Source organism: Gorilla gorilla, chromosome 4 (assembly GCF_029281585.2).
Source record: "Gorilla gorilla gorilla isolate KB3781 chromosome 4, NHGRI_mGorGor1-v2.1_pri, whole genome shotgun sequence".
NCBI classification, from domain to species: Eukaryota; Metazoa; Chordata; class Mammalia; order Primates; family Hominidae; genus Gorilla; species Gorilla gorilla.
In genome coordinates, this window is record NC_073228.2 from 52,171,598 (window position 1) to 52,278,738 (window position 107,141).

The 107,141-nt window shown below is 45.9% G+C and overlaps 2 protein-coding genes across 7 annotated transcripts; both read right to left on the reverse strand.

Annotated features, from left to right (window-relative positions):
• Positions 1–2,100: 2,100 nt before the first annotated feature.
• Positions 2,101–17,135, reverse strand: CDC6 (cell division cycle 6). 3 transcript variants are annotated; one of them, XM_019027982.3, is made up of 12 exons: positions 17,022–17,135; positions 15,368–15,558; positions 13,636–13,917; positions 13,307–13,506; positions 11,392–11,567; positions 10,967–11,073; positions 10,520–10,659; positions 9,569–9,669; positions 8,258–8,322; positions 3,991–4,193; positions 3,413–3,553; positions 2,101–3,109 (listed from the first exon to the last, which is right to left on the reverse strand). In XM_019027982.3, exons 2-12 carry the CDS (start codon positions 15,543–15,545, stop codon positions 3,020–3,022), a joined length of 1,683 nt encoding a protein of 560 aa, XP_018883527.2. In that variant the 5' UTR covers positions 15,546–15,558; positions 17,022–17,135; the 3' UTR covers positions 2,101–3,019. The 3 variants fall into 3 exon arrangements, with proteins under 3 accessions (XP_018883527.2, XP_004041811.2, XP_018883526.2); XM_004041763.4 differs by having other exon boundaries at positions 16,881–17,125; XM_019027981.3 differs by having other exon boundaries at positions 16,844–17,121.
• Positions 17,136–22,252: 5,117 nt separating this feature from the next.
• Positions 22,253–84,513, reverse strand: WIPF2 (WAS/WASL interacting protein family member 2). Of its 4 annotated transcripts, none has more exons than XM_004041764.5 (8): positions 84,350–84,513; positions 48,234–48,365; positions 44,097–44,229; positions 42,153–42,269; positions 39,669–40,325; positions 30,840–31,049; positions 27,676–27,777; positions 22,253–26,679 (listed from the first exon to the last, which is right to left on the reverse strand). In XM_004041764.5, the coding sequence occupies exons 2-8, from the start codon at positions 48,294–48,296 to the stop codon at positions 26,639–26,641; spliced, it is 1,323 nt and encodes a 440-aa protein (XP_004041812.3). In that variant the 5' UTR covers positions 48,297–48,365; positions 84,350–84,513; the 3' UTR covers positions 22,253–26,638. The 4 variants fall into 4 exon arrangements, with proteins under 4 accessions (XP_004041812.3, XP_004041813.3, XP_018883589.3 ...); XM_004041765.5 differs by having other exon boundaries at positions 84,325–84,513; XM_019028044.4 differs by lacking the exon at positions 84,350–84,513 and adding an exon at positions 84,104–84,163.
• Between the last annotated feature and the right edge of the window lie 22,628 nt (positions 84,514–107,141).

Here is a 107,141-nt window from a genome sequence, read left to right on the forward strand (position 1 = left end):
AGTCTCATTCTACTGCCCAAGCTGGAGTGCAATGGCGCAATCTCGGCTCACTGCAACCTCTGCCTCCCAGGTTGAAGCGATTCTCCTGCCTCAGCCTCCCAGTAGCTGGAATTACAGGAACACACCACAATGCCTGGCTAATTTATTTTAGTAGAGACAGGGTTTCGCCATGTTGGCCAGACTGGTCTCAAACTCCTGACCTCAGGTGATCCGCCCGCCTCGGCCTCCCAAAGTGCTGGATTACAGGCGTGAGCCACCACGCCCAGCCTGGACCTCACACATTCTTGCAGAGTTAGCTAGCCACAGGCAAGTCTCCATTGAGCCAGAAACGTCTGTGGCAGCTCTGGGGTTGAAACACACACCAATTTATTTTGTCTATGCTCTTTCCATGGCAATACCCAACACTCTATGGAAGCTTAATCAGCTTCCTTGGGGTGGGGGAGAGAGATAAACCAGGATATAGACACACACTCCATCACCTTCAAAAGGAAGAATGTAGGTCAGCATCTTTGCCACTACTCTAAGTGAAGCAGCCTATGATCCTGGCAAAAACTGCTAACCACAAGCCCATCCCATCCCATCCCATCCCATCCCATCCCACTAAAACTCCTACCACCTTCCTGAAGCTCTCAGCTTCAGGGAGAAAAGCCAGCAAGGAAAGGGCTTTCTTCCTCAGCAGTCTGAATTACACTTAAGACTTTACTGACAAACATATATCAGCTTTTGCTCCCACAAGGGCAGCAGAAGCCAAGCAGGGACACTAAGTCTGCTTCACGCATCACTGACAGAACCAACCCTGTTCCAACTGCTAAAGTCTTAAGAGCAGCAATGACCTAGAAATTGACAGTGAGGGGAGAAGAAAAGGAAACTAACAAATCAGTAGACAGAAAACTCTATTTCCAAAACCAGGGGAAAGGGAAAGATAGAGTGGAAAGAAATTTGGCCCCTTTGCATCTACCAATGTGATTTTGGCTGGAAGCCAGGGAGGATACATAGCAGCCCCACTGCGAGTCAAGCCATGTTCCTGACTCAAGCCCTACAGTTAAGAGGAAGGCGCCAAGCCTCAAACACAACGAGGTGGGGAGGCTGCTCCTTATTGGGCAGGATCCTACTGTGGACACAGAACAGACAGCAGCTGCCCACAGTGTGGAAACAAACTGTAAAGCAGTCACGTCTCTTAAGGCTGCAGCATCCAATAAAATGTAATTTAAATCAAGCTTCGCATCTGTTCTCAATCCCATTCAGTCTCTGCTTTCCATCAGCCTTCGGACAATCTTTGCAATTATGCCTGTTAACCCTTATAGTCCCAGACACTTTCCAACCTTCTAGGTATAGAACTGTGTTTCCATGTTCAAACTACCTTCAGAGGGAACAAATACTCTAGTAAAGGAGTGTGAGAACAACATTCAGACTCATGCCTACAGACTATCTTGTGCTACACACACCAGTGGGTAGTGTTCATTTCAGAGGGCTCTCTCTGCTTTCCTTGCCTCTATCCCATACCACCTGTTGTAGCTCAGATCACATTACACGGATACAGTGGTCAGGATGAATGAAACAGTGGCCAACAGATCACTTGTACACATATCAAGTTCCAAATGGAAGGCCATGTCAGAAAGGTAGAGGCGGCAGCAGGAGAGCTCAGGGAAAAGCAGACTTGGTCACTGGCTCTCAGATCATTCATATCACACATGGTTTACATTTCAAGCATTTGCTTCAGTTACGAAAGGACAGCAATCTCCCAAACAAATCAAACTAGAACTTCCCCCTTTCCCTCAAAACTACCTCAGCCTCAAGCATCCCCTTTCAAAGTAGTCAATGTTATAAGGGTGCCCTCTGGTGTCTCAGTCACAAATTGCCATTTAATGCCACCAAACCAAACCCAGAAGACTCTTGATTAACCAACCATATGGACTAATTTATCTAATAAGACTGGAAAAATGTGTTTAGATGAAAACCCAACCCCAAAGTAGTCATCTTGAAACAAGTGGCTTCATCTAAGGGCAGCAAAGACTGTGGGACAGCCTAGGAAGGAATTTTCACATTGACTTCTGAAAGCTTGAGCTCTCTTGAAATCTGATTGCTTAAAAAGACAAAGAATGCAACTTGAAAATAGATATATTCATAATCTGTAGAGTTATAGTCTCCTTATGACCCCAACACCCTTGGGAGTGCCCAAGAAACTCAACGAGTCTAAAATGCCACAATGTCGTAGTATCTGCACCATGAACATAGTATACTATAAAAAGAAATAAATTCTTTAACCAGTGTCCTCCAAATCTCCATGTGGACTTGCTTGCATTTTTCTGGATCATTTTCATTCTTCTTACCCTAACCTTAAAGTTCTTAACAAAATACCTTAATGGCTGGGCATGGTGGCTCACGCCTGTAATCCCAGCACTTAGGGAGGCCGAGGTGGGCAGATCACTTGAGGGTCAGGAGTTCAAGACCAGCCTGGCCAACACGGTAAAACCCTGTCTCTACTAAAAATTTAAAAATTAGCTGGGCGCAGTGGTGGGCACCTGTAATCCCAGCTACTCGGGAGGCTGAGGCAAGAGAATCACTTCAACCTGGGAAGCGGGTGCTGTAGTGAGCAGAGAACGCGCCATTGCACTCCAGCCTGGGCAACAGGGTGAGACGCGCCTCAAAAACAACAACAACAAAAAAAAACAAACAAAAAAATACCCACTCATGTTTGAGCAAACAAAGAGGTAAATATACACACATTCCTCTACACAGATCTGTACACTTGCAAGCACATTGGCTAGAGACACACAAGTGGTAGAAGTAGTGAATGTAATTAAAAAGGGTCTACCTGGTCACTTTTATGGGTAAAAATAGTAAGACCCAAAGATACTATTCTGTGCTAATATTAAAGAATCTATAGATTAAAATTCATTGGCTTCAAGTAAAAAAGGTCATATTTGTTTTCAGGCCCGAATGTGTAAAGCACTAAAATGAAGACTGTAGCTCTCTAAATGCCAGCTGAATACTTTCGGGTGGGGTGTAAGAGAAGAATTTAAGGCAATCCAGTAGCTAAGATATTTCCAATTAAAGCTTTATCTTTCAGAGCATGTTCTATTTCTTTCTCTTCAATCTTGAAAAACACCTGGAAAGAAGAGAAAAGGATTTTTCACACTGGGGAACTCACAAAAGCAAAGTTGTCAGTACACAAATTTCTACCATATTAAACTTTTTCTCACAAAAGGCAAGCAAGTTAAACACTTTTTTTTCCAATGGCTTGAAAAAATATTCATATCACACTCCCATCTTTACACACCTTAAACCTTACCTAACAAAAAACGACTTGTTTAACTAACTGTGGTCATCTCGTTTAACAATAAACCTTTACTTTAGCATCACTCTACAAAATAGGACAATTAAAAACACTGTCACAAAAAAGCAGTTGTACCTTTGTCAAACGGGTTTCCTTGTTTCTCTTTAATCCTAAAATGCCCCTGGCTTCCAAGAGCCCTGAAAGTGACAAACACTCTGACTGGTCCACAGCCGCCACCTGCTGTTTGCGACAGACTTTACTATAGGCTTCATATAACTGGTAGGAAACAAGGGAGAACAAATGCTGCTTAAAAGTCACATTGCTTATAGCCTTTAATCATTTAAGAAACCTGAGTCTGGGTTTGCAAAAACTTATCTGAATACCCTATTTCTTCCTCTTTTCAATAAAATCCTTGAACAGGCTTCTGTAGATATTCCCGAAAACCTATACAGTAATGTAGGAAAGGGGCTTTATATATTTCCTAGAGAGATGCAGAAATGAAGGGGAGGATAGGGAAAAGATTAATGGTAAACTCTCAACCACAATCCAAGGGAAATAGGTGCCTTTTATATAGTACCAGTATTAATTCTTACTGTTAAAATCCATTTTAAATTTATTATCAGCTGAAGTATCATAGGCCTTTTGGAAAATACCTGCTCTGCAAAGCAGATTCTGATCTCTACCTCCGTTCCATCTGCTCCATCCCAACTTACCTTCCCCAGAGTGACCTCTTTGATTTTCAACTGCCTGATCAAGAGCATCAAAGAGCAAACCAAGATCTTCTGCTGAAGAGGGAAGGAATCTTGTGCTCCTTCTTGGCTCAAGGTCACCCTGTTACCATCAACTTCTGAGATGACTTGGGATATGTGAATAAGACCAACCCTCTTGGGAATCAGAGGCTCAGAAGGTGATTTACCTATAAAGTAAATAAGCCAAGCTTAATTCGATTTCTAAAATACTGTGTGTGTGTATGTATGATGAGACAGATGATACTAAGTTTGAGCTAAAGGAAATTCAAGTACAGTCACATGGTGGCAAAGCAGAGGTTTTAAATCTCTAACCAGAGGCCAAAGGATGAGAGATAATGCTATTCTCTTAAGGATGTCAAAATAATGTGGGATGACTTGAAAAGTAGGGTTACCCTTTCTCTGGGCCAAATAGTGAGCTGTTTTGTCCTATGGAATGTAATTTAATGTCAGAGGAACAAAACCCACCTCATGAAAGGACCAGAGAACCAGTATTTTTTTTTGGGACAGGATCTCTGTCACTCAGGCTGGAGTGCAGTGGCACTAGCATGGCTCATTGCAGCCTTGGCTTCCTGGGTTCAAGTGATCCTCCTGCCTCAGCCTCCTGTGTAGCTAGGATTACAGGTACGTGCCACCATGCCAGGCTAGTTCCTAGTATCTCAGAGGTATAGAATAACAGAATCTTGAAGCAAAGATGGTGACTGTGCTTGGTAATTAAGAAAGGAAAAAAAAGGCCGGGCGCAGTGGCTCACGCCTGTAATCCCAGCACTTTGGGAGATCAAGGCAGGCAGATCACCTGAGGTCAGGAGTTTGAGACCAGCCTGCCCAACACGGCGAAACTCCGTCTCTACTAAAAATACAAAAAATTAGCTGGATGTGGTGGCAGGCACCTGTAATCCCAGCTACTTGGGAGGTTGAGGCAGAAGAATCACTTGAACCCGGGAGGCAGAGGTGCAGTGAGCCAAGATCGTGCCACTGCACTCCAGCCTGGACGACAAGAGTGAAACTCCATATAAAAAAAAAAAAAAAAAAAAGAAAGGGAAAAAAAAGTTGGAAAATTACCTAATATTTTGGATCAAATGAGTGGCTAAATGTGGAGAGTGAAGTTGCTGCCATGTCAGCCCTTCAGATGGCTTCCCCAAATGACCTTTGAGGTTTGGTTCACTTGCCCAAGCTGATTAGCAGTAGAGCAACACTTGAAAAAATGTCACTGGATATGCTAACAGATAGCACCATCTTTTTTTTTTTTTTTTTTTTTTTTTGGTATTTTTTGTAGAGATGGGGTTTCATCATGTTGCCCAGGCTGGTCTTGAACTCCTTAGCTCAAAGCAATCTGCCCTCCTCGGCCTCCCAAAGCACTGGGATTATGGGCGTAAGCCACCATGCCTGGCCAGATATCATCATCTTAATAAAAGCCAGGGGTTGGGAAACTGCCAATAAGCTGCATAAGACTATATCCTTAGCAAACTACTGTAGGAACAGAAAACCAAATACCACATGTTCTCACTTCTAAGTGGGAGCTAAATGATGAGAACACATAGACACATAGTGGGGACAACACACACTGGGGCCTATAGGAGGGTGGAGGGAGAGGATCAGGAAAAATAACTAACGGCTTGAGCTCAGGAATTCATGACCAGCCTATGCAACAAGGCGATGGGTTTCCCCCATCGCTACTAAAAATACAAAAAAACAGCCGGGTGTGGTGGTGTGTGCCTGTGGTCCCAGCTACTCAGGAGGCTGGGGTGGGAGGATAGCTTGAGCCTGGGAGGAGGAGGTTGCATTGAGCCAAGATCACGCCACTGCACTCCAGCCTGGGTGAGAGAGCGATACCCTGTCTCAAAAAAAAAAAAAAAAAAAGACTATGGCCTTATCGTTTGGAGATGCATGAATTCCAAGACAAAGAAATGTGTTCTGTAACAACCTTTACCTGAAGTTACTTCCTGAAATCACTTGCAGTTGCCCCACAACAATTTACTTCTATAATATTACATTACCACAAAGGGATGCTGCAGAGGACTAATGGAGAAACCGGAGATCACAGATCAAGTAAAAGAATCTTAAAATTGAAAGGAATTTAGAAGTCTATTTTTACTCCCTATCCATTTGCCGAGTCCTCTCTAGAACAATCTCAACAAGTGGCATCTATCCAGCTTTTGTCTGAATATCTTCAATGCTGGAAAACCCACTATGTTTCAAGGAAGCCCAGTTAGTTCTAGTTATTATAAATTTTCTTCTTATATTTAGTTGAAGTCATTCTCCCTATAGCTTTCTGGAGCCATTGAAAGCCAATCTCAACCTGGTATGGTGGCTCATGCCTGTAATTCCAAAGCTGTGGGAGGCTGAGGCAGGAGAATCACTTTATCCCAGGAGTTTGAGACCAGCCTGGGCAACATAAGGAGACTCCTCCACCCACTGACTCTACAAAAATTTTAAAATTAGCAGTAGCTGGAGCTGGGGAGGCTGAGGTGAGAGGACTGCTTGGGCCTGGGAGGTTGCAGCTGCAGTGAGCCATGATCGCACCAGCCATAATTGCACCACTGGACTCCAGCCTGGGAGACAGAGCAAGACCTTGTTTTACACAAAAAGAAAAAAAAAAAAAAAGAAAGAAAAAAGCCAATCCCACACAAACCAGAAGTCAAAAGATAGAACTTACAACCTCTTTACCTTTTTGAATTATGTTTGTGTTAGTGGTGCTCACAGGGGCCAGTGACAAGCCTAAATGTTACTGATGGGGAAAAAGGAGGAGGAAAAGGGGATAATCTGAAAAGTTGAAAAGGAGGAAGAAACCAGTATCTAAGTCTATACATTGCTATATATTGCCTACTATTAGCCTAAGCACTATTTTTGGCTACTTCTGAAACATTTTTAATTATTTTATTTTAGCAAATTGATGAAAAAAAGAAAGAATTTCATGCAGAACCATAATGCCAGAAACAATTTTACTTAAACTCCCAGCCAGTGTAGGAGTGAAAAAGAAACAATCAAATCTTACTATTCTGTTTATAAAGACTAACACTGGATATCAAACACTGTAAGATATGTAGTTCATGGCCATTTTACATTTGCCACAACCAAAACAAGGCTGAGGGAATGGAAAATTAATTTTGTCATTTGTGATAGCATGCAGCTTACTGTAGCAGTATGATCTTTTTACCTCTACCCTCTAGACTTGTTTAAAAGCTTGAGATATCCCAAGTTGAACTTATAATTCTTCTTCTTATTATTCTTTTGGGACAGGGTCTCGCTCTGTTGCCCAGGCTGGCAGTGCAGTGGCACCATCTCGGCTCACTGCAACCTCTGCCTCTCTGGCTCAAGTGATTCTCCTGCCTCAGCCTGCCAAGTAGCTAGGACTACAGGCACACACCATGCTTGTCTAATTTTTTTTAAGTTCTGGGATACATGTGCAGAACATGCAGGTTTGTTACATAGGTATACATGTGCCATGGTGGCTTGCTGCACTCATCAACCTGTCATCTAGGTTTTAAGTCCTGCATGCTCTTCCTCCCTTTGGCCCCCACCCCCAGTAGCCTCCGGTGTGTGATGTTCCCCTCCCTGTGTCCATGTGTTCTCATTGTTCAACTCCCACTTATGAGTGAGAACATGTGGTGTTTGGTTTTCTGTTCCTGTGTTACTTTGCTGAGAATGATGGTTTCCAGCTTCATCCATGTCCCTAAAAAGGATATGAACTCATATTTTTAATGGCTGCAAAATTTTTAAAATTTTTTGTAGAAACAAGTTCTCACTATATTGCCCAGGCTGGTCTCACAATCCTGGGCTCAAGCGATCCTCCCGCCTTGGCCTCCCAAAGTGCTGGGATTACAGGTGTGAACCACCGCACCTGGCTTCACAATTCTTTTACCCAATTCTCCCTTATTTATCAGGCTTTGCTTTCACCTATATTGAGACCTAAAGCGCACGCAACATAAGCACCCGGAGAGCTGATCCAACCTCATTGTCTACAAGTTTCATTTCTAGAGCTTGGAAAGAAAACTTACTCTGTCCCAGCCATTTACGCAATCAATACCCTGGGAACTCATTTCCAGTAATGCACGAACTATAGTACTGGCAGGCAAGATTGAAATAAAGTAGACGAAACGGACTAAAAACACAGACACACATAAAAATGGGTGAGTTTGGATTTAACTATGTTCATTTCATCTTTCTACCTCTTTCCTCAGAAAAGCTAAGCTTCTAGTTACAAAGGAAGACAGGAAGGAGATAAACTACTTACATTCAGACAGTGGTTTGAGAATAGTCTGGCTTTTGACATCTGACTCTACAATTTCAATAGCTCTCCTATAAAAAAAATTTCTAAAATTAATTTAGTCTGAGCCAAACCAAACACACCAAACCACCAGCCTCAAAAGCGACACATTAATGACCATTGCTCAAAGACTGCAACTATGAACAATGGTCATGTAGGCTAACATGGTTTAGCCTACACATATCCTACATGTAACTTTAAAATTATGATGTTTTATAATTTTAAAGCCCCCAAACAAAACTGGGTTATTTCTCAGATAAGGGGACTTAATTGCTTTGAAATAATTCATGGACATCAGATTTGAGAAACTTCAATGGTTTCCTCCTAATGGATGCCAAGTAGGTCATCATACATTAAGCCAATGATAACATTTTGGATGAGGAGAAAATGTCATGGGTAGGAGAGAGGATATGTAGTGTGGGTGACTGACTAAAGGGAGTCAGCATCACCCATACACACCAAACCTAAAAGGGATATCTTCAGTTATATATACATAGGATATGTGTAGGCTAAACCACGCTAGCCTACATGACTATTGCTCATAGTTGCAGTCTTTACCCAAGTAGTTTGCTGATTAGGGGAAACTTTCAAATTCAGGATCATGCAATCTAGCAATAGGAAGAGCTTACTCTCCCACTGCTCTCTCCAAAGTACTTTGCCCACAGGAAGCCATAAGCCAGACCTGGGTCTTCTGCATGGCAATAGGGGGAGGTTGGACCAGCAGGCCAGCACAGCAAGTATCATTTTAATGGACCCAGTGTCCCTACTGGGAAGGAAGAAATTTCATCAGTCGGCACAGAGGCTTTCCCCAGCAGGAGGGGAAGGAGGATGGGAAGGGAGAAAGAGGTCTGGAGTACAACTGTGGGGGGACCACCAACTGAAGGGAAGAAGGGGTGCTCACAAAAGGAAAGGAAGGGGGGAACAAGTCTAAAGGCAAAGATGGTTCAGGTCCATAAATAAACCTGCTTGAGACCAGCTAATGGAAAAGTAAACTGGAGTCTTTTTTAATACAAATGTAATTAACCAATCTATAATCACCACAGGGAGTGCCAGCAACATCTCATTTGTTTCTCCCTCTGTAGGTAATGGACTGATAATGTTTCAGACATTAACACGGTGGAAATCCAGAGCTCCCCACTGAGAAACAAGTCCTCCTTTCTGAGCGTAAAAAAGTAGCAGAACAGAGCCTCTTAAGCCACATTCACTTGAGTTACATGAGACAATTAACAGCATTTCTTTCTTTTTTTAATAAAAGAATGCAACAGAGCCGTAACTCACCTGCAAACATCCAGTGCTTTGCGAACATCTCCTGAAACAGCAGAGACTTTGCGGGCACAGAATTGAATTGCAGCATTGTCCAGAACCTGATCTCTAGATACCTTCAGACAAGACATAGAAGATGACAGTTTGAACCATAAGATTCTCCCTCTGTAATTTAGGTCCCAAGCATAAATATTTTCACATTTAACCCTAAACTTGATTGGCAACTCTTTAGGGTTAAAAAGATGCCTTTTCTTCTCATAAATAATGGAGACGTTTGAGAGTTTTCACACATTTAAGCTTTTTTGTATGGATGCAGTAGAAGTTCATAAATGGAAAAAAGCAATCAGAACTGAAATTAGCAAAAATAAAAAATCTATTTAGTCACTTTCAACAGAAAAAGTTTTTTCATAGGCCCTATTTTTTAAAGGTCATTAAAGAAAGCACTTGAGGCCAGGTGCGATGGCTCACGCCTGTAATCCCAGCACTTTGAGAGGCCGAGACAGCATATCACCTGAGGTTAGGAGTTCGAGACCAGCCTGGCCAAGACGGTGAAACCCCAGCTCTACTAAAAATACAACAATTAGCTGGGCGTGGTGGCAGGTGCCTGTAGTCCTAGCTACTGGGGAGGCTGAGGCAGGAGAATCGCTTGAACCCGTGAGGCAGAGGCTGTAGAGAGCCGAGATCACGCCATTGCACTCCAGCCTGGGCGATAAGAGCAAAACTCATCTAAAAAAAAAAAGAAGCACTTGGGTGATTCCTCTAACTCCTGCTTTTATTTCAACACTGAGACACCCAGTAAATGAATGAAGCAGAAATTCACATAAAAATGTTCTCACTATGGTCCATAGGAACTCCTTGCTCCATTAATAAAGCAATCAAGGCAAAAATATTTTAGAACTATTGTTCAATTTTCCTAGTACAGGTGATCCAAGGAACACATAATTTGGCAAAATAGTTGGCACTGACCTGATTAAGTCGATCTTGCAAAATAGTGACTATCTGATTTCTGGTATAAGGTGGGAAGTTCAACAGCTGTGGCTTACATTTTTCTCTAGCTTGAAGCCTAGGCAGAATTCTATCTGTGAGATCCAGGGTATTAGCAATACCTAAGGAGGAGATCAACAACATTGATCATTGGTCAAATTATCCTAAAGGGAAAACTAAATCTTCTGAAAGCTAAATAAATTTCCAGTTATAGAATCTAGCATTCTAATTGTTGCTTCCCACTTGTCTCCTACCCCATCCCAATAGATAAGATGTATCTATTAGGTAAGATGTACATAGTCATTTAACTTTCTTATTTTGACACGGCAGAAAGCTGGTTTAAGATAAAATAGCTGATAAATAAGCTGAATATATATTTTTAAAAAATACTTTAGAACCACCATGTAACATTAACAATTGAGCACTAACCAATCAGCACCAAGTGAGAATTGCTTAGCCATGGCCATTCAAATAGCGTGTACAATACATCCTGGCCTTTGCTGTCCAGTTGATCCATCTCGTCCAATACCAACACACTATAAAAAGAGAAACAGTTAGTATCCATATTCACCTTCTTAACCCTCTAATGTTTGATATAGGCTGACTTCAGGTCACTTTCCTAAAGCTGAGACCAGTTTAAAGATCATAATCTAACCTATCTCTAGTTACTGCTACAAGGATACCCCACATCATCTATAAGTAATCCAATTTAAAATTAGGTGTATCTTCCTTCTCTTCTTTCCCTTTAAGTTTATGTAACTATCCTTCAGAGAGAAAATATACAAAATGTACTTTTTATGGGCAACAGACCTTGCAGATTTTCACAGAGCAACATGAAGCAGAACAATACTTACATCATGGGGCCCTTCTCTGCAGTCATATGTTTTTCCAATTTCCTCATCATGTCCTTCCCAGCTGGCCTGGATACCTCTTCCTGACAAATCTCCTGAGCAATAGCTGGGAATACAGCCTGGGCAGTCCTCAAGGACATGCAATTCAGCATGATAGTTTTAAAGCCTTTCAGTTCCTTCTGGAAAAAAAATGCAAATATGGGAGTTATTTTGGCCTCAGAAAATAAAGATCTGATAGAGCCTAAAATGTCTTTGAAGAGCTAACAGCACGTAAGGAAGCTCTACTTTCATTTGGAAAGATTTAAACAATGAAATTACAAATGTCTTATTTTGAAGAAACCCTCAATCTTCTAAACTTCTACTCTTTCTTTTCTTTCTTTTTTTTTTCTTTGAGACGGAGTCTCACTCTGTTGCCCAGGCTGAAATGCAATGCCACAATCTCAACTCATTGCAACCTCTGCCTCCCGGGTTGAAGTGATTCTCTTGCCTCAGCCTCCCAAGTAGCTGGGATTACAAGGATGCACTGCCACACCCAGCTAATTTTTATATTTTTAGTAGAGATGGGGTTTCGCCACATTGGCCAGGCTGGTCTTGAACTCCTGACCTCAGCCTCCCAAAGTGTTGGAATTACAGGTGTGAGCCACCGCACCAGGCCTACTCTTTCTTAACTCTTTTTTTTTTGAGACGGAGTCTTGCTCTGTTGCCCAGGCTGGAGTGCAGTGGCGCGATCTCGGCTCACTGCAAGCTCCACCTGTGGGTTCACGCCATTCTCCTGCCTCAGCCTCCCGAGTAGCTGGAACTACAGGCACTCGTCACCACGCCTGGCTAATTTTTTTTGTATTTTTAGTAGAGACGGGGTTTCACTGTGTTAGTCAGGATGGTTTCAATCTCCTAACCTCATGATCCGCCCGCCTCGGCCTCCCAAAGTGCTGGGATTATAGGCGTGAGCCACCATGCCCAGCCTTCTTTTTCTTTTGAGACAGTCTCACTCTGTCACCCAGGCTGGAGTACAGTAGCGCGATCTCAGCTCACTGCAACCTCTGCTTCCCGAGTTCAAGTGATCCTCCTGCCTCAGCCTCCCGAGTAGCTGGGATTATAGGCACCTGCCACCATGCCCGGCTAATTTTTTTTTGTATTATTAGTAGAGACAGGGTTTCACCATGTTGACCAGGGTGGTCTCAAACTCCTGACCTTAGGTGATCCACCCACCTCGGCCTCCCAAAGTGCTGGGATTACAGGTGTGAGCCACCGTGCCTAGCCCTCTTTCTTAACTAAGTGCCAGCCAGGCACAGTGGCTTACACCTGTAATCCCAGCACTTTGGGAGGCTGAAGCAGGCAGATTGCTTGAGCTCAGGAGTTCAGGACAAGTCTGGGCAACATGGTGAAACCCTGTCTCTACAAAAAATTAGCTGGGTGTAGTGGTGAGTGCCAGTATTCCCAGCTATCCAGGAGGCCGAGGTGGGAGGATCACCTGAGCCCAAGAGGTCAAGGCTGCAGTGAGCTGAGATCACAACACTGCACTCCAGCCTGGACAACAGAGACCCTGTTTCAAAAACAAAACAGGCCGGGTGCGGTGGCTCACGCCTGTAATCCCAACACTTTGGGAGGCCAACAAGGGCGGACCACGAGGTGAGGAGATCGAGACCATCCTGGCTAACACAGTGACACCCCGTCTCTACTAAAAATACAAAAAACATTAGCTGGGCATGGTGGCGGGCGCCTGTAGTCCCAGCTACTCGGGAGGCTGAGGCAGAATGGCGTGAACCTGGGAGGCAGAGCTTGCAGTGAGCCGAGATCGCGCCACTGCACTCCAGCCTGGGCGACAGAGCGAGACTCCGTCTCAAAAAACAAAACAAACAAAAAAAAACACCCAAGTATCATTTTACCAAGAGTATCATAATTCAGACTCTCAATGTACCTTGAGGTCTTGCAGAATCCGGCTTAAGCAGGCAGTTTTTCCAGTTCCAGGAGCACCAGAAAGGTAAAGGCTTCCAGCTTTTTTCCCACAGATGTGTTCCCTCAAGAAATTCCTGATGACATCCATCTCCCTTTCCCTGGCAGGCAGCCGATCTGGGACAGCTGTGTTCAGGACGAGCTTTGCTTGCTGGTAACAAGTGCCTGTGCCAGACATAAAAGGTCAATTAGACACAACAGAAGGTGAATGAGAAGACCCAGTGGGTGGTTTCGTTTGGAGTCATCAGCCTTGGTTACAATGGCTGCACTAACAGTTGCCATGTAAGAACAAACCTTCTTGCTTGAATAGTCTCACACATGCAGATTCTTTCTCCAGTGGACATCTCTGCTCAGAATTTGTTGTGATCTCTTGACTTTTTCTAACTGAAGAAAGTATTTTGTTTTGGTGAACTTTGGCTAGTTCTCTTTTGCTAGGAGACTTAACTGTCAGCTGATTGTCAAATACCAATCTTCGTCCCTTAAGTGTATGTGAGTGAGGGGGACCATTCTCTTTCTTGCCTTGCTTTGGTGGAGAACAAGGAGGTAAATGGGGAGTGTTGCATAGGTTGTCATCGCCTGAAACACAATAAAATAAAAATGTAGTCACTCATAGCATTGGATAGTAAAAGGATGTGCAAGACCTCTGCCTCTCCCAGAAAGAGGTGAATTTCTACCTTAGTCAGAACCACCAAAATAAAATGCCTTCTCACTTAGCAGCAAATATTGGCCACCAGATGGCACCACTGATCTTACTACAGTAGTCCCTTTATCCACCGTTCTAGTTACCCTCAGTCTGAAAATACTAAATGGAAAATTCCAGAAATAAACAATTGACAAGTTTTAAATTGCATGCTGTGGAGTGCCATGATGAAATCCCGCACCATCCTACCCAAGACATGAATCATCCCTTCAGCCAGCATATCCACACTGTATATGCTATCCACCCACTAGTCACTTAGTAGCTGACTTGGTTATCAAATCAAAAACACAGTATATGTAGGGTTTGGTACTATCCTCTATTGCAGGCATCCACTGGGGGTCTTGGAATGTATCCCCCATGGATAAGTGGGGACTACTGCATTTAGTAGAAACCAAATGGGTTTTAGTAGGATGAAACTGTAAGGCTATTTTGAAACAGGTTTTCTCAACCTTGGCACCACTGACATCTTGGACCAAATAATTCTTCATTGTCAAGGAGCTGTCCTGTGCATTGTAATGTCTAGCAGCATCCCTGGCCTCTACCCACTATGCCAGTAGCAACCCCCAGCTGTAACAACCAAAAATGTCTCCAGAAACAACCAAATCACCCCCATTTAAAAACAAATGTTCCAAAACAAGAAAGAATTACCAATCACTGTCCTAAAGGATGGAAAATATTCATCATGTCACGTTTTTGTTTCTTTTAACTTCACAAATATTGAGGTAAGTTTCATAATACCATGTAACTACAAGGTAACTTAAAACATTGACAGAACTAAGTTCAGTATTAAGGAATTGAAGATCAGACCTATTAAGTAGTTCAGAAAGTGACCTCAGTAAGTGGCTTAACTCTGGAGTTCGGTAAGCACTTAGCAACCATTCTGAAAATAACTAAAATGAAGAGTAGTCTTAGGCCAGGAGCGGTAGCTCATGCCTATAATCCCAGCACTTTGGGAGGCCGAGGCAGTTGGATCACCTGAGGTCAGGATTTCAGAGACCAGATTGGCCAATATGGCAAAACCCTGTCTCAACTAAAAATACAAAAAAAAAAAAAAAAAAAAAATTAGCCAGGCTTGGTGGTGGGCGCATGTAATCCCAGCTACTTGGGAGGCTGAGGCAGGAGAATCGCTTGAACCCAGGAGGCGGAGGTTGCAGTGAGCCGAGATCGCACTATTGCACTCCAGCCTGGGAGATGGAGCGAGACTCTGTCTCAAAAAAAAAAAAAAGAAGTCTTAACTGAACTTAGAAAGCTCAAAGGACACACATCTTACCAAGAAAAGAAAGGTCACGAGCTGCTAGTGAAAAAGTGATATAATGGATGGTTTACCCAGACGTTTCCTGGGGCTGAGAGGCAGGGCTTTTACACGAGGAGAACAGGTTACGGTTTGGACATTTGTTGGTTCTAGTTTGGCATCACTGGAGTTTTTAGCTTTGTTCAATGCCCGAGACAGCTTCCTTTTTGGAAAACTGATTGTAGCCTGTGCCTGGGATCGGGTTTGAGGCATGACGACAGCACAGCTAGATTAAAAAAAATAAGAGGACAACTAGTCAATGTGTGAAAGTGAAGAGAAAATAACTAACATGGAATTTATTTATACTGATGATTAACACTTATTTCCTAAGTAAATTATGTTATCACACTTATTTTAGCATTCACTTTTGCTTCACATCCAAATCTATGCAAGAACAGCTGACATTTGTTGTCTACCTACTACGTGGAAGGCGCTGTTATAAACACTTCAGGTACCAACTCGTTTAACAACGATCTTAGAGGTAGCTACTATTATTAGCCTTTATTTTACACATGAGAAAACTGAGATAAACAGTGGCCCAAAGTCACAGAAAAACAGGAATGTAACCCCGGGCATCTGGTGCCAGAGCCCAAGTTCTTAACCAATTGAGCGATGCAATAACAAGTTACCTGAAATGGGCCGGGCGCGGTGGCCCACGCCTGTAATCCCAGCACTTTGGGAGGCTGAGGCGGGCGGATCACCTGAGGTCAGGAGTTCGAGACCAGCCTGACCAACATGGAGAAACCCCGTCTCTACTAAAAATACAAAAATTACGGCCAAACGCGGTGGCTCACGCCTGTAATCCCAACACTTTGGGAGGCCGAGACGGGCCGAGACCATCCTGGCTAACACGGTGAAACCCCGTCTCTACTAAAAATGCAAAAAATTAGCCGGGCGTGGTGGTGGGCGCCTGTAGTCCCAGCTACTCGGGAGGCTGAGGCAGGAGAATGGCGTGAACCCGGGAGGCGGAGCTTGCAGTGAGCCGAGATCGCGCCACTGCACTCCAGCCTGGGAGACCGAGCGAGACTCTGTCTCAAAAAAAAAAAAAAAAAAAAAATTAGCCGGACGTGGTGGCGGGCGCCTGTAGTCCCAGCTACATGAAGAGGCTGAGGCAGGAGAATGGCTTGAACCCGGCAGGCAGAGGTTGCAGTGAGCCGAGATCGCGCCACTGCATTACAGCCTGGGCGACAAGAGCGAGACTCCATCTCAAAAAAAAAAAAAAGGTACATGAATTGATTTATATAGAACTTCTAGTTTCCTCCCTCCAGGCACGCGGGGTGTCTTTATCACCAGTTCAGCCCAGCACCCGCCACATTTAGTCACTTCTATCCCAAGCCCTCACACTGAAGCTCAGTCTTCCCTCAGTTCTTTCCGCCCCTGCACTCAGTCCTCATTCTAGGCAGCTCTCAACGCACCCCAGAATATTTCCTTCCTACAACTTTCACCTCCTTCACACCACGCACAACTGCTAGAACTACCCCGAGGGCACCTGCCCTTTCCCTGATCCCGACCTCAGACCTCCAGCGAGCTCAGCAGTTTTCCCTTCACCTCAGGCCTCGCCGGAACCCGCAGCCTTCACCCAGCTCTGCTGCCTCACAGACCCCAGGCCTCCTCGAGCAATCCTCTTCTTTCCACCTCCTCAGTGCAGGATCCTTCTCACGTCTCTCACACACAGCCTCACGGACTCACCACCACAAGCCCCTGAACAAACTGCACAGCGGCAGCAGCAAACTCCAGCCGCGCTCGCGCCAAATCCGAATGGCCACAGCGTTCCCACCTCCCGCCAAAGCCCGGCCTCGATTCTGATTGGCTGTAGTCACAGAGCCTTTCGCCTTGGGCACCGCCTCTTTTTTTGCTACCAATCCAGTGGAAGAGTTACAGCCAATGAGAGAGCCCCAAGTCTTAGAGTCGCTGTGAGGCCACGACCACTGAACGGGGGAGGGAATCTACATCCGGGGCCTCGGTGGAAAGACGCGCGATTGCGGCAGGGCGACTCTGGGCAAAGCAGGCCGGCCCGCCGCAAAGCACACTGGGAGGCGTAGTCTTTGCTGCAGCGCAGTCGCACTCTACCTTCGACTGGAAGTATCAAGATGTGGTTCCCCTTCTCACTGCCTAAAGTACCCATTTGCATCACCCTGATGGGCTAGATTTTCAGAACTGCTACATGATACCTACCGTTTTGGGTTCTGTGCGCCAGGTATGATGCTAGGCACTTTCCTTACCTCTCTAATGCTCAACCTCGCAAAGTACAAAGCAAACCTGTATACAAGGTTAGAGGTCACAGCATCTTGGTGACAGTGAAGAGCCTAGGATCCAGATCTCCTGATGGCTGAACTAGTGATTTTTATGGTAAAGTTCTACACACCTATATAAAGAAAAACTATGCTTCATCATAGTATCTCTTGATTTGTGCTTCAAAGGTGAGAAACAGAGCCAACTCTTTGTTTTTATTTCGTTCGACGTAAGAATATTATGTTCTGTGCATCTTCTTACCATTAATCCACACATCATGGGGAGGGAATTATGATCCCTTAATTTTAAAATCTTTTATGGCGAAACACTAGGGTTTCAGGGCCAAGGAAGACAGCTATATAGAAGAGGCAAGCTGAGTTTTTAATGAAAAATATAAATTAGCGCAGTAATTTGAAGGCCAGCTTCCAAAGCCAATAACTCATCTAAGCCTCAGGTTCCTTTAGAGGCCAGAACCCAATTCTAGGTGATGGTAAACATTTATCTTTTACCCCTCAGTAAAAAAAAAATAGAGCCATAAAGCCTAGAAAGAGGGAAGCAACAATATTACGATCATCAGTGAATTGGTACCTAGTTCATGAAGAGAGCCAATATTGAGTGCTTAAGTGTATGCCAGGGGCTGTGCTCAGTATTTTACCTACATCACCTTATTAATCTTCACAAACACTCCCACGAACCTGGTGTTATTTCACTTTGCAAATGAGGGAACTACAGTAGAGGGGAGTTGAGTAAACTTGCCCAAGGTCACACAACTAGTAAGTGGAAGAGCTAGAATTTGAACTCTGAACTCTGACAGAAAATCAAACTCTTGACCACTTTATCATAGGGGGATGATTAGACAGATTCAGGTTCTAAACAGGAAGAGATGGTGGAGTACATTTTAGCAGCTGAAAACTACAAAAGTGAAGAGAATGGGCTGCCATGAATGGAGAAAGTTACCACACAATGGAAGCTTTTTTATTTTTTTTATTTTTGAGACAAGTCTCATTTTATCACCCAGGCTTGAGTGCAGTGCCATGATCTCGGCTCACTGCAATCTCCACCACCTGGGTTCAAGCCATTCTCCTGCCTCAGCCTCCTGAGTAGCCGGGACTACAGGCACGCGCCACCACGCCTGGCTAATATTTGAATTTTTAGTAGAGGGGGTTTCACCATGTTGGCCAGGTTGGTCTCAAACTCCTGACTTCATGATCCACCCACCTCAGCCTCCCACGGTGCTGGGATTACAGGCATGAACCACCGCTCCTGGCCACAATGGAAGCTTTTAAAAGGACTAGATAGTATTTCTGATGTCTTAGTAGGACAGTAGAACTCAAGAAGCACCCTTCACTGTTCGTATTTTTATAACATGGGCACCTAAGAATTGCCCTTAATAACCTGAAATGGTAATGTGTGCCCAGCCAGCTGTAAGGGGTGGTTATGGTAAACAACCAAGGAAGCTATGAGTACTTAGCATGCATATTGGAACCTATGAAAACACCAGGAAATGGCTGGGTGCGGTGGCTCACGCCTGTAATCCCAGCACTTTGGGAGGCTGAGGCGGGTGGATCATGAGGTCAGGAAATCGAGACCATCCTGGCTAACACGGTGAAACCCCGTCTCTACTAAAATACAAAAAAATTAGCCAGGCGTGGTGGCGGGTGCTACAGTCCCAGCCACTCAGAAGGCTGCGGCGGGAGAATGGTGTGAACCCGGGAGGTGGAGCTTGCAGTGAGCGGAGATCACGCCACGCCACTGCACTCCGGCCTGGGCGACAAAGCGAGACTCCGTCTCAAAAAAAAAAAGAAAAGAAAGAAAACACTAGGAAACATAGCAGTGGCCCAAGAAAAGCCTACAGGTGTAAATGACCACTGTGGAAGCAGGCAAATAATCACAGAATGTCAGGACTGAAAGATTATCTACTTGAAGCTTTTCGTTTGCACTAATAATGATCCTCCAGTAACGTGATGCGTACACATCATATTGTTTCTTGCTTCTGTGCCTTTGTTTTTGCTGTTTCCTCTGTCTGGAATGCCACTAACCATCCATCTTCCCTGGCTAACTCCCATAAAGCCTTTTAATACCCTGCATAGGTTTCTCCTGGTAGCTATACTGAAGTCTACTAAACTATGAGTTCCTTGGAGTCAAAGACCATGTCTTAGCCTTGCACAGTGGCATGCATCTGTAATTCCAGCTACTCGGGAGGCTGAGGTGGGAGGATCCCTTAAGCCCAGTTTGAGGACAGCCTGGACAACATAGGGAGACCCCATTTCCAAGTTGGAAAAAAAAAAAAAAGACTTTTTTTTGATATGGAGTCTCGCTCTGTCGCCCAGGCTGGAGTGCAGTGGCACAATCTCAGCTCACTGCAACCTCCACCCCACCGGGTTCAAGCAACTCTCCTGCCTCAGCCTCCTGAGTAGCTGGGATTACAGGCGCCCATCATTTTAGTAGACGGGGTTTCACCATATTGGACAGACTGGTCTCAAACTCCTGACCTCAGGTGATCCACCTGCCTCAGCCTCCCAAAGTGCTGGGATTACAGGCGTGAGCCACCGCGCCCGGCAAAAACAGACTTTTCATCTTCATATTGTAGATGCCTGGTACAGAGTAAAGTGTACAATAAGAGCTTGCTGAATGAAGGAATGGAAAGGACATTCTTGCCAAGTGGACATCCACCCTTTGCATAAACACTTGTGGCTGGAGAGCATACAGTCCTTTAAGTCTCACACCCCTAAGCCTAGGAATGGAGAATGAATTCAATTATGTGTGAAAATGATCCAGACTGGGCTCCAGTGATGTCAGAGGCAAACCATTTCCCCAGTTATCCTCTGGGGCAGTCAGAATCCTGAGGCTGACATATTTCTAGTTCTAATTCATTTTCCATAGTTCCTTTACCTCTCTTTGCAGAGTACTAGGAAGTTGGAGACAGGCAGCTTTCTTCCAGTGGGTCGTTTAGTTCATGGTTAGATTGGGTTGGGAAATACTTAAGAGGTACATTCATGGCAAGCAGCTCTGCCTCAGTAATGGAAGGAAAACTAGTGTCCTTATCACCTGCTAACTCATACACAGTATCATGGAGAAGGAATCGAATCACACTGGAAGAACCTGTCTGGCATCCTTTTATGTGACTGTGTGTGTAGACACACACACACACACACACACACACACTAGCAATACCATCACAAGAAGACAGAATGAATTATAGGGTTAGGAATTCGAAGGTCATTTAGGCAAGCTCCATTTGCAGGCTATTTCAAGTCAGGAGGAACAATTCAATCAATAAATAGGTAGTTTATTAACCATATTAATAACAATGATGGGTCAAATAATCGGAGATTGAGCCCATCTGGGAAGTACGGATGAAAAAGGAGTCCTTTTTTTTCTTCCCCTCCCTCCCTCATCCTCATAGGTTTTTATATCTAAATTATGTGAGAGTGATTCATACACACACCCATTATGAATCAGTAAGAGAAATAACTTCAAGACCTTTGCTAGTGATGAAAGTGCAAGTTAAGCTCGTTAAGCCTTAGTGGTTATGATGTCAGCTGACCACAGTAAGGAGAGAATGTCTGGTTGAATTTTTACACCTAAAGTCAAAGTTCAAGAAAACCAGCTAAGATTCAGCTTAAAAAGCAGTGACGAAAAACAGCCAACACCCACATAAAAACAGATACACACATTCTGTATGCTTTGTCCCCACCCTTCTTTTCTTTAGCCTCAATCTGAGAATCTGCCATGCAACACAGGTAGAAAGAATTATAAGAGATTCAAGGAAAAGGTCACAAGGCCAGGAAGCCTCCTAGGTTCCCTGAAATCGTGGGCAAAGGGGAGTTAGGTAGAAATATAAAATAAGGACTGGCTGGGTGCGGTGGCTCATGCCTGTAATCCCAGCACTTTTGAGAAGCTGAGGTGGGACAATCACTTAAGCCCAGGAATTTGAGACCAGTCTGGGCAACATAGGGAGACCCTGTCTTTACAAAAAAATTTTCAAAATTAGCCAGGCATAGTGGTACACACCTGTGGTCCCAGCTACATGGGAGGCTGAGGTGGGAGGATCACTTGAGCTTGAAAGTTGGAGGCTGCGGTGAGCTATGATCACACCACTGCACTCCAGCCTGGATGACAGCAAGATCCTGTCTCAAAAAAAAAAATAAATAAATAATAAAATAAGGACCATCAGAATCTCCCAGGAAGGGTAACTAGAACTCGAGAACTATAATTTTTTTTTTTTTTTTTTAGTGCAGTGGCATGATCTCAGCTCAGTGCAACCTCCGCCTCCTGGGTTCAAGTGATTTTCCTGCCTCGGCCTCCCGAGTAGCTGAGACTACAGGCATGCACCATGACACCGGTTAATTTTTGTATTTTCAGTAGAGACGGGGTTTCACCATGTTGGCCAAGCTGGTCTTGAACTCCTGACCTCAAATGATCCACCCGCCTTGGCCTCCCAAAGTGCTGGGATTACAGGCATGAGCCATCGCGCCCAGCCAACTAGAACTGTAATTTTCAAAATACAGCTGGAGAGGAGGAGAGAAGACCCTCAGAAAGCTATAGATGAGTCTGCCCAATTCAGTAGATCTACTTTTTCAAGGGACCTGGAATCAAACCACTACACTTACCCAAATTATGAGGCAAAGGTTTTCTCCCCTCTCTGTGCCACCACTTGAGGCAGTATTCCAGACAAGAGTACACAATTTTCACTTTTTGTTTTTAAGCAAGGTTTTAATTAAGCTGCACGGCATCCAGAAGAAAGAAATGTACCAAAGAATCCAACCTGAGACCAGATTATACATTTTAGAGGGGAGAAAAAATCAATGCTATTTGGGAGAGGGAGCACTGTAATCAGAATATAACTCCAAAATAAATCATACAATAAATTATTTTCTAACAGAAATTGATCCACATGCAGACAGATGAACACACACACACGCGGGCGTGCGCACGCACACGTGTCATTCTAGTCATTTATTCAGTGTTGACTGTGACTTCCATGGAGGGCACCAAGAGAAAGGAAAAGATTAGACATGAGAAAAGAAGGCTAGGCCCCATCTTGCCACCAGTGGAATGAGATTTAAGACAACTACAGAAGGAACCCACTAAACTGCCAGAAACAAGAGTAGAAAGAAACAGCAGTTATCAAGGAAGATTTTAATTGCTTCAAAGAGGGAGAGGAAGAAAGCACAGAAATCTAATGCAAGTAAAGGCACAATGAATGTGGAGTTGAATGGAACCAAACCCTTCCTTCGGTTAAAGTTATCCTTTTTTTTTTTTTTTTTTTTTGCGTGTGGTTTTGATGGTGGTTGTAGTTTTGTTTCGTTTTGTTTTTAAGAGATGAGTCTTGAAGGCAGAGTTGTAATGGCCCTCCTCTCTCCCCTCCCATTCCCGAAATTAGGGTAGCTTAACAGAAAGCCACCTTGACCACATGGCCAGGGACTGAGATTCAATGGGGAAAGAAAGACTGTAGCTGGAATGTGAAGAATTTGATTTGCAGTTGATTGCAGGTTGGGTTTCCGGAAGGGCAGACAGCTCAATGTAGTGCCATCATAGGGCCTCAGATGCCCACACTCCACCCCCAGAGCTTCACAAAAGGGAAGGACCCTGGAGTCACCCTTCTCCCCCACCCCCATAAGCACTCAGCCTACAGATTATTTCAAGTGATCAGGAGAATTAAAACACACCCCAACCCTGAGTTGCTCTTTAGCAAGTCTATTTACAATTTTTTTCTCACCTCTCCCTGGAGGTAAATCTGGGTTTCAAGTTGGGAAGCCATGGGGTGACAGAGTTCCCCAGTGCAATGGCCGATGACGAGTATCCTTGCCACTGCCAGTGAGCAGGGCTGGGATGAGCTCCTGTAGACAGCAGCCTCACATCCATCAGCTAGGGTAGCCCTAGGTTCTCACTCTGTTGGCCTACGCTGTGAAAATGATGGGGCTCTGCAGTGGAGCAAATCCCCGTGACAGAGAAAATCACACCTGGAATATCAAAGTGCTTTGGTCCAGGTTCAGTGACCAGAGAAGGGGAAGAGAGGCATCTAGCTCATTTAAAAACCTGGAGGTTTGCCCTGCTTCCCAGACAGGGCAGTAAGAAACAACTATAAAGTTTTTCCCATTAGGGAAAAACATCACAAAACCAAACCCATACAAGGGCTTTTAACACAGCTTCCTGATGCTTAGCTGGGCAATGTCTCTTCCTTCCGTTGGGGGACAAGGGAGTTAATGGGACTGGGCAACAGCCTCAACATGAGACCACCCAATCTTCCACGAAAGAGACGACATTCCCACAAGCAGATAAAAAGAGCAGTTTAAAAGGTGAGTTTTAGTGCTCTTGTAGCCAGCCCACCTTAAACCTAAATTAGAAGCTTTTTACAACATACAAAATAGACTGATAACTATGCAGATCACATTCCCATCTTCAATAGTAAATATACATAGTAATAAATCTATTATTAACAGCGGGACCAAATAACATATAAGGCAAAGACATTTAAACAGGTGTTGTATCATCAACATGCTCTAAAAAAAACTCATCTGACTAGATCTAGACCCAGGCCTTTTTGCATGAGGCCAAGACAACAAGTATACAATCAACACCCATGTGACACAGTCCAAGTGCTGGGGAATATGAGGGGGCAGTGGGCCATGGGGAGGAAGATATCAGCCCCAGTGAAAAGCTGGGGTTTGGCTTTACTCGTGATATTCTGATGCTCTATGTCTGAGTAAAGGAGGAAAAAAAAAACCAACACTTTGATAACGTACAAAAGGCATCGACTCCCATTTCAAAAATAAATGGGAAGACTTCACAAAGTTCAGTCACTTGTCAGCATCTGCCCTGGAACTCTGCTGCAGTATCAACTCTTGTACTCTCTCCTTTTCCCTCCACTAGCATCCCCTCTCTCAGTTGTTTGGTTTGTTTGTTTTCTGAGATGGAGTTTCAATCTGTCACCCAGGCTGGAGCGCAGTGGCGCCATCTCCACTCACTGCAACCTCCACCTCCTGGATTCAAGCGATTCTCCTGCCTCAGCCTCCCCAGTAGCTGAGACTACAGGCACATGTCACCACGCCCAGATAATTTTTGTGTTTTTAATGGAGACGGGGTTTCGCCATGTTGGACAGGCTGGTCTCGAACTTCTGACCTCAGGTGATCCGCCCGCCTCGGCCTCCCAAATTGCTGAGATTACAGGCGTAAGCCACAGCGCCCGGCAGTTCTGTTTGCTTCAGGATGCTAGGGATACTTCTGGGAGATAACTGCTAACAGATTAGAAAGAAGAATGATACATAAAAAATGATTAGGAAAAGTTTGGTGACAGACCTAATCATGGTCTGTCCCAGAGTTAATATGGTCCAGGGGATGGCAAAGGACGGCAGACCCCATACACATTACCCCTGTTGAGCCCTCCCTCACCTAGCACTGGGGAGACTTGGGTTTCACCTGGCACCATGCACAGATCCCTAGCCTGTGATCCAATCAACTGGAAAAGTCCCTAAGACAGTTTAAGCCTGTGATGTGTGTGATTAAATTTTTAAGCTAATTTTCCCCATCCATTTCAAAGAGTAGCCATGGTCTCCTTGCTCTCATGCCATGCTCTGAGCACCCTCTACACATAGCAACAGTTGTAGAAAACCAAAGCATCTGGTGTGTGGAGCCCAAGAGCCCCATCCTGCCGTCGGAAAAAAAGAAGTCCTCGTCCAATCAGCTTCCTACCTAGACTGGGGACCTCCATTTTCTCTGTGCTTTTTAGGACCTGGAAGACAAAGAAACAACCTATGGCTGGCTGCCAAGGAAGATCTACTGAACTGAGGCAAATCTCAACAAAGTCTTTGTGCTTCCTGGCATAGAAGAGTATCTGAATATCTTCATAAGCCTCTGCTCACTTCTTCACCCTTCTGTACTCTGCTGTGTTAAACCGTGCAGTCCTGGGAAGGCAAGGGTGGTAGAGAAAGGAACAGGAAGAGTCTGCTCAGTCAGGTGGGCTGTGAACTTCAGTACAGGCAGGACTTAAAAGTCCTTTGCAGCCCCACAAAGCCAGCTCCTTCCATGAGGGGCTTCAACCTGCCCTTCTTTGTTATCCTGGAGCACCTTCCAGGGGCTGAAGGACAGAAAGAGCCACTGACAACTTCAGGGCCAGTCAGAAAAGACTGAGGCGGACACAAGATTGAGGTTAAGGCCCAGGCCCACGCCCCATCTTCCTATCTCCCACCAGAGGTTTTTGGGGTTTGTGAATCAGGAATGAATGATGCCCTCCACAAAAAGTGACTTTTCTTTCAAGGGCATGGGCGGTAAGGGGGAGGAAAAACATCCCTCAGCCTAGCACCCTGAAGCAGTGGGGTGAGGGGTCCCAGAGGGTTCAAATGGCTCCTGTTCCCTTTGCTGCAGAGAACTGACTAGTTCTAAAATGGTCTTCAGTTTATTTCACCCTTTCTTTTTATTAAATGTTAAGTTCAACTGATTAGTATTTAGTGTTTATATCCAATTTATCCCTGGGGTGGTAGGGGGGAGGGGCAGCAGGTGAGAACAAAAACAAAATACCCCTAAAAATAAAGCAGACCCAATTCCTTGCCCTTTCTCCAAATATGACCTTTAAAACAGATCACTTCTTGGCAAACTCCTTTCTTGCTTCACTAAAAATGCTCCCCTCCCACCCATAAGTCCTGGTCATGCCAGCCTCCTAAATGATGAAATATAATATACCTGCCAAGCTTCCCCCACAGTGGACAGGAGAAGGAAGGAGTACCATTCTCCACCCTGCCCTAACAGTGAGTTAATTCATCACAACAAGGCACCTTTCCCCAAGAGGAAGGCAGAAGACACGGAAACTTGTTCCTCATGTGGCTAGCAGGGCTTGCTGGAGGAAGGATGGATGCAGGGTTTGAGATCCTACTGTCAATATAGAGTCTGATCACCAAATCCAGAGATAAGATGCATAGATGGAGGTGAGCTGAGAGGACATTTGGAGTCTAGGGCTTGATTGCATTGGAGAAACATGTTAGGAGCTCTCATGCAGGTTTCAGGGGAATGGAAGGGACCATCTGAGAAGAAGAGAAGGTCCATCCTTTTCCTGAGGAACAGGACCAAGCCAGGCTTCACCTGAGAATGGGTGGCAGAGGTGGGGCTCCACGGGCAGCTGAAAAAAAACAAAATAAAGACCACACACATACAGGTCACCCACCAGAATCTGAACAACCCACACATTCCTAAAATGAGAGACAGGCTCTTTAAGCTAACCTTTAAAATCTGGGGACTACGTGTTACTGTTGTTTTGCCTAAGAAAATGAAGATGAGTGGCCAGGCAAGGTGGCTCACGCCTGTAATCCCAGCACTTTGGGAGGCCGAGGCGGGCGGATCACCTGAGGTCAGGAGTTTCAGACCAGCCTGGCCAACCAGGCAAAACCCAGTCTCTACTAAAATTACAAAAATAATCCGGGCACGGTGGCACACGCCTATAATCCTAGATACTTGGGAGGCTTAGGCAGGAGAATCACTTGAACCTGGGAGGCGGAGGTTTGGGGTGAGCCGAGATGGCGCCACTGCACTCCAGCCTGGGTGACGATAGGGAGACCCTATCTCAAAAAAAAAAAAAAAAAAAGGACAATGAAGATGATGAGAAGCAATTTTTTTTTCTTTTTGAGACGGAGTCTCCCTCTGTCACCCAGGCTGGAGTACAGTAGCGTGATCTTGGCTCACTGCAACCTCCGCCTCCTGGGTTTAAACGGTTCTCCTGCCTCAGCCTCCCAAGTAGCTGGGACTACAGGTGTGTGCCACCACGCCCGGCTAATCTTTTGTATTTTTAGTAGAGACGGGGCTTCACCATGTTAGCTAGGATGGTCTTGATCTCCTGACCTCATGATCCGCCCACCTCAGCCTCCCAAAATGCTGGGATTATAGGCGTAAGCCACCGCGCCCAGCCTAATTTTGTATTTTTTAGTAGAGACAGGGTTTCACTATGTTGGTCAGGCTGGTCTCGAATTCCTGACCTCGTGATCCACCCACCTTGGCCTCCCAAAGTGCTGGGATTATAGGTATGAGCCACTGTGCCCAGCGAGAAGCAAATTTTAACCTAAGAAAATGCACAGATTCTACATTCTATGCAATTATGGAAAAACCTTCTTATTATTCTCACCTCGGTTTGTTTTGCTGGGATATATCCTCTGAAAGTGTTTATATTCTTCTGGAGCAGGAAAGTCTTCTACTGGATGGAAGGAATACTTTGACTCAAAATCATCTGCGAAAAGAATAGAATATTAATTCCTATCATCCTTGCTTGTGCTCCCACAGGCCTCTGATCGCTTCGACCCTCCCCACTTACTAATCTCTCAGGCATTCTGAGGTACTGTGAGGACCTACTGCCCCACCAAACCAACCACCCTGAGAACAGCAGCAGCATCACCCCACGTGCCTTGCATGCACAGAGCATGTATTCGAAACCTCTCTGTACTAAGTAGTGCGTCTTTGAGCCCATTCTTTCTTTATTTTTTGACAGTCTCGCTCTGTCACCCAGGCTGGAGTGCAGTGGTGCCCACCACCTCGCCCAGCTAGTTTTCTGTATTTTTAGTAGAGACGGGGTTTCGCCATCTTGGCCAGGCTAGTCTCAAACTCCTGTACTCAGGCAATCTCCCCACCTGGCCTCCCAAAGTGCTGGGATTACAGGTGTGAACCACGCCTTGCCTGAGCTGATTCTTTAAACCTTTCCACCAAGTCAGGCACAGAACAGGAAAGGAGCCCAGTTGTTTGCATGGTAGCAGAAAGAAATATAATTCTTTTTTTTTTTTTTTTTTTTAGACGGAGTCTCACTCTGTTGCCCAGGCTGGGGTGCGGTGGCATGATCTTGGCTCACTGCAACCTCCACCTCCCAAGTTCAAGCGATTCTCCTGCCCCAGCGTCCCTGAGATTACAGGCATGCACCACCACACCTGGCTAATTTCTGTATTTTTAGTAGAGATAGGGTTTCACCATGTTGGCCAAGCTGGTCTTGAACTCCTGACCTCAGGTGATCCACCTGCCTTGGCCTCCCAAAGCGCTGGGATTACTGGCGTGAGCCACCAGGCCCAGCCAATTCTGGGTTTTAATAACATCTTACAGACTGTCACCACGGGAAAACAACTGATCTAAATCCAGAAATTGGTAGGAATTAATTTAAAATGGGAATATTTGTCTATGACTAGTGAGAGATTTGACCAGATAATTCCCTTTCAGTCCATGTTACCTTCACTTACATAGTTGGGACAGCCATCTCATGGCTTCTACTCCTACTTTCTACAGCCCCTCCATCAGAAGGCTCAAATTTTCTGTAAGTGCGGCTTGATCACATCCCAAAGGTTTCTACAATAAGGATATATCTTTAAAGTAAAAACCCTGGCATACCTAATAGGAATAGACTACAACATGGAGGACAGTGGGTAGGTAAGGACAGCAACCATTAAAGAATCTAGAAGCTGGGCATGGTGGCTCATGCCTATAATCCCAGCACTTTGGGAGGCCAAGGTGGGTGGGTAGCTTGAGCCCAGGAGTTCGAGACCAGTCTGGGCAACATGGCAAAACCTCATCTCTACAAAAAAAATACAAAATTAGCCAGGCATGGTGGTGCACACCTGTGGTCCCAGCTACTTGGAAGGCTGAAAGATGGGAGGATTGCTTGAGCTTGGGAGGTCGAGACTGCGGTGAGCCGTGATTGCACTACTGCACTCCAGCTTGGATGACAAAGCAAGACGCTATCTCAAAAAAAAAAATCTAGGGTGTTAGGGCTGCAAGGGACCTTTCAGAGATTTCTTCCAAGGGTCCTCAACAGACGGGTCTAACAACAGCCTATGGACAACCTTTACTTAGGGTTACATCCCAGAATCAAGGAATCAGAATCTCTTAGGTAGAGCCCCCCCAACATTTATAATCTTGGAAAAGTTAATCTGATACACTTCTGATCTAGTCAACCTAATTTTACAAATAAGGGAAGTGAGGCCCAGAGAAGTAACGTGACTTCCTCAAAATAACACTGCTAGTTAGTGGCTTTGGATTAATGTGTGTAATGTTTTGGGTTTTGTTTTTTTTTTTTTTTTTTTTTTTGAGACGGAGTCTTGCTCTGTCACCCAGGCTGGAGTGCAGTGGCACAATCTTGGCTCACTGCAACCTCCACCTCCTGGGTTCAAGAGATTCTCCTGCCTCAGCCTTCTGAACAGCTGGGATTATGGCTGCGTGCCATCATGCCCAGTTAATTTTTTATATTTTTAGTAGAGATGGGGTTTCACTATGTTAGTCAGGCTGGTCTCAAACTCCTGACCTTAGGTGATCCACCTGCCTCGGCCTCCCAAAGTACTGCGATTACAGGCGTGCACCCAGCCGACTTTTTTTTTTTTTTTTTTTTTTTTTTTTTGAGACAGACTCTCTCTGTCACCCAGGCTGGGGTGCAGTGATGTGATCAATGGTTTGCTGCAGCCTCAACCTCCCTGGACTTAGGCAATCCTCCTGAGTAGCTGGAAACACAGGCGTGTGCCACCACACCCAGCTAATTTTTGTATTTTTTAGAGAGATGAAGTTCCGCCATGTTGCCCAGGCTGGTCTTGAGTTCCTGGGCTAAAAGCAATCCTCCCACCTTGGCCTCCCAAAGTGCTGGGATTACAGGCATGAGCCACCGCGCCCAATCCTTTTTTCTTTAATATTTTTTGTCATTCTTTCTTCTTTTTTCTTTCCAGGCAATGTGCCATGGGACTTTTCTTTTTCTTTTTTTTTTTTTTTCAAGAATTCCAAGGAAAGGCTGGATGTGATGGCTCACATGTGTAATCCCAGCACTTTGGGAGGCCGAGGTTGGAGGACTGCTTGAGACCAGGAGTTTGACAGCGGCCTGGGCAACAGAGACCCAGTCTCTATAAAAAATAATTAAAAAATAATAATTCCAAGAACAATCAAGTGTTTTGTTTTTGAAGAGCTAGAAAGGAACACTCCTTCCTAGGAGAATACATAAGTCCTGTCTGAATAATCCTAAAGAAGATACAGAGTCTCTGACCTAAAAGCTAGCTACAAAAAGTGATCTTTGGAGTGGATTTAGAGTTAGCACAACACTTGCTGATTTTACTTCAATCTATTCCAAAGCATCCATGCTTAGAATTCATATCAAGATAAGGAAGTCAATGAACACAGCCCATACCTCTGAGGATGAAGTCAGGAGGAGAACTATTGTGAACAAAGGATCCCATGTGGCCATTCCCACTCTATGGTGGCCATCTGGCAGCCACGGCACTGGAGTGGGTGAAGTCACCGCAGGAACCATGAGACTAAAGATAGCTAGCTACTCACCCAAGAAAGACCGGACAGTGGTGATAGAATCTCTGTGGCCATTCCTCAGGGGCGGTGGAGGAGGAGGGGGTGGCCCAGCTGGCGTCCTTGAGGGTGGAGGTGGGGGCTTTCCTCGGCTCGGGGGTTCTGACCCATGCATTCGGTACGGTGGTGGGGGAGGGGGAGCATCCCTGGCACCATTTCGGATCACAGGTGGTGGGGGTGGAGGAGCTGCAATTAAAATCCAAAGTATTTAGGTTTGGATGTGGAGACGGCAAGGGGTAGAATGACTTGAAACACATGAGCTAAAAGAGTAACGCACCCCACAGAGGCTTACAGTGCCTGGTTCCCCTTTGTCCTTATTACTTGAACAGCATCACCATTCTTCCAGATACCAACATTCAGAATAAATGTATGGCCTTTTTACATTTCCCACTAGTCAGTCAAGAACCCTATCTGTTCTTGATTTTTTTTCTGCTTTTCCATGCCTTCCTCCACAATTCTAATTCAGGTCTTCCTTATATTTAGCCTGTTCTACTGCAAAAGCCTTTCGAATGTTCTCCTTGCTTTGTCTCTTACCCCTCCAAATTCATTTTGCATAACACCAACTCACCAACCTCCCTAAAAACTTGATCCAGTTTTTTCAAAGGCTTTGCACTGCCTAAATCATAAAGTCTCAAACCGTGGCTGGGTGTGATGGCTCACGTCTATAATCCTAGCACTTTGGGAGGCCGAGGCGGGAGGATTGCCTGAGCTCAGCAGTTGGAGACCAGCCTGGGCAACATGATGAAACCCCATCTCTACTAAAAATACAAAAAATTAGCCCGGTGTGGTGGCGTGTGCCTGTAGTCCCAGCTCCTCAGGAGGCTGAGGCACAAGAATCACTTGAACCTGGGAGGTGGAGGTTGCAGTGAGCCCAGATTGTGCCACTGCACTCCAGCCTGGGCAACAGAGAGAGACTCCATCTCAAATACATAAATAAGTAAAAAAATAAAGTCTCAAAGCCTTTGCTTACATAGTAACCTACCACACCAATCAGCTTGAGCTTGGCTTCTCCTCTTCCCTTCTTATTGCTAGGCTAGGTTAGGAGCCCTCCTCTGCACTTCCACTGCAGCTTGTGCGTACCTACCACTTGAATAGACTATTATAATTATTTATTCTGTGTGCTCTTTCCCCAGTATACTGTGTACCCCTTGATGTCAGAGCAGTTCCTCCTTCTGGGTTCCCAAGTTCAGCCAAATGTACAGACACAGCAGGTGCTCAATCAATGTTTGCTGAATAAACCGAATTATATGCTTTGCTCTTGTGACTCCCCTCACAATATTCTGATATCCCCCCTTCCCTTACTACCAAATCCTCCCTATCCTTCAAGGTTCAATCCAAGTCCCATCTTCTCAAGGCTTTCCCAAAGCAATCCATTTTCTTCTGAGTCCCTCCACCTCTGCTCTCCCACAGCATATACAGGCTATGTCACTTACTCTAATATCAATGAGCGATTTTCAAAATATATACAGCAGATTCATTGTGGGAAGTTACATATGTCCAGTAACAGTCTCATTGCTCAAACACTGCAAACACCTCTTTTGGAACTGCCTCCAAAGCAAGTTTATCAGTCAGAGCTGTAAACACTATTATATGATGGTCACATTTCATTTCTGAGGTCGCCCCACCACCACCACCAATGAAAATATTCATACCTATGCCAGGTACGGTGGCTCACGCCTGTAATCCCAGCACTTTGGGAGGCCGAGGCGGGAGGATCACCTGAGGTTGGGAGTTCGAGACCAGCCTGATCAACATGGAGAAACCCAGTCTCTATTAAAATGCAAAAATTAGCCAGATGTGGTGGTGCATGCCTGTAATCCCAGCTACTCGGAAGGCTGAGGCAGGAGAATTGCTTGAACCCAAGAGGCGGAGGTTGCGGTGATCCAAGATCGTGCCATTGCACTCCAGCCTGGGCAACAAGAACAAAACTCTGCCTCAAAAAAAAAAAAGAAAATATTCATACCTATGTCTGAATCTGCTTTTTGGTGATTCCAAAAATCAAATTCACTCTTAAAAGATGAAAATTTGCCACCAAGTAGAAGGTAACGTCAAAAGCATGTGTGAAGAAATGGCAATATGACTGGAATATAATAGATTCTAATGTGTTTGTCTTACTCCTATGCTCTGTATTAACTAACAATAATAGCAGCTACCATTTATTGGGTATCTATTATGTTCCAGGCATTTTCGGTGTATTAAATCTTTAAAAAGTCTTATAGCCACACATGCGAAGTATGTAATATTATCCCCATTTCACAAATGAGAAAACTGGGAATCAGGTTATTTGTTTAAGGTCGCAGATCAAATAAAAATAGGCAAGGCACATGTCTGCTCTTTCTACTCTCCCACACTGCTTTTCGTAACTCCCAGTATTCTGCATAGTATCTTCCCAACCAGATTTACAATCCAGTGGCTTGGAAGTGCATCTTTTGGTATCTAGGCCATGTTCAATTTTTTTTTTTTTTTTTTTTTAAGAGACAGGGTCTCACTCTGTCACCCAGGTTAAAGTGCAGTGGTGGGATCATAGCTCAGTGCAGCTTCAAACTCCTGGGCTCAAGCAATGCTCCCGCCTCAGCAAAGGGCTGGGATTATAGGCATGTGCCATAGCATGTGGCCCAATAAATAGCTGTGACCTAAATAGTATGTGAAGAGACTACTCAGCTTAACAGACAAAACTGTTTTTAGTAGTAAAACGGTATCTTGGCCAGGCATAGTGGCTCACATCTGTAATCCCAACACTCTGGGAGGCTGAGGCAGGCAGATCGCTTGATGCCAGGAGTTCGAGATCAGCCTGGGCAACATGATGAAACCTCACCTCGAATTTAAAAAAAGTACAAAAATTAGCCAAGCGTGGTGGCACACGCCTGCAATCCCAGATATTCTGCAGCCTGAGGTGGGAGGAGCTTGAACCTGGGAGGTGGAGGCTGCAATAAGCCAACATCGCGCCACTGCACTCCAGCCTGGTGACACAGCAAGACTGTCTCAAAGAAAAGAGTATCTTATATTATTCCTCCTGATTACTATCAGAAGTGCTGTAGTGACTATAGTTAAGCATGTAACACAGTAATAGAATAACGTACACACACACACAATCTGGCACAATAAGCCCAATAAATGTTTTTGCTTCCCGTAAGACACACTCAGAATGTCAACTCTTCCTCACTGTTTCCAAGCTTTGTTCAGTAGAAACAGGGGACACTAGATGCAATAATTAAAGAGAAATCTTGTAACTCCCAGCAGATCTCTGAGCCTTGTTTTGATTCCAAATCTACTCAAACTAAAGCGCTTTAAGAATAGAAGCTTCTTTAAGCCCTCAAAAATATTCCCCAAAACCCAGATTCCTCAAGGCCCTGAGAATTTGTATCTACTCCTAGGCCAGGGCAGCAAGGTAAACAGGGTTAGCCAGGTTCACAAGGACACCAACACCAGCTAGACCAGGCAGATGACAGCGAAGAGATGACCTGGAATGGCAAAATAGAGCAGGGTAAGAGTGATCTGTTTGGCTTCTTCAGCTCCCTCCCTCATCCAGCCAGGTTCTGCTGTCTCCAATAAGCTTCTGGGCTCTCTTTGTCAGATCCAGTTATTTTTCGTTTTTTTTTTTTTTTTTTTTGAGACGGAGTCTCGCTCTGTCCCCCAGGCTGGAGTACAGTGGCACGATCTCGGCTTACCGCAAGCTCCGCCTCCCGGGTTCATGCCACTCTCCTGCCTCAGCCTCCCCAGTAGCTGGGACTACAGGCACCCGCCACCACGCCCGGCTCATTTTTGTATTTTTAGTAGAGAGACAGGGTTTCACCGTGTTAGCTAGGATGGTCTCGATCTCCTGACCTCATGATCTGCCTGCCTCAGCCTCCCAAAGTGCTGGGATTACAGGCATGAGCCACCGCACCCGGCCCCAGATCCAGTTTTAAGACTGTTTCAAGTGACAGAGCCAGAACTCCAGTCCCTAAAAAACAATTTCCAAAAGAAGTCCTGGGATGGGAGACAGGCTTTTGTAATCCAAGATTAACCCTAATTTTGAGAAAAGTATGATGGTTTCAATTTTTCTCAAATTCCCTTAAAAATGGACAGTGTTGGCGGGTGCAGTGGCTCACGCCTGTAATCCCAGCACTTTGGGAGGCCAAGGCGGGCGGATCACAAGGTCAGGAGATCAAGACCATCCTGGCTAACATGGTGAAACCCCGTCTCTACTAAAGATACAAAAAAATTAGTCAGGTACGGTAGCGGGTGCCTGCAGTCCCAGCTACTCGGGAGGCTGAGGCAGGAGAACGGCGTGAACCTGGGAGGTGGAGCTTGCAGTGAGCCGAGATCGCGCCACTGCACTCCAGCCTGGGCGACAGAGCGAGACTCCGTCTCAAAAAAAAAAAAAAAAAAAAAAGACAGTGTTTTACTCTGCAAAGAAAAAATTCTTGAAACAACCTCTATGAACCAATAATGCTAGTTTCTGGGTTTTGGGGGGGAGGTTTTGAGGCAGGGTCTTGCTCTGCTGCCTAGGCTGGAGTGCAGTGGCGTGATCTCAGCTCTCTGCAGCCTCTGCCTCCTGGGCTCAAGTGATCCTCCCATCCTAGCCTCCCAAGTAGCTGGGACCACAGGCACACGCTACCATGCCTGGCTAGGTTTTTTAAATTTATTTTTATTTATTTATTTTTTTTTTGGAGACAGAGTCTCGCTCAGTCACCCATGCTGGAGTGCAGTGGTGCAATCTCAGCTCACTGCAACCACGATCTCCCGGGTTCAAGCGATTCTCCCGTCTCAGCCTCCTGAGTAGCTGGGATTACAGGCACCCGCCATCACACCTGGCTAATTTTTGTATTTTAGTAGAGAGATGGGGTTTCACCATGTTGGCCAGGCTGGTCTTGAACTCCTGACCTCAGGTGATCTGCCTGTCTCAGCCTCCCAAATTGCTAGGATTACAGGCGTGAGCCACTGCACCCGGCCTAGTTTTTTTATTTTTTGTAGTAATGGGGTTTCACCATGTTGCCCAGGCTGGTCTTGAACTCCGTCTCAAGCGATCCTCCTGCCTCAGCCTCCCAAAGCACTAGGATTACAGGTGTGAGCCTGTGTCCCTGACCCCCACTGTACTTTTCAAATGTACATTTTACAGGTGAGAAAAGAGAATCAGTGATCTATCCAATGTCACACAACAAATCGAGGCAATACTCAAATGATCTCTGACTAAAATATCTCAATTTTTTTCTGGTTTATCACTCTTAAGAATTGCTGCTCTAGCCAGGTACAATTGCTCACATCTGTAATCCCAGGGCTTCGGGAGGCCAAGGTGGGAGGATGGCTTGAGCCCAAGAGTTTGAGTCCAGCCTGGGCAACACAGACCTCATCTTAAAAAATAAAAATAAAAAAAAAATTTTAATGAGCCAGACATGGTGGCAACATCCCTGTAGTCCTAGCTACCACAGAGAAAGAATGGAAAAGTGGGAAGCAAGAAAGCCTGCAGACATTTAAAAGTGCTCAGCTCAACCCACGGAAATTGCATTTTTCTCTTCTTCTATTCCTGCATGAGGTCAGAAAGATATGAGCTTTGCTCAGACAAAGAGTCTTTTGTAAAATCCCTAAGTTAAAAAAAAAAGTCAAGGCTGAACTTTATAGAATCAAGGGCCTCCTTAGCACTACCTCATTATGGCTAAAGCTAGGGAGATATGGGATCAGGAATGCAGTAGGCCACTGTTTGGCTGCCCTATGTTAGATGGCCAGCTGCTAGAGTACAAATCTGTATGTCCCGAACAAAGAAGCTGCACACAGGTTAATGGACTTTTAATGCCTTGCTACTTAATGATATAACCTTTACCCTTTTTTTTGGGACAACATCTTGCTGTGTTGCCCAGGCTGAAGTGCAGTGGCACTAATACAGCTCACTGCAGCCTCCACCTCCCAGGCTCAAGTGGTCTTCCCACCTCAGCCACTCAAGTAGCTGGGACTACAGGCATGCACCGCCATGCCAGGCTAATTTTTTAAAATTTTTTGTAGAGACAGGGTTTTGCCATGTTGCCCAGGCTGGTCTCGAACTCCTGGGCTTAAATGATCTGCTGGCCTCAACCTTCCAAAGTGCTGGGATTAAGGCGTGAGCCATCATGCCCAGACTCCATGACATAACTCCTTAATCAATGTTCTATACCTGTAGAAACTGACTTTAACATAAAAGCTAAGGGCTGGGCGCAGTGGCTCACTTGAGGTCAGGAGTTTGAGACCAGCCTGGCCAACACGGCGAAAACCCGTTTCTACTAAAAATACAAAAATTAGCCAGATATGGTGGCACGTGCCTGTAATTCCAGCTAGTCAGGAGGCTGAGACACAACAATCACTTGAACCTGGGAGGAAGAGGTTGCAATGAGCAGAGATTGCACCACTGCACTCCAGCCTGGGCGACAGAGCAAGGCTCTGTCTCAAAACACAAACAAACAAATAAATAAATAAAGGCCAAGAAGGTGTTTGTGGAGGGTATGTCTCAAAGTCTAATGATACAACGATATGGGAGCCAAAATTCCCATGTCCAATAAGGCCCCAGAGAGCTGTCACGGTCTCCCTCACTCTAAAATTTCAGTTATGCTAATTATAACGAGATTACACAACCTCTTCTTTTTCCAGGGTTCCTAAATTCCCTCCTCACCCAGCTTAGGCTCCATTATTGCAATCACTCCCTCACATACACCCTTCCCTTCCTGCCCCACTCTCCCTTAGAGTCGCACATGCCTAAAACATGCTAACGCTGGTTAAATACAGCTCTACTTTTTCTGTACCTGCAAATCACAACTGAACACATGAGACTAATTAATCTCACATGAAATGTATGGCCCATAATCTCAAGTGGGCCCTTCGCGTGGCTGCCCATCTGAGCACATTTCCCTAGTCCACCCACACTCCCACGCTCCAGATGACCATTTCATGCCTCTTCTCTCTCCTCAACTCTCCTTTTCCTTCCCTCGCCTCAATCACAGCTGATGCTCTTGCTTTCCATTTCACTGAGAAAACAGAAGCAAATTAGAATAAACTTTCCACATGCTTCTACCACTACACCCACCTACCCACTTGCTTCTAAGCCTATATGCTCTGCCTCCCCTCTTGTTACTATGGAAGAACTACGTTCCTATCTAAGGCCAACCCTTTATCTATCGATCACATTCTCTCTCCTCTGGCCTCCTCCAGGTCATTATTCAGGCAATCTGTTCCCTCTCTTCTGACTGAATATTTTCCCTCTCTCCTAAGTTTCATGCTACTCATTCCATCAGCATACAAATAGGTCTCCCATCTTGGGATGGGAAAAAAACAACTCTCAACCCCACATCTTCCTCCAACAATCACTTCACTTATCTTCACCCCTCTCTCCTGGACTTTACAGTGAACTCTTTAAGAGATTTCTATATTGCTATCTCCAATTTCTCTCCTCCTATTCCTGCATTCTTGAACCCACTCCAATTAAGCTTTCACTTTCACCCTCCACCACTCCACTGAAACTACTCAAAAGGGTCCCATGATACTAAGACCAATGCCAGTTCTTGGTCTTTAACTTACCTGACCCATCTGCAGCACTGGGCACAGCTGACCACTTACTCTACCTTGGAGTTTTTCCATCACATTCTTGGTTTTTCTCCTTCCATCCTCACTAGAAGCTTTTCTGTTTCCTCTGCTGGGTATTCTTCATCTCTTTTGCCTCTAATGTAGGAGGGCGAGGGCTCAGCCCTCATTTTTTTTTTTTTTTTTTTTTTTTTTTTTGAGATGGACTGTCACTCTGTCGCCCAGGCTGGAGTGCAGTGGCGTGATCTCGGCTCACTGCAACCTGTGCCTCCTGAGTTCAAGCGATTCTCCTGCCTCAGCCTCCTAGGCCTCTTCTTATCTATATTCACTCCTTAGGTGACTTCATCCAGCATGTGGTTTTCAACACCATTCAAATGCATCTCTCTAGCCAAAACCTCTCCCCTCAACTTTGGAGTCTGATAGCCAATTACCAATTCATTGTCTCTTCTTGAGTACCTAACAGGCATCTCAAACTTGTCTCAAACTGAACACCTATCTTCCCACAAATTCACAGTAGTCCTAACCATCTGGCCGTTTACTGCAACAGCCCAGTAACTGGTCTCCTTTTGTCACCTTTGTCCTCCTGCGGTCTGTTCTCAACATAGGAGTTAATGATCTTTTTAAAAGGTGAATCAAATCATACTACTTCTCTGTTTAAAACCCTCCAGTGGCTTCCCATCTCACACAGTTAAATCCAAGGTCTTTGCAAAATCCTGCAGTGCACTCTCCCCTGCAGCTCCAGCTTTCCAACCTCCAAGTCCTACCACTCTTCCCTCCCCTCACTCTTTGTAGTCTTGCCACAATGGCCCCCTTGCTGTCCCCAAAATGTTTCAAGAATACTTCCACCTTATGGCCTCTACATTTGTTGTTCCCACTGCCTGCAACAGCTGTTCTCCTAGATAACTACTAAGCTTACTCGTCACTTTCTTAAGGTCTTTGTCAAATTTTCACCGTATCAGTAAGGACTGTCCTGACTCTCTCCCCACTCCTCCAATTAAAGATATCATCATCCGACCCCCGCCCCAGTATATCTTATTCCTCTCCTCTTTGTAATTCTCTAAAGCATACTGCATACTATTTATATATTTTACTAGTTTGACTGTCGAATTTTTTTGCCTTTTCTATTTATTGCTATTTCCCTACCAACAGACCTGACACATAAAAAGGTACTCAATAAACCCACTGAATGAATAAACGAATTACTGTCTTCAAGGAGTGCTCTGGGGAAAGATAAAATCAATTCACAGCATGATAGGGAAAAAGGTGCTTCCAAGCACTTACCTGCTCCCCGACTGGGAGGGTCTCGGGCTGGGGGAGGTGGCCTATTACTCAGTAAAGAGGGGGAGGCTGAGGTGGGTGGAGGAGGTGCTAGGCCTCTGACAGGCCCTGGTGTCTTCCTATGCAAAGAATTGTGTCTCTGTGGCAGCTCAGGGGCTGACTCATTAGTGGGGCTAGAGGGTCCATTGGGGACCCCAGGAGGCTGGCGGTAAGGTGGAGGAGGAGGAGCCAGAGACTGGCCACTTGGTCCTGTTCTGATATTCACAGGGGAAGGAGGTGGTTTGACTGGGGGTGGAGCAGGAGGTCCCTCTCGACCAGGGTGAAGCCTTTGTCCAGGCGTCGGTGGCAAGGGTTTCTCTCTGTTGTAGGCGGGGGCTTTGTTGCTGTGCATAGGCAGAGGTGTGGGGGGTGCGTTGGCACGCCGCCCTGGGGGTGGTGGGGGAGGGGCAGAGGAGCTGTGCTTCATGCCCGTACTGCTGGTGGTATTAGGCCGAGAGAGGTCCGGTAAAGAGGGTCTCTGCATCCGGGGCAGTTCTGGGAGTGAGGCCCGGCTGCTGTCTGTATCATCCTGAGGACGCCCGCTGGCAGCAGATACTGGAGGCCTTGGGGCAGCAGCTCGAGAACTGGGGATTTGCAGGGCTGGCTTACCAGCTAGGTTCTCTACAAATACATAGACAACACAGGGTCAACAGAGCTGGACAGATATTGGTCAGCATCCCTACTTCACTCAGCTCCTTAGTGCAACCTGCATGGCAGCAGGGAAAGGAATTGAATAGTTCTGGGTTTTTTGTTTTTCTTTTTGTTTTGTTTTTTTTTTTTTTTTTGAGACGAAGTTTTGCTGTTGTTGCCTAGGCTGGAGTGCAATGGTGCAATCTCAGCTCACTGCACCTCTGGGTTCAAGTGATTCTCCTGCCTCAGCCTCCTGAGTAGCTGGGATTACAGGTGTGAGCCACCACACCTGGCTGATTTTTGTATTTTTAGTAGAGATGGGGTTTCACCATGTTGGACAGGCTGGTCTCGAAATCCCAACCTCAGGTGATCTGCCCACCTTGGCTTCCCAAAGTGATGGGATTACAGGCGTGAGCCACCACGTCCCGCCTAGTTCTGGGTTTTAATATGGTTTCAGGCTCAGGATACATTGTTATTTATTTTAAATGTTACTTTATTTTTGACAAGTAATAATTTTATGTATTTATGGGGTACAATGTCTCGTTATATGTATACATTGTGGAATGATTAAATCAAACTAACATATCCATCACCTCACATATTTTTTTTTTTAATGGTGAAAACACTTAAAATCTACAACAGGCGCAGTGGCTCATGCCTGTAATCCCAGCACTTTGGGAGGCCAAGGTGGATGGATCACTTGAGGTCAGAAATTTGAGACCAGCCTGGCCAACATGGTGAAATCCCATCTCTACTAAAACTACAAAAATTAGCCAGGTGTGGTGGCCTGTGCCTGTAATCCCAGCTACTTGGGAGGCTGAGGCAGAAGAATGGCTTGAACCCAGGAGGCAGAAGTTGCAGTGAGCCAAGATGGCACCACTGCACTCCAGCCTGGGCGACAGAGCAAGACTCCATCCGCCGGGGGGACGAATAAATAAAATATATTCTTTTAGCAATTTTGAAATATACATTAAGTATAATAAGGGGTTGCCAACCCCTGGGGCCATGCACCTGTACAGGGCAGTGGCCTGTTAGGAACAGGGCACACAGAAGGTGAGCGAGCAAGCATTACTGCCTGAGCAACGCCTACTGTCAGACCAGCAGCAGCATTAGATTCTCATAGGAGGGCGAACCCCATTGTGAACCGTGCCTGTGAGGGATCTAGGTTGCATGCCTCTTATGAGAATCTAACTAATGCCTGATGATCTAAGGTGGAACAGTTTCATCCTGAAACCATCCCCCGCCCACCATCTATGGAAAAATTGTCTTCCATGAAACCAGTCCCTGGTGCCAAAAAGACTGGGGACTGCTGCAATAGATCACTAAAACTTACCCCTCCTGTCTAACTGAAACTTTGTACCCTTTGACCAACATCTCCCCTTTCCCAATCCCAATGCCTACTGCCCCCAGCCTCTAGTAACCAACATTTCACTCTCTACTTCTATGAGTGAGTTCAACTGTTTCAGATCCCACATATAAATGAGATCATGCAGTATTTGTGTTTTTGTGCCTGGCTTATTTCACTTAGTATAATAGGTCCTCCAAGTTCATCCATATTATCAGAAATGACAGAAGTTTCCTTCTTGCCTAAGGCTGAATAGTATTCTAGTGTATATATGCCACATTTTCTTTATCCAAGTTGCATCCACTTTCATTTAATCCCTCAGCTTTTGCTGTATTCTATTCTATAACTCCTCCCCTACTCCCAAGTCTTTCTTCCCCCAACCTCTACCATACTCCTCAACCCGAGATGGCCCACTTGGGACATCAGAAATTAACACACCAGGGAAATACCCTGGGAAAGTACTCATCAGATACCTGAACCATCCTTGGCTCCCACAGGTCGAAGCTTCGGCACTCCTCCTTGGAAGAGACCTCCCTTGGGCTGCAGGGCAGCTCCTCCAGAGCCATAGCCACCACTGCTTCCTTTGGGCTCTGGAAAGCATACCAGTAGGGTTTTCATTTCACATGCTCTCAGCTGGTGACCAAGTCAATCATGAGGGGAAACCACTCCTCTATCTGGGCTATCGCTTGCAAACAAACCAGTCTTGTTTTTGCCCTTCTATTTAAAAAAGCAGGCCTGGTACAGTGGCTCATGCTGCTAATCCCAGCATTTTGGGAGGCCAAGATGGGAGGATCACTTAAGCTCAGGAGTTCGAGAGCAGCCTAGGCAATATAGTAGGACCTGACTCTACAAAAAATTTCAAAAATTACCCAGGCATGGTGATGCATGCCTATATAGTCCCAGCTACTCAGGAGGCTGAGATGGGAGGCTCGATTGAGCCTGGGAGGTGGAGGCTGCAGTGAACTGTGATCGTACCACTGCACTCCAGCCTGAGCAACAGACAGAGCAAGACCCTGTTTCAAAAAAAAAAAAAGAGAAAAAAAAGAAAAGAAAGGAAAGCTAGGCCTCTCTGCTCCACAGCTTTGTGTAGGGATGAAACTCTGTTGTGATGAAAGAGAAACAACGAGTGAAGCCGGGCGTGGTGGCTCACGCCTGTAATCCCAGCACTTTGGGAGGCGGAGGCGGAGGCGGGCGGATCATGAGGTCAGGAGATGGAGACCACAGTGAAACCGTCTCTACTAAAAATACAAAAAATTAGCCGGGTGCGGTGGCGGGTGCCTGTAGTCCCAGCTACTCGGGAGGCTGAGGCAGGAGAATGGCATGAACCCAGAAGGTGGAGCTTGCAGTGAGCCGAGATCGTACCATTGCACTCCAGCCTGGGTGACAGAGTGAGATTCTGTCTCAAAAAAAAAAAAAAAAAAAAAAAAGAACAAGTGGCCGATCTTCCTTTATTCAGGGCAAAGGGATAAGGGGGTTAAATAAATGTTTGGGGGGCCAGGCACAGTGGCTCATGCCTGTAATCCCAGCACTTTGGGAGGCTGAGCAGGTGGATCACCTGAGGTCAGGGGTTCAAGACCAGCCTGGCCAACATGGTGAAATCCCATCTCTACTAAAAATACAAAAAATTAGCCAGGCATGGTGGCACGTGCCTATAATCCCAGCTACTTGGCAGGCTGAGGCATGAGAACCACCTGAACCTGGGAGGCGGAGGTTGCAGTAAGTGAGCTGAAACCGTGCCACTGCACTCCAGCCTGGGCAACAAGAGCAAAACTCAGTCTTTGAAAAAAAAAAAAAGAAACGTTCAACATAGTTATCTGGGCTCTTCTCTCCACATCTCAGATGATAGATAGAAGGCTAAAGAATCAGGGACCAATACGTGAGCACTCTCCAGAGGCCTACAGGAATGGACACTTGTAGCAATCATAAAATCAACCTTGGTTCAGTCAAGAAGTTTCCAGGAATGTGACAGTGTCCTCAAAGGACAGTCAAGGATGTGCCCTGATGAGCATTAGTTACAGTAAGAGATGGCAGCCTTTTTTTTTTTTTTTTACCTTTTTGAGAGACAGGGTCTTGCTCTGTTGCCCAGGCTGGAGTGCAGTGGCGCAGTGACATGATCACAGCTCACTGCAGCCTTGAACTTCTAGGCTCATGCAATCTTTCCACCTTGACCTCCCAAAGTGCTGGGCTTACAGGCATGAGCCACCATGCCCGGTGAGATGGTAACCTTAATCCTGAGATGCTCTCCAAGAGTCAAGAAGAAACTTCTAAGGTTCAGAAGAATGAATGAGAAGAGAGCCAAAGCACATCCCAGGACAAAACTCTCCCACTCAAGCCCCAATAAAAATAAGAACCCAGCCAAGTCTCCAAGTCACTCCTGGGATCCTGCCAGTTCACTAGGAAATGAAGCTCAGACTCACTCTCGAGGATGGGAGCACTCCGATCATTAATGTTGGTCACCTTCTTCAGCTTGGTCCCTTTGCAAATGTCCTGTAAGAGGGCGCCTCGACCCCGCTGCTCATCTCTACTCAGCTTGGGCTGCTCTGTGTTTGCCTGGAGGATAAGAGAAATATAAGTTCACCCTAAAGAGTTCCCTTTATCGGCCGGGTGCGGTGGCTCACGCCTGTAATCCCAACACTTTGGGAGGCCAAGGCAGGTGGATCACTTGAAGTCAGGAGTTCCAGACCATCCTGGCCAACATGGTGAAACCCCATCTCTACTAAAAATACAAAAACTTAGCCAGGCATGGTGGCACATGCTGTAATCCCAGCTACTCAGGAGGCTGAGATAGGAGAATCGCTTGAACCCAGGAGGTGGAGGTTGCAGTGAGCCGAGATCACACCACTGCACTGCAGCCTGGGCAACAGGGCGAGAATGTGCCTGCAAAAAAAAAAAAAAAAAAAAAAAGTTCCCTTTATCACAAGCTTGGGATAAATGACTTAAAGCAAACTGGATTCCATGAGATGTCTATCTAACCTCATTAGATATACATGCCAAAGAGCAATATCAATGTGCATTATCCTTCTCAGTTTTTCCCCTCCTGTTCTATCTTCTGTGAAGGAACTCCATTTCCTTCTTATTCAGAAGCTTCTGATGGGAGGCCTGCAGTAATACTTAGTTATCTTTGTGCTAGTCTGCATGTTAGACACTGTGTATGTTAGACATTTAATGCGTATCATCACCATCAAGGCAAACATTTAGTGAGTCCCTACTATGACTTAGGCACTGTGGTAAGCACAATATTTGCCTTAGCTCATTTAAATCTCGAAACCTTCCCATGAGAAAGGTATTATTATCATTGTCGCCATTTGGAAAGGGTGGGCCAGAAGCTGAATAGCTATCTAAGGTCATGCAACTAGTAAACAATAAAACAAGAGTCCAAACTCCAACAGTGACACTAAAAACTCATATCCTATCTCAACTAACATACCCTACTGTCTCCCTATTACTTCAATTTAACCTCTAAATAAAGTTATACAGTAAACTATATTATTCCCATTCCAAAGATGAGGAAACAAAGGTTTAGGACAGTTAACGTCACATCATTAATAAACAAACAGCCAAGATTTGAATGCTCTGATTGTCTCAAAACCCCAGGCCTTTTCCACCCTCTGATTGCTTTTTCTGCTTTTTGCTTTTTTTTTTTTTTAAGACAGAGTCTTAGATTCTACCATCCAGGCTGGAGCACAGTGGTGCGATCTCGGCTCACTGCAAGCTCCACCTCCTGGGTTCCCACCATTCTCCTGCCTCAGCGCCCCCAGTAGCTGGGAAATATTTCAAGAACTCCTCACGATCGCCAGAAGAAAAATCTAAACCCTCAGCCTACATCTCCAGCTGCATCTGCTACCACATCCCCTCAAGCAATAATCTAAACCTCTATATGCTTTCTTACAAATCAGCACGAGGCCGGCCGGCACAGTGGCTCACACCTGTAATCCCAGCACTTTGGGAGGCCCAGGCAAAAGGATCACTTGAAGCCAGGAGTTCAAGACTAGTATAGGCAACAAAGTGAGACTCTACCTTTACAAAAAAAAAAAAAAAAAAAAAAATTATCTTTTTTTTTTTTTTTTTGAGACAGAGTTTCAAGTGCTGGGATTACAGGTGTGAGCCACTGCTCCCGGCCTAAAAAATTTTTTTTTATATTAGCTATATGCAGTGTCATGCACATGTAGTCCCCTCTACTTAGGAGGCTGAGGCAAGCGGATCACTTGAGCCCAGGAATTAGAGGCTGCAGTGAGTTATGATCACAACCATTGCACTCCAGCCTGGGTAACAGAGTGAGACTCTGTCTCATTAATTAATTAATTAATACCAAATCAGTATCTTTCCACATTCTACTTCCTCAACTTCAAGTGCCCTCCCTCCCTCCTCTCTTTCTGGCTAAACTCTACTCATGGCTTAAGACTCAGCTCAAGTATCACCACCTACCTAAAAGCCTTCATTGACTGCCTCCTCTTTCTACCCCCAACATCACCATACAAGCTCTGCTTTATTTTTTTGAGACGGAGTTTCGCTCTGTCATCCAGGCTGGAGTGCAGTGGCGTGATCTTGGCTCACTGCAACCCTGACTCCCTGGTTCAAGCGATTCTCCTGCCTCAGCCTCTCGAGTAGCTGGGATTACAGGCAAGCGCCACCATGCACAGCTAATTTTTGTATTTTTAATAGAGACGGGGTTTCACCATGTTAGCCAGGATGGTCTCAATCTCCTGACCTCGTGATCTGCCCGCCTCGGCCTCCCAAAGTGCTGGGTGCAATCTCTGCCTCTGGGGTTCAAGCGATTCACCTGCCTTGGCCTCCCAAGCAGCTGGGAATACTGGCGCTCAACTACCACACCCAGCTAATTTTTGTATTTTTAGTAGAGATGGGGTTTCACCATGTTGGCCAGGCTGGTCTCAAACGCCCGACCTCAGGTGATCCACCCGCCTCGGCCTCCCAAAGTGCTGGGATTCCAGACGTGAGCCACTCGTGCCCGGCCAAGCTCTGCTTTTATCTACTTCATTTATTGGGCTTCCACACAAAACTTCATCTAAAAGGCAGTTCATACATACTCTTAAAACAAAATGTCTAAAAACTACAGGTTATGAAAACAAACAGAAGTGGGTAGACCTGAACTCTAGTCCTAGTTCTGAAACAAATTAGATATGCAAGTCACTTTTCCTCTTCGGGGTACAATTTCTCAACTGTTAAACACTTAACATATACATATAAGCACACATACACACCTATGCGTGCACACATACACACACCCATGGCCTGTTCTTCTCTGAAGTCACTTTTACTTCCAAATTTTACAAAAATAGAATGCATACAGATTCCTTTCCTTTTTTTTTTTTTTTCTGAGATGGAGTCTCGCTCTGTCGCCCAGGCTGGAGTGCGGCAGGATCTCAGCTCACTGCAACCTCCGCTTCCTGGGTTCAAGCAATTCTCCCGCTTCAGCCTCCTGAGTGGCTGGGATTACAGGCGCCTGTCACCACACCTGGCCTCAAGCAATCCACCCACCTCAGCCTCCCAAAGTGTTGGGATTACAGGCGTGAGCCACCGCGCCTGGCCTCAGGTTCCTTCTTTCTCATGTGACACCAGGTATCACAATCCAGGTATGGCTAAAGTAGCTTCCTGCTTGGTTCAAAAATCACATTGCTTTTTTTCCTATTATTGAATCTTTCAGTCTTCGAACCAATACATTCCAAAAACTCCTTTCCTTCTTGATAAGGTGTTCAACTTGATGGACTTGGCTTTAAAATGAACTGATTTTGAATAGAAGAGATGATGAAGTGGTAGCAAGAAACAACCACTAAGAATCCTCAAGCCGGGCGCGGTGGCTCACACCTGTAATCCCAGCACTTTGGGAGGCCAAGGCAGGAGGATCACAAGGTCAGGAGTTCAAGACCAGCCTGGCCAACATGGTGAAACCCCATCTCTACTAAAAATATAAAAATTAGCCAGGCGTGGTGGCGCGTGCCTGTAATCCCAGCTATTTGGGAGGCTGAGACAGAAGAATCGCTTGAACCCAGGAGGCAGAGGTTGCAGTGAGCCGAGACTGTGCCACTGCACTCCAGCCTGGGCGACAGAGTGAGATTCCGCTTCAAAAAAAAAAGGAATCCTCACCACTTTTCTCAAAAATGCCAAAGAAACAACATACTAACTTTTATACAGCAAATAGTTTTAGGGGAAAACAATAGCTCTAACTCCAACGCCACCTGTCCAAATCTCCATTTAGAGTGAACCAGGACAAGGAAACCAGACACGCCATTATGGTCCTAAGAGGACCTCTCAGGAATCAGAACCAGCTGAAAAAGATGGACTTGTTTATTCTCCACCTTCCTATACCACATGTCATTGATTATACACTATGTCTTGTACAAGGAAGCCCTAAGTATCCTTTAATACTAGGAATAACAATCTGGAATGTTAAAAACAGAATTAAAGAATAGGAATGCTACTAGTAGGAAAATCTAGAAATTTTAACCAAAAGGAGTTAAAAGAAAAAAAAAGTATGTGAGGACCATCAACCTATTTACTCAAAGGTTTTGAGATAGCCTAATGGAAGGACTACCTACCTGATGAAATGTGGGAGGTGGAGGAGGACCAGGTGGGGGTGGCGGGGGAGGAGGAATTGGCATTCTTGCCCTGCTCCCAGTTGGCACTGTTCTCTCTCCGTCTTTATTTGTACCTTTAGGTCATTCATATACCTGCAAATGAAACAGAAACTCATTAAGAACAGCTTTACCATTAGATACAAGTGCCCAGGAGAATGAGAGAACTGGGCATGGTAATCAAAAGAGACTGAACACCTTATCTTTTAGTTCCACTGTGATACAGTCCAGGGCTTGGTAAATCTGTTTAAATCAATTGTTTTAATTTGCAATGTCCTAATGACTTATGATGCTGAACATCTTTTCATATGCTTACTTGTCATCTGTTTATCTTCTCTGGTAAGGTGTCTATTTAGGCCTTGTGTCCTTTTTTTTTTTTTTTTTTTTTTTGTTAAAGACCCTGGGTCTCTCTCCATTGCCCAGGTTGGAGCACAGTGGTGCAATCATGGCTCACTGCAGCCTAGAACTCCTGAGCCCCAGTGATCCTCCCACCTCAGCCTCTCGAGTAGCTGGGACTACAGGCACGCATGTCATTACGCCCAGCTAATTTAAAAACAATTTTTGGGCCGGGCGCAGTGGCTCATGCCTGTAATCCCAGCACTTTGGGAGGCCGAGGCGGGTGGATCATGAAGTCAGGAGATCGAGACCATCCTGGCTAACATGGTGAAACCCCGTCTCTACTAAAAATACAAAAAAGTAGCCCGTTGTGGTGGTGGGCGCCTGCAGTCCCAGCTACTCGGGAGGCTGAGGCAGGAGAATGGCGTGAAACCGGGAGGCGGAGCTTGCAGTGAGCCGAGATGGCGCCACTGCACTCCAGCCTGGACAACAGAGCGAGACTCCATCTCAAAAAAAAAAAAAAAAATTTAGGCCGGGCACGGTGGCTCACACCTGTTATCCCAGCACTTTGGGAGGCCAAAGTGAGTGGATCACCTGAGATTGGGAGTTCAAGGCCAGCCTGACCAACATGGAGAAACCCTGTCTCTACTAAAAACACAAAATTAATTGGGCATGGTGGCACATGCCTGTAATCCCAGCTACTCGGGAGGCTGAGGCAGGAGAATCGCTTGAACCTGGGAGGCGGAGGTTGTTGGGGTGAGCAGATGTCGCACCATTGCACTCCAGCCTGGGCAACAAGAGAGAAACTCTGTCTCAAAAAAAAAAAAATTTAAAGATGGGTGCTCACTGTATTGCGCAGGCTTGTCTCCAACTCCTGGCCTCAAGCAATCATCTCACTTCAGCCTCACAGCTGGGATTACAGGTGTGAGCCACCATGCCTGGCTGGCCCATATTTTTAATTGGGTTGTTTTTGCCTTTTTATTGTTGAATTTTAAGAGCTCTTTGTATATTCTGGATAACAGTCCTTTAACAGATATGTCTTCTGCAAGTATTTTTTCCCAGTCTGAGGCTATCTTCTCATTTTCTTGATTTTTATAACCTCTTAAAAACGTAAAAATCAGGCCGGGCACAGTGGCTCACGCCCATAATCCTAGCACTTTGGGAGGCCGAGGAGGGCAGGTGAATCACCTGAGGTCAGGAGTTCGAGACCAGCCTGACCAATATGGTGAAACCCCATGTCTACTGAAAATGCAAAAATTAGCTGGGCGTGATGACATGTGCCTGTAGTCCCAGCCACTCGGGAGGCTCAGACAGGAGAACTGCTTGAACCCAGGAGGTGGAGGTGCAGTGAGCCGAGAGAGTGCTACTGCCCTCTAGCCTGGGCAACAGAGCGAAACTCTGTCTCAAAAAAAAAAAAAAAAGGAAAAATCATTCTTAGTTTATGGGCCATACAAAAACAGGCTGTAGACCAGATCTGACTTATGGGCCACAGTTTACCAACATCTGGTATAGTCACATCCCTGGAATCTGACAGCCATTTATCAGGTCACCAAACACTTAAAACTCAAAAACTATATAGCTGCCCCTCTATTATAGTCTGCAAGTAATCCTCATTTTACAGATCAGACTAAAACCAGAACTCAAGAACAATAACTACCCCCACAAAGCCATTTTAAGGAAATCCCATTTTTTGACCCCCTCACCCCAAAAAATGGAAGCCAAAATAACATGGCCACCATGAGTACAATTTACAGATGACTTAGAAAGGTTCAAGAGGGTAACCAACCTCACCAATCAATCCATGGAAGAACTGCTTCTAAGCAAGGTTATTAATAAGATTAGGAGGCCAGGCATGGTGGCTCATGCCTGTAATCCCAACACTTTGGGAGACGGAGAAAGGAAGACAGCTTGAGCCCAGGAGTTCAAGACCAGTCTGGGCAACATGGTGAAATCCCATCTCTACCAAAAATACAAAAATTAGCCCGGCATGGTTGTGCACACCTGTAATCCCAGTTACTTGGAAGGCTCAGGCAGCCAAGTTGCTTGAACCCGGGAGGCGGAGGTTGCAGTAAGCCCAGAACGCACCACTGCACTCCAACCTGGATGACAGAGTGAGACTCTGTCTCAAAAAAAAAAAAAAATCAAACCAGCATGGCAGCCCACTGGGAAGGCCTGGTTCTGAACTCCTTACATGGGTGACCAAAACCTCTCTGTCAATAATGCAGTAATTTAATACTTCTCTCAATGCTCTGGGAATGATGAAAGGAAAGGGAAATTTTCCCAAAAGTTCTATAAAACCAAAAACCACTGCAGGAGAGTAGAATTTGATCAGAAATGAGACAGTAAAAGTCTTCAAAATCCCAGCTCCTGCCAGTGTGATGCCACTATAGGCTGGCTGCCCAACAGAGCTATTTCCTCTAACCACAAAAAAATGGACAGTACTCGGGCTAAGTGGTTCCTGTGGGGAATGGTGTCTGTACTCACTTCAAGAAATAAGCCGATAAATTCCCTCCAAGGGAAATACCTTTTTATTTCTGCTTTCAAAACTAAGGGCAGTCTTTCTTTGCCAGGCGTTTAACATACGAGGCTTTAAAAATTGATCGAAACAGTAAATCATAAGCAGAACATCTATCACCAGGTGGGGGAAAGGAATTTAAAATAAAGAAAACACAAGAAGTAGAAAAACAAACAAACAAAACCTTTCTTTTATTTGAATCCCCTGGGTTTACTGTGACCATTCCACTCCAAGGTGCCCACAGCATTAGCAAAGAAAGCTAGTAGGAAACAAAGGGGAAAATAGGCCAGGCGCGGTGGCTCACGCCTGTAATCCCAGCACTTTGGGAGGCCAAGGCGGGCAGATCATGAGGTCAGGAGATGGAGACCACCCTGGCTAACACAGTGAAACCCTGTCTCTACTAAAAATACAAAAAATTAGCTGGGTGTGGTGGCAGACACCTGTAGTCCCAGCTACTTGGGAGCCTGAGGCAGGAGAATGGCGTGAACCTGGGAGGCGGAGCTTGCAGTAAGCCGAGATCACACCACTGCACTCCAGCCTGGGTGATAGAGTGAGACTCCGTCTCAAAAAAAAAACAAAAAGTCCAGGCGCGGTGGCTAATACCTGTAATCCTAGCACTCTGGGAGGCCGAGGCGGGCAGATCACCTGAGGTCAGGAGTTCGAGACCAGCCTGACCAACATGGAAGAAACCCCATCTCTACTAAAAATACAAAATTAGCCAGGCATGGTGGCACATGGGATTACAATCCCAGCTACTAGGGAGGCTGAGGCAGGAGAATCGCTTGAACCTGGAAGGCGGAGGTTGTGGTGAGCCGAGATCGCGCCATTGCACTCCAGCCTGGGCAACAAGAGCGAAACTCCATCTCAAAAAAAAAAAAAAAAAAACAAAAAACAAAAAACCAGGGAAAATAACAGTTGATTCAGAAACAAACATTTTCAACTAATTCCAGTCACCAGAGGTCCTGCCTTTTTGAGGAGGTTTCTAGTTTTTTTTTTGAGACAGAGTCTCACTCTGTTGCCTAGGCTGGAGTACAGTAACATCATCTCGGCTCGCTGCAACCTCTTCCTCCCAGGTTCAAGCGATTCTCCTGCCTCAACCTCCCAAATAGCTGGGACTACAGGCACATGCCACCACACCCAGCTAATTTCTGTATTTTTAGTAGAGACGGGGTTTCACCAAGTTAGCCAGGCTGGTCTCAAACTCCTGACCTCAAGTGATCCTCACGCCTCGGCCACCCAAAGTGCTGGGATTACAGGGGTGAGCCACCATGCCCGGCCTGGGTTTCTAGTTCTATCAGCCATTGGCCATTGCCATAATTGAAAGGATCTCCTAGAATGACCCAAAAAAGACTCAGACAAGTCCTTTACTCTTTCCATGTCCACAGGTGATCCAATCTCCGTGCTACAAGGTGAATAATGACCTAAAAGGAACAGCCTTATGCCTATCAGTGTGCTCCACTTATTTAAGCAAAGCAGGAATTCTCTAGCATAGCAATTTTTTTTAAGCAATATATTACACAGTTAAAGATGCCTTCCTAAAATAGACTCAATTCAAACTCTAATTGAAAAACAGATTCATCAGTGGTGCTTGCCTATAATTGCAGCTACTCAGGGGGCCAAGAAGGGAGGATCACTTGAGCCTTTGTTTTTGGATCCAGCCTGGGCAACACAGCAAGACCCCTTAAAAAATTAAGTACACAAAAAAAGTTAAATCAAAGAAACACCATCTATATCAAGTGACTGACTTTAGTGTTGACTACCAACAGTGGCTCTCAAGCTTTCTTCTGGCTCCACAGGGATTGTATGCATGACACACTCCTATCAATGACATTTATTACATAATGATGTATTATCCTTCCCATTTTATGGTGAGGACACTGAAGTCCCAGGAGTGGGAGTGCCTACATGTACATGAGAAAAACTGACTCATCAAAGAGCAACTGCCCAAGATCACTCAGGAATAAAGTGCAGAGTTAGGCCTCATATCCAGGTCTCCTGACTTCTTCCTTTTCACTAATCACTATGGAGAAAACAAACAAAAAACTCCCCTGGAAATTAGTGTGGTTTAGCAATTTTCTATTTTTCCCCAAATGAAATTTAACTCATTCCAAATTTCTTAGTTATAGAATACAAACAGTTCTCTATATGTTTCCAAGAACAGCCCCATTTAGGTGAATTCAAATTAAAACAACTTTCCTTTCCCTGAAAAACTCCCAAAAGAAGCTTTTTGTTTACATCAAATTAGGACTGATACTTATAATCGCTAATCCAGTGCAGAGGGTCTGCTTTGAGAACTACTTTGAGTTAAAAAAAAAAAAAAAAAAAGAACCAAAAAAATCCATAACATTTGACAACAGAAAGACAAATTTCACTAACCAACTGTGATTAATCAAAGGACAAATTTGAGCCTTCTGGAAGCATTGTCTATTGCAATACTAAGAATCTAATAGGCTGGACGCAGTGGCTCACGCCTGTAATCCCAGCACTTTGGGAGGCCGAGGAGGGCGGATCACAAGGTCAGGAGATTGAGACCATCCTGGCTAACACAGTGAAACCCCATCTCTACTAAAAAACATAAAAAATTAGCCGGGCATGGTGGCAGGCGCCTGTAGTCCCAGCTACTCGGGAGGCTGAGGCAGGAGAATGGCATGAACCCAGGAGGCAGAGCTGGCAGTGAGCCGAGATTGCGCCACTGCACTCCAGCCTAGGTGACAAAGCGAGACTCAAAAAAAAAAAAAGAATCTAATAGCTAACGTGTACTGGCACCATCATAGCTCACTGTAACCTCAAACTCCTGGGCTCCAGTGATCCTTCTGCCTCAGCCTCCCGAGAAGATAGGACTACAAGTGAGCACCACCACGTGCAGCTAAGAATCTAATGGTCTTGAGGTTAAACCTGAGATTAAATTTAGAAAAGAACAAGAAGGTTCTCTACAGAATTTTAAGTATTTCCTTTCTGATCTATTAAATTAGAACTACAAACCTCACCATCTGTGCTCTTCAGAGACCTTGACTTTCAGAAACATCTTGAGGCTGCCTCAAATTCGGAAACACAGTAATTCTCATTCCTTTCTTAAGCCCTTCCATCTTAAAAACCAAGATAAAGGCCGGGTGCGGTGGCTCACGCCTGGAATCCCAGCACTTTGGGAGGCCGAGGCGGGCGGATCACAAGGTCAGGAGATCGAGACCATCCTGGCCAACACGGTGAAACCCTGTCTCTACTAAAAAAAAAAAAAAAAAAAAAACAAAAATACAAAAAATTAGCCGGGCGCGGCGGCGGGCACCTGTAGTCCCAGCTACTCAGAAGGCTGAGGCAGAAGAATGGGGTGAACCCGGGAGGCAGAGCTTGTAGTGAGCCGAGATTGCGCCACTGCACGCCAGCCTGGGTTGACAGAACGAGACTCTGTCTCAAAAAAAAAAAAAAACCATGATAAAATTAGCTTTGTACATCCTCAGGAGTCAATATCTTAAAAATAAACACCAGAGAGTATTATTTAAAATCTTCCTGATGTCCGGTCCAGCAGGGTGGCTCAGGCCTGTAATCCCAGCACTCTGGGGGGCTGAGGCGGGCAGATCACAAGGTCAGGAGATGGAGACCAGCCTGGGCAACATGGTGAAACCCTGTCTCTAGTAAAAATACAAAAAATTAGCCAGGTGTGGTGGCAGGTGCCTGTAGTCCCAGCTACTCTGGAGGCTGAGGCAGGAGAATCGCTTGAACCCGGGAGGCGGAGGTTGCAGTTAGCCAAGGTCACGTCACCGCACTCCAGCCCAGGTGACAGTGCGAGACTCCACCTCAAAAAAAAAAAAAAAATCTTCCTGATGTCAAATTCATCACAGAATTCAGAAATAAGTCTTGATAAAACTCAAGTAATGCACTTTTAAAAACTGCTTCCTGGCAGGGTGCGGTGGCTCACACCTGTAATCCCAGCACTTTGGGAGGCCAAGGCAGGCAGATCACCTGAGGTCAGGAGTTCAAGACCAGCCTGACCAACATGGAGAAACCCTGTCTCTACCAAACATACAAAATTAGCCGGGCATGGCGGTGCATGCCTGTAATCCCAGCTACTCAGGAGGCTGAGGCAGGAGAACCGCTTGAACCCAGGAGGCAGACAGAGGTTGCAGTGAGTCAAGATTGCGCCATTGCACTCTAGCCTGGGCAACAAGAGCGAAGAGCCATCTCAAAAAAAAAAAAAAAAAAAACTGCTTCCTTCTATCCATCTTTAAAAAGACAAAGCCTATTTTTCTATTCAATTTCCTAATGTTTCACTCCAAATATTCCTACATTTTAAAAACAGGAGACTTCCTTAGTACAAAGACACCAACTACTACCTTTTACATGCGATAAATGAAGAATCCAGTTTAGTTCTTGCTTTTCTCGTACACTTAAAATTATCTAAGAGGTATCCTAGTTACCACTACAATCTGGGGCCTTTATTCAAGTGGCATTCTGCTGCTCTAAAACTCAGGTTTCAATTGCAAGTTATTTTTAAAAGACACAAAAATCAAGAAAAATTCTAAATCTTAATGCTATCTTCTATTTTCATGCCTCAGGTAACAGTACTTTCCTTTGATCTCAGTTTTGACTACAAAGTAAATTACAGTTTTTGTATCAAAGCACTGAACAAAATCCCACAAGGGAAAAAAACTGACCTTAAAAAAACAGGCCACCTCCCTCACTCAGCAAAATCTTAAGGTCCCAGTCCTTCCTTACAAGAATCAGTCATATGAATAGGAATCTGAGATATCAAAAAGAAAATCATCTTTATTTCTTAAATATATGTTTAATTACTTAATATCCTAATAAACCATTTCTCAATACAAAGAAACAGAGATAGGTAAAACAAATTTCAGGATCCTCTCTGAAAAAACCACAATAGCTTTGTCTACTCTATCTCCCACATAATCTAAGGAGAAGACAGTTGTGTCTTCAAAAGAAAAGGATTCCAGACACTCCTCCCTAATGGAATTCTTCTGATCCCATAGTTCAAATCAAATGAAATCTCTCTAACAGTATCAGAGATGAAACATAAATGTTTGGTAGAAAGAGAGTCAGGCAGGGCATTATGGCTCAAGCCTGCAATCCCAGCACTTTGAGAGACTGAGGCAGAAGGATCAGCTGTGCTTAGAGACCAGCCTGGGTAACAAAGTGAGACCTTGTCTCTATTTAATAAGAAATATTTTTTAGGCCAGGCACAGTGGCTTACGCCTATAATCCCAGCACTTTGGGAGGCCGAGGCGGACGGATCTCTTGAAGTCAGGAGTCTGAGACCAGCCTGGCCAACATGGTGGAACCCCCATCTCTACTAAAATTATAAAAAAAATTAGCCAGGCACGGTGGCGGGTGCTTATAATCCCAGCTATTTGGGAGGCTGAAGTGCGAGAATCACTTGAACCTGGGAGGCGGACGTTGCAGTGAGCCAAGATTGTGCAACAGCACTCCAGCCTGGACAACAGAGTCTCAAAAAAAAAAAAAAAGAAATAATTTTTAAATTTTTATTAAAAAAAAAAAACTGATGTATCAGCTTTTCACAACCTTTCAATACAACAACCAACCCCAAGAACATTCACATCAAACAAGTTCAAAATGACCAAGTCCACTTTGTATATTTTTCAACCAGGTTTTAGACAAAAACAGAATTAACAGCAAGAAACCAAAGACAATTGCAACAAATGAAAATAAGTAAAAATTGAATGGGTAGGTTTTGTTAAAACTGGATTCTAAATTCGACAGCAATTTCACCCATTCTGATAAGTATTTAACAATTACTAACTCAACCCTATGGTGGCCCATTAGTATCAATTTAAACATTATCCTGAGGCTGGGTGCACTGGCTCATGCCTATAATCCCAGCATTTGAGAAGCCAAGGGGGGTGGACTGCTTGAAGTCAGGAGTTTGAGACCAGCCTGGTCAAGTTGGTGAAACCCCATCTCTACTAAAAATAGAAAAATTAGCCAGGCATGGTGGCAAACGCCTGTAACTCCAGCTACTCGGGAGGCTGAGGCACGAGAATCACTTGAACCCAGGAGGTGGAGGCTGCAGTGACCTGAGATTGCACCACTGCACTCCAGCCTGGGTGAAGGAGTGAGACTCTGCCTCAAAAAAAGTGAAAAAAAGGCCAGGCGCGTTGGCTCACGCCTGTAATCCCAGCGCTTTGGGAGGCCGAGGCAGGTGGATCACTTGAGGTCAGGAGTTCGAGACTAGCCTGGCCAACATGGTGAAACCCCATCTCTACTAAAAATACAAAAATTAGCCAGGCTTGGTGGCACGCACCTGTAATCCTAGCTACCTTGGGAGGCTGAAGCAGGAGAATCGCTTGAACCCGGGAGCTGGAGGTTGCAGTGAGCTGAGATTGTGCCACTGCACTCTAGCCTGGGCAACAGAGCAAGATCCTGTCTCAAAAAAAAAAACACTCTGAAATAAGAATTAAATTTTCGAGGAACATTTCATACACCTATGTCCATTTTAACAAGCGAGTTGTTTTTGTGTTTTTGTTTGTTTGTTTTGAGACGGAGTATCGCACTGTCACCCAGGTTGGAGTGCAATGGCATGATCTCGGCTCACTGCAACCTCCACCTCCCAGGTTCATGCAATTCTCCTGCCTCAGCCTTCCAAGTAGCTGGGATTATAGGTGCACACCACCACACCCGGCTAATTTCTTGTATTTTTAGTAGAGACGGGGTTTCACTATGTTGGCCAGACTGGACTCGAACTACTGATGTCGTGATCCGCCCACCTCGGCCTCCCAAAGTCTGGGATTACAGGCATGAGTCACCATGCCCGGCCAACAAATGAGTTCTTAAGCACAGACAGTACCACATCTTTCTAGGGTTCTCTCTCATTATTCTACAGCATACCGTAGCTGCTCAGCAGTCACTTGCTGAATTGAACAAAAGTAAATATAAGAGTAGCACAGGCCTAGCCAGGCGCAGTGGCTCACACCTGTAATCCCAGCACTTTGGGAGGCTGAGGCAGGCGGATCATTTGAGGTCAGGAGTTCAAGACCAACCTGGCCAACATAGTGAAACCCTGTCTCTACTAAAAATACAAAAATTGGTTGGGCGTGGTGTCAGGTGCCTGTTATCCCGGCTACTTGGGAGGCTTGAGGCAGGAGAATCGTTGAACCCAGGAGGTGGAGGTTGCAGTGAGCCGAGACTGTGCCATTGCACTCCAGCCTAGGCAACAAGAATGAAAATCAGTCTCAAAAAAAAAAAAAAAATGAGCAGCACAGGCAGGGCACAGTGGCTCACGCCTGTAATCCCAGCACTTTGGGAGACCGAGGCAGACAGATCACTTAAGGTCTGGAGTTCGAGACCAGCCTGGCCAACGTGGTGAAACCCCATCTCTACTAAAACACAAAAATTAGCTGGGTGTGGTGGTGCGCGCCTGTAATCCCAGCTACTCTGGAGGCTGAGGCAGGAGAATCGCTTGAACCCGGGAGGAAGGTGTTGCAGTGAGCCGAGATCACGCCACTGCACTCCAGCCTGGGCGACAGTGAGACTCAGGAAAAAAAAAAAAAAGAGTAGCATTGTCTAAAAGAGCAAGCAAGTCTGGGTGGAGGAAAATGCAGCAAGGAATGGATCACATGCCAGAAACAGAAAACAGACAGAAGAATGGAGATATCTATGAAAAGAGGAAAGAAAGAAACACAAGGCTATACGTGTTGTTCAATGCTCCAAAAATTTTTAATACGCTGAATGCACTCATGCATCCATCATCCAATTAAGTATCCACAACTTAACCACTTAATAAATATTGAAGCACCCACTGAGTGCCAAAGTATTTTTCTAGAACAATGGCTCTCAACTAGGAGGGATTTTGTTCCCCAGAGTCATTGACAATGTCATTGACATATTTGTCACAACTAGGGTAGGGAGTGCTGCTGGCATCTAGTGGATAGAAAACAAGAATGCTGCTCAACATCCTCCAACGCATAAGACAGCCGCCCACAACAAAGAATTATCTGGTCAGGACAGGTGCAGTGGCTCACACCTGTAATCCCAACACTTTGGGAGGCCGAGGCGGGTAGATCACTTGAGGTCAGGAGTTCAAGACCAACCTGGCCAACATGGTGAAACCCTGTCTCTACTAAAAATACAAAAGTCAGCCAAGCATGGTGGCGGGCGCCTGTAATCCCAGCTACTCAGGAGGCTGAGGCAGGAGAATCACTTGAACCCGGGAGGTGGAGGTTGCAGTAAGCTGAGATCGTGCCACTGCGCTCCAGCCTGGGCGACAGAACGGGACTCCATCTCAAAAAAAAAAAAAAAAGAATTATCTGGTCTACAATGTCAACAGTGCTGAGGTTGCTAAGCCCTGTTCTAGAAGATGAGCAAGACAAGCGTCTACTGTCTTGGAGCTTACATTCTAGTGTAAGAGGGAAGAAATAAAATCTCAGTATAACAGTTACTGATAAAAGGAGTAAAAAAAACAGAGAATCATAAAGGTAGAGTATAGGAATAGACTGGAATGTTCTTTTGTTTTACTTATTTATTTTTTAGAGATAGATTGTCCAGACTATGTTGCCTAAGCTGGTCTTGAACATCTGGGCTTAAGCAATCCTCCAGCCTCAGCCTCCCCAGTAGCTGGGACTACAGCTGCCCAGGTTAGAGTCTTCCTTTGGATAGGGCTGCAGGCTTCAGGATCTAGGAGAATTTAACCACGACAACAACAAAATAGTAATAATAATGATAAAATAATACAGTCACAGGGAAAGGGCCATTGGGGGAGAGTATCTGGCTCTCCCAAGAAGTCTCTCCATGAGCAGAGCATGCCATGTAAACATCTGGGGAAAGAGCATTCCGAAAAGAAATAACAGCAAGTGAAAAAATTCTGACATGGGAATGTAGTTGGTGTGTTAGAGAACTAGTAAAAAGACCAGGATAGCTAGAACAGAGTGAGAAGAAATGAAATCTGAGGCTTTATATATAGGCCATCCTCCAAATCCAAAAGTAGTCCCCTTCTCTGTCCAATACACCAACACTGTAAAACCAAAGAAACCTAAGTGAACCGATAGCTTCACACTCAAACCAGAAGTTCGATCGGTTATCTCATTAATCCCACAGACTATACTTGATCTCCTGGCTTAATCTCATCCAGAGACTAAGTACTAACTGAAGGCCTTCCAGGGTTACAAGTCACCTGTTGGTAATCTGCCCACCTGTTCAGCTGTCCTTCAGCTTTGCTCCTGAAAAGCAATCCAGCATGGGAGGTAGGAGCTCATTACTACAATGGCATAATGGCATCCACTCCCTAGGCCAAAGAACCCCAAAATGAGAAAAGAGCCAGGAGCTGCCTAAGAGTATTCACATGCCACTCCAGGAGCCAACAACGGCAGGAACCAAACAGGTTCCTATAATCACACGGGGAATAATGTCAAGAGGAATGAAGAACTTGCCTCCATGTGTTCTAGGACAGACTATAGCAGAGGGTTTCCACTAAAGCGTCTCTGGTTTCTCTAAAGTACAAGGAAACAGACTAGAATAACATTCATGTTACACACATTTTACCACTACCACTCCAAAAAAAGGCTTTTTCTATAGCTCACAGCCCTCTCCTCTCAATGGAGAAAGTGCCACCACTTCTTGAAATTCAATTCAGTCAAGCCTCTGGTGAAACAGATTTCTATCACATGTAGAGATGGAATTAATTAAAATTCCAAGGTTACTTAACGGAAAAAATTTTTCAACTGCAGAAATTTTCATCACAGAAATTCAACTATGCAGCAAATCTGACTGATCCAACAAGTAATTAAAAAAAATCACATAACCATCATGAATATTAAAACTGAAAAATCAGGCCGGGCGTGGTGGCTCACTCCTGTAACCCCAGCACTTTGGGAGGTGGAGGTGGGTGGATCACCCGAGGTCAGGAGTTTTAGACCAGCCTGGCCAATACAGAGAAACCCCATCTCTACTAAAAAAAAAAAAATACAAAATTAGCTGGGTGTGGTGGCGTATGCCTGTAATCCCAGCTACTCAGGAGGCTGAGGCAGGAGAATTGCTTGAACCCGGTAGGCGGAGGTTGCAGTGAGCCAAGATGGCGCCATTGCACTCCAGCCTGGGCGACAGAGCAAGACTCTGTCTTAAAAAAAAAAACCTGAAAAATCCTAGGACTTCTACAACAAATGAAACCTGGACGTTTTACTCCTCCCTGAAAGAGAAAATGAAGGAGGAAGAAGATATAACTACTGAATGATGAAATTCTTTCAAACATATTTTTTTTAACAAAAACATAATGCATCCCCAAAACGCAGCTTTCCCCATTAATGTGACTCTTTCCTCTTCCCCCAGATTTTTTTTAAAGCCAGTCAAATTTAGCAGTGGGGGGTTTGTATACCAACTGCAGTGACACTAATGTTAATAAGCTCTGATAACCCACTACCATCAGACCAGCCCCAGATTATTTTTTTAAAGCCCTAAAAATGTAAATTCGGAAGACTACCTTCATATACTACCTTATGTGGTAAATATTAGATACTATGGGTTATTCCCAGATACAAGGCAGCCCAGGAGCTGAGTCCTCTCATCTAAAATGATGACAAATCAATGAGAAGTCTACTCCTGTGTTCAATTAAATAACCAGAGCTGCAAAGAAAGCTTCATTTAAAAAGACAGACTAGCAATAACTAATGCAAAAGTAATGTAAATTAAATATCTGAAAATCATCCAAAACAGAAATCAGGGAATGACCTCACGCCCAACCCCTCAAGGCAAAGAAAAAATCTCATTATCCTGAAAGCACTGAAGTACAGCACTGGGAGATAGGCGGACGTGTACAGAAAATAGTCAATTGCAGTAAATCAGTAATAGTTCAAAGTCATGCCTTATAACACAGCCAGTGACCAATAATCAATGAGACAATAACACTTTTGATGTAGCTTTGTTTTTGTGACTTTGTTCATCAAAACTGTTTCTTGGCCAGGCACAGTGGCTCATGCCTGTAATCCCAGCACTTTGGAAGGCCGAGGCAGGTAGATTACCTAAGGTCAGGAGTTTGAGACCGGCCTGGCCAACATGGTGAAACCCCGTCTGTACTAAAAATACAAAAAAATTAGCCAGGCGTGGCGGCGGGCGCCTGTAATCCCAGCTACTCGGGAGGCTGAGGCAGGAGAATCACTTGAACTCGGCAGGCGGAGGTTGCAGCGAGCTGAGATTGTGCCACTGGGTAACAGAGTGAGACTGTCTCAAAAAACAAACAAACAACAACAACAAAATAAGTTTCTTGCTTTTTCTTTCTTTCTTCCTTGAGAAAGGGTCTCACCCTACAACCCAGGTTGCAGTGCAAGTGGCACAATCACAGCTCACTGCAGCCTTAACCTCCCAGGCTCAAGCAATCTTCCCACCTCAGCCTCCTGAGTAGCTGGGACTACCACATCCAGCTAATCGTTTTGTTTTGTTTGCAAAGACAGGATCTCACTATGTCGCTCAGGCCGGTCTCAAACTCCTGACCTCAAACAATCCTCCTGCCATAGCCTTCCAAAAAACTGTTTCAATGGAAGTTGTAAAATTGTATTACAGCTATTTCTATAGAGCTGTTCATCTTAGAATGCAAATCAACTCTATGTCAGAGCCAACACGGCCTCCTCAGCTGTATTTTAGTTAATAACAGCCACAAGATTTCCAAGAATTGAGAACTAGGGTACCACAGTTAGCCTCTGCAACACTGCTAAGACAAGTACTATTTGGCTCTTAACCTCTAAGCAATTCACAACAACCAAGGAGCAGCTGCAAACACATTTCCAAATACTTTACAGACTGGCAGCAAAAGATACAACCCTTTTTCTTTTCTAGGCCTAGGAATCTATAATACAAAAGGGAGAATTGTGTCCTTTCGATTGTAAAGTTAAAAACAAACTGCAAATCACAGTGCTTCAACATCTCCAAAAATGACGCTGCATAAACCCAAGGCAGATTAGGACATCTGTTTTCAAAGCCTGAGTCAATTTTCCATTTCACCAAAAACACTGATTCCTGGACTTAGTAAATTGGTGCAGAGCAGCTCAATGTTCATAACTAGTATTTCCTCCCCTGTACATCCCAGGAGTGGGTTTAGAGACGCTGACTAAAAAAAATGAAGTCACACAAGCCCAAAGTTATTACCATCAGCCAACATTTAATACTAAAGAGGGGAGTTAATCAGAGGAAAGACACACATGCTAATTCAGAAATCCAGACCAAAGCTAGACAGGCTAAAACAGAGTCTGAATACAAAAGCAGTATTAGGGGAAGGCTAAGGAGTTTGCCATGGAGATGTAAGATGGCATTAATGGTTTAAAAAGAATCCTTCTAAAGCAGGGTTTCCAAACTTGCCTGAAGATAAGACACATTTAGGGCATTTGTTTAAAAACAAACACACTTTAAAAAAAGATCCCTGGGCGCTAATCTAAACCAACTAAAATCAGAAGTTTTCCAGGAGAATGATCTGGTAATCTGTATATCCAACAAGCACTTTAAGTGATTCTTGGTGTTAGGGGAGTCTAGAAAACACTACGCTAAAGGAGTATTAGTAATCAACTGTAAAGACACTGTGGTGTCTGAATGGATATTGGCAAGGAAAAGCTGATGAATATGTTGAATAACATGTTAAACATAATATATTGCAGGCATTAATCAATGTTCCATCATAAAACACCATTAAAATTACAGCAAAAGGATTTTTTTTTTTTTGAGATGGAGTCTCGCCCTGTTGCCCAGGCTAGAGTGCAGTGGCGCGATCTCGGCTCACTGCAAGCTCCACCTCTCGGGTTCATGTCATTCTCCTGCCTCAGCCTCCCGAGTAGCTGGTACTACAGGCGCCTGCCACCACGCCCAGCTAATTTTTTTTGTATTTTTAGTAGAGACAGGGTTTCACCATGTTAGCCAGGATGGTCTCGATCTCCTGACCTCGTGATCTGCCTGCCTCAGCCTCCCAAAATGCCGGGATTACAGGCGTGAGATACCGTGCCCGGCCAGGATTTTTTTTTATAAAGACATAAACCAAACAACAAGCAAAAAAATTGGGAAAGGAGACAGCAGAGAGAGAGATGTCAACAAAGTTTTGGAAGGTAAAAAGCAAATGCACCAGTGATAAATAACTTCACAAAAGTAAAAAAACAAAAACAAAAACAAAAAAACACTGCAGTGGGAAGAAGCAAGCAGATTCCCACCACAGATGAACTTCTGAATCAAAACGTCTCAGAAATTAGAGGCACCTGGCACCTCGGGAAGAGGGGGTGATAGTGTAGAAGGGGCTAAACAGGAGGACTGGTTGAAAGTCTGGGACTGGCACGGTGGCTCACACCTGTAATCCCAGAAGTTTGGGAGGCCGAGGCAGGTGGATTACTTGAGCTCAAGGGTTCGAGACCAGCCTGGTCAACCTGGCAAAACCCCGTCTCTACTAAACATACAAAAAAATTAGCCGATTGTGGTGTCTCATGCCTGTAGTTGCCAGCGACTTGGGAGGCTGAGGCAGCAGAATTGCTTGAACCTGGGAGGTGGAGGTTGCAGTGAGCTGAGATTGCACCACTGCACTCCAGCCTGGGCGACAGAGCAAGACTCCATCTTAAAAAAAAAAAAAGAAAAGTCTGTATAACAAATGGATTCCTCCATCCCTCCCCATGCTGCCAGGCAAATTAGAAAAGTTAAACCAGGCCAGGCTCGGTGGCTCATGCCTGTAATCCCAGCACTTTGGGAGGCCAAGGGGGGTGGAACGCCTGAGGTCAGGAGTTCAAGACCAGCCTGGCCAAGATGGTAAAACCCCATCTCTACTAAAAATACAAAAATTAGCCGGGCACGGTGGCAGGCACCTGTAATCCCAGCTACTTGGGAGGCTGAGGCAGGAGAATCCTTTGAATCCGGGTGGCAGAGGCCAAGATAGCGCCACTGCACTCCAGCCTAGATGACAGAGTGAGACTCCGTCTCAAAAAAAAAAAAAAAAAAAAAGAAAAGCTGAGCCAAAGAGTCCAAAGGAACTAGTCACAGCCAAGGGCAGTGACTGAAATAAGGGTATCAAGTGAAAAGCCTAATGAGTCAACGGTAAGACCTCTCCTCCCTCCCCAGCTCCTTTCTCTCACTTGGCTCCAAAAACATTGGCAGCCAGACTTACACTCAAACACCTGCCACTGGCTTATACTCTCTAGGCAGGGGACTGGAGTAGTCCTTTTACCAGCCTGCCAGGGTGCCTGTAATCCCAATACCCTATAGTAGGGTCCACCACTTGATGAGCTTCTTAGTGTCACATTCTTAAAAATAAACAGAAGCCAAGGTTGGGCGCAGTGGATCACGCCTGTAATCCCAGCACTTTGGGAGGCTGAAGGGGGCGGATCACGAGGTCAGGAGATCGGGACCATCCTGGCTAACACAGTGAAACCCCGTCTCTACTAAAAATACAAAAAATTAGCCGGGCGTGGTGGTGGGCGCCTGTGGTCCCAGCTACTTGGGAAGCTGAGGCAGGAGAATGGCGTGAACCTGGGAGGCGGAGCTTGCAGTGAGCCGAGATCGCACCACTGCACTCCAGCCTGGGCGACAGAGCGAGACTCCGTCTCAAAAATAAATAAATAAATAAAATAAAATAAAATAAAATAAACAGAAGCCAGACACAGTGGCATGAGCCTGTAGTCCCAGCTACTTGGAGGTAGGAGGATAACTTAAGCCCAGGAGTTTGAATCCAGCCTGAGCCCCACAGCAAAACCCCATCTCTTAAAAAATAAATGGCCGGGCACGGTGGCTCACGTCTGTAATCCCAGCACTTTGGGAGGCCAAGGCGGGCGGATCATGAGGTCAGGAGTTTCAGACCAGCCTGGCCAAGGTGGTGAAACCCCATCTCTACTAAAAATACAAAAATTAGCCACACTGATGGCACGCGTCTATAATACCACCTACTCGGGAGGCTGAGGCAGGAGAATCACTTGAACCCGGGAGGCAGAGGTTTACAGTGAGCCGAGATTGTGCCACTCCACTCCAGCCTGGGCGACAGAGTGAGATTCTGTCTCAAAAAAAATAATAATAAATAAATAAATAAGGGCAGGTGCGGTGGCTCACACCTGTAATCCCAACACTTTAGGAGGCCAAGGCAGGCAGATCACCTGAGGTCAGGAGTTCAAGACCAGCCTGGCCAACACGGTAAAACCCTGTCTCTACAAAACTACAAAAATTAGCCGGGCATGATGGCGGGTGCCTGTAATCCCAGCTATTTGGGAGGCTGAGACAGGAGAATTGCTTGAACTGGGGAGGCAGATGTTGCAGTGAGCCAAGATCGTGCCATTGTACTCCAGCCTGGGCAACAGAGCCAGACTCCATCTCAAATAAATAAATAAATAAATAATAAAAATTGAATAAGCAGCTAAGAATTATCAAACAACTGAAGAAAATCTCTAACACGAAAGATAAGAATCAAAGTAACAAAACAGAATTCCTGACAATGTCCAAAAATACATGTAAAATTCAGATAATAAAAAGAGCCCTTGGAGCCAGGAGTGGTGGCTCACGCCTGTAATCCCAGCACGTTGGGAGGCCAAGGCGGGTGGATCACAAGGTCAAGAGTTTTTTTTTTTCTTTTGAGACGGAGTCTCCCACGTCACCACACCTGGCTAATTTTTTTTTTTTTTTTGTGGTATTTTAGTAGAGACAGGGTTAGGAGTTTGAGACCAGTGTGACCAACAGGGTCAAACCCCATCTTTACTAAAAATATAAAAATTAGCTGGGCGTGGTGGTGTGTGCCTGTAATCCCAGCTACTCATGAGGCTGAGGCAGGAGAATCATTTGAACCCGGGAGGCGGAGGTTGCAGTGAGCCGAGATCACGCCACTGCACTCCAGCCTGGGCGACAGAGTAAGACTCTGTCTAAAAAAAAAAACAAAAAGCCCTTGGAAATTAAACAAACTGATAACAGGAATTTAAGCGACAACAGAGAGTCGGAAGAACAGCTAAGGAAATCTCACAAAAATTGAATGAAGGAAAAAAAAATTAGGGTTGGGCGTGGTAGCTCACACCTGTTATCCGAAGCACTTTGGGAGGCCAACACAGGCGGATCATTTGAGGTCAGAAGTTTGAGACCAGCCTGGCCAACATGGTAAGACTCTGTCTCTACTAAAAATACAAAAATCAGGCGGGCGTTGTGGCACACGCCTGTAATCCTAGCTACTTAGGAGGCTGAGGCAGGGGAATCCCTTGAACCCAGGAGGCGGAGATTGCAGTGACCCGAGATAGCACCACTGCATGCCAGCCAGGATGACAAAGTGAGACTCTGTCTCAAAAAAAAAAAAAGAAAAATTGAATAGGAAAAAAAAATTAGAGTACCAACCTAGGAGTTTCACCATCTGAGTAACAGGGTTTCCAGAAAGAGAGAGGAGATAAATAATTATCAAAGTGAGAATACATTATCAATACAAGAAATAATACAAGAAAATTTCCCAGGATAGATTGAAATAAGCTTCCAGACTGAAAAGGTCCACTGAATGCTGAGTATGATGAATTTTTAAAAATCCACACCAAGGCACAACATGGTTGCATTTCAGAATGTCAGGGATAAAGGCAAGATCCTAAAGTCTTCCAGAGAAAAAACACAGATCCCATACAAAGAATCTAGAGTCAAAATAGCATCAAACTTCATAATGCCACTATTAAAAGTTAGAAACCTTGGGAGGCCGAGGCGGGTGGATCATGAGATCAGGAGTTCAAGACCAGCCTGGTCAAGATGGTAAAACCCCGTCTCTATTAAAAACACAAAAATTAGCCGGCCGTGATGGTGGGCGCCTGTAATCTCAGCTACTCAGGAGGCTGAGGCAGGGAATTGCTTGAACCCAGGGAGGTGGAGGTTGCAGTGAGCTGAGATCGCACCACTGCACTCCTGCCTGGGCAACAGAGTGAGACTCCGTCTTAAAAAAAAAAAAAAAGAGGCTGAGTGGGGCAGCTCATGCCTGTAATCCCAGCACTTTGGGAGGCCAAGCCAGGAGGATCGGTTGAGGCCAGGAGTTCGAGATCAGCCTGGCTAATATGGCAAAACTCCATCTCTACACGCGCCTGTAGTTCCAGCTACTCGGGAGGCTGAGGCAAAAGAATCGCTCGAACCGGGAGGTGGAGGTTGCAGTGAGCCAAGATTGCACCACTGCACTCCAGCCTGGGCAACAGAGCAATTCTCTGTCTCAAAAGAAAAAAAAAGGTTAGAAGACCACAAAGCAAGGGCTTATAATTTCCAAAGAAATATAATCTCCAGTAGAAAATTTTATATCTAGGCTGGGCACAGTTGACTCATGCCTGTAATCCCAGCACTTTGGGAGGCTGAGGCGGGTGGATCACCCCGAGGTCAGGAGTTCGAGACCAGCATGGCCAACACGGTGAATGAAATCCTTTCGTTACCAAAAATACAAAAAATTAGCCAGGCGTGGTGGCAGATGCCTATAATCCCAGCAACTCGGGGCGGTGCTGAGGCAGGAGAATCGCTTGAATATGGGAGGCGGAGGTTGCAGTGAGCCGAGATCCCATCACTGCACTCCGGCCTGGGTGACAGAGCAAGACTCCATCTCAAAAAAAAAAAAATTTTTTTAATCCAGTCAAACTGCCAAGTGTGAAGGAAGGAGGTAATTCAGATATGCAAGGACTCAAAAAAGTCCCACTCTCCAGAGGCCAGGCACGGTGGCTCATGCCTGTAATCCCAGCACTTTGGGAGGCCAAGACAGGCAGATCACCTGAGATCGGGAATTTGAGACCAGCCTGACCAACATGGAAGAAACCCATTCTCTACTAAAAATACAAAATTAGCTGGGCATGGTGATGCATGCCTGTAATCCCAGCTACTCGGGAGGCTGAGGTAGGAGAATCGCTTGAACCCGGGAGGCGGAGGTTGTGGTGAGCTGAGATCGCGCCATTGCACTCCAGCCTGGGCAACAAGAGCGAAACTCCGTCTCAAAAAAAAAAGTCTCACTCTCCAAAGACTCCTTTCATAAAGCCTCTGGAAGAGGTGCTCCACTAATGTGCTTCAATGATGAGAAGAGGTTTATACCTGTCAAGAGTTTAGGGATGAATCAGTGACTTTCCGTAAAACAAGCAGAAAACAAAAAAGGGAAGGAAGGAAAAGAATGACAATTACTATGTCTAGGGAAAAACTATAGAAGGAAGTAAAGGTAATCGAATGATACAGTCATTATACTGGGCGCTAAATTTTTTTTCTTTTGTAACTTTCACTTCTACTTCCTTCTGGATTCATCTGGAGGCCTGGGAACTACATTTATCAGAATCCTCCATCAGTGCCATTGTGGTTTAAATTCTACCAACACTTAAGATTTGCACAATGGGCTGGGCGTGGTGGCTCAAGCCTGTAATCCCAGCACTTTGGGAGGCCGAGGCGGGCGGCCATCCTGGCTAACAGGGTGAAACGCCGCCTCTACTAAAAATACAAAAAATTAGCTGGGCGTGGTGGCGGACGCCTGTAGTCCCAGCTACTAGGGAGGCTGAGGCAGGAGAATGGCGTGAACCCAGGAGGCGGAGCTTGCAGTGAGCTGAGATCGCGCCACTCTGCACTCCAGCCTGGGTGACAGAGCAAGACTCCATCTCAAAAAAAAAAAAAAAAAAAAAGGAAAAAAAGAAGATTTGCACAATGGAAGAAGGGTAGATGCCATTATTGCTTCTCCAGTAGCAATGAGAGCGTGTGTGGCCTCGGACAGATGGCAGACATGTGGTTTGCAGCCATTTCTAATTTTCTGCAAACTGCCTGTTTTGGTGCTTAAGGCGGCTAAGATTATTAACGGAAGCAATTTCTTGAAATTCCTGCAACAAGGTTTCCCTGACCTATGCTCTTCCAGCCTTCCAATGGTCTTGTAAGCATCTAAAATATCCTCTTTGAAATAACAAAAATGGTTTTTCTTTTTTTTTGAAGAAAGGGTCTCGCTCTTTCACCCAGGCTGGAGTGCAGTGGTGTGATCATGGTTTACTGCATGCAGCCTTGACCTACCAGCTCAAATGATCCTCCCACCTCTCAGCCTCCCAAACAGCTGGAACTACAAGTGCATGCCACCATACCCAGATAATTTCCGTTTTTTTTTGGGGGGGGGGGGGTTTTTTTTTTTTGAGACAGAGTCTCACTCTGTCACCAGGCTTGAGTGCAGTGGCACGATCTCAGCTCACTGCAACCTCTGCCTCCCAGGTTCTCCCAAGCAATTCTTCTGCCTCAGCCTCCCGAGTAGCTGGGACTACAGGCATGCGCCTCCCGAGTAGCTAGGACTACAGGCGTGCGCCTCCCGAGTAGCTGGGACTACAGGCACGCGTCACCACACCCAGCTAATTTTTGTATTTTTAGTAGAGACAGGGTTTTACCATGTTGGCCAGGATGGTCTCAATCTCTTTACCTTGTGATCCGCCTGCCTCAGCCTCCCAAAGTGCTGGGATTACAGGCGTGAGCCACTGTGCCTGGCCTGTTTTTTTTATTATTATTTTTTGAGATGGAGTTTTCTTCTTGTTGCCCAGGCTGGAGTGCAATGGCACAATCTCAGCTCACCGCAACCTCTGTCTCCCACATTCAGGCAATTCTCCTGCCTCAGCCTCCCGAGTAGCTGAGATTACAGGTATGCACCACCACGCCTGGCTAATTTTGTATTTTTAGTAGAGATATGGTTTCTCCATGTTGGTCAGGCTGGTCTCGAACTCCCAACCTCAGGTGATCCGCCCGCCTTGGCTTCCCAAAGTGTTCAGATTACAGGTGTGAGCCACAGTGCCCAGCCCAATTTTGTATTTTTAGTAGAGACGGGGTTTCACCATGTTGGCCAGGCTGGTCTCAAACTCCCAATCTCAGGCCTCGGCCTCCTAAAGTGCTGGGATTACAGGCTTGTGCCATCACCTTCAGCCTCAACAGATAATATGTAAGAATGGAAAACTCAAGAAAGAACTGTATAGCCAGGTGCAGCGGTGCACACCTGTACTCCCCACTAAGGCAGGAGGACTGCTTGAGCCCAAGAGTTCAAAGCCATCCTGGACAACACAGCAAGACTTCATCTATCAAAACAAAAAAGAAAGAATAAACAGCCTAAACATACTATATAGAAATATGGATAATATACATCAGGGAAAAAAAATTGCAAAAGTGGTTAAAAACAAACAAGCAGAAATAAAGTAGTGGTTTTTTTTCTAATTATAAGCCTTGTAGTACTGTCTGATTCTTTATGTATTCTTACTATTTTGACAAAAAACAATTACCAAAAACCAAAAAACCCTAACACTGTATAAGCAAAATCACCATATAAACAAACTGACCAAAATTTCAAAATATAAGGTCAATGTTGGATCTGGTACCAATGCAGTTAAGGAGAATAGAAAATCCCAAACAAAACAAAAAATTTTAAAGACTTAATTAAGCCCAACTCTAGAACCAGTATCTTGACTCAACTCAAATGGCAGCAGGCTGGCTAATGTGACCTGAATCTCTGCCACAGCCTGGGTGTAACCACACAGTGATCATCAACAACCCCACAGCTTACTCTAACAGAGGGCAAATATGAGAGCAACTTCCAATCTACCACAGGAAATTATAACCAAAATTAATTGCAAAGGTATGCACAAAAATAGAGAAATGAGCCAGGTATGGTGGCTCACGCCTGTAATACCAGCACTTTGGGAGGCCGAGGCGGGCAGACGACCTGAGGTCAGGAGTTCAAGACCAGTCTGACCAACATGGTGAAACCCTGTCTCTACTAAAAATGCAAAATTAGCCGGGCATGGTGGTGCATGCCTGTAATTCCAGCTACTCAGGAGGCTGAGGCAGGAGAATCGCTTGAACCAGGAGGCAGAGGTTGCAGTGAGCCGAGATCACACCATTGCACTCCCGCCTGGGCAACATGAGTGAAACTCCACCTCAAAAAAAAAAAAAAAAGAGAAATTAATATTAAAATCAATTACCAGCCGGGCACGGTGGCTCATACCTGTAATCCCATCACTTTGGGAGGCCGAGGTGGATCACTTGAGCTCAGGAATTCGAGACCAGCCTGGGAAACATGGCAAAAGCGTCTACAAAAATACAAAAATTAGGCCAGGCATGGCGGTACTCATGCCTGTAATCCCAGCACTTTGGGAGGCCAAGGCAGGTGGACTGCTTGAGGTCAGGAGTTCGAGACCAGCCTGGCCAACATGGTGAAACCCTGTCTCTACTAAAACTACAAAAATTAGCTGTGTGTGGTGGCGTGCACCTGTGATTCCAGCTACTCCAGAGGCTGAAGCATGAGAATTGCTTGAACCTGGGAGCCACAGACTGCAGTGAGCTGAGATCACACCACTGTACTCTGGTCTGGGCAATAGAGCGAGACCCTGTCTCAAAAAAAAAAAAAAAAAATTAGCCAGGCATGGTGGCATGTGCCTGCAATCCCAGCTACTCAGGACGCTGAGGTGGGAAGATCGCTTGAGCCCAGGAGGCAGAGGTTGCAGTGAGCAGACATCACACCACTGCACTCCAGCCTGAGTAACAAAGCCAGATCCTGTCTCAAAAAAAAAAAAAAAAAAAAAGTAAAATCAATTACCTTAACTCTCTTTTTAGGTCTTGTTTTCAATGTAATGCCACTAACTGCTAAAAAAAAAAAAAAAAAAGAAAAGAAAAAATCAAAGAATCTTTAGACATTCTAAGAAACTGTTAATTAGATTTAAAATGCAATTACGAGGCAGGCTGAAACCTAGTCATTGATGACCAAAAAAAACAGCTCTTCTCAGATTTTAAGCTAGCCATATCTCATATTATTACTAGCTCCCAATTTCCCAGAGCCAGGCTTCATCTGCACGCTCCATATATAAAAGTAGAAAAGCGGCCGGGCATGGTGGCTCACGCCTGTAATCCCAGCACTTTGAGAGGCCAAGGCGGGTGGATCACAAGGTCAGGAGTTCAAGACGAGCCTGGCCAAGATGGTGAAACCCTGTCTCTACTAAAAATACAAAAAATTAGCTGGGCGTGGTAGCGGGCACCTGTAATCCCAGCTACTCAGAGGCTGAGGCAGAGAACTGCTTGAACCCAGGAGGCAGATGTTGCAGTGAGCTGAGATCGTGCCACTGCACTCCAGCTGGGACACAGAGCAAGACTCCGTCTCAAAAAAAAAAAAAAAAAAAAAAAGGTAGAAAAGCACAGAGAACAGTCAGATAGAAGGAAAATCCAGTGATGACAGTCCCCACTAAGAAAAGGTCTGAAAGAAAACTTAAACAGATGCTCCATAAAATGCTGATCCAGACTTCACATGGAGAGAAGTGTCATGCCTCATTTCAAAGATAATATATTAAGTCCCAACTCACCACAGATAATCTAATAACAAATCTGTGACTTTCATTGTCAAGGAGTCTCTTCTCTTACATTCTAATACCCTTAAGCCATCAGAAACACAGATGCTCCTTGCTGAAATGCTAGAAAATTTGCACATTTCCGTCCCTTGATCACTAGTGATGGGCTGCTAAGTCAAGAGTCTACTTTAAGTTATAAAAACAGGGCAAGCTGATCCAATAAAACAAGAAAAGTACTAAATCAAACAGGACCATCTGGGTTTTAAGTACTGTGATTTCTGAACAAAAGTCAATACACTTGCAGATAAAAACGCTTTCATATATTCAGAATTATAATGGCCCTTGGGCTACCTTGCGTGTCCAACAAGACTTACGTGTCATGCTAAGACATATGGCCTAGATGATGGGTATGACAGTATACTATATTCATCGGTTCAAAATAAAAGAACATCTGTTCTCTCCCTAGCACCATGAAGATTATTTTTAAAACAGTCAACATTCCCTAACAGTAAATAGGTTTTTTCTTTTTTTAAACACTCCTCCCTGCTCCTCCCACTAAAAGTAAATAGGTTTTCTGTTTCCTAAATAGCAAGTCTGGTAAACTAACAATCCCATCATCCCCCATAATCTAAGAATTGTTCCCCAATAATCCTAATCTCCAAAACAATTTCTAAGATCCTAAAATTTTAAGAGCTAATCCAGCCAACCAAGTTTGATTTGCAGGACCTATGAGAAATCAAGACTAAAAGAATAGGTTTCATCCAGGAAAGTTCTTATAAAAACTGTTTCACTGCACAAGCATCAGACTTCTTTATGACACTGATGGTCTCATCATCAACACTAGTAAAAGAACTGACAGGAAAAAAAAAAAGCCCTATTTTAGAAGCTGACCTCAAAATTCACTATCCTATTACTCTTTTAGTTGTTGTTTTTTGAAACAGGGTCTCACTCTGTCTCCGAGGCTGGAGTGCAGTGGTGCTGCAACAGCTCACTGCAACCTCCCTCTCCTGGGGCTCAAGTGATCCTCCTCCCTCAGCCTCCTGAGCAGCTGGAACCACAGGTGCTCATCACCATGCCCAGCTAATATTTTAATTATATAGAGACTGGGGGGTCTCCCTATGTTGCCCAGATTGGTTTTGAACTTCTAGGCTCAAGTGATCCTCCCACCTTGGTCTCCCAAAGTGTTGGTATTACAGTCATGAGCCACCATGCCAGCCTATTTACCCATTTTTTAGGACAGCTCACATTCTGAAGCCTTGCCTCCTACCTGTCTGTTTTTCACTCCCTAAGCTCCAGCCACACTGGAACCTCTTTCAATTCCTCAAAATACAAACATTCTTTCCCTCCTCAGGACATTCACCTGTGCCATCTCCTCTACCTAGGTCAGTCTTTTGTCCTCCCTTCATTCTTAGGTTTCACCCTTAAAAGTCAATTCCTCAGAGACCTTCTTTGACTGCCCTTCCTCTCAATCAACCTGGGATGGGCTAACCACTAGCTGTCTCCACAGCATTTACAGCAACAGTAATAATTATTTGTTTAATAAATGTCTTTGGGCCAGGCACGGTGGCTCACACCTACAATCCCAGCACTTTAGGAGGCCGAGGCAGGCAGATCATTTGAGGTTAGGAGTTTGAGGCCAGCCTGGCCAACATGGTGAAACCCCATCTCTACTAAAAATACAAAAAAAATTAGCCAGACATGGTGGCATGCACCTGTAGTCCCAGCTACTTGGGAGGCTACAGCAGAATGGCTTGAACCTGGGAGGCAGAGGTTGCGGTGACCCAAGATCGTGCCACTGCACTCCAGCCTGGCTAACAGAGCTAGACTCTGTCTAAAACAAACAAATAAATAAATGAATAAATGTCTTTGGCCAGGTGCGGCGGCTCACACCTGTTATCCCAGCACTTTGGGACGCCGAGGTGGGCGGATCACCTGAGGTCAGGAGTTCGAGACCAGCCTAATAAGGAGAAGCCCCATCTCTACTAAAAATACAAAATTAGCCGGGCGTGGTGATGCATGCCTGTAATCCCAGCTACTCGGGAAGCTGAGGCAGGAGAATCGCTTGAACCCGGGAGGCGGAGGTTGCGGTGAGCTGAGATCGTGCCATTGCACTCCAGCCTGGGCAACAAGAACAAAACTCATCTAAAAAAAAAAAAAAGACCAGCCTGGGCAACTTGGCAAAGCCCCACCTCTACAAAAACTACAAAAATTAGCCACGGTGGCATGCATCTGCAGTCCCAGCTATTTAGGAGGCTAAGGCAAGAGAATCACTTGAGCCCAGGAGGTGGAGGTCGCAGTGAGCCAAGATGGGAATGAAACCTTGTCTAAAAAAAAAAAGTCTTCCACCGTAAGTGGAAGACCAAGTCAGGGCCAGGTGTGGTGGCTCATGCCTGTAATTATGGCACTTTGAGATAGGAGGACTGCTTAAGCCCGAGTCCAAGACCAGCCTGGGCAACAAAGTGAGACCTCACGTCTACAAAAAATTTTTAAAATTGTGCACACACCTGTGGTCCCAGCTACACAGGAGGCTGAGGTGGGAGGACTGCTTGAGCCCAGAAGGTTGAGGCTACAATGAACCATGTTTGCACCACTAAATTCCCGCCTGGGTGACAGAGAGAGACTGTCTCAAAAAAAAAAAAAGACCAAGAAAATTTGTTCACTGCCCTATCTGCATCCCCTGCATCCCCTACCACAGTACTTGGCACACAATAGGAACTCAAAAATTCTTGTTGAATAAATGAATAACAAACATCAAAAAAAATCAGCTTCAGCAATTCTAGTTCTAAGAATTTACCCTACAGACACAGTCATATATGCAAAGAGCCAAATATATATGCTTCTTCACTGCAGCATAGTTTGTAATAGCAAAAGACTGGAAACTGTGTATGTCTATCAGTGTAAGGTAGGTGCCAAGTATCTTTATTGCTGATAGGGAGTAACAGTCAAAAGAGGTATAAAAACAAGCAAAAGATACAGATAGTATTAACAGTGTGCTACATTTATTAAAAAAACAACAACAAAAAAACAAGAAATATATATATTTGCTTTATATGTACCTGGTATCTCTGGAACAAACTTTTTTTGTTTTTTGTTTTGTTTTGAGACAAAGTCTTGCTCTGTCACCCAGGCTGGAGTGCAGTGGCACAATTTTAGCTCACCATTCCGCCTCCCAGGTTCAACTGATTCTTGTGCCTCAGCCTCCCGAGTAACTGGGACTACAGGCACACACCACCATGCCCCACTAATTTTTATATTCTTAGTAGAGACAGGGTTTCACCATGTTGGCCAAGCTGGTCTCCAACTTCTGACCTCAAGTGATCCGCCCGCCTTAGCCTCCCAAAGTGCTGGGATTACAGGTGTGAGCCACCGCAACCAGCCTGGAACAGATCTAAAGAAAATAATAATACGAGTTGCCTCTGGGAAGATGAACCGGATTGATAGGAAGACAAACATAGATGTTTCCAAGGGTATTCACTATATACTTTCTTTTTCTTGGCAGGTGAGTTGATACATACTCCTTAGTGGATTCTGACTTCCATGGCCACCAACCTGCTTATATACTTTTTTAGCTTTTAAATTTTGTATTATTTATTTAAAATATAACATTTGTGGCCAGGAGCAGTGACTCACGCCTGTAATCCCAGCACTTTGGAAGGCTGAGGCAGGCAGATCACGAGGTCAGGAGTTTGAGACCAGCCTGGCCAACACAGTGAAACCCCATCTCTACTAAAAATACAAAAATTAGCTGGACGTGGTGGCACACACCTGTAATCTCAGCTACTTGACAGGGTGAGGCAGGAGACTGCTTGAGCCTGGGAGGCGGAGCTTGCAGTGAGCCCAGATCTTGCCACTCCACTCCAGCCTGGCTGACACAGTGAAACTCTGTCTCAAAAAAAAATAAATAAATAGGCTGTGCGTGGTGACTCACGCCTGTAATCCCAGCACTTTGGGAGGCTGAGGCGGAAAGATCACTAGGTCAGGAGTTCAAGACCAGCCTGGGCAACAAGGTGAAACCCCACCTCTACTAAAAAATACAAAAATTAGCTGGGCATGGTGGCGTGCACCTGTTATCTCAGCTACTCAGGAGGCTAAGGCAGCAGAATCGCTTGAACTCAGGAGGCGGAGGCTGCAGTGAGCCGAGATTGTGCCATTGCACTCCAGCCTGGGCAACAGAGCAAGACTCAGTCTCAAAAATAATAATAATAATAATAAATTTAAAAAATTAAAAAAATAAAATTTGCTAAAAACAGTTCTGTTCTTATTTCTAAGACAAGGAAAGAAACAGTTTAAATGTCTCACATCTGGATCTTAGATAATAAACATCCTCCCCACTAGGTGAGCACTGGGAGGGCAGGAATGGTAGAAGGAAAAGTCCACTTATCCACAAATCTCAGACATCGCATCTCATACTAGTGTACTACCTTAGAAGAAAATTCCAAAGGCCGGGCACAGTGGCTCATGCCTGTAATCCCAGCACTTTGGGAGGCCAAGGTGGGCGGATCGCGAGGTCAGGAGTTCGAGACCAGTCTGGCCAACATAGTGAAATCCCGTCTCTACTAAAAATACAAAAAAAAAAAAAATTAAATTAGCCAGGTGTGGTGGTGTGCACCTGTAATCCCAGCTACTCGGGAGGCTGAGGCAGGATAATCGCATGAACCCGGGAGGCGGAGGTTGCAGTTAGCTGGGATCGCGCCACTGCACTCCAGACTGGCCGACAGAATGAGACTCCACCTCAAAAAAAAAAAAAAAAAAAATTCCTTTTTTTTTTTTTTTTTTACCAACTATCCCAGTCTGAATACATATGGAGAATGTTTTCACAGTCAGAGGGATTATTGGGAGGAAAAAAAAAAAAAAGGATTATTCGATTCAGCATTTCCAGAAGCACAGAAAGTAGGTCAGTGAATTTGCACTTTAGAAATATCATAATTACTTGCTAAAAACAAATTATTTCCACTGAGGGGCCTCAAAATCCAAATGGCACTCAATTTGAATCCGTGAAGCTTAAGAAACTAAATTTTTTTTGAAAATCAATTATAATGGCTGAGCCTGGTGGCTCACACCTATAATCCCAGCACTTTGGGAGGCCGGCAAAAGTTCAAGACCAGGCTGGGCAACATGGCGAAACCCCATCTCTACAAAAAATAAAAATTAGCGAGGCATAGTGGCGTGCGCCTGTAGTCCCAGCTACACAGGAGGCTGAAGTGGGAAGAACACCTGAGCCTGAGCCTGGGGAGGTCAAGGCTACAGATCACGCCGCCACACTCCAGCCTGGGCAAGAGAGAGAGATCCTGTCTCAAAATAAAAAGGGAATGATATTCACGATCCATCCCAAAACATATTGGAGATAACCCTACCTTTAGCTAACTATCCCCTGAAAAACAAGAGAGTATTTACTAGGTAGAACACATTGTTGGATAGCCATTCCAAATTGCTCTAACTTTGCCAAGCTTAAATGGCAAGGAAGAAACCAATTCCTGGCTCCCCTATTTGATAACTTACATACTTCTGCAGGCTCTTAAGCCAAAATGAGCCGAAATCTTAGAGTTAAGACTGACATAGACATTAGCAAACATATCACCTTTTTTTCCTATTAACATTGTTGTTCCCCATAAAGGTCTATTCAGCATTTTTTTTTAGTAGCCCTCCGTAGATATCAAGAAATGCTCATAAATTTAGCCTGTAGTTCCTCAGGCTCAATGGCTTGAGAGTGAGAAAAGAAAAAAAAAAAAAAGTTGGAAATACTGTCTTCTCTTCCACGATGCCCACGAAGCTAGGCAAAGGCAATGATTCTGCATTTAATCAATAGATGAATAAGAAACAGACTTGAATTTAGAAGAAAGATAAAGGACCGCAAGAACATTCAGTAAAGAGTACTGCCTCTATTTCTTTGCAAAGCAGCTCTCAGGATCTGCCAATGAACCTCATTTTGACATGGAACGCCCCATCCACTCTCATCTGGGGCATATCCCTCAAGACACAGTCAGTCAACCGGAACTCTGCCAACTTTTGCTTGGGAGTTGTGTGAAGAATAGTAGCAACAAGAGCCTACTTTGAGAAGGAGATCAACAATCACACTCAAGAAGAAAAGAAGTTATTTGGCAAAGGGATGCATGTTGCCAAAATGTTAGTCACAGCTTCAAGGGCCCAGTTTGTGTCTCTACAACTATTCTTTGCTTTGACAGAGGCCATTCTCTGACCTAGGAAACAGCTCAGCTTCTGTCACCCTCCCCATCTGAAGCAGTGAAGAATCCTTTCAATTTGGTAGTATCAAACTGTGACACAGACAAGATGTCCACCAGAGACTAAAAGGGGAGAAAAAATGTGTAATTTGCCACTTTCTACATAGGACTGGCTCAAGCAGAGCAACGGAAAACTGTGACAGGATAGGAAAAATGGAAAATCATTATGTTAAAGAAGCAGGCTGGGCCGGGCGCGGTGGCTCACGCCTGTAATTTCAGCACTTTGGGAGGCCGAGGCGGGTGGATCACAAGGTCAGGAGATTAAGACCATCCTCGCTAACAAGTTGAAACCCGTCTCTACTACAAAAAAAAAAAAAAAAAAAAATACAAAAAATCAGCCGGGCGTGGTGGCAGGTGCCTGTAGTCCAGCTCCTCAGGAGGCTGAGGCAGGAGAATGGCGTGAACCTGGGAGGCGGAGCTTGCAGTGAGCCGAGATTGCACCACTGCACTCCAGCCTGGGGGACAAAGTGAGACTCCGTCTCAAAAAAAAAAAAAAAAAAAAAGAAAAGAAAAGAAAAAAAAAGAAGCAGGCTGTACCAAAAGTCCGCCCAGGAGCACCGAGCCTCCATATGTTATCTCAAAATCCCCTTAAAAAACAAACCAAAAAGGTACACTGTAGGTTGCAATAGCATAATATTAAGCAGGTTTTTACTCCCAAATAAGTGCATATATTTTGTAGCCTGCAACTCTTCCTGGGGTTGTAAGAAGACTATGTTTGCTGAAGCTGCCTGAACCAAGAGCCCATGAATTTCACAGTTATTTCAGAGCAGGAAAACAGACTAACATATACCAGGTTATTCTCCCAATCAGAGAACAAAAGTAAAGAAAGAAAATTTAATAATTTTCTCGGGCCGGGCGCGGTGGCTCACGCCTGTAATGCCAGCACTTTGGGAGGCCGAGACTGGCAGATCACAAGGTCAGAAGTTCGAGACCAGCCTGACCAACACGGTGAAACCTCGTCTCTACAAAAATACAAAAATTAGCCGGGCGTGATGGCACCCAGCTACTCAGGAAGCTGAGGCAGGAGAATCGCTTGAACCTGGGAGGTGGAGGTTGCAGTGAGCAGAGATCATGCCATTGCACTCCAGCCTGGGCAACTGAGCGAGACTCCATCTCAAAAAAAAAAAAAAAAACCCCAAAAAAAATTTTCTCTTCAACAGAACAAGACTTCTGTCTCTTGCCTCTTGCCTTTTTTTTTTTTCCTAAAAACACCTAGTGAGTCTAGAATCTCTTCCCTTCGTAAAAGCCATCAGTAAAACCTGAAAACTCCAACGTTCACACCTCCCCTGCATTTCACCTTGGTGCTATCACATAACTTATCAACTTATCAGTACCAGCTAGGGTAAACACTACTCTAGTATCAAGTGTGAGGTGGAATTAGTAAATGACCAGCCTGGCCAACATGGCAAAACCCTGTCTCTACTAAAAATACAAAAATTAGCCGGGTGGCACATGCCTGTAATCCCAGCTACTTGGGAGGCTGAGCCAGGAGAACTGCTTGAACCCAGGAGACAGAGGTTGCAGTGAGCCAAGATTGTGCCATTGCACTCCAGCCTGGGCAATACAGCAAGACTCTGTCTCAAAATAAATAAATAAATAAACAAATAAAAAAACAAACACTACATTCTACTAGTCTTCATCAATTGACTTCATTCATCTCCACCTTCCCCAACTCTTAACTTCCCTATCTTCATCTTGATGGCAACCAATACAATGTAACACAATATGAAATTTTTACTTTTAAAAGTTGACATTAATAAGAGTTAAAAAACTAAACATGCGGCCAGGTGTGGTAGCTCATGCCTGTAATCTCAACACTTTGGGAGGCCGAGGTGGGTGGATCACCTGAAGTCAGGAGTTCGAGACCAGCCTGACCAACGTGGTGAAACCCCATCTCTACTAAAATACAAAAAATTAGCTGGGTGTGGTGGTGCATGCCTACTGTCCCAGTTACTTGGGGGACTGAGGCAGGAGAAGCGCTTGAATCCGGGAGGCGGAGGTTGCAGTGAGCCAAGACTGCGCCATTCCCTCCAGCCTGGGCAGCAGGAGCGAAACTCTGTCTCAAAAAAAAAAAAAAAAAAAAAAAAAAAAAAAAACTGAATATGCATCAAATCAAAACCAGTTCTTCCCTGGCTGGCACGCAGACACACACACACACACACACACACACACACGAGCAAGGCTAAGAGGAAGAAACAGAAAGACATGTTTCCTTTTGTTGCTGTTGTTGTTGTTGTTGTTGTTGAGGTGGAGTTTCGCTCTTGTTGCCCAGGCTGGAGTGCAATGGCGCGATCTCAGCTCACTGCAATCTCAGGTGATCCACCACCTTGGCCTCCCAAAGCGTTGGGATTATAGGCGTGAGCCAGCGCGCCCAGCTTTGTTTTTCTTTAAGAGACAGGTCGGCCAGGCGCGGTGGCTCACGCCTGTAATCCCAGCACTTTGGGAGGCCAAGGCGGGCAGATCACGAGGTCAGGAATTCGAGACCAGCCTGGCCAATACAGTGAAACCCTGTCTCTACTAAAAATACAAAAATTAGCTGGGCGTGGCAGCACGCGCCTGTAATCCCAGCTACTTGGGTGGTTGAGGCAGAAGAATTGCTTGAACCTGGGAGGTGGAGGTTGCAGTGAGCCGAGATCACGCCACTGCACTCCAGCCTGGGCAAGAGAGAGAGACTCCGTCTTAAACAAACAAAAAAAAAGCGACAGAGAGAGAGATGGGGTATTGCTACGTTGCCCAGAATGGTCTCGAACTCTTAGACTCAAGCAATCCTCCTGCCTCAGCCTCCCAAGTAGCTGGGATTACAGGCAGGTGCACCATTGCATGTCTTTTAAATATCAATATCTCGATCTCATTTTCAGAGATCACTTCTATGCAACCACTTTAAAGATCCCATGTGTTAACACAAACTTTTAGAGGCAGGGACAGAGGAAACCTATATTTCAAAGGGGAAAAAAATGAGAGTTTAATAATTTGCCTTGAAGTTATTTACTAAATCCATAGGTAGGCTAAAACTGTCCTTATTCCCTGTGGTTCTCTTCTGATTTGTAAAAGGAGAACAGAATAGCCAAAAACATTCAGTAAGACAGTCAAAAACCAAAACTGTAAGGCAAAAATAACAGCATGAAAAAGGATGGGGACCCTGGGAGAGCCCAAAGCAATAACAGATTATTCAAGTCCTTTAAAAAATATGAATTCTGGACGGGCGCAGGGGCTTACGCCTGTAATCCCAGAACTCTGGGAGGCAGAGGCGGGCGGATCACGAGGTCAGGAGATCCAGACCATCCATCCTGGCTAACACAGTGAAACCCCGTCTCTACTAAAAATTCAAAAAAAAATTAGCCAGGTGTGGTGGTGGGCGCCTATAGTCCCAGCTACTCGGAAGGCTGAGGCAGAAGAATGGGCGTGAACCCGGGAGGCAGAGCTTGCAGTGAGCCGAGATCGCACCGCTACACTCCAGCCTAGGCGACTGAGCGAGACCCCATCTCAAAAAAAAAAAAAAAACAAAAAACAAAAAACGAATTCTGGGCCAGGCACAGTGGCTCATCCCTGTAATCCCAGCACTTGAGGAGGCCGAGACAGGAGGATCACTGGAGCCCAGGAATTCCAGACTAGCCCGGACAACAGGGCAAGACTCTGTCTCCAACAACAACAACAAAAATATATATATATATATATACACACACATATATATATATACACACACACGTTAGGCGGGAGTAGTGGTCACACCTGTGGTCCCAGCTATTGGCGGGGCTTAGGTTGAAGGACCACTTCAGCCCGGGAGGTCGAGGCTTTAAGGAGCCAAGATCATGCCACTGCACTCCAGCCCGGGCGACAGAGTGAGACCACGTCTCTTAAAAGAAAAAAAAAGAAAAAAGAATTCCATCACATATCAGTTACTTGCCCCAATGCTATTTTTAAGAACTTTCCTTCCTGATCAAAAACTCGACCATACACACTGCCATGCTGAACACTTTAACATTTCCATCTTGGCCGGGTGCAGTGGCTCACACCTGTAATCCCAGCACTCTGGGAGGCCAAGGTGGGAAGATCGCTTGAGCCCAGGAGTTCAAGACTAGTCTGAGCAACATAGCCAGACCCCACCTTTAAAACAAAACAAAAAAATTCCATCTTCCCTCACTTCACACCACTTCAACATGAACCCTCAACTCCAGACGTTCCAATGCGCATCTTAACATTCTCAATCCAACCTTTAACTAAATTCTGATTCCTTTTCAAAGAACGCTCTCAAGATTCCCTCTAGTGTAAGCAGTTTCCCAAGCCATCTTCCCCAACACTAGCTTTCACCTAACTCAATCCCCAAAATGTCACACTGGACTCCTCACCCACAGCATCCTGCTAATTAGCCGTTCCCAACAGGTCCTCCGTTCCCGTCTCCCTTTTTGCGCACGATTACCTCGTTCCTCACACTGAGTTGCCGCCTTAACTCACCCAACCCTTCAGGAGCCCTTATTGCCTGTCTCTCAAAAACCTTCCTCCCCATTTTTCCAGTCCACGCTCGCCCCATACCAATATTCGACCACTCCTCCCCAGATTCCCCACGCCCTCTCTTCTCCAGGTTCTTCCGATACAGTCCCCCGGCCCCCCGCCCCTCAGGCCCCACCCGGAAGACCCCTCTCCCCCTCCGGCCCCTCCTCTAATGCCCCCCTCTCTTCTCAAGCCCCGCCCCGAGCCCCCCTCCCCGCGACTTTCCCTCCCACTCAGGTCCGCAGGTCATTTCAGCGACTGACCCAGCCGCCCCGGCCTTTTTCCGACCTGGCCGCAGCTGCTCTGGGAGCGAATCCTCTGCCGCCTACACTCCGGCTTCGTCCTGTCCTGGTCGCCCCCCGGCAAGCTCTCTTTCTCGCCGCCGCCCCTTTGGCCAACCCGGAAATGGATCTGCTCCCACAGTCCCCAGCGTCCGCGAACAAAATGGAGGCGGGGGAAAAAGGAGGAGAGAGCAGGGCGCGGAGAGATGCGAGACGCATGCGCCCCTGGGAAGCCCGCCCCCTGCCGGCCCACGTAAAGGCGGAAGCGGTTGAGTGGCCGCCATCTTAGGAAGGTCACAGGAATTACGCTTACCAGCTAAAAGCTGGGTTTGCAACTTTAGCTGCAATTGGAATCACCTGGCAAGATTTAACTACTATGATGCCTGGTTCCCACCCCTGGAAATTATAATTTAATTCTGGGGTGCAGCCTAGGCATCAGGAAATTGTTGCAGGTGATTCTAACGTGTTGCCAAGGTGGAGAACCACTGAGCTAAACAGTCATTGTTGAATATACTCCTTTCGTCTTTAATCCGCCGCACACACACACACTCTCCCCCCTAAATATCCTTCCTTAATCTCGAGTTAACGAAGAACCCGCCTCGGCCAACCTTGCGAAGGCCAAGTAGTCAAGCTCTGGTTGTCATGGCAACAGAGGCAGGCCACTGCTCACAAGTCATCATTTACGTCATCTTACCCACCTGACTCGAACACCTTCTCTTCTTTCTCGGGCTGGGGTTTCCTCCAGCTTCCAGGGCTATAGGATGGTGCTGTGGACCCCTCCAGCTGCTTGGGCCAGAGAGAGAAATCCTGTGCCCTCTTTGATGGAGCTGCTGTTAACCCCTGACAGCTGACTAAGTATCTCTCCCTAGTCCACCCAGAAAAGCGCTTTCCATTATAGATTCAAAATACTCTTGGTTTAATTCCATTCCTAGCACAGAATCCGAAGTAAGGGGGCAAGATTGGGACTTAGTCCCCATTACTTACAAGCTGTGTGCCATTGGGCCTTAGCTACCCTATCTGTAAAATGGGTCTAATAGTGCCTGTCCCGTCTGTCTCATAGAGTTGTTGCAAAGCTGAAATCAGTTAATGAATGGGAAAACGTGATAGAGCATAAGTTGTTATTATTTTTGTTTTCCTTCTATTCTGCCATCAGTAGTAGTAGGCACCACCCACTAGTCAAGTAAATGTCACATTGAGTACCTGCTAAACACCAGGAGATGGCTACAGAGGTGACTAAGACAGAGCCTCTGCCCTCAGGGAACTCACTACGTTGGTGGGCAGACTGGCATAAACAGCTAGCTGAGATACAAGTCAGCGTGTGATTAGTGCTGTGGGACGTCAGACAAGGGAGCAATTAATTCCTGCTAAAGAATGGAAGGAGGTTTCCTAAATGGTTTGGAGCTGGGCCTTGAAGGATGAATGGAATTTTATTATTAATCAGAGAAGGCAGGGAACACAGCAGGCATAGGGATCAAGGACACGAGGTAAAGATTTTCAGCTGTCTACATCCTGCATGGCCATACGTGGGGCGATGGAGCCAGGGAGATGGTGGGTCCAAACACCTTACCAGAGCCTCCCAACTCTTCAACCTCATCCCCTGCCTGTCCCCTCCTCACTCACTCTACATTATGAGGACCTGATTTCTATCACTGCAATGTACCCCATTCAGCAGTTCCCACCTCAGGGACTGTGTACTGGCTATCCTCCGCCTCTTCCTCATTTTTCAAGCCTTACTGCAAATGCTTCGTCCTCAGAGGGCATTCACTGCCCACTGTAGCTAATGTAAACCCCCATGCTCTATAACACACTCTGTGATAAGGGCAGCCGCTGGGATGAATACAGGGACATCTCACCCAGACTTGGGGAAATAGTGATATAGGCTTCATGAAAAAAGTAAACGGCCCAAGTGCAGTGGCTCATGCCTGTAATCCCAGCACTTTGGGAGGCTGACAGGGGGGATCGCTTGAGCCCAGAAGTTCAAGACCAGCCTGGGAAACATGGTGAAATCTTGTTACTACAAAAATTACCCGGATGTAACCGGGCACGGTGGCTCACGCCCGTAATCCCAGCACTTTGGGAGGCCAAGGCGGGCAGATCACCTGAGGTGGGGAGTTCGAGACCAACCTGACCAACATGGTGAAACCCCGTCTCTACTACAAATACAAAATTAGCCAGGTGTGTTGGCACATGCCTGTAATCCCAGCTACTGGGGATGCTGAGGCAGGAGAATCGCTTGAACCCAGGAGGCAGAGGTAGCGGTGAGCCGAGATCACTCCACTGCACTCTAGCCTGGGCAACGAGAGTGAGACTCTGTCCCAAAAAAAAAAAAAAAAATTAGCTGGACACGGTGGTGTGAGCCTCTAGTTCCAGCTACTTGGGAGGCTAATATGGGAGGATCACTTAAGCCCAGGAGATCAAGGCTGGGCTGAGCCATGGTTGGCCACTGCACTCCAGCCCGAGCAATAGAGTGAAACCCTGTCTAAAGGAAGAAAAAAGAAAGTAACTAAGTGAGGCCATACACATATTCTAAGTGAGACTTGAGGGACAGGTAGGAATTGACCAGGGAAGAAGTGAGGGAAAAGCATTGTAGGGAGAGTTTGTGCAAACAAGAAGAATCATGGCACATTCCAATAACTGAATGCACTTTTTTTTTTTTTTAAGAGACAGGGTCTTTTAGAGACATGCTGCAGTGCAGTGGCACAGTAATGGCTCACTACAGTCTTTTTTTTTTTTTTTTTTTTTTGGAGACAGAGTCTCGCTCTGACGCCCAGGCTAGAGTGCAGTGGCGCAATCTCGGCTCACTGCAAGCTCCGCCTCCTGGGTTCACACCATTCTCCTGCCTCAGCCTCCCGAGTAGCTGGGACTACAGGCACCTGCCACCATGCCCGGCTAATTTTTTTTTTTTTTTTGTAGTTTTAGTAGAGACGAGGTTTCACCATGTTACCCAGGATGGTCTCGATCTCCTGACCTCCTGATCCGCCCGCCTCGGCCTCCTGAAGTGCTGAGATTACAGGCGTGAGCCACCGTGCCTGGCCTGCAGTCGTCTTTTTATTTTTTCTTTTTTTTGAAAATGAGTCTCACTCTATTGCTCAGGCTGGAGTGCAGTGGTGTGATCTCAGCTCAATGCAACCTCCATCTCCTGGGTTCAAGCGATTCTCCTGCCTCAGCCTCCCGAGTAGCTGGGACTACAGGCACCAGCCACCATGCCTGTCTAATTTTTGTTTTTTTTTTTTTTTTTTTGAGACAGAGTTTCTCTCTTGTTGCCCAGGCTGGAGTGCAATGGCGCAATCTCAGCTCGCCTCCCGGGTTCAAGCGATTCTCCTGCCTCGGCCTCCCGAGTAGCTGGGATTACAGGCGCCTGCCAACACGCCCGGCTAATTTTTTGTATTTTTAGTAGAGATGGGTTTTCACCATGTAGGCAAGGTTGGTCTCAAACTCCAGACCTCAGGTGATCCACCTGCCTTGGCCTTCCAAAGTGCTGGGATTAGAGTTGTGAGCCGCTGCGCCTGGCCCTAATTTTTGTGTTTTTAGTAGAGATGGGGTTTCACCAAGTTGGCCAGGCTGGTCTCAAACTCCTGATCTCAGATGATCCACCCACCTTGGCCTCCCAAAGTGCTGGGATTATGGGCGTGAGCCACCACACCTGGCCTGTAGTCTTGAACTTCTGGGCTCAAGTGATCCTTCTGCCTCAGCCTCCTATTTGGGACTGCAGGCACTGGTGACCACATGCAGCTAATTTTTACATTTTTTTCCTTTTTCTTTCTTTCTTTCTTTTTTTTTTTTTTTTTTTTTTGAGAAGGAGTCTCGCTCTGTCCCCCAGGCTGGAGTGCAGTGGTGCGATCTCGGCTCACTGCAAGCTCCGCCTCCAGGGTTCATGCCATTCTCCTGCCTCAGCCTCCCAAGTAGCTGGGACTACAAGCGCCCGCCACCACGCCCAGCTAATTTTTTGTATTTTTAGTAGAGACGAGGTTTCACTGTGTTATCCAGGATGGTCTCGATCTCCTGACCTCGTGATCCACCTGCCTAGGCTTCCCAAAGTGCTAGAATTACAGGCGTAAGCCACAGCGCCCGGCCAATTTTTTTCTTTTCATAGACACAGCATCTCCCTTTGTTGCCCAGGTGGTCTGGAACTCCTGGCCTCAAGTGATCCTCCTACTTCGGCCTCCCAAAGTGCTGGGATTACAGGTGTGAGCCACCTCACCTGGTTCAGAAAATATATTGATATAGAGTTAGAACTTCTGGGGGAGGCAAGAAATTAGGTTACAGAAGTCATCATAAGTTTGACATTTCCCATGTGCCAGGCACTGTCAAAACCTCACATAGCTCATTTAATCCTCTCAATAACTTTCTGAGGCAGATATTTTTAAGCCCATTTTACAGATGAAGAAACAGACACAGCAAGGTTAATCATCTTGCTCAAAGTCACATATCTATAAGTAGCAAAAGTAAAAGTATCTCCAGAGTCTGTGTTTTTTGTTTGTTTGTTTCACACAGTCTTGCTGTGTTGCCCAGGCTGAAGTGCAATGGCGCGATCTTGGCTCACTGCAACCTCTGCCTCCCGGGTTCAAGCAATTCTTCTGCCTCAGCCTCCCGAGTAGCTGGGATTGCAGGCACATGCCAGCACGCCCGGCTAGTTTTTGTATTTTTAGTAGAAATGGGGTTTCATCATATTTGCCAGGCTGGTCTTGAATTCCTGACCTCAAGTGATCCACCTGCCTTGGCCTCCCAAAGTGCTGGGATTACAGGTGTAAGCCACCACACCTGGCCCTTTGTTTTTTGTTTGTTTGTTTGTTTTGAGATGGAGTCTCACTCTCTCGCCCAGGCTGGAGTGCAGTGGCGAAATCTCGGCTCATTGCAAGTTCCACCTCCCAGGCTCACACCATTCTCCTGCCTCAGCCTCCTGAGTAGCTGGGACTACAGGAGCCTACCACCACACCTGGCTAATTTTTTTTTTTTTTTTGTATTTTTGGTAGAGATGGGGTTTCACCATGTTAGCCAGGATGGTCTCAATCTCCTGACCTCGTGATCCGCCCGCCTTGGCCTCCCAAAGTGCTGGGATTACAGGCGTGAGCCACTGCGCCCGGCATTTTTTTTTTTTTTTTTTTTTTTTTGAGACGGAGTTTCACTCTTGTTGCCCAGGCTAGAGTGCAATGGCGAGATCTCGGCTCACCGCAACCTCCACCTCCTGGGTTCAAACTATTCTCCTGCCTCAGCCTCCTTAGTAGCTGGGATTATAGGCATGTACCACCATGCCCAGCTAATTTTGTATTTTTAGTAGAGACGGGGTTTCTCCATGTTGGTCAGGCTGGTCTTGAACTCCTGACCTCAGGTGATCCGCCAGCCTTGGCCTCCCAAAGTGCTGGAATTAGAGGAATGTGCCACTGCGCCCAACCCCTTTTTTTTTTTCCAGACACATCTTGCCCTGTCGCCCAGGCTGGAGAGCAGTGGCATGATTTCAGCTCACTGCAAACTCCACCTCCTGGGTTTAAGCAATTCTCCTGCATCAGCCTCCTGAGTACCTGGAATTACAGGCGTGCTCCACCACACCTGGCTATTTTTTGTATTTTTTAGTAGAGAAGGGGTTTCACTATGTTGGCCAGGCTGGTCTGGAACTCCTGACCTTGTGATCCACCCTCCTCGGACTCCCAAAGTGCTGGGATTACAGGCATGAGCCACCGCACCCCGCTGAGCCTGTGTGTGTGTGGTTTTTTTTTGTTTTTTGTTTTTTGTTTTTTTGAGACGGAGTCTCGCTCTGTCGCCCAGGCTGGAGTGCAGTGGCATGATCTCGGCTCACTGCAAGCTCCACCTCCCGGGTTCACGCCATTCTCCTGCCTCAGCCTCCTGAATAGCTGGGACAACAGGTGCCCACCACCACGCCTGGCTAATTTTTTGTATTTTTAGTAGAGACAGGGTTTCATTGTGTTAGCCAGGATGGTCTCGATCTCCTGACCTCATGATCCGCCCGCCTCGGCCTCGCAAAGTGCTGGGATTACAGGCGTGAGCCACCGCGCCCGGCCTTTGTGTGTTTTTTTTTTAGATGGAGTCTCATTCTGTCACCCAGGCTTGAGTGCAATGGTGCGATCTCGGCTCACTGCAACCTTCACCTCCCATGTTCAAGCGATTCTCCTGCCTCAGCCTCCCGAGTAGCTGGGACTACAGGCGCATGCCACCACACCTGGCTAATTTTTGCATTTTTCTTAGAGACAGGGTTTCACTGTTAGCCAGGCTGGTCTCGAACTCCTGACCTCATGATCTGCCTGCCTCAGCCTCCCAAAGGGCTGGGATTACAGGCATGAGTCACCATGCCTGGCTGAGTCTGTGTTCTTAATGTCCTGGCCGGTGACTTTCCACCCTACCAGATCCAGTGTCAGAGGGTCTTGCTCCATCACCCAGGCTGGAATGCAGTAGCACAATCATAGGTGGTTGCAACCTGGAGCTCCTAAGTTCAAGCAATCCTGCCACAGCTTTCCAAATAGCTGTGACTACAGGCCCACACCACCATGCCCAGCTAATTTTTTTTTTGTTTTTAGTAGAGACGAGGTCTCACTGTGTTACCCAGTCTGGTCTGGAACGCCTAGGTTCCAGTGATCCTCCTGCCTTAGCCTCCTAGAGTACTGGGATTACATGTGTAAGCCACTACACCCAGTCCCAATGTTCCTTTCTTATAACAAATATTTTGCAACACTAATATCCCAAAGTGCAATGAACAGATAATATAACCTGCCTGGACACATGATTTCAAAAAACAAATCAATATGATGTCTTGATTATAAAAAAGACAAATAGGCCGGGCACGGTGGCTCACACTTGCAATCCCAGCACTTTGGTAGGCCAAGGCGGGTGGATTACCTGAGGTTAGGAGTTCAAGACCAGCCTGGCCAACATGGGGAAATCTCATCTCTACTAAAAATATAAAGAATTAGCCAGGTGTGATGGTGGGCACCTTTAATCGCAGCTACTCAGGAGGCTGAAGCAGGAGAATTGCTTGAACCCGGGAAGCAGAGGTTGCAGTGAGCTAAGAGCATGCCATTGCACTCCAGCCTGGGCAACGAGAGTGAAACTCCGTCTCAAAAAAAAAAAAAAAAGACAAATAGAAGGATGGCATTTCAATATGCAAATACCCAGGCACCATTACAGTAGAAGATAAAGTAGTCATATACTTGCACCCATACCTAGAATCACTAAGAATGTGGTAGAGATAAATGCAGACTGACCTAAGGGTGTTGTATAGAACAGCATTGCCATTAGGGTTGTGATTTTCCAAAATGGTAAACAACTTTTGATAAAGTTCTGAACAATACAAAACAATTTACATAGTAGTTGCATTCTTGGAAAAAAACAGGTCATATTAAATACGTGCAAAAATATTTCATGTTTATGCCTTCCTTTGTCTGCCAGGCCAAGTACCTGGAAGACTCTGTCTCCCCAAAAAACAACTAAAAATCTCAGATAAAAATTATTGTTTTTTTAAATTTTTTTTTTAGACGGAGTTTCGTGCTCTCGCCCAGGCTAGAGTGCAGTGGCAGAATCTCAGCTCACTGCAACCTCCGCCTCCTGGGTTCAAGCGATTCTCTTGCCTTAGCCTCCCGAGTAGCTGGGATTACAGGTATGTGCCACCACGCCTGGCTAATTTTTTGTATTTTTAGTAGAGATAGGGTTTCACCATGTTAGCTAGGATGGTCTCAATCTCCTGACTTCATGATCTGCCACCTTGGCCTCCCAAAGTGCTGGGATTACAAGCATGAGCCACCGCGCCTGGCCTAATTTTTTTTTTTTTTGAAATGGAGTCTTATTGTGTTGCCCAAGCTGGAATGTAATGGCGTGATCTTGGCTCACCACAACCTCTGCCTCCTGGGTTCAAGCGATTCTCCTGCCTCAGCCTCCCGAGTAGCTGGGATTACAGGCATGCACCACCATGCGCAGATAATTTTGTGCTTTTTTAAGTAGAGACGGTGTTTCTCCATGTTGGCCAGGCTGGTCTCGAACTCCCGACCTCAGGTGATCTGCCTGCCTCGGCCTCCCAAAGTGCTGGGATTACAGGCATGAGCCACCACACCCAGCCTAAATTTTTTTAAATTTTAAATGCTTTGATGAGCTGCTGAAAAAGTAAGGAATTTTCAGGGCAAAATAAAATAAGGCAGGGGATGCAGAGAGAGGTCAGTGGAACACTGAAACAAGCTTTTACTCTGAGGGCACTTGACTAACCTGGTGAACTTGAACTTTTGTTATTGTCTCATGGGAAGGGGAAACACCCCAAAACCTCTCCAGAGGGGAATTTTTTTTTTTTTTTTTTGAGATGGAGTCTTGCTCTATCACCAGGCTGGAGTACAGAGGTGCAGTCTCGGCTCACTGCAAGCTCTGCCTCCTGGGTTCAAGCAATTCTCCTGCCTCAGCCTCCCAAGTTGCTGGGACTACAGGCAAGTGCCAGCACGCCCAGCTAATTTTTTGTATTTTTAGTAGAGACGGGGTTTCATCATGTTGGCCAGGATTGTCTCAATCTCTTGACTTCATGATCTTCCCGCCTCAGCCTGCCAAAGTGTTGGGATTACAGGGGTTAGCCACCGTGCTCAGTCTTCAAAGGGGAATTTAATAGGAGATTCCCCCTCTGTAAAGATGGGACCCACTCAAGCCTGTAATCCCAGCACTTTGGGAGGCTGAGGTGGGTGGCTCACTCGTGACCAGGAGTTCCAGGCCAGCCTGGCCAATGTGGTAAAACCCCATCTCTACTAAAAATACAAAAATTAGCTGGGCATGATGGCAGGTGCCTGTAATCACAGCTACTCTGGAGGCTGAGGCATAAGAATGGCTTGAACCCAGGAGGCAGAGGTTGCGGTGAGCCAAGATTGTGCCACTGCACTCCAGCTTGGACAACAAGAGCGAGCCTCTGTCTCAGAAACTATATATATATAAAAAAAATAAAAAATTAGCCAGACGTGGTGGCGAGCACCTATAATTCCAGCTACTTGGGAGGCCGAGGCAGGAGAATCGCTTGAACCTGTGAGGCAGAGCTTGCAGTGAGCCACAATTGTGTCACTGCACTCAAGCTTGGGTGACAGAGCAAGACTCTGGAAAAAAAAAAAAAAAAAGAGTTTTGTGGAAACCAAGGATAATTCTTGGTTGGGTGTCCCTTGTATTATAGCACTCCAGTATCCCTGACCACTGACCATCAAATGCCAATAGCACGTTCTTACCATTGTGATAGATGGACAATGACATCTCCAAAATGCTCCCATGAAGAGCTACTGCCTCACGCTATACTGTCAAGCTGACAGGGGCCAATTTATGAAGGACTTAATTATGTATTGAGAAAAGTTAGATTTTTATCTCAAGGGAAACCATTGAAAGGCTTAAGCAGAGAAGACCAAGATGCTCTTGGTATTCTAGAAAGATACCTCTGACTGCAGCATGGAGGATGGATTAGATGGGGCCAGGTTGGAGGCCGGAACACCAGTTGGGAGACTGCTAGGAAAGGCCAACTGGGAGATGACAGTTGTCTACACTGAGTGGCTGCTGGACACCGGCTTGGCACAAAGCCTCTGAAGTCAGGGCTGCCTGTCTGTCTGCAGAACCTAAGGCCTCTTAGTTCTCCCCACTCTTGAATAAGGTGAGACTTTGGGCAAATTATCCAACCTCTACCAGTCTCAGGTTCCTCATCTGCAAAATGAGCAGATAAGCCCAAATGGAATGCATCCCAAGTGTTTACACACATGGAAACCACTCACCAATCTTAGCCATGTTTGTGATTAGAGTATCAGCAGCAGAGATGGAGAGGGGTAAGTCTAGAGATATTTAAGAAAAGGAATGCGGGACCAAAGAGTGGGAGGACCCAAATATGATTGCTAAATTTCTGACTTGAACTCCTGCTTGGAGGTGATGTTAACACTTAGCTGGAAACAGTTGCAGAGCAAGAGGAGGGGCTGGGGCACTGGAGGAGCCCGAATAGCACAGTGGAATGACCAAGAAGAGAGATTCCTTAGATCACTGGATATTTGGGTCTGAAACTTAGGAGAGTAATCCTAGGAATTTGGGACTCATAAACTGTGGTAGCTAATTTCCAAAGATGGCTCTCAGTGAACCAGGAGTCCTGGTATCTATTGAATGTGGGGCTGGCCTGTGACTGCTCTTAACCAGTGGAATGCAGCAGAATTGAAGCTGTACCAGGTTCAGGACTAAATTGTAAAAAGACTTGACAGCTTCTACTTTTTTGCTTTTGGAAGTCATCTCCCATGTGAGAAATCAGGTACTCTGCTGCAGAGACCACCTGGAGGGAGAGGCCTGGACATGGAGAGAAAAGTCCAGCCATCCTTGTGGTCTCTTTGTTCCCACCAGGGCTCAGGACATGTGAGCTAGCATCCTAGCTAGCTCCAGTGGCTTTTTTTTTTTTTTTTTGAGACTGAGTCTCGCTTTGTCAGGCTGGAGTGCAGTGGCACGATCTCGGCCCACTGCCATCTCCGCCTCCCGAGTTCAAGCGATTCTTCTGCCTCAGCCTCCTGAGAAGCTGGGATTACAGGCACCAGCCACCATGCCCGACTAATTTTTGTATGTTTAGTAGAGATGGGGTTTTGCCACGCTGGCCAGGCTGGTCTCAAACTCCTGACCTCAGGTGATCCGCCCGCCTCAGCCTCCCAAAGTGCTGGGATTACAGGCGTAAGCCACTGCACCTGGCCCTCCAATGGCCTTCTGACTGCAGCAAGAGAGACCTCAAGTGAGACCAGAAGAATTATCCAGCTAAGCTCCCATCAGCCCGGAAGATCATGAGAAGTTATAAAATGGTTGCTGTTTTTAGGCTGGGTGCAGTGGCTCACACCTGTAATCCTAGCACTTTGGGACGCGGAGGCAGGCAGATCACCTGAGGTCAGGAGTTCAAAACCAGCCTGGGCAACATAGTGAAACCCTGTCTCTACTAAAAATACAAAAATTAGCCGGGCATGGTGGCTCATGCCTGTAATCCCAACTATTTGGGAGACTGAGGCACAAGCATCACTTGAACCCAGGAGGCGGAGGTTGCAGTGAGCCAAGATCATGCCACCGCACTCCAGCCTGGGCGACAGAGCAAGACTCTGTCTCAAAAAAAAAATTAAAAGTAAAATAAAATAAAACAAAGTTGTCATTTTTAAGCTACTAAATTTGGAACTGTTTGTTATGCAGCAGTAGATTCCCAAACACAAATATAACAATGAAATCTAAGCCCAGGATTATGGAAGGAAAAAAAAAGGGCTCAAGAGAGAGCTGGGGCACTCCACATACAAGGACCAGGCTGAGGGAGAGGCCAGTGAGGAAGACTGAGAAAGAGAAGACAGGGAAATCCTGAGAACGTAGCATCCTGGAAGCAGCGATAAGTGTTCCAGAAGGAAGAATGGTCAGAAATATCAAATGCCAGCAATAGGAAAATAAGTGTTCTTGGATTTGGTAACATGGGAGTCATCGGTGCTCTTGACCCAGGCAGATTATGTGAGTGATGACAGAGAAAGCCAGATGCACTGGGTTGAGAATCAAAGAGAAACACAGAACAGCAAAACCAAACAAACCAGACTATATATGCTGACCTGGATGAGCCTCACAGGCAGAGTGTTGTGGATGGGGAGTTGCTGAACACCACATCCAGTATGATAATATTTATATAAAATCTAAAAACATTCAATTGGCCAAGCGTGGTGGCTCACACCTGTAATTCCAGCACTTTGTGTGGCTGACCGAGGCAGGCAGATAGCTTGAGGCCAAGAGTTTGAGACCAGCCTGGGCAACACGATAAAAACCCCGTCTCTACTAAAAATCCAGAAAAATTAGCTGTGCTTGGTGGTGCGCGCCTGTGGTCCCAGCTACTCAGTAAGTTGAGGTGGGAGGATCACTTGAGTCCAGGATGTAGAGGCTGCAGTGAGCTGAGATCGTGACACCGCACTCCAGCCTGGGTGACACAGGAAGACTCTGTCTCAAAAAAAAAAAAAAAGAAAGAAAAGAAAAGAGAGGCCGGGCGCGGTGGCTCACGCCTGTAATCCCAGCAGTTTGGGAGGCCAAGGTGGGCGGATCACGAGGTCAGGAGATCGAGACCACAGTGAAACCCCGTCTCTACTAAAAATACAAAAAATTAGCTGGGTGTCGTGGCGGGCCTCTGTAATCCCAGCTATTCAGGAGGCTGAGGCAGTATAATCACTTAAACCTGGGAAGCGGAGGTGGCAGTGAGCCAAGATCGTGCCACTGCACTCCAGCCTGGGTGACAAGAGTGAGACTCCATCTCAAAAAAAAAAAAAAGAAAGAAAGAAAGAAGAAGAGAGGACACAGAGAGACACACAGAGGAGAATGCCTTGTAATGATGGAGGCAGAGATTGGTGTGATGAGTCTAGAAGCCAAGCAAATAAAATTCACACAACATAAAACTCACCATTGTAACCACTTTAAAGCATCCAAGTGAGTATATAGTATATTTACAATGTTGTACAGCCATCACCACTATCTAATTCCAAAACATTTTCATCACCCAAAAAGAAACTCCATACCCATTAGTAGCCTCTCCCCATTCTGCTCTCACCCCAGCCCACGGCAACCAGAAACTATCTACTTTCTGTCTCTATGGATTTGTCTATGCTGGACATTTCATATAAATGGAATCATACAATATGAGGCCTTTTGTGTCTGGTTTTTTAGCACAGTTTTTTCAAGGTTCATCCATGTTGTAGTATATATCAGTACTTCATTCCTTGCTATGGTTTGACTTTGTGTCCCCACCCAAATCTCATGTCAAATTGTAATTTCCAATGTTAGGAGGGACCTGGCAGGAGGTGACTGGATCATGGGAGCAGATTTCCCCCTTGCTGATTCCGTGATAATGAATGAGTTCTCATGAGATCTGGTTGTTTAAAAGTGTGTGGCACTGGCCAGGCACATGGCTCATGCCTGTAATCCCAGCATTTGGGAGGCCAAGGCGGGTGGATCACCTGAGGTCAGGGGTTCAAGACCAACCTGGCCAACATGGTGAAATCTTTTCTCTACCAAAAATACAAAAATTAGCCAGGCGTGGTGATGCATGCCTGTAATCCCAGCTACTCAGGAGGCTGAGGCGGGAGAATCGCTTGAACCCGGAAGGCAGAGATTGCAGTGAGCTGAGATCATGTCACTGTACTCCAGCCTGGGTGACAGAGTGAGTCTCAAAATAAATAAATAAATAAATAAAAGTGTGTGTCACCTCCCCTTCTGCTCTCTCTTTCCTGCTCATGTGAAGATTACTTGCTTCCCCTTTCCCTTTCTGCCATAACTGTAAGTTTCCTGAGGCCTCCCCAGCCGTGCCTCATGTACGTCCTATGGAACTGCGAGTCAATTAAACCTCTTATTTTTTTTTTTTAGATGGAGTCTCGCTCTGTTGTCCAGGCTGCAGTGCAATGGCGTGATCTCGGCTCACTGCAACCCTCACCTCCTGGGTTCAAGTGATTCTCCTGCCTCAGCCTCCTGAGTAGGTGGGACTACAGGCGCGTGCCACCACACCCAGCTAATTTTTGGTATTTTTAGTAGAGACTGGGTTTCACCATGTTGGCCAGGATGGTCTTGACTGCCTGACCTCGTGATCTGCTAGCCTTGGCATCCCAAAGTGTAGCGATTACAGGAATGAACCACCACGCCTGGCCTAAACCTCTTTTCTTTCTTTCTTTCTTTCTTTTTTTTTTTTTTTGAGACAGAGCCTGGCTCTGTTGCCCAAGCTGGAGTGCAGTAGCGCGTTCTTGGCTCACTGCAAGCTCCACCTCCCGGGTTCATACCATTCTCCTGCCTCAGCCTCCCGAGTAGCTAGTACTACAGGCACCCACCACCATGCCCAGCTAATTTTTTTGTATTTTTAGTAGAGACGGGGTTTCACCATGTTAGCCAGGATGGTCTCAATCTCCTGACCTCGTGATCTGCCCACCTTGGCCTCCCAAAGTGTTGGGATTACAGGCGTGAGCCACCGCACCCAGCCACTAAACCTCTTTTCTTTATAAATTACCCAGTCTCAGGTAGTTTTTGTGTGTGTGTGTATGTGTGTGATGGAGTTTTGCTCTTGTTGCCCAGGCTGGCGTGCAGTGTCACAATCTGGCTCACTGCAACCTCTGCCTCCTGGGTTGAAACGATTCTCCTCACTCAGCCTCCCAAGTAGCTGGGATTAGAGGCACCTGCCACCATGCCCAGCTAATTTTTTTGTATTTTTAGTAGAGACGGGGTTTCACCATGTTGGTCAGGCTGGTCTTGAACTCCTGACCTCAGGTGATCCACCTGCCTCGGCCTCCCAAAGTGCTGGGATTACAGGTGTGAGCCACCGCACCTGGCCTCAGGTAGTTCTTTATAGGAGTGTGAGAATGGACAAATACATTCTTTTTTATGATGGAATAGTATTCCATCTTATGAATATACCACATTTTAGTTTATCTACTTTGGGCTACTACAAATAATGTTGCTACGAACAGTCTTGTACAGGGGGTTTCTTTGGGGGGTAATGAAAATGATCTAAAATTGGCCAGGTACGGTGGCTCACGCCTGTAATCCCAGCACTTTGGGAGGCCAAGGCAGGCGGATCACGAGGTCAGCAGTTCAAGACCAGCCTGGCCAACATGGTGAAACCCCCATCTCTACTAAAAATACAAAAATTAGCCAGGCATGGTGGTGGGCGCCTGTAATCCCAGCTACTCGGGAGGCTGAGGCAGGAGAATTGCTTGAACCTGGGAGGTGGAGGTTGCAGTGAGCCGAGACCGTGCCGCTTCACTCCAGCGTGAGCAACAGAGCGAGGCTCCGTCTCGGAAAAAAAAAAAAAAAATTAACTGTGGTGATGGTTACACAGCTTGGTGAATATACTAAAAACCATTGATTTGTACATTTTAGGTTAATTACATAGTATGTGAACTACATCTCAATAAAACTGTTATCCTCAAAATTGCAACACACTGTTTGGAGATGTATACAAATGTAGTACAAGTTTACAGGAATGTTGTACTGTTGATGAAAGAAAAATCAAGCTTTTGGCTGGGAACAGCGGCTCACACCTGTAACCCCAGCACTTTGAGACTCTGAGATGGGAAGATCCCTTGAGCCCAGGAGTTTGAGACCAGCCTGGGCAACGTAGCAAAATTCTGTCTCTACAAACAATAAAAAAAACTAGCCGAGTATGGTGGTGCATGCCTGTGGTCCCAGCTACTCATGAGGCTGAGATGGGAGGATCACTTGAGTCCAGGAGGTCAAGGTTGCAGTGAGCTGTGATTGCACCACTGCACTCTAGCCTGGGTGACAGAGTAACATCCTGACCCAAAAAAAAAAAGAAGAAGAAGAAGAAGAAAGAAAGAGACAGAGAGAGAGAGAGAGAGAAACCAAGCATTTAAAGAATAAGTTACTTTTATGCAGAGTTTCACTGAGGATTGCAATCTGGGAGGAGACTCTTTCTTTCTTTCTTTCTTTCTTTCTCTTTCTTTCTTTCCTTCCTTCCTTCCTTCCTTCCTTCCTTCCTTCCTTCCTTCCTTCCTTCCTTCCTTCCTTCTTTCTTTCTTCTTTTTTGAGACAGAGTCTCGCTCTTGTTGCCCAGGCTGGAGTGCAATGGCATGACCTTGGCTCACTGCAACCTCAGCCTCCCAGGTTAAAGCGATTCTCCTGCCTCAGCCTCTCAAGTAGCTGGGATTACAGGCTCCCATCACCACGCCCAGCTATTTTTTTTTCTTTTTGAGACGGAGTCTCGTTCTGCCGCCAGGCTGGAGTGCAGTGGCATGATCTCAGCTCACTGCAACCTCCACCTCCCGGGTTCAAGCGATTCTCCTGCCTCAGCCTCCCGAGTAGCTGGGATTACAGGCATGCACCACCACGCCCTGCTAATTTTTCTATTTTTAGTAGAGATGGAGTTTCACCATGTTGGCCAAGATGGTCTCAATCTCTTGACCTTGTGATCCGCCCGCCTCAGGCCTCCCAAAGTGCTGGGATTACAGGTGTGAGCCACCGCGCCCGGCCATTTTTTTTTTTTTTTTTTGTATTTTTAATAGAGATGACGTTTCACCATGTTGGCCAGGCTGGTCTCAAACTCCTGATCTCAGGTGATCCACCTGCTTCAGCCGTCAGAGTGTTGGGATTACAGGCATGAGCCATTGCGCCCAACCTGGGAGGAGACTTTCAGAGAGATTCAGTTAGACTGCTCCAGAGCAGTGAATACACAGGAGGTGGCGGTTCTGTATGTGCTCAGAAGTTATATTAAATATATGCTGAGAAGTTACATTAGAGCAAAATCTCATCAAAGTATGGGTGCGAAGATACATCTGGTTATAGATTACAGAGGCATAATCATTAATTCGTCACATTGTTTTACGTACAGGAAGAAGCAAAGGCCAGGATCACTGAACTTATCTTTTCGGAAATTGCAGTGACTTTGGCAAGAGACCCAGGAAGCTGTGCCCTATCCTGCTTATCATTTTCAGGGCATTCTTCTGGGCTGAGGACTGTGCTCACACTGAGTCAGGGGCTTTGTGAAATTCTGCTGCCAAGGGAATTGGTGAAATTCTGCTGGCAAGCAGAATTAACGAAAGTGGCTACTTAGGTTTGCTACTTTGTGTCACAATACCATACTTAGGAGGGTGGTTGTCTCTGGAAAGAAAGAAAGAGGATGCGACTGGGGACAGGTACCAGGTTCAGCTGGAGGGTAGGGTTTCATTTCTTTTTCTTTTTTTCTTTTCTTTTTTTTTTTTTTCAGACGGAGTCTCTCTCTGTTGCCCAGGCCGGAGTACAGTATCATGATCTTAGCTCGCTGCAACCTCCGCCTCCCAGGTTCAAGTGATTCTCCTGCCTCAGCCTCCCGAGTAGCTGGGACTACACACCTGGCTAATTTTTTTGTGTTTTTAGTAGAGATGGAGTTTCACCGTATTAGCCAGGATGGTCTCGATCTCCTGACCTCATGATCTGCCCACCTCAGCCTCCCAAAGTGCTGGGATTACAGAAGTGAGCCACGGCACCCGGCCAAGTTTTCATTTCCTAAGCTGGGAGGTGGAGACTCAAGTGCTCATTATATTAGTCTTTAAACTTTTTGTATGATTGAAATATTACACAACACATTTAAACATAATGTTTTTTCTTTTTTTCCCCACATATTAGGATTCTTTTTTTTTTTTTTTTAGACAGTCTCACTTTGTCACCCAGGCTGGAGTGCAATGGCTCAATCTCCACACACTGCAACCTCCACCTCCTGGGTTCAAGCAATTCTCATGCCTCAGCCTTCCGAGTAGCTGGGATTACAGGCATATGCCACTACACCTGGCTTTTTTTTTTTTTTTTTTAGTAGAGATAAGGGTCTCACTATGTTGCCCAGGCTGGTCTCAAACTCCTGAGCTCAAGCAATCGTCCTGCCTCAGCCTCCCAAAGTGCTGGGATTACAGGTGTGAGCCACTGCACACGGCCTATTTATTTTTGAGACAGGTTCTTGGTCTGTTTCCCAGGCTGGCGTGCAGTGGTGTGATCATAGCTCACTGCAGCCTCAAACTTCTAGGCTTAAGCGATCCTCCCACTAGGACTACAGAAGGAAAGTGTTTTTAAAAATGGAGACTTAAAAGGGTTTAAACGCTAAAGATGAAAGAGCTCATAGAGAGGGAGAGACTGAAGAAACAAGTTCTTCCAGTCAAATATGACTTATATCTGGGGATAGACCCTCTCAGAAGGATTCAAGATTACCCCAAGAAAGGCACTATCCTCCTCTGGGTTATGTAGCCTCCTCCCTCATCCCCAGGCAGGTTGAGAAAACAATCTTGGTGGTGACACCTAGTGGATTCAAAGGGCACTGCCTAAATTCTTCACTGCACGCAGCACACCTCATGAAGACACCTTGTTTATTTATTTTTTGAGACAGAGTCTCGCTCTGTCACCCAGGCTGGAGTGCAGTGTTGGGATCTCGGCTCACTGCAACCTCCGCCTCCTGGGTTCAACCGATTCTCCTGCCTCAGCCTCCCGAGTATCTGGGACTACAGGTGACCGCCACCACACCCAACTAATTTTTGTATTTTTAGTAGAGGCAGGCTTTCACCATGTTGGCTAGGCTGGTCTTGAACTCCTGACCTCAAGTGATCTGCCTGCCTCAGCCTCCCAAAGTCCTGGGATTACAGGCGTGAGCCACCATGCCTGGCCAGGAAGGGAGAATTTTTTATTTTAAATCTGTTACTAAAAACAGTGGACTGTCAGAATCTGAATTGCTTTATGGTGTAATGTAGCTACGATAACACTTAACAAATTTTACATGACCAACTCAACGAGCCAGATAGACACACTTGTATACCCACCCCCAGGTCACGATATGGAACATTTCTTTTATTTATTTATTTATTCCTCGCTCTGTTGCCCAGGCTGGAGTGCAGTGGCCCGATCTCAGCTCAGTGCAACCTCAGCTCACTGCAACCTCCACCTCCCGGGTTCAAGTGATTCTCCTGCCTCAGCCTCCCGAGTAGCTGAGATTACAGGCATGCGCCACCATGCCCAGCTAATTTTTGTATTTTTAATAGAGATGGGGTTTTGCCATGTTGCCCAGGCTAGTTTCGAACTCTCGAGCTCAGGCAATCTGCCCACCTTGGCCTCCCAGAGTGCTGGGATTACAGGCGAGAGCCACCGCGCCCGGCCGATATGGAACATTTCTACCGCCCCACAGGGCTTCTTCATGCCCCTTCACGGTCAATACTTTCCCCTACCCTATTGAGTAGGCACTATTTTTACTTCTTTTTTTTTTTTTTTTTTTTTTGAGACGGAGTCTTGCTCTGTCGCCCAGGCTGGAGTGCAGTGGCATGATCTCGGCTCACTGCAAGCTCCACCTCCCGGGTTCACGTCATTCTCCTGCTTCAGCCTCCCGAGTTGCTGGGACTACAGGCGCCTGCCACCAGACCCGGCTAATTTTTTGTGTGTTTTTAGTAGAGACGGGGTTTCATCGTGTTAGCCAGGATGGTCTCGATTTCCTGTCCTCGTGATTCGCCCGCCTCAGCCTCCCAAAGTGCTGGGATTACAGGCGTGAACCACCCTGCCCAGCCTATTTTTACTTCTATCCCCATGGATTAATTTAGCCTGCTCTTGAACTTTTTTTTTTTTTTGAGATGGAGTCTGGCTCTGTTGCCCAGGCTGGAGTGCAGTGGTGCCATCCCAGCTCACCACAACCTCCGCCTCCCAGGTTCAAGCGATTCTCCTGCCTCAGCCTCCCGAGTAGCTAGGATTACAGGCATGCGCCACCATGCCCAGTTAATTTTGTGTTTTTAGTAGAGACAGGGTTTCTCTGTCTTGGTCAGGCTGGCCTTGAACTCCCAATCTCAGGTGATCCATTCGCTTTGGCCTCCCAAAGTGCTGGGATAACAGGTGTGAGCCACCGTGCCCGGCCTAAATTTTTTTTTTTTTTTTTGAGATGGAGTCTCGCTCTGTCGTCCAGGCTGGAGTGCAGTGGCGCCATCTCGACTCACTGCAAGGTCCCCCTCCCGGTTTCACGCCATTCTCCTGCCTCAGCCTCCCGAGTAGTTGGGACTACAGGCGCCCACCACCACGCCGGGCTACTTTTTTGTATTTTTAGTAGAGACGGGGTTTCACCCTGGTAGCCAGGATGGTCTCGATCTCCTGACCTCGTGATCCACCCGCCTCCACCTCCCAAAGTGCTGGGATTACAGGCGTGAGCCACCGCGCCCAGCCTTTTTTTTTTTTTTAGACTGAGTCTTGTTCTGTCGCTGTCGCCAGGCTGGAGTGCAGTGGTGCAATCTCAGCTCACTCCAAACTCTCCCTCCCGGGTTCAAGCGATTCCCCTGCCTCAGCCTCCCAAGTAGCTGGGATTACAGGCGCACGCCACCACACCCGGCTAATTTTTTTGTATTTTAGTAGAAACAGGATTTCACCATGTTGGCCAAGATGGTCTCAATCTCCTAACCTCGTGATCCGCCCGCCTCGGCCTCCCAAAGTGCTGGGATTACAGGCGTGAGCCACCGTGCCCGGCCTTTTTTTCTTTTTCTTTCTTTTTTTTTTTTTTTTAAGAGAAAGAGTCTCACTCTGTCACCCAGGCTGGAGTACAGTGGTGCAATCATAGCTCTCTGCAGCCTTGAACTCCTGGGCTTAAACAATCCTTCCACCTCAGCCTCCTGAGTAGCTGGGACTACACACATGCACCACTATGCTTGGCTTTTTTTTTTTTTTCTTTTTTTTGAGACACGGTCTCCCTCTTTCGCCCATGCTGGAATACAGTGGCATGATCTCTGCTCACTGCAGCCTTGAGCTCCCAGGCTCAAGCAATCCTCCCACCCCAGCCTACCAAGTAGCTGAGACTACAGGAATGCACCACCATACATGGCTTTTTTTTTTTTTTTTTTGAGACAGAGTCTCACTCTGTCGCCCAGCCTGGAGTGCAGTGGCACGATCTCGGCTCACTGCAACCTCTGCCTCCCGGGTTCAAGCAATTATCTGCCTCAGCCTCCTGAGTAGCTGGGATTACATAGGTGCCTGCCACCATGCCCAGCTCACTTTTGTATTTTTTAGTAGACACGGTGTTTCACCATCTTGGCCAGGCTGGTCTTGCACTCCTGACCTCATGATCCATAGGTGTCAGCCTCCCAAAGTGTTGGGATTACAGGCGTGAGCCACCCTGCCCAGCCTTTTTTTTTTTTTTTTTTTTTGAGATGGAGTTTTGCTCTTGTTACCCAGGCTGGAGTGCAATGGCACGATCTCAGCTCACCACAACCTCTGCCTCCCAGGTTCAAGCGATTCTCCTGCCTCAGCCTCCCGAGTAGCTGGGATTACAGGCATGTGCCACCATGCCCGGCTAATTTTGTATTTTTAGTGGAGACAGTTTCTCCATGCTGGTCAGCTGGTCTCAAACTTCTGACCTCAGGTGATCCACCCACCTCGGCCTCCCAAAGTGCTGGAATTACAGGCATGAGCCACCGCACCTGGCCTATTTTTTATTTTTTTGTAGAGACAAGGTCTCCCTATGTTGCCTGAGCTGGTCTCAAACTCCTGGACTCAAGGGACTCTCCTGCCTCAACCTCCCAAAGTGCTGGGATTACAGGCGTGACACACCATGCCCAGCTACATTTTTTATTTTTTGTAGAGATAGGGGTCTCACTATGTTGGCCAGGCTGGTCTTAAACTCCTGGGCTTAAGAGATCCTCCTGTGTCCAGAACTGGTTCCTTCCGGTGGGTTCTTAGTCTTGCTGACTTCAAGAATGAAGCTTCAAGAATGATGCCACAGACCCTCACGGTGAGTGTTAGCTCTTAAAGATGGTGTGTCCGGAGTTTGTTCCTTCAGGTGTTCAGATGTGTCCAGTTTCTTCCTTCTGGTGGGTTCGTCCTCTCCCTGACTTCAGGAATGAAGCCACAGACCTTCAGCAGTGAGTGTTACAGCTCTTAAAGGTGGCGCATCTGGAGTTGTTTGTTCCTCCCAGTGGGATCGTAGTCTCGCTGGCTTCAAGAGTGAAACTGCAGACCTTTGTGGTAAGTGCTACAGCTCATAAAGATAGTGCGGACCAAAAGAGTGAGCAGCAGCAAGATTTATTGCAAAGAGCAAAAAAACAAAGCTCCCACAGCGTGGAAGGGGACCCCAGTGGGCTGCCGCTACTCGCTCGGGTGGCCTGGCCCCACCCACATCCTGCTGATTGGTCCATTTTACAGAGCACTGATTGGTCCATTTTACAGAATGCTGATTGGTCCGTTTTACAGAGTGCTGATTGGTTCGTTTTTACAGAGTGCTGATTGGTGCATTTACAAACCTTTAGCTAGACACAGAGCACTGATTGCTGCATTTACAAACCTTTAGCTAGACACAGAGCACTGATTGGTGCATTTACAAACCTTTAGCTAGACACACAGCGCTGATTGGTGCTTTTACAATCCTTTAGCTAGACAGAAAAGTTCTCCAAGTCCCCTACCTGATTAGCTAGACACAGAGCACTGATTGGTGCATTTACAATCCTTTAGCTAGACAGAAAAGTTCTCCAAGTCCCCACCTGACCCAGAAGCCCAGCCAGCTTCACCTCTCACTCCTACTTCAGGCCCCCAAAGTGCTGGGATTTGAGGTGTAAGCCAACACACCCAGCCTGTGTCTGGCTTCCTTTATTCAACATTAAGTCTGTGAGATTCATTCACGCGGGTATTAATAATTTGTTCTTTTTTCTTGCTATATAGTATTCCACCATAAGAATATGCCCCAATGCATTTGTCCATTCATGTGTTGAAAGACACTGGGTTTTTTTCCTTCCTTCCTTCCTTCTTTCCTTCCTCCCTCCCTCTCTCCCTCCCTCCGTCCCTCCCTCCCTCCTTCCCTTGTTCTCCTTTTTTTTTTTTTTTTTGAAACAGGGTCTCACTCTGTTGCTCAGGCTATAGTACAGTGGTGCTATCGCAGCTCACTGCAGCCTTGTTAATTTTTTATTTTTTTGTAGAGACAGGGTATCACTATGTTGCCCAAGCTGGTCTTGAACTCCTGGGCTCAAGCGATCCTCCTGCCTCAGCCTCCCAAAGTGCTAGGATTATGGGCTTGAGCCACCGTGCCCAGCGTGATTGGTGTTTCTGGAAGAACACCCTGGCTGCCATGTGGAAATCAAACTGGTGGCAGGTAGGGGTGGATCAGAGAGAGGAAGCTGATAGACCAGGTAGGAGGCTGGAGTAGTCATGCAGGGAAGCTATGAAGGTGGTTTGGACTAGTATGGTCATAGGGGAGTCATACAGAAGTGGATCACTCAGAAAATGCTCTGGAATTGTAGCCGATGGGACTGGCTGAGATGAATGAAGGGTGAGAGAAAGAGGCACCAATGGTGAGTCCTATATTTTTGCCTTGAAAACTTGGGTAGGTGGCTGGGCAGTGGCTCACAGCTGTA

Excerpts from the sequence above, each read along its gene's own strand:
- CDC6 (XM_019027982.3), bottom strand. The coding sequence starts at position 15,545 with ATGCCTCAAACCCGATCCCAGGCACAGGCTACAATCAGTTTTCCAAAA. Across the intron at positions 9,670-10,519 it reads TGCAAGATCGACTTAATCAG|GTATCTAGAGATCAGGTTCT; the intron begins GTCAGTGCCAAC and ends TCTTGTCTGAAG. Across the intron at positions 8,323-9,568 it reads AAAGCACTGGATGTTTGCAG|GAGAGCTATTGAAATTGTAG; the intron begins GTGAGTTACGGC and ends TTTTTTTTATAG.
- WIPF2 (XM_004041764.5), bottom strand. The coding sequence starts at position 48,296 with ATGCCAATTCCTCCTCCCCCGCCACCCCCACCTGGTCCTCCTCCACCT. Across the intron at positions 42,270-44,096 it reads GAGTGCTCCCATCCTCGAGA|AGCCCAAAGGAAGCAGTGGT; the intron begins GTGAGTCTGAGC and ends TATGCTTTCCAG. Across the intron at positions 31,050-39,668 it reads CCCTCCCAGTCGGGGAGCAG|CTCCTCCACCCCCACCACCT; the intron begins GTAAGTGCTTGG and ends TTTTAATTGCAG.